General features: G+C 38.5%; 1 protein-coding gene and 1 non-coding gene across 2 annotated transcripts; both read left to right on the forward strand.

Moving 5' to 3' along the window:
• The first annotated feature begins 6,442 nt into the window (after nt 1-6,442).
• On the forward strand, nt 6,443-97,523 carry ITPRID1 (ITPR interacting domain containing 1). The gene is given in 14 exon segments (XM_045564308.1): nt 6,443-6,626; nt 7,877-7,925; nt 8,253-8,296; nt 22,180-22,231; nt 24,211-24,297; nt 26,440-26,642; nt 30,429-30,979; nt 43,206-43,263; nt 86,815-86,897; nt 87,019-88,341; nt 95,717-95,844; nt 96,599-96,710; nt 97,167-97,216; nt 97,218-97,523. Coding segments are annotated over 14 exon segments (3,150 nt in total). The 5' UTR covers nt 6,443-6,469; the 3' UTR covers nt 97,471-97,523.
• Nucleotides 97,524-108,883: 11,360 nt separating this feature from the next.
• On the forward strand, nt 108,884-109,097 carry LOC123647791. The gene has a single exon (XR_006738335.1). It is a non-coding gene; the product is annotated as a small nucleolar RNA U3 (small nucleolar RNA).
• Nucleotides 109,098-116,192: the final 7,095 nt, after the last annotated feature.

A 116,192-nucleotide genomic window follows, 5' to 3' on the forward strand; every position in this document is an offset into this window, starting at 1 on the left:
ATGAGCTCCAATGGTCAAATATTAAACAGAATAATGAATTTATGCAATTATCTCATCCCATCCAGTTCTCTCATATTATGCAAAAGGAAATCGTAGTCCAAGAGAACTTGAAACTACATGCCCGATGTCATACAGCCAATTGATAAGTATTTGTTGATTGATTAAAAATAAATTGCTTTTTTGTTTTTCTGGTGATGGATTAAGATCTTTCATCTGCTTGTTAGCTGTTGGGAGGAATATAAGAGAAAGTAAAAGAAGGTATTTACTCAGATAGCTTTTGTAGAAGTGACGGAAGAAACAGATGTCAAATGATTACCCAGAAAATTTTGCTTTAAAATGGAGGAAGATTGTGTGTGTGCACATGTGAGTACGTTTCTGTGTGTATATAAACTCATCATTTTTTCTAATGTAGACCTACAATGCATTATTTTCTGATGCTGTGTACGTAATCCTGGCAAGTGTGTAGTAGCTGCACTTTCTGATAAGTTGTTTAACTGCTAAATAACAAACCATCCTTAATTATTTCATGATGAGATTGGCTTTGATATTCTTCCATTCCTTGCTGGTAGTAATTTAAATAGTCATTCATTCAACAAACACATCAAGTACCTTTTCCATGTACTTATGATATGGGAGCTAAGATCTCTGTCCTGAACAAGACTCCGGGGTTAAACACCATGTAACACAGACTTGTAAGACAATGTGAAAATGCCTTAATAGTGATTAACACCAAACTGTGGATTATACAGGAACCTTTAAAGCCACACTCATGTAGGGAGAGCATGTGGATAGAAGGGCTAAGAAGGGGCTAGGACTGAGGCATAGAACACTCAAACTTTAGAGACCAGGAAGGAGAAAACCAGCAAAAGAGCTTGGGAACAAACGCTTTGAGTGAGGTAGGAGAAAATCTTGAAGAGTGTGATATTCAAAATCAAATTAAAAGACTGTTTTCATTAAGAGGATGTGGCCAACTACATCAAATGCTGCCAAAATTCTGAAATGATATGAACTGTGAGTTGACCACTGGCATACTAGCTCTAGTGTGTTTTAAAGAGAATGGGAGGTGTGGACAGGCCTGTAAATGGGAGACTTTTGCTATGATCCAAGTGAGACTGCAAGTTCTGGTTCACATCAGGTTGATAGCAGTGGAAGTGGTTGGTCTGAGACATATTATAAAGGCTCCCATCTTTTTTTTTGTTAAATGGCTTACTGTGAGATATGAAAAGAATGGAAGGAACTCATAAGTTCTTGGCTTAAGCAATTGCCTGAATAGTGGCATTGTTTACTGAGATGAGGAACACTGAAATACAGTCAGGTGTGTGGCAGCGCCAAGTAGAAGTCAAGGAAAGAATAAAACATTCAGTGTGGCACATGATAAGTTTAAGTTGTCCATAAACATCCAAGGAGAAATGTTAAGTGAGTGGGAATGGCCTAGTCTGAAGCTCAGAAGCTGGACCAGATTTGGAAATATGAATTTGGGAATCATCATTGGTTGAATAAAAAAAAAAAAAAAACTAAAGTACGAGTTGGAGAGGAATTTGAGGAAGTCAGTGAAGGATTATTTTAAGAGCAGAGGTGATAGGGAATGTTTAAAATTGGGATTTGGATAGTGTCTCTTGCAGTGAAGTATGACCATGGGAACTGAGTAGAGAGGAAGATTGTAGAAAGTGAGCCGGGCATTGCACTGAGTGGCTGGCTCATTATCTATAATGATAATGGGATCTTCAGAAAGGTGATAGGACTATTATCCTAAAATTTTCAGTAAATGAGAGTGAATGTCCTGGATGTTGATGACTACATAGTCTGATGGCATATGCTTCAAAGGACAGGGGAAACAAGGTCTGGAAGCAGCAATGAAGAACATGGAGGAAACTTACCCCATCTCTAAGACTATGGTCCAGATTGTATGGGGGAAAATAACAGGGCCATAGCTTGAGAGATGGCAAAAGAAGCCATGTCCAGGTTTCCACTAGAGAAAGGAGATGAAGGTGCAGTCAGCAAAGAGGTTAGGATAAAGGGGGGTTGTCAGGTGACAGTGCATGAATTCCAGATAGCACAAAGGTTGGGAGAGTCCAGGAAGAGTGGAAGATTGGGCCAGGTGAGGTGATGTTTGCTGCCACATGAGTGTGGCTCACAGGCATGGTAGGATTACTCTTGTGGTCTCCCAGGGTAAGAAGAGTGAATCAGTTCTCTTAGTGTGCAAGCTTCTTAGAACTGGTCTCTTATCTGTGGAGGCGAAGTGAGTTGTATTAAGGCTCATGGTAATCATCTTCTTGAGAGCATAGAGGGCCCTGGAGCCTTCCTTTATAAACTTCTATGACTGGTGTCACACGTGGAAAAGGGGTAGGTCTCACTGGAGTACGTACATCGATGTAGACTTCTCTTGAATACTGCCATAGGGGGAGTCACTGTGCATGGAAGATGGTGGACACTATTTGAGATCTTAGGAAGCTTGAACAGAGGCTGTGATAACTAGGATTCATGGATGAGCTATGAAGATGGTGTTAGAGATGCCTTTTGGACCCAGAATTCCTGTTCCAGAATGGGCTACTTTCCCATTACAAAGTTCTCTTCTTGGCCACAAGGTTTATTCAGAAGGGTGGCCAAGGCTAGACTACAGCCTGTAATTATAACCTTGAAATTAAGTCTATAGTTGAAGGAATTTAGTGACTCTGATAAGCACCTCTAACTAGTCCCAGGGAAATCTGCATTCTCATGGTTGCAGAAATATTCTATTCTCACTCTCCCAAATATATCTACTTCCCACTTATCCAAATCAGGTAATCTCAAGGTAACACAGGTTAGCCACGAATTATTCAAATGTTTTCTATGAGAAAAATGATTGCATTGATAGGTGATTCCTCTTTACTTGATCATTCTTGGCAGAATATTGACAAGAGGTGACACACAGAAAGAAAAAGAAAGAAAACTGACCAATATGGGTGTTGGTTGTTCTGTATATATTTTTCATTAAATTTTCCTAACAACCCCATGAAGTGGTTATTTCATATGCATTACAGAGATGAGGAAATAGGTTATCAGAGAAGTTCGAAATTTTCCCTAAGATGTCAGAAAGCAGCAGAACTGAGATTAAAATCCAGAGTTATCTGACCTGAAAGCACCTGCTCTTTTTAGCCACGTAAGAACAAAGAATGCCAGCTAAGCCATTTGGGTGTTCCTTTCTCAAGACTATAAGCAACTTCCCACATTAGTGAAAGTTCTACATACTTGTAAGGATTAATGACAGCAGAGTAATCAGAATAGAAAAGATCTGAAGAGAGAGAAGGTACTGAGTCCCTCAGGCACAGGGTACAACATGATTCAGAATGAGGATGCCGTTTTGGGCCAAGTCGGTTGGCAAGAACTGGGTTCCAAATGGTCCTGGAAATGGAGGGGTTAACTAGAGGAGTCCGCACTTATGTGCCATAACTTCTGCCCTGTCTCCACTGGGCAATTCAGGGCTGCCACCTGATCTGTGTCCCTTTCCAAAGGGTTGCTCTGGGGGTCAAGAGAGTAGATGCCAAAGGAAGGTCATTCAAGCATCAGAAAATCCATTTCCAGAAGCAGATTTGTTTACTAACTGGGAAGGCATCCACTAAAACAGAGGGAACAAAAGAGTTTTTCTTTACAAACCGGTCCCTGACCCTTGCCTTTAGCAAAGGTTCCCACTTTCTTTGGCAGGCTTTTTCCTGCTCTATGGCCAAGTACAACAGAGCTGGCAGAGTGCATATCCTCACTGGCTGTGTAAGGCTGGCAGCTAAGGTCAAACACGCCATTATAGAATGGAAGTTTGAGGACATGCAAATAAAGCAGCACTTTTATCTAAAAATTTAACCATTTTTCCAGCATTATATTTGAAAAAGCAGTAGCTAGGTTAAAATTTGACATTTTGGTACAGAAGCAGCCATTTGAGTACTGTCAGCTGCTTGGTAGCTCTTGTCCCCTCTACAATGAAAGCCTCCCATATTAAATGGAAACTTGTTCTCAGCTGAGATCAGTGAAAGAGTGAGATTATTCTGGGAATCTTCTTTTTCTGTAATACATTATTTTTTTTCTTCAAATCTTTTGATCCTTTATTAAGTCTGATATTTCCTGGATGTTGTTGAGCATAATTTTGGAGTTTGTCTCCTTGTGAAATTTTGCACTGTCAAAGTTGATGCTCTGATTGTCATCATGCTCACAAGACGTAAGGCACTGCCAGAGAGAATTTATTTTTTTTTAACTTGGAAGACCCCAAGCCTATGTGAAATTAAATAACTAAAATTTCAGTGCCATTCCTAAAGGTTATTTTGTCTAGTGTTATAAATCTTAGTATACCAAACAATTCTATAAATGTTAGAAGTATAATCTAATCTGTATTATTTTTGTCTTATGTTATTACTGGAATTTTTATAATTTGCTACTAAAGGATATTCCTAAAGTTAACTGGCTAAAATGCTGTTAATATACATATTAATTGTCTACATTTTGCCCTAATTTTTAGCAAATTAAAATTTCTTAATTTTTGCTTTTTTAACATAAAATTAACAGTGATCACAATTGTCATTAATTTTTGCAGTGATTTAAATGGCAACAATAAATGTATATTTCTACTTCAACTCAATGATAGAATTTGAATATAAAAAGCATATAAGGAAACCGTTACTACCAGTTTCATTTAGAATGCTTACCTATACTTGAAAGAAAATATTTACATGCCTATAATAAATCTGAATGGTTTGCCTTTTTGTAATGCTGGTTAGAAATGATGATTTACATGTTATGTGATCGGTGATTATGCATAAGTTTCGGGATGCTAAAAATGATGCTGAAGTGTTTGGCTATTTGTCCATTTCTCTAAACTTGAAGAATAAACTAATACAAATTCAAGCATAGGCCATGGAAAGAATTTAGTCAAAAAGTATTGGTGTGAACTTTGCCTTAGCTATTTTAGTTTTATACATGTTGATTTAACACCTACTATGGGCCCCAAATTTAGTCGAATACTAGAGACACAGAAATGAGTAAGAGGATGGGTTTTGTTCTCTAGGTGCTCATAGTTTGGGGAGATTGAACAATTTCCACAGCTGCTCTAAAATTCTGCATCCTGATTTCACTCTGCAAGTTTCACAGGATGTTAATAAAGGTCAAATGAGATAATGGGTGCAACCAATACTTCCTGTGCCAGTTGCATAATGTATTCATTTATATTCTAATTGCCCCAGACACTCCGTAGGGTAGATAGTATAATACATTCATGGGAACATGTTTCGAGTCCAGTGCCTAAGTTTGAATCCTGGACAGGTGTATGGCTTTGGGCATGCAACTTAATCCTTCTGTTCTTCAATTTATTGTAAAATTGTAATAATTACATTACTTCCTTCATTGACAATTAGATATATAGAATTCAGCATAGAAACTAGTACATAATAATTAGTCCACAAGGTTAATGGTTATTAAAATTCAATACAGTGTATCCCCAGTTTAAAAATAAGGGAATGCAGAGAGGTTCTATAGTTGTCACAAGGCCACACAATAAGTTGCCGAGATAGTACTATGCCAGGTTGATCTGTTGCCAAAGCCCTCATTTCCCCCCAACATTTTGGGTCTCTGAAAATAATTTTATAGGTAAAAACTGTTGGATAAGCTGGGCACAGTGGCTCACGCAGGTAATCCTAGCACTTTGGGAAGCCAAGGCAGGAGGATCGCTTGAGGTTAGGAGTTAGAGACCAGCCTGAGCAAGAGCGAGATCCTGTCTCTACTAAAAATTAAAAAATTAGCCAGGCATGGTGGTGTGTGCCTGTATTCCCAGCTACTCAGGAAGCTGAGGCAGGAGAATTGCTTGAGTGCAGAAGTTTGAGGTTGCTGTGAGCTAGGCTGATGTGAGGGCACTCTAGCACAGGTGACAGAGCGAGACTGTGTCTCGAAAGAAAGAAAGAAAGAAAGAGAGAGAGAGAAAGAGAAGAAAAGAAAGAAAGAAAGAAAGAAAGAAAGAAAGAAAGAAAGAAAGAAAGAAAGAAAGAAAGAAAGAAAGAAAGAAAGAAAGAAAGAAAGAAAGAAAGAAAGAAAGAAAGAAAGAAAGAAAGAAAGAAAGAAAGAAAGAAAGAAAGAAAGAAAGAAACTGTTGGATAAATTTGAAGGATATTTACTGGGTATATCATTAAGTCCAATTTCTTTGCTCTCCATCCACATCTCAGACCACTAAAGTGAATCTCCCAGAGTGTGGATGTGGCCTGGTGACTGGTAAGGCCAAATTAGTCCCTGGTCTCCAGCTGCCCCGCCATCGGGAGGGAACCATTGCCCTGAACTGAGACAGGGAGCTCAGCTCAGGTGGGTGAGCCAGGCTCAGGTAAGACTGTGAAGCTGCATCACTCGCTGGACCATGAGCATTCTGGCCTTCTCCCACTTACTGAGCCAAGTCCCAAAGCTGAGCTCATTGTTTCTCATTTGTTTGTGTGTTTAAGTCAGTTTGCAGAATTATTCTCTTACGATGGCAGAGAAGTCACAAGGATCTGACAACCCTCCAGAAAGCCAGGAAAAGAGCAAGAGAAAGACCCTGAGGTGCACCAAAACAGCGTGGGCTCCTCTGGATGAGCAGCTGCCCCCTGGCTCTGAGGAAAGCCAGGGCCTCCCCATCCCCATGCTGGGTGAGAAGGGCCGTCGGGGCTATTTGAAAATGTCTTACCGTGGGTGGTGAGGGATGCAGGGGCATTTGGCTGGGGGAAGATGATTTTGGAACAAGGACTTAGCTCTGAATATACCAGCGTTCCTGGCATGATGCTGGAAACATCTATGAAATGGGCACTTCTGACTTCCCCTGCAGACAGTCAGAACACAGACCTTCTCAACAGAAGTAGACCAACATGCCCTCCTCATATGTCTCCAGGACTTTGAAGCTATGTGGGGCCCCATGCTGGAGGCATGAGGCTTCTCAGGACATTTTATTAAAAGATTCTTATTTGTTGGGTCCTGCTCAAGGCACTGATAATAATTTTAACCATTTAAAGAGTATTAAGTAAGAAAATCCTTTCCCCCACCCCATCATGTGACTCTTGGATGGTTTTTCTTCTTTGTCCATCACCCAGTTCATTCCATCCCTTCAGGGCAGGTCAACTGAACAATAATAAGCACCTCCCACATCCACCTGGCTGTTTTGGGTTCCCCTGACAGCTTGTGAGGGCAATAATTCAGGTACTTTGCAGTTTGGTAGGATAAAGTCAAAGAAAATCAGCCCAGCGTACATGGTAGCCAATCAGAATGGAAACCAATATTTAACAGGAAATGCTGCCTTTCTCCCCTCTGCTTTTTGCCTGTTGCCTATTTGCTGAGCCAGAGACAAAGATCCACCTTAAAAGACTGGTGCCTTTTTAACACAGGGTGCCTTTGGCAATCTGGGACTCTAGTGCAATTTGTCCCTGGAATGAATGCAAATTTGGTTTCTAACCTGGCAGAGAACTCCTTGCAAATAAACATCACTGGCTGGCTGCCTTAGGTAAATGTCGTGATTCAATAAGGAGAGGCTCTGTGGTGATTTATATCCAACAAGAGAAACACAAAAGTTTCATATGCTTTTTCGCCCTTTGTATTCACACCAGGTAATCTAAAAATTATTCTAACATCTCTTGCTCTTCAGTGTTTCATTTTTCTTCTCTTTCACATTTCTTTCTCTTTTTTAAAAAGTTACAGTCTTTTTACAAGTTTACACTTCATTCTCAGGAAAGGCTGATCATGGAAAACAGGAGGTTTTGCCTTCAGGGGAAAAAAATGAATATTTTTATGGGAACATGTGACTAAATATGTAGGAAATGGAGCTATTGAGTGGTGGTTGAATAATAGGATAGAGTCATTTTAGCTAGTCGTGCTTTGACTTACTGATCTGTTTCTTTCTTATTTGTAGAAGAATCCAAACACGAAAGTATTCAGCAGTGGCTGGACTCTGGATTCTTGTAAGTGTTTCTTTGTGCCTTGTACATTCTCTTTCAATGATCCATAAAAACAACGTGGGTAACCCTGCCTGGACGAGGTGGGAGGTGCAGGGATTTTCATTTTAATTGGGCACTTGAAGAATTATCCTATTATTGCAAAAGCTAAGTATCAGTTTAAAAGGGAAAAATAGGATACTACTTTAGTCCCTGACTGTTCATTGGCTTCCAAAAATCCCTTCTTAATAAAACTTAATTCTGCATTTGCTCTCATTGGTTTCATTAAAAAGCAATTTAGTAGAATTTATTTATGCACATTGTTTGACTCACAATACTTTTGTTTCTTTATAGTGTCTCTGTAAATGAAAACTTTCAGCAAGTCATTGACCACTCTGGTAAGACAAGAGAACCCAGAAGCAGTTATGCTTTGTGGTGCTGTGTAGGAGATACATTAAAATGTCTGTGTGAATAAATCTGCTTAAAATGAGAATTATCAGAGGCTCCTAGAAATGTATAGACCTCAAAAACCATGCATCTTAATCCCTTTGTTTGATGTATAAGAATGAGACTCAGAAATGATAGGTGTTTTTGCCATATCACCAGACAGCTCAGACTGTAGCAGAAAACTCGCTGGGCTATAAAGACATTTGCAAGAATGTAATTATAGCAATGGAATTGTTTAATTTTTCCTCATACTGTATTGTACTTTTGTTGCTAAATCTAGTTTCTTTCTATTCTTTAACCTCAAAATTACACTCACATCCTCCCTTTCTAATGATGCATTTGTTCTCGAGAAGAACAAATGCCTGAATTCTAAAGCAAACAATACAAGTATTTCTGAGGCAGAAAATGTGCTGCACTTGTTTTACTGAGATTTGATAAGAACACTATAAAAAGAAAAAGAAATTTAATTACAAGTCTCACAATTCCAATCTTCATTAAACAAAATTCTGTATTTTATAGAATCTAAGACTCCTCAATTATAAAATGCACTCATATTTTAAGTACCACTCAGATAGAAAAAACTACACCAAACCTGGCAATCATAAATAAAAAGCAATATTAACTGCAAGACACATCCTTATTTCATAAATGTTAAGATGTGAAAAAAGCATGTTTTAAAATTGATGAAATGCCATATGTGTCTTAAAAAATGACATGTTAGGAGTTTAATGATTAGAGGGAAAAATTATTAGTGTAATAGTCACTTTGCTGGTTTTAATTACTTCACTTTCTTCAGTGCCATATTAAATGAAGATTGACCACTGGCTACAAACAAAATTGGGATTTCAAATTGGGATATTTTTTTCCTTTTTTAAAAACCTAGGTGTATCATTGAAATTTCCTTCTTCACCAAACTTCTTTATTATTTTTAAATTTCCACAATGTCGAAATCTCTAAAGATTTTTGCCAATAAATCAAATTTAAGTGTCTCTCTGTTCATGCTAGTTCAGATTCAGAAAAAAAACCAAGAATTTAAGAAACATAGCCAGCACTTTCTAGCCCCCTGATGTGTCCTCTTGCCCTATCGTGGCCGGAGCCTGGCACCAGTTCTGGGGCCATAAGTAACTGTACTAAAGGCTTCACTTCCCAGAAATTAAAGACAAATCATGGCCCTCTCTTCTCTGAACCAAGTCTGTGAACCACAAAGGCACAGACATGAGGTAAAGATTGGGATGGAAAAAGGACCAGCACCGTGGCTCTGAGATCAGAAACGCGCGGTTTCGGCTTGCCAGGTCCTTTATCTTCAGCAAGGCTCCTAATAATAATGGAATAGCTTCTTGCAAGTTTAATTGAGCCTTCACTTCTCCAAGGCCCTTTCTCATCGATCATATTTTAAACCCTGTAACCAGTGTGGTAGCATGGTTGCTTCTCGTTTTTATTTTCCAGGTGAAGAGTCTGGGGCAGCAGGGGTCAAGTGCTGTGATTTTTGGTCACGGCTGGTTAGAGGCAGGTGGGGAAGCCAAGAGCTGCTGGGAAGGGTGGGCGCCAGAACAGTGCGGGAAACTGGTGACCTGAAGGTCTTGGGGAGGGTGGCAGGGAGAAAAATGCGAGGAAATGAAAAAGGAACTGAAGAGGAGGAAGAAAACTAGTTACTACCGTCAAATCCTGTCAAAACTCAAAATCCCTGTAGGATGTAGAGTGGTGCATTAGTTTTCCAGGGCAGCCACAACATATTACCACAAACACGACAACTTAAAACAACAGAAACTCACTCTCTCACCCTTAGGGAGTCTGGAAGCCCAGAATCAAGGAGTCAGCAAGGCTGAGCTCCCTCTGAAGGCTCTAGGGGAAGAATCCTTCCTTGTCTCTTCCTAGCTTTGGTGGCTCCCGGAAATCGTGGGTGTTCCTTGGCTTGCAGCTGCAGCACTTGTTCTGTGGCTCTGTCTCTACATGGCGACTTCTCGTGTGTCTCTCCCTCCCCTTACAAAGACACCAGGCACTGGATCCATGACCCACCCTGATCCAATATGATCTCATCTTAACTAATTACATCTACAAAGACCCTATTTCCAAATAAGGGTAAGTGCTGAGATTCCAGGTAGAAGTGAAATTTGTAAAACACTAGTCAATTAACTCCAAGTGGGATTCATTCTGAGGCTGGTTTCCTTAGTGATCACTTCTGAGTCTTTGTACATTGAAGTAGCAACAAAATCCAAGTATCTGTCCATCCTACGGGTGATCCAGCACCCCCTGTAGGAAGCATTCTAGTGGGTCTCCAGGCCTTAGACTGGGCCCAAATAACGTGGATAGGTGAAATAAGGATTTGGTGGTCCTGGTCCTGGTTCTCTGCTGAGTCCTGTGATGGTTGAGGTGGGGCTTGGCCTTTTATGTGATTCTTTGGCTTTCATGCTCATCTGCAGGTACCTGAAGTCTCATTTTTATTCATCTGGAATCTTGTTGGTCCACTGCATCTTGCTCACCACCCTTATGCTAGGAAAAGCCCCTAACCCTTGGCACTTCAGCTTCGTCATCAGTATTACTGGGAGGGGAAAGAAATTAGTGCATATCTAGGGTGCACATGCTCAGTATACCTATATTATCTTGTTTGTGGACCAACTTTGAGGTGAATATTGCCATTATTAAATTTTATAAGGAGGAAAGTGAGGCTCATAGAGGAGGAGTAACTTGACCACAGTCTCTCAGTTAGTACAAACAGGTAAGAGAGTTGAGATTCAAACTTAGCTGTCTGGCCATAGAGCCATGTTCCCTCTCCAGAAGACTAACATAATTTACTATATATGCTGTGTATGGAAACCCTGGGAAGGAAAGCCCTGTGCTGTGGTTCAAATGTCCCCTCCAAAACTCATGTTGAAATCTAATTGCCATTGTCACAGTATTAAAAATTGGGACCTTTAAGAAGTAATTAGGTCATGAAGACTCTGCCTTCCGAATGGAATGATGCCATTAGCATAGGACTGTTAGTTATCATGAAAGTGGGTTAGTTATCGTGGCAGTGGGCTCCTGACAGAAGGAGTTTGGCCCCATTTTCTCCCTGTCCTGTGTGCTTTTGTGCCCTTCCACGTTCCACCATGGCATGAAGGCCCTTACCAGATGCAACCACTTGAACTTGAACTTCTGAGCCTCCAGAATCATGAACCAAATAAACTTCTCTTGTTTGTTAATTACCCACTCTGTGGTATTGTGCCATAGTAGCAGAAAATGGTCTGAGACATGCGGTATCAGCATCCCTGTTGGAAAAGTCAAAGCATGAACAGTGTGGGTGAGTCCCTGGCGTTTCCCTCTCCAGGTCTTCTGACTCCTGTACACTAACCCTCTGGGACCACAATGGTCCTCTAGAGTTTAAATTTTTTCATGTGTGACAACACTAATTTTTTTTATGTCAATCAGGTGCCTATGGAAATGCAAAATGGCCACACCTGGATCTTAAAATAAAAAAGATACATTAAGCTGGTCAAAGGGTGCACATTTGCAGTTATAAAATGAATAAGTTCTGGAGACCTCAAGCACAGCATGGTGACTATAGGTAATAATACTGTATTGTATACTTGAAATTGGTGAACAGAGTAGATCTTAAGTATTCTTACCTCAAAAAAAAAAGGGCAACTATGTGAGGCGATTGATGTACTAATTAGCTGGATTGTGATAATCAGTATATCTTGAAGATATATATAACTTTTTATTTGTCAATTATACCTCAGGAAAGCTGAAAAAAGTCAAATAATTCATCTGGAAAATCAGAATGAATCATTCTCCCTCCAGTTCAGAAATTTTAAATTATAAGAACATAAATTCTTAAAAAATTGATATGACTGAGAAATTAATGCTTAATAATTGGAAAGTTCTCAGGTGGTTATGTCTTTCTGAGGCTTCACTAGGTTTCTTATCTTTATACATTTCTGATATCCATACATTTCAGACTTAAAAGTCTTACTAGAATTATATAATTAGTAATTGTCATTTATCAAGTGCTTATAACATATGCAAAAACTGTTGCCAAGCACTCTTCAAACAAAACAGCAGGATGATTAACCTTATTATATACTGAGGAAATAGATACTCAGAAAGGTTACAAAATTTGGCTAAAACCACACAGCTAATAAGAGATGGAGACATGATTTGAATTCAAGTCTGTCTGATTTCAAAGTTCATGCTCTTTCCACCAAAAATTGGTATGTCTCCAATGACTGCATGCTGGTGTAAATTAGCTGCTGTTAATTCTACCTCTAACTTTTCCTTCCTTTTGTGAGCCAATTTTGAGTGGCAGAAAAGGATGCTTCCTAAATTTAAGATTTCTGTGTTGATACGTACTCCAAAACTTATTCTATTTAAACCTAGAGGCACATAGAGTAGATTTCAGTTCAAAGAAAAATTAAGTAAAAGTATTAATAGTTGTAAAAGGGAGAAATAGGTACAAAATTATCCTGAAATTAACCTATAAATAACTCCTATAATTGGAACTTGGCTCAGGGTTCACCAGTCTGTGGGTATCAATTAGGTTACAATAAAATTGGTACCCCAGTTTTGATGGATTATTGGCCTCATCTTGGTGACAGAGCAAAATATCTGCCATAAGTATTTCTGAGAGTCATTAGATCCCTCATCTGATTTCATAAATGAGTCCCCTTCTACTCTCACCGCTACTACTCCAATAGACTCCTCTTGGCATCACCACACAGACAAGTCGTCTCAACACTTCCCGAGCATGTTCTTCTGCTCCTCGGGGCACCACCATCATGGCCTTTGAGCTTTTATGGTGCTCTGTTTCTCACAGAATTTGTAGAAGCACTCATTTCCATTATACTGCAAGACTCTATCACCTGAGGATTTAGGCAGCATTACTATAGTAGTACTTTGTGTTACATAAAACCCATGACAGAAATTATCTTTCAGCTTCATCCTGCAACCTATATCTCTCCTTGAGCCTTAGATTTAGGCTGGATACTGGAGAACAAACATGATATCAACTCTATTCCCTTGCCCACAGGCACACAAAACTTCTGACAGATCCCCTTTTATTCCATTCTTCACTATTTAGAAAATATGCTTTGAGGGCCTCCTACAATTTAGGCTCTCCTTAGGAATGGGGACACTGAAGAAAACAGGTGCAACAATGATAGAGACAATGAACAAACAAATAAATATGTAATGTGCCAGGAGAACAGCTAATCAGGGAAGGCATCTCAAATAAGGTTACCTGGAAGAAGTAAAGGAGTGGGATATTTGCTATCTGGGGATGAGCTGTTTCAGGCAAATGAGACAGCGTGTGCAAAGGCCATGGGACAAGAGCATGCCCTCTGTATTCCAGGCATAGCAAGGCAGCCTGAATGGTCGCAGTTAAGTGACCAAGGATGAGAGTAGAGGGTTAGAGGTTAAAAAATTACCCAGAAACCAAATAATTTAGGGATATATATATACATATATATATATACCTGTAAGCATTTGGGCTTTTACTCAGTGTGAGAAGTGAATCCTTTAAAGTGTTTTATACAAAGAAGCGGTATTATCTTGGTTCTTTTTAACACAATAACTCCGGCTGATATGTGAAGAATAGACTGTGGGAGTGGGAAGATGAAGAGGGTAGAAGCTGAGAGTCCAGTTAGAAGGCTGGAGAAATCAGACAAAAGAGGATGGTCTAAATAGTGTCAGATCAGAGTAGCAGCAGTTGTTGCCGAGGGAAGTGTTGGATTCTGGGTATGTTTGAAACATAGACATTACAGGATACACTTGTGGATTGGATGTGGGATATGAAAGAGAGAAGTCAAAGATGACCTCAACAAATTTTTCCCAAGCATCCGGGAGGATGGGTGGCCATTTACTGGGATGGGAAAAACAATAGAAAGATTGAGCTTGGGGTAAGAGATGGGAAATTCAATTTTAAGTATGCTATGGTCTAAATGCTTAATAGATAGCAAAGGAGATACTATTGAATACAGAGTTATAAATACACATCTATAGTTGAGGGGAAAGTCTAGGAATAGAGATATACATTTGGGACCAGTTGGCACGTAAATGTTGTTTAAAGCCAGAAGACCAGGCAAGTGAGTCCAAACAAAGAAGAGGCCAGGAAGATCTGAAGACCAGCAGAGAAGAAGAAGGGGTAGGTCGTGAGGTAAAAAGAGAGCCAAGAGAGAATTATCTGGAAGGCCAGGAAGTCAGTGTACTGAGAAGGACGTGGTCAGTCTCGCCAGCTGTAGTTGAGGGGTGCATATGAGAAGGAATGATAGCTGGCCACCGGCTTTGGCAGGGGAGGCCAATGGTGACCTTGAGAAGAGCTATTTCAGAGGAATGGCGGGGGAGGTCCTGATTGTGCAGCTTTTAAGATGGAATGGGAGTAGAGGACACGGAAACACAAAACTACTTTGAGAAGTTGTGAGGTGAAAGGGAGCAGCTAATTGAAATGACAGCCACAAGAAAGGGGGAGATAAAAGAGGATTTTCTCTTCAGGAGATGAGGGCTGTTGCAGCAAGGTGTGCAGGCTTCTGGCAGTGGTCGGTGGCTGAGATGTACTGAGGTGTGTGGTGCCTTCCCTGGCATTCCCAGAGCTGTGGGCAGAGCCTGACATCTGTGGGACTTCTCCTCTTGGGGCTTTGACACCTCTTCCAATGAAACATTGCTTGCCCAGACTTATTTGCTGATAGAAATTATTTTCATTTCTCCCTTTAGCTATGACAGATACCTTCCCTTGCCCCTTCTGTCCACATTAATTTCAGTAACTGCAAAAGGTTGGACAGCTGCCCTTGCTGCTTACATTCCAAGTCTCATTAAAGCACTTCAGAAAGGATAGTCTCTCACTCTCTGCTCTATCTTCTAACAAATATTAGGGCATCTTAGTTGATTCGTCTGACAATTTCCTTTTTCGATCTCTCCAGGGTGTCGTCTGCTCAGGGTACATGGATGACTTACAGAAAATGGCCTCACGGGCATCCTGCAACTTCTTTCCTTTTTTCCCTTTCCGAGAATCACCACCCCTGGGTGCAGATTAACTCCTCTTACTGGTCACTGACTGTGCACGTAAACAAGTTAGATTCTCAGTTTGGGTTCAGTAAGGATCCACAGACCTTCCTATAAACACAAACACAATAGGACATTCAGAGCCTCTTTGGGCTCAGTCATTAAAAGGTCCATGGTCATAGATGTCCAGGTCTCTCTTTCCAGGCTGCAGACTCAATCTCAGATTTCATATTAAAGCTGTGTATTTAAAAAGCCCAGAGAGAGTATCTGGTTTGTAGCACTCATTCCCACCACTATCTGACTGAGATATGCACTGTCACTATAATGCAAGGATTATAATGCAAGTGAGTGCATTGTCATTATAATATAAGGATAACAGACATGCAATGAATGCACATTTTAACATTCAGGCTTGTATAACTGGCACTTGTTTAACAATGCATCCAAGCATAACTGTGAGTGAAAAACTAAAAAGTAACTCCTAAAGCAAAAAGACAGTGACTGTCAAAGATATGCTGGGTACCAGTTACTACTTAATGGGTGGTTAATTAATTTGTCCTTTTTTATATTTAGATATTTCTTCTCCAACCCACAGAGAGGTCCCAAAACAGCGAACTCATTTCTTTCCAGAAGGAATTTGTTACAGGATAAGAACTTAGAAAATCAAAATCTAAATTTTGTGGTCTATATTATAAGAAAAGGTCAACGTAAATCCGATTAAAAATGATAGGTGTTCCCTTGTGGCTTGTGAAGTGAAAGCATTCAGGACAATGAACTGTTCTAGGTGAAGGGTACAAAGGTTTAAAATATGTGACTTTTGCTCTCAAGAATGTCACTCTGACTTGTCCAGGATCACTACAATTGAGATATAACCTACACCAATTTTCCTACAAGACCCTCTAGTCTTATCCCTTCTCATTAAATTCTTACTTCTTCATCTTTCTTCATCCAATTTCTCCTGTCTTACTCTTTCCAGTTCTGTCCACCTCCTGCCCTTCTGTGAGGCCTGATCCAAGTCCTATATTCTCCATCAGACCCTTCCTGACTCCTGTTCTGAGACTCAATCCCTCTTCTGAACACCAGTAACATCCATGGGGTCTACCCATATGGTACTTGGCCAGTGTGGCCTCAAATTATTAGGGATATGATATGTCATGTTGACAAAATTGTAAACCCCACTGGGGCAGGAGTCATCTCTAAATTATCTGATGGCTCCAAAGCTAGTAGACAAAAAGATCTCAGTAAAACATCATGGAGATGATGTGCCAGACTGAGAAATCCGCTCAAAAGGGATGAGACTTGAGCTAGCCAATGAAAGAGGGATATGGTTTTGAAAAAACAAAGAGGTGAGGCAAGAAAAATTAATTTGGTAGAAGCAATAGGAGGTCAAATGAAGGCACAGAAATGAGAGGAAAACTAAATGTGCTCAGGAAAGCATATGGCAGGTGATCAGACTAGAGAAATGGTTCCATCCTAGGGAGCAATGGTGGAAATTTTTCTGTTAGATAGGGTGTTTTCAGATTATAGATGTCTTAAAATCCAGAAAGAGGAAATCACACCGGATGTCTTAGGACTGAGGTGGCACAGAGGTGTCATCTCAGGTTCTGGTTCAAATGGATGGGTCATTGTAACCAGGGTCCAGGCCGAGCAGAATTTTGACACCATATCTTTGTTCACCTAAAAAGAAAGTTGTGAATAATTTGTGTTAATAATTAGTGATAACTGTCGTAGGTGCAATGTTGGGGAATTGAAAGCAGGGGTGTTACACGTTTGCCAGCTCTATTGTAGTGAGTTCAGAACTCACTTCAATGTGAAGAGAAATGACAGATTCGGTGTTTATCCTGGCAATGGAAAGAGGGTGCACACATTGGGAGAAGTTATTGTGAACTCAGGCTTGAGGTGACAGGGTTTACTTTGAGGGTCAGCATGGAATGGGGAGGAAGAGTCAACAGCATCTGGAAAAGAAGCTGATATGAGGGTGAGAAAGAACAAAGCGTTCCAACCGGCTTTAAGGTTTTGAGCATGAGTCTCAGGCAGAATGTAAGGGTATTTTTTTAAATATGAATTTGGGTTAATAATTTGCCAAGTAAGACAAACAATTGCTGCTGACTGCCTCTACTAAGTGTCCTGGTCATGCAGGAGTTAAATATACAGAAAGCTGCAGAATGCTATTATTTTAGAGTCTTGCAAAAATGAAATTTCATTAGTCTATTGGATGATATTCCAAAGAACCAAATGTCTTCCATGAATCAGTCAGAAATGCTTAGGAAAACCAAAATAAAAAATGCTTTCTAAGCCAATAAAGGTGCTAATTAGTGCCTTCTGCATATCTAACTACATCTTCTCCAGTAATACATTTTGCAGGGTTAAGTGTGGTGTCTGCTGCTTCAGATGGCAGAAGTCCACCTAACAGTAGGGAGGGTGGCTGGAGACTCAAGTATCTAAAAGGGAATCAGAACTGGCATTTTAACCCAAGGAATGGATGTATTGAATAGAGCAGGGAAAGTTTTTTTCTCACTTTAATTTTCTTCCATATCAACTCTAGGAAACTTGGGGATAGTAGGACTTAATTTTTTTATCTCTCTCCTTCCCCAAATGCTTTTAGAGAGTAAAATCTGGTTTTGAAAGCCTAACAAGGGTATCCTGGAGAGGAAAAAAAATGGAGAAAATATCAAGACCAAGCAACTAGAGGAGCGAGTATGGAATTGAGGAGGACCCAGTGAGCAGAGCTTTGTGTGGGGAATACAGGTACATCTGCAAGGATCCCACCTTCTACCTGGGGCAGCCTCACGCCTGGTGCCTACAGAAGTGTGGAGGAAATCCAGGTACAGGAGTAGTTTGTCTGTCCTGTTGTAGCATTGCCTAGGAATGAGATTCTTGCTCTGATCAGAGGTAGCAGACTCAAATGCTTCCAGGAGCCAGGCAGGTAATTGCTAACGAAGGAAGCAGGCAGGAAAGAGACTGCAGAAAACTGGAGAACACATTGACTTCAACAGACTGCTGCCCTGAAGACACCTGGACCAGTGCTGCTGGCTCGTGCAAGTTTTAAAGAAAGTCCTGGAATTCCCGGTGAGAACTGGCACATTGTGGGCCACCAGCTTGCACCTCTCCGTTCAAGTTCTTTATTGAAAACAGGCAAACAGAAGCAGAACCTGACCCCGACAAACCCATCCAAAGGCCCCAGGAAGTTTACCTTACACATTAGCAAAATGGGCAAAACCAAAGCAAAACAGGCTAGGGATAATACTTTAACAACTGCCCTGTGCAAGACTCTCCACTGCCTGGGTCCAAACACTGGAAAGGCCAATCGCTGCTTCCACAGTGACCAGGAAATAAACACACAGTAACACTGTGAAAATACCACTTGCTCTCCCAGGACCTAGGGAGCTGGAATGTAAGATGGAAATCAAGCAATAAACCTAATTAATTTTTAATAATTTTGTCACAATTTTAAAAATGAGGCTTATCTTATGAATTTAAAAAATTGTGTCAGTTTACCTTGGCTTGGTTTTCTCCAAAATCTACGCTTAGCAGCCGAGAAGACTGTATGTCTGAATATATTGGCTGTAGATAGACATGTGTGTCATTTTAAACAAGATGAAGAAAAATAGTACAGGAGTCTGGTAAAGCATGTAAAAGCTGTATTTGTACATCAAGGAGGATGAGGTTCAGGTGAGGGGGTCCCCTAATTGTCAGTGATGGCCGGACCTCACAGGATGCCAGCTGAATGGTGGAAGGCTAGAAGCCCCTTTCTGCAGCTGGTTCTAAAACTGTGTAAGGTTTCATATGTGTCATCAGACCAGAACTCCTCCACACACACACTGTGACCAAACTGGATCCACTTTGCACATTCCTAAGAAAACATTTTGCCTTTAGGGGTTTCTTTTTCTCTTGGAGGCTGCCCTTGGTTTCCTGGCAACCAGATTGTTCCTAAACAACGGCAGGCAGAGGGGCGGGGCTACTAGATCTGTGTGGGCACTAGAATCCCATGAAGAAGCCCCGGGTGAAGGGCTCCAGATTCTGGGAGACTTGATTTTCTGCAGGGATAGGGTTTTGAAAATTCAGCAAGGCTGAGCTAACTCTTCTCATCAGTATCTGAAAATGGATCATTTCATCTCTGACAATTTGAACAATTCACTGTGGCTACAATAGCAGATCCCTGGCCTGGATGTACACATTTATTCACACATTCTAGGATATCCAGAGCAAGAGCAGGTAAACAGAAAAGACCATATTGGTGGCAAGTGCATCAGTACTAGCAGAATATGCAGCCAAGTGTCCTAGAACTGTAGAATGTTTTAGGAGAGATTAGATGCTCAGAAACTCTCCATAACTATCCAGGTAAGCTTAACCAGGCAAAAATGGAGGCTTTGTGAGTTACATGCAAAGTAGTAGATAGAAGATGTGCTGGTAGAAAGTGGGCAGAGAGAAATGGAAAAAAAAATTACTTAAAATGATAAATATTTATTTTACCTTCCATTTGGGAAACTTATTATTTATTTCATCATGGTACCAAGTTATTACAATATGATTGCCTAAAAATTATACTGTGCTTGCATCTATGACATGGTTAATAAGGTGGCAAATAGGCTTTCACTCATGTGACAACTTCAATCACTTGGCAGTGATATTACGAGTTTGAGAAGCTCTGAGATTGAGTTGCGTTCACTGAGCAAGAGTGCTGCAATGGATTAGCAATGCCTGCCTAGCTAGGGGACTTGTGTGTTGAATAGATGACAGTTTTCAAACTCTGGATCCTGGAGGTGCCTCACACGGTGAAGGAAGACCTAAAGGGAAGAACAGTCCATGCAGAACAGCTCTCTTCTTATCCATTTAAATTAGTAGAATTTTGTAAAAGATTTCATATGGTTGTGGAATTCCTCTGATACAACCCAAAGTTTTAATACTATGTTTGTAATGGGGGGAGGAAAGACTGGAATTTTGATTATAAGTTCATTCCTCATTTGGTGCATATGTTTAAGTCAAATATTCTATTGTAACTTACATGAATATTTGTCATCAGATGTCACACAGGAAATTTAAAAAACATCACATGTGTTTCATAATGATGGTCATTCAGTTTGATATTCCCTTCTTGGTAGTGGCTCCCTGGAAATTTTTATGAAGCAGTTATGTGTTCCCTTCATATTAGCAACTTCTAATTTTTAAATAGGTCCCCAAACCTATTCTGTTTTTCTCAGAAAAAAACTCATGAAGTTTTTTCTAAACAAAGGATGATCAGTAAGTTAATCTTTTGTGATCATTCTAATCAGTTGGTAGTGGCTTTCCTAAAGAAGTGACAAGAAAGTGATGTGATTGATTATTGATTAATGATGTCTGCCATGAGAGTAGCATTGACAGTGGTAACACAGAATATACACACACACACACACACACACACACACACACATATATATTCCCCACTCTGTATTTAAAACTTTAAAACAGATTTGTATTTCTCACCCTATGTGACTCTTGTGGTGACAGAGTTCCATTTACTTTGTAGGGCAGAGACATTTACTATACCTGTTCTCTCACTGACTCTTTAAATTGTAGTCATGCATTCCGGACTTAGCTAAGAATCCACTATTCACTTGCACCTCAATAATGTATCTCCAGTTTCTATCTTTCTATACTAGTAGGGTTTTTTTGTTTGTTTTTTGTTTGTTCTCTTTTTTTCTTTTTGCCATTTAGTAGGATCACTGAGCCTTTCAAAAATTTACTGAAAACTGTGGGTACTCCTATCTCCACCTCCAAAATTTGGCACTGAATGGGCCTCTCTGATAACCAATATTTATTTCCTCTTTTCCATGCTCAGCTCCACTATTGGGCAAATGAACCTTCAGCCTCACCTTTCTCACATTTATTTGATTGCTCAAAAACCTTTCATGGATTTCCATGTCCTAACACCTTCACATAAACTCTTCTTTCTAGCTTCCAAATAAGCTACAGGACATTCTGTTGCAAGTGTGGTGTGACAGAAACAACAACAACAAACTGAAATTTACTATAGCTTTTTACTGGCCATGAGAAATCTATTTAATCTCTCTGAACCAGTTTTCTTCCATATTAAGTGAAGATTAATAATACCTAAATCCTGGATTTGTTGTGAGAATTAAAAGAGATTGTGCACATACCATACCTAGTATATTGCCTCACATAAAGTTAGTGCTAAATAAATAGTAGCTATTACTACTATAATCAATAATAAAGGTAGTAATAAATTCCTGTGTCTGCTGCTTTGGGCTGTATGATCATAGGATCATTATTAGACTTCTGTGAATCACAGTTTCTAATAGGAACAATGAGGACAAGTTCTAATAATAAGGCTACTGGAAGAAGTAGATGGTACAAATGACTGGAAGATGCTCAGTAAATGCTGAGTACTTCCAATATTCCTTTGCCGACCCTCACCCTGGCTCCTCAACTTTGCATAACGTGAGAAAGTGTCCCAAAGTGCCCTGTGAGCTAATCACATTATCCCTAGCACTGTGACTTGCACTTGCTATAGACATCCTTTTTCTCTTCTTTAAGGGCAATGCCTCTTCTCCAACCATCAAATTCTCCCCATTCTTAAAAATCCAAGACAAGTACCACTTTCCTCCATGAAAACTTGGCTGACTACTTCATTTACCACTGACTTACTTCTTCATTGAGCTAGTATATTTCTTCAAGTGCTTGTCACACAATTTAGCCAGTAGTTATATTCTGTCTTTTTCACTACAGAATGCCTTGTAGTTCATACCTATACAACTTTGGATACGGAAATTCAATTCTACATTGGTTCGACTGGGGACGAGAAAATTTTCCATGAGATAAAAGAAAATTAAGTTCACATCTACCTTGTTTGTTGTTGTTGCAGTTCCTTTGTATGAGCAAGGGATGTTTCAAATGACCGTGAAAGACTACATGGGGTAAGTAGCAGAATCAGTGTTACTTCCTGCCAATATTTTACAGCCACTTCTTTGATAAAAGAAATGGAAGTGAGGAAGTTTCTTAATAATACCATGGATTTGGGGATCTTGTGAAAGGTCGGGAGTTTGGCCACAGTGCCTAGAATATTTTCACCAGCTTTGAGAGAAATAGAGGTTTCTTAAATGTCAAAAACGTGTGAGCAAATTAAATCAATAAATGCCGATTTCAGGGGAAATTTAATTAGAATATATGCGTGCATGACATTCTATTACAGTGCAACTGTTCCTAAGGACCTCTTCATAAAAGAGTTACCTTCATATTTTCATTTTGCCAACATTATTACTCATCATTGTATTTACTGGACAATAGTACATACAATTCCAATGTTAGGCAGAAAGCAAGGAGAGTATCTTATTACGAGGAGAGACTAGGTCTCAAAGTGTGGTGCCCAGAACAGCAGTGGCAGCAGCACCTGGGAACTTAATAGAAACACAGATTCCCAAGCCCCACCCCAGACCTACTGAACCATAAAATCTGGAGGTAGCCTCCAGAAATCTGTATTTTTGCAACTCCTTCAGATGATTTTGAGGCACACTGGAATAGACTATAAGCTCTTTGAGGTTAGGAACTCTGCTTCCTGTGCTTTCTTCACACTTGGATTTTCAGGATAATTCCAACTAGTTGAGAATGAAATATACAGTACTATATCCCTACTGCTCCTACCAATTCACACTGAAAATTGTATTTGTCATAGATTTTTTACCTTACAGGATTGTTGTTTTTACTACCCATAGAATCATAGAGCTAAAAGGGACCACAGAAATCTCTCAGGCAACTCTCATTTTATCAAGGAGAAAAATGAGAGCCAGTCTCGGGGACCAGCTTGGGCTCCAATGGCTTTATTAGAAAAGTGACTACACGTGGATTCTTCTGCACCTCAGGCCAGACCTGCTTCTAGGTGGCTCTGCTGAACATTACAAAATAAGATGTGACCCTCAAACCCAGAATGAAAACTAAATTATGGCAGGGCCAATACAAATGGAGGTGAGGCAGTAGGTAAAAAGGTGTCTTTTGCTTCTTCTCAAGAGAGCAAGCTCAGCAAGCTCAACTGTCTGTTAAAAGCAGAGTTTTTATTATCCAGAAACACACACTTTCTCAACCTTAATGAAAGGAAGCAGTTAAACAAAAGAAAGTCAGGGCCTAGCCGTTCTCCCTAAATGTGGATAAGACTAAGACAAATTCAGCCACCCAAGTAGGATACCTTGGTCTCCTTGGGAACACTGAAATCTACATTGTACTCTTTGATAAATTGTAATTTTGTGCCAACTGGCTATTATGTTTGAGAGGGCTAGATGTGATCCATGGTATAGCTGAGCTAAATAAAACTGAACTATACTATCACACGTTCTATTCTCTTTGGAAGAGCTTTCAAGTGATTTGCAATGCAGGCCTACTGGATAGAGTGAGTCTCGTTTTTCCAGTGGGAGAGTTTGTTACTGTTGCACATGGATGGCCACGGGAGCCCTGGAGATGGCACTCAGAGATCGTTAGCCATGCGGTATGAAACCCTTCACTACTACGAGAATTAACGTGGAGCTGCTTCAGTGGCTGCTCACTGTGCTTCTTTCATCACATAATTTTTACTTCTTGCCGAAAGTTGGTGCCTAGCGAAGCCGTGTTCCTGAAAGGTTCCCCAATGAGTTGCCATCTGTCAAAAGTGAGACATTCTGCCACCTTTATAATGAACACTAGCAGGCACCTAACACTTAAATTCTCACACCTTCTGTAACAGAGCTCTGGAAAAGAGGAGCAGCTCCTCCCTCCAAGCTCTCTCTTCTTCAAAGGCGTGGCCATTATGGGATTATTAGAAACTAAGAGGAAATGCAAATGTTTGCTCTGGAAGAAAGAGATTTACAATGACCGCCCAGGGGACTATCTAAATCAACACATCTCATTGTTGGTATTTTCCCCACTGTAGATCCCTGCATCAGTTTTCAGGAACTCCCACTCTATCCAGAGGGACCAGTTTCAACTCTTGCCATTCTACTGCAAGTATACCACAAAGGTATGTAATTTCCAGGCACTTTTCATCCAGAGAAATCCTTCTGTGCAACAATGGATTTCATGAAATTATAAATAGGCACTTGGTGAATGAATGGATGAGAGAATGAATAAAAGATTTCCAAACTCCAACTTGCAAGAACAGTATAAAAGAGTAGTAAAATTGGAAACAGACTAAATATCTGTCAATGGGGAAATGGCCAAATAAAATTATTGGCCCATTCATTTCATGGAATTAGAATTCCATTATAGCAATAAAATTAGGTAAAGATATGCATAGCAATTTAGAAAGCTCTTCAAGTCATATTTTTAAGGGAAAAAAGCAAGATGCAGGAAGATACATAGAATATGTTACTATATATAAAGCAAACAAGAAAAAACTATAAAGCACATATGTAACTACATAGAAAAATATCTGGAAAGATACACATAGATGGGATCAGGATGAGTGAGGGTAATGCCTAAAGGGAGAGTGAGCCTTATGTCTAATATTATAATCTTTTTACAAAGTGAGTGTATTTTATGTATTAATACTTCTTACAAAATTAAATATGAATTAAAAGGCTAATGATATTTTCATACAATACAAAAATATATTTAATGATAAATCAATCAACAATTATATTCTTGGTCACGAGACTGAAGGCTTTGGAAAGCAGAAACTCTCTGTTCATTTTTGTGCCATGGGCACCTAGCATAGAGCCTAGAACATGACAGATATTCAATAAATATCTGTATAAATGGGTAGGATAAACACTTTTACAGTGAGGTCAATATAATAACAGATTAAATTTTTCTTGCATGATTTAGATTTTTTTTCTTCCTTGAATCTCTCGCATATTAAGGTGTCTGTGTCAATGTAATCACGTGGTTGGCACTCTTGGTTCTCCAGTTAATTCCAGTGATTAGGTACTCAAAATAAGCCATCTCCACTTCACATTATGAGTATAAGTCTATCTAAATCTATTGCACTGCAGGGGGAGCACAGTTAATAATAACTTATCGTGTATTTCAACAGTGCTAAAAGAATAGATTTCTTACATTCTCATCACAGAAAAATAAGTTGGTAAGAAGGTGTGTATGTTAATTAGTTTGATTGAATCTTTCTATAATGTATACAAAGATCAAAACATCACACTGTACCCCATAAGTATGCACAATTATTATTTGTCAATTAAAAATAAATTTATTGTTAAAAAGAAAGAAAAAAGAAAATGTGAACGTGATGCTGGTGGTGTCTGGTCAGTGGACCTGCTTGATGACACTATAGGTGGCTGTTATTGAATGTGTGAATAGATAAATAAATGAATCATAATTAATCCAATTTAAATGATGAAGTCACAAGAGTAAAATTATCTAAACCATCTCAAAAAACCTCATTCGTGTTGCATGTAAAGTAAAGGCCAACAGAAACATCAACAAAAGAGTTCAGCAAACCTGGTAACACGGTGTCAAAAGTTCCAATTCCCAGAGTCCATGAGAAGGTCCATAGCGTAGCAACCCAGGAGAAATTCAGAAATGAGTTGACATATAGAAATATAATATCCAGATAACTGACATTTATCATTTTAAGTGCCAAAATGGACTAGAATAATTTGACAAAAGCATTTTTTGTTTCTCAGGCAAGTCTAAAAAAAAATACAATACATATATCTACCTGGAGACTTAAAATCATTTGTAAACATCCATCCTTGTAGTCTGCACTTAATGATATCCTAGGCAGGTTTGTGTAGCTGAGGATGCCCCAGACTGATGCTCTTTAAAATACTCTTCTATGAGTCTCGTTCAGTTTTTTTGTTTCTTTTTTGCCTTCATTGATCACTTCTTTGTGGTTGTCAGTGCCCTGCCTCTGGTTGGCTTCTGTCCACAATCTCCCTGCCCTATCTAATTTAACACGTGCCTATTGTGACATGGAAAGTCAGTTAAATAAAACTCATAGTATTGTACGTAAAGTACAGGCAAGCAGTGGGGGTGCCGGGCTGTCCTTCAGGTATATATATGAGTGAGCTTTAGTGAATGCACCATCATCTCTTCAGCTTCCTCTTTCACTCACTACCTGGAAGATTGGTGGATGAAGTGACTAGAAAACATAGCTTTGGGTTAAGTTAACTGTTACCAAATAAAGCAATTCATATTTTTACCACAGCATTCCTGAATGGCTGGACTTTTGGGAAAATGATCCAGTGGAAATTCTCCTGGCTCTGGGGTTCGGTGCTGACGAGCCAGACATCTGCACCCAGATCCCAGCCAGATTCCTTGGTTGTGGCTCGGCCGCCAGAGGAATCAACATCCGTGTTTTTCTTGAAGCTCAAAAGCAGCGAATGGACATTGAGAATCCTAACTTGTATGGTAAGTGAAGAACGTGTGACATGTGCATCTCAGCAATGGCATTGAGTGGTCACATGGGCCACAGTAAATTAATAGAGGGGATGATGGGCCAGGAGATTGTGTGCAGTAGCATTCGACTCCTCTACTGCAGTGACTTAAAACAGAAAAGTTTTAGTTCTTGATCACTCTGCATGTCTGACATGGGTTGGTGTGTATGTTCGGAACAAGAGCGTATCTGCTCCATGTCACCCTCCCTCAGGGACCTGGCCCCCAGTCTGGAACCTCACTAGTTGCAATGACAGAGAAAGGAATGGAGAATGATACTTGGCTCCTAAATACTCTGCTCATACACACCTCAAATCTGTTCAGACTTCATTGGTTAAAATAAGTCACATGGCCACACTTAACTCTAAGGGGGTGGGAATATGCAATCCCTCTTTGTGCCCAAAAGGGGGAAACCTGGCAGTACTCGTGAGCAGCACTAATATATACCATAGCCATACACCCAGGAGTCAGACCAACCAGTATCTGCCAAGGCTTACCGTGAGTCATTAAGTGAAACCCTAATTTCCTCATCTATATGAGGCTTAGAACATTGTAAGTGGTAGTTATTAATGCCTCTTGATTTGTGGATTAACTATTCCTAAACCTTATAGTGATCATGCATGCTGCTGTATTTCCCTAACTGGTGGTCAAAAGAATACTTTTCTCTAGGACATTACTAAGGATGTTCTTGGGGTATGTGTACCATGCTCAAATAATTAGGGGGAAAGATGCCTCGCAGTTCAACAGGTTTATTTACTGCAGACTTTATTTAATATGCTAAGGTGAACCTTCAAACTCCTAGGAAATGCAATGAGTACAGCATTTCAGACACATTTAAATACAGACTGCCTCTTAGAGAAGCATTGAAAAACATCTCCCCCATGGAACAGAGTTTGAGGAATTCTGGATGGGGAAAATGACAAAATTCTGTTTCTGAAATAAATTCTTTTAAATAAACAAATTCACTGAAAGGAAAAGCAAGTGAGGCAAAGTGTTTTTCTCAAACAACTATCTGGAACAGGGACTTCACTTGGAGTTCTCACTTTAGTTCCTGTTTGTCTTGTTTTTGTGTGTGCTGAAATGAGTTTTTAAAGAAGAGTATATAAATTTGAAAGTGTTACAATGTAATGTTTCTTTACTTTCCAGAAGCAATCAATATTGTTTTTTTGTTGTTGTTATCTCCTCTTCCAAGCAGCCCAGAGATATAAGTTCTTTGATCAATTCTTTATTTGGGGAGAATAATAACACTTACCAATATTTGAGTAGTGTTTGAGCTGATCTACGAAGTAAACATTTTGCAAATGAAATTGACACATGGATTATAGAGAAACTTGGAGTTGGCCCCTGATCCTGCGATCTCTGGCCCGCGCTTATTGCTGCTACTTAACACTTTTGATACAAGAAAGCTGAGAAGGTCATATGCAAAACAAGCAATAATAAAATCAACTGGCTGTTCAAAAGATAGAATGAAAAATTATATCTCATTCAAAGTCAATACAAAAGGTTTAAACTTGGGGAATGAGAATCAATTAGTCCATTGTTGAATCTACCCAAAGGCAAAAATAAAAGAAAACACTCACCCAACACTTTAGGCTATTGTGTTCTCTGAATTGACTTAACCAATTAAATTGATAGGTTTTCTCTTACTCTAAATATAAAAACCTGCTATGGATAGATGTAAGGCAACCATAAAGGCTGAATTATGAGTTAATTATACCCTTTGGCTCACAAAAGAGATTTAGTTTCAACTACAGCTTAATTTAGGGGGGAAATGTAATCAGAATTATTCTGAAACATCCAGAACCCAAGAGTTCCTATAAGTCTTTAAAAAATATCACCATTCTCTGTGAGAAATCCATCACATTTTTTTTGGAGTAGAAGGATGATTAGTCAGTATCTTCTCCTTTCAGACGAAAGAAACAGGTGGGCTAAGGATATGCTCATGAGAGTCAGTAGTATTGCTGGGATGGTGGAAATAACACAACAGAGGGCATCCTTGCCCACCCATGTGGTCCTTGGCCAGTGCTGAGTTATGCGATCCTCCATGCTATCACTGGGGTTGAAAGAAGGCCATGCAATAGAAACAAAATAATTTTCTCTTATTATCATGATTTTATTATCTTGAGATACCAAAAATATTTTTCACCATTTTTTTTCAAGCCAGCAATGTGTTCCCAAATTAGCCCTTACTGCATTAGGTCTCTTCCATATGCTAATTGTCAATATTATATTTGCATATTGCCTAAATGATCTGAGGCCAGATCATCCAGGAAGGCTTACAAGTTGAGGAGCTGGTTTGTTCTGAAAGGCCAAAGAGTTTTCACATAATGACTTTCTTCTTTTAAAAGACTGAGGACAATATATTCCCCTCCTAAGTCTTGCACATTTATTAATATATAATTATTATTTTAACAACTGATACTCACATAGCATGGTGGTTTCACAACTTCGCTTTGATGCTCACAACAGATGTGAAAGATACATAAGGCAGGTATGATTCCCCTAGATGAAAAAACTGTCTGTTTACTATGTGCCTAGCACAGGGCTGAGCACTATATATCTATTACTTTACTCCAAGGTCAAACTTCCAGTGATTGTATGACCTGGGATTTGGATCCAGGCCTTCTGACTCCATATATCATGATCTTTCTGTTACAGCCCAACCAGGTTCGTTGCCTGTTGCTCAAGAGGCAGCCAATACACTGAGACATCAGGGATTACAGCAGAGAAAGGGTTTAATATCACAGGCGCCATGTGAATTGATGGGAGGAATTTCTCAAATCTGTCTCCCCAAGAATTTGAGAGAAAGGGTTTTTAAAGACAGTTTGGTGGGCAAAGGGCTAGGAAATTGGGTCTGTAGATTGGTGGGGGATGAACTCAAAGGACTGGGAAGCAGAAATTATCTTCTTAGTTGGGAGATTCCCTGCATGGGTAGTCTCAAGGCTGTTGGATCTGTTCCCACACTTATCCATGGGTCTGGTTGGCGTCAGTGGGTCCTCCCAGCATGCAGAATCTGAAAAATACTTCAAAGACCAGTCTTAGGCTTTACAATAGTAATGTTATCTAGAGAAGCACAAGTCCTTGGGCTTTACAATGGCAAAATTATCTAGAGAAGTAGTGGGGAAGTCACAAATCTTGCACCCATCAGGAAGGATAGTGTCATTAAGCAGTAACCAGTTACAGCAGTAAGGAAGTTAGGGAACAATGACTGGTTACCTTCTGACGATATCTATATTTGCATAACAATCAGACTTTGATTACTATTTATATCTTATGGCTCTACATACGGTTTCATTTCCACACTCTCAGGTGGCAGTATGGACGGGGATGATGGAGGTGATGACGGGGATATCCATCACATAAAGTGGTAAAAGAGTACTCAGGTCACTTGATGTTGACAGAGCTGGCTTCACTGTTTGACATTTAGTTATTATACATTAGTATATAGATTCACCTGTTTGTACAGTTTTTAATGATTAACACATAAAAACCATAGGCATATATGAATCTGTATATTTAGGTATATTCAGCTAAATCTAAAAGCTATTCACTTTCCCTATAGCACAGTGATACCTCATTGTACAGGGGAATCATCTCCATAATAGCAAAGGCATACACTGAGAAAATCTTGAGTTTCAAGAGCCTGATGTCCTTCCCATCTTGAAAATCACATGTTAACCAGCTCTTCAGTTTGTCACTACATTAATACAGTTTCATCGAAAAGACCCAGTCTAAAAATTTTGTGTTTATTGTGTTGTTCAGGCCGTTTCCGACAGCTGGAAATCCTGGACCACGTGACCAATGCCTTCTCATCTTTGTTGAATGATGTCAACATCCTACAAAACAAAGCTGATGAGAAAGCTAGAGGAGAGACTGTGCAGAGAACCTCAGTGAGTGGGTCCAAAGAGCATCAGAGAAGAATGGGTAAAGTTTTAAGGAGAGCCTCGAAACAGAACATCAGGAGAGACTGTAACCCAGAAGTGTCCGAGACCTTTAAGATGAAGGATGAATTTTTCATCCCCTCTTCAAAACCAGGGGAGTGTGGAGCAGAGTTACCAGCAGCCCCAGTCAATCACAACCAAAATCATTTGTCTCCTTTGGCAGAGCATCAGTCTCTCCAAGCCTGTGATGACTCGATATTCCGTCATCCTCCCCAAGCTGGCAAGCAGTGGCCTTGCCCGTCCGCGCTGGCCAAGCAAGATCCTCCCTCCTGTGTGTCTGGGGGGTCCATCAAGGACAGAATTCAGACTCACAAGCTCAGGAACTTGTCTCATCTTGCGAGTAAAGGACCAGACTCCTTTGAAATGGAAGAAGTGAGTGTTACAAAAATGTGCTCAACCTCCCAAGGGAAACAACCTGCACAGCAGCATCCTTTGCCTTGTAGTCCTCCTTTAACCACTCCATCTTTCTCGCCCTCAGCATTACATCTTATTGTCCAACTCAATATAGTCCAGGACATTGGAAGTCATATTAGTTACTTCAGTTAGAAATAAACTGGTGTGCAACCAGCCTTTGCTTTCTCCTATTTCTTTTTCTTTTCTTGCACACAGTTGAATCCATGAGTTGCTTCTGACTTTGCTTTTGCTCAATTCTTTATTATGCACCTCAGTATGCTTTGCATCTACTCTCTACTTTTCCATGTTTCACCTTCTTTGAGGGCCAGTTCAACTACTTCCCACTCAGTGAGACTTGCCCTGAGCACTCCTCCTCTGTATTCTCAAGGCTTTGGCAGGGAGAGCTTGCTATGTTAGAGATGGACCATTTGGCAACGCTGTCTTCCCTAATGGACTCAGCTTCTTGAGAACCGTGGTTGTGTGTTGGAAATATTTCCCCCACAATGCCTAACTCAGCACTTTGGACAATACAGTAAACACTTGGGTTTGGTTCTGATTTTAAGGGTTTAGTATATCATTTGTTTGTTTTGGGATTCATTGATTTGCACATGGCTCAACCCCCATTTCACATATACTTTTTGCCCCTTCACCCCCACCTTCAATCAAGCTCATTTTCACCCTCATTTAGATAACATCCCAACTGTATTTCTCTGTCGTATTTTTTTTTTCCAAAAAGTGCATTCACGTTTCCACTTATTTCTCTATTCATATTGGCAACTGGGATTGGGATTTAGTTTGTTGATAACTCTGCTATTTAATATAATTACAAAAGAGTAATTACAGAGGAAGAGCAAAGCTTTTTCTCCACTTTCATCTAAATTATTCAAAAGCAGGGCGGGATATTTGTATGCAAATCCCAAGGGGGAGGTCACCTCTCCATTGAGCCCTCTACGTGCCAGGCAGAGAGTTGCCAGCGCAGAAATGGTGATGAAATCTGCCTTGAAGGGAGCTCCAGAGAAGTCTCAGAGATGAGCACAGAAACAGTAAGGTGGTAGGGACAGAGACAGCCCTATAAAGTATACAGACATACTTTTATGTCACTATACAGACATGTTTTGGAATATTTGGGGAGCAAGCAAAGGCATTCTTAACCAGTCTAGTGGCTGAAAGGATCAAGAAACTTGTGAGAAGTGAGGCTTAACCATAATCTTAAAAGAAGAGTAAGATTTAATCAGGTGAATATGCCTATTGGAAGTCCTCACCACCCACAAAGATATAAAAATGGCCTCAAAATATGTAGATGTTAATGATCCTAATGTCTGTGTATATATGTGTCTGTATGTACATGTATACATATGACTTATATAAAAAAATTGAAGAGCCTTAAAATATTAAAATGAATTGAAAATAGTAGCATTAAAATGAGTAAAAATTATAAAAGGAGGGAAAAATCAGAAGTATTCTCATTTGAGGATACACTTAAGTGGCACTCAAAAGGAGTGTTTTTTTTTTTAAATTCAATTTTGCAGAGATTATTTAATTACAAAACTAATAGCTAAATTACTATAAAGAATATCAAGACAATTTGCTATTCATTAGTCAGTCTGTTATATTAGTTAAGATCCAAATAAGAAGTTTCTCCAAACTTCAACTTGTTGTCAAGCCTCATTAGACTCTACTTCCCTTTAAGTTTCCTCTGCTTGTAACTAGGCTGACTCAGAGGAAAACAATGTTTCTTGTATGTCATCTATATGTGACAGAACAGGGATAGACAAATACCAAGTTCCATATAAAGAAAAGAGGCCGGGCGCAGTGGCTCATGCCTGTAATACTAGCATTCTGGGAGGCCAAGGCAGGAGGATCACTTGAGGTCAGGAGTTTGAGATCAGTCTGAGCAAGAGTGAGACCCCGTCTGTACTAAAAATAGAAAAAATTAGCCGGGCGTTGTGGTGCCCGCCTGTAGTCCCAGACACTCAGGAGGCTGAGGCAGGAGGATATCTTGAGCTCAGGAATTTGAGGTTTCTGTGAGCTAGGCTGATGCCATGGCCCTCTAGCCCAGGCAACAGTGTGAGACTCTGTCTCAAAGAAATGAAAAGGAAAGGAAAGGAAAAAAAAGTCAGTCCTTTCCCTATAAACGTTTGAATATTTTTATTATTTTTTAATTTAATTTTCTTCATTTAATTTCTTTTTTTATTTCAAAATATTAAGGGGGTACAAATGTTTTACATTACATCATTGCTTTTGTAATGCTTGAGTCCAGCTATAGGTGTGCCTATCACCAAATAACATTCATTGTACCCAAAGGTTTTTGCCCCGCCTCTCCCACTTTCCCCCTGGCTGATTTCCACTGAGTTTTACTTCCCTCTGTGCACATATGTGATCATCAATTAGTTCAAGTTTAATAGGGAGTAATTGTGGTGCTTGTTTCTCTATTCATAAAATACTTCAGTTAGGAGAATGGTCTCCACTTTCATCCAGATTGTTGCAAAAGGTATTGATTTATCTTTTTTATGGCTGAGTAGTACTCTGTGGTATACATATACCACATATTATTAATCCACTCATGAATTGATGGACACTTGTGTTGATTTCACATCTTTGCAGTTGTGAATTGTGCTGCAATAAATGTCCATGTGCAGGTGTCTTCTTGATGGAAAGTCTTCTTTTCCTTTGGTTTTGGTGGGATTGCTGGATTGAATGGTAGGTCAACTTTTATTTAGTTATTTGAGGAATTTTCATACTGTTATCCATAAAAGCTGTACTAATTTACAGTTCCACCACCAGTGTATAAGTGTTCCTTTCTCTCTGCATCCACACCAGCATCTATTGTTTTTGATATTTTAATAAAAGTAATTCTAACAGGGATAAGGTGATATTTCATTGTGGTTTTAATTTGCATTTCCCTGATGATTAGTGATGTTGAGCATTTTTTCATATGTTTATTGGCCATTTGCCTTTCTTCTTTTGAGAAGCTTCTGTTTGTGTCTTTTATCCACTTCTTAATAGGGTTTTTTTTCTGATTTGCTTGAGTTCTTTGTAAATTCTGGATATTAGCTCTTTATCAAGAATATTTTATCTCATTCTATATGTTGTCTATTTGCTCTGTTGATTATTTCCTTAGCTGTGCAGAAGGTTTTTAGTTTAATCAAATCCCATTTATTAATTTTTTTGTTGCCATGATTGCAATTGGTGTCTTAGTCATAAATTCTTTGCCTAGGCTGATATCTAGAAGAGTTTTTCCTACATTTTCCTCTAGAATTCTTATGGTTTCATGCCTTAGATTTAAGTTTTTTATCCATCTTGAATTAATTTTTGTGAGTAGTGAGAGGCAGGGGTCCTGTTTCATACTTTTGCATGTGGCTATCCAATTTTCCCAGCACCGTTTATTGAACAGAGCTTCTTTTCCTCAGTGTACATTTTTGTCTGCTTTGTCAAAGATCAGTTGGTTGTAAGTAGGTGATTTCATACCTGGGTTCTCTGTTCTGCTCCACTTGTCTATGTCTCTATTTTTGTTTTGGTTACTATAGCCTTGCGGTATAGTTTGAAGTATGGTAATGTGATGCCTCCAGATTTGTTCTTTTTGCTTAAGATTCCTTTGGCTATTCAGGCTCTTCTCTGGTTCCAAACGAACAGTAGAATTATTTTTTCTAGATCTGTGAAGCATGATGGCAATTTGATGGGGATTGTATTGAATTTGTAAATCACTGTGGGTGGTATGGACATTTTAACAATGTTGCTTCTACTGATCCATTAGCATGACATATTTTTCCATTCATTCGTATCCTCTGTGATTTCCTTCCTCAGAGTTTTGTAGTTCTTGTAGAGATCTTTCATCCCCTTGGTTAAGTATATTCCTAGGTATTTAATTTTCTTTGTAGCTATTATGAATGGTATTGAGTATTTGATCTGACTCTTGTCTTCATTGTTATTGGTATATAGAAATGCTACTGGTTTATGTACACTGATTTTGTATCCTGAGACTTTGCCAAATTGATTTATAAATTCCGGGAGACTCTTCGTAGAATTTTTGGAGTTTTCTAGAATCAAAATCATATCATCAGCAAAGAGCAATAGTTTTACCTCCTCTTTTCTGATTTGAATACCCTTCATTTCTTTCTCTTGCCTGATTGCTCTGGCTAGGACTTCCAGCACTATGTTGAATAGAAGTGGTGACAGTGGGCATCTTTGTCTTGTTCTGGGTCTTAGGCAGAATGCTTTCAACTTTTCCCCATTCAGTATGTTGATTTGGGTACATGGCTTGGGTATATATGGCTTTTATAATTCTGAGATATGTTCCTTCTATACCTAGTTTGTGGAGGGTTTTTATCATGAAACAGTGCTGGATTTTGTTGAATGCTTTTTCTGCATCTATTGAGATGATCATATGGTCTTTTTTTTTGCTTTTTTTAATGTGGTGAATCACATTTATTGATTTGCATATGTTGAATCATCCTTGCATCTCTGGGATGAAGACCACTTCGTCCTAGTGGATTCTTTTTTTGAAGTGCTGTTGAATTTTGTTTGCTAGTATTTTATTGAGGATTTTTGCATCTATATTCATAAGGGCTATTGGTCTTTAGATTTCTTATTTTGTTGTGCTCTTTCTTGGCTTTGGTATCAAGGTGATACTGGCTTCATAGAATGAGTGAGGGAGGATTCCCTTCTCAATATTATGGAATAATTTTGTATTATGTGCACCATGTCTTTTATGTATGTCCAATAGAATTCAATTGTGAATCCATCTGGTCCAGGGCTTTGTTTCTTGAGGAGGTTTTTTGTTACTAATTTGATCTCAGTGTTTGTTATTGGTCTGTTCAGGAGTTCTATTAATATTTCTTCCTGGCTGAGTCTTGGAAGGTTGTGTGTTACCAGAAACTTGTCTATTTCCTCTACATTCTCTAGTTTATGCATGTAGAGATTTATGTAGCATTCATGAATGATGTTTTGTATTTCTGCCGTATCAGTTGTAGTGTCACCTTTTTCATTTTTGATTGAGCTTATTTGGGTCCTTTCTCTTCTGTTCATGGTTAATTTAGCAAAAGGTCTGTTGATTTTGTTTGTCTTTTCAAAGAACCAACTTTTTGTTTCAGTAATCCTTTGTAATCTTTTTTTGTTTGTTTATTTTCCAATTCATTTAGTTCTGCTCTGACCTTTGTTATTTCTTTCCTTCGGCTGGTTTGGGGTTTGATTTGTTCTTCCTTTTCTAGTTCCTTGGGATGTGACATTAGGTTGTTAATTTCTGATCTTTCTTTCTTTTTGACGTAGGCATTTAAGGCTACCAATTTTCCACTGAGGAATGCTTTTGCTGTGTCCCATAGATTTTGATAACATGTATCCCCTTTGTCATTGAATTCAAATAACTTTTTGTTTTCCATCTTAATTTCATTCTTGACTCAGTAATCATTCAGCAACAGGTTATTTAATTTCCATCACTTTGTGCAGGTTTCAGTGTTTCTCTTGTGATTTATTTCTAGTTTTATTCTTCTGTGGTCTGAGAAGGTACATGGTATGATTTCAATTTTTTTAAATTTTTTGAGACCTGTTTTGTGGCCTAAGATATGATCAGTATGGGAGACTGTCCCATGTGCTGCTGAGAAGAATGTGTATTCCATAGTTTGGGGGTAGAATATTCTGTAAATGTCTGTTAGGTCCATTTGATTTAGAGTTTGGTTTAAGTTCATTGTTTCTTTACTTATTTTCTGCTTTGTTGATTTGTCAAGCTCTGACAGTGGGGTGTTGAGGTCCCTGGCAATTATGATGGTGCTATTTATTTCTTTGCTTAGTTCTAGTAAAATTGGCTTTACTGTCTGGGACCTCCTGTGTTGGGCACATATATATTTAGGATTTTTATGTCTTCTTGTTGAATTGCTCCCTTTCCCATTATATAATGATCCTCTTTGTCTTTCTTTACCTTTGCTGGCTTAAAGTCAATTTTATCTGATATGAGAATGGGTACACCTGCTCTCTTTTGATTTCTGTTTGCATGGAATATTTTTTTCTATCCTTTAATGTTGTGTCTGTGTGCATTCTTGTGGTTTGGATGTGTTTACTGGAGACAGAAGATACTTGGGTTGTGTTTTTGCCTCCATTCAGCCAGCCTATGTCTTTTGAGAGGAGCATTCAGTCTGTTAATGTTAATTGATAGCATTGATATGTGGGATGTTGGTCTGTTCATCCTGTTGGGTCATCCCTTATTGCTTTGTCTATACCTCTTGTTCTATTGTTTTATAAGAGTTGTGAGTTTTGGGGTTTTTTTTAGGTGACTTCACTTTACACTAGTGAGTACATGTTGTGCTGATTTGTGTATAATGCTGTTCTGAGTATTTTGTGCAGGGCAGGTCTGGTCATGGAAAATTCCCTCAGTGTTTGCTTATCTGGAAAAACTTAATTTCTTTGTCAGTTGTGAAAATTAGTATTTCAGGATACAAAAATTCTAGACTGGCAGTTCTGTTTAAGTTGCTTGGAGATGGGGCCCCATTTCCTTCTAGGCTGTAATGTTTCTACTAAGAAGTCTGCAGTTAACCTGACGGGTTTTCTTTTGTAGGTTATTTGATGTTTTCATCTTGGTGCTTGCAGAATTTTCTCCTTCATTTTGACTTTGGCCATATTTATTACTGTGTGTCTTGGAGCTGTCCTATTTACTATGAATCTTCCCAGTCTTCTCCATCTTGTATCTGTATGTCTTAATTTCTGGCAATACCAGGGAAGTTTTCCTCAATAATTTCCTCAAATAGGTTTTCCATGATTTTAGTTTTTTCTTCTTCTCCCCCAGGGATACCTATAAGTTGAATGTTAGTTCACTTCACATAGTTCCATATTTCTCTCAGTGAGTGCTTGGACTTTTTAATACTCTTCTCTGCCTCTTTGAATGACTTGGTTATCTTAAAAGCATTATCTTCAAGCTCTGAGATTCTTCCTTCTCCTTGGTTTAGCCTATTGTTAAAGCTTTCTGCTGTGTTTTTAAATTCCCTAAATGACTCTTGCATTTCTTTAAGTTCCATTATTTCCTTTTTTACTGTTATCTAGCTCTCTAGTGATGTTATCATTTTTTTTCATTGATTTCCTGAAATGTTTTTTGGCTTCTTTTTGTTGGTTTTCAACTTTCTCTTCAATCCATTGATCTTATTTGCCATCCATATTCTAAACTCCATTTTTGTCATTTTGACAATTTCCTTGTGGATACAGTCCACTACTGTAGCTCCATTGCATTCCCTTGGGAGTCTCAAACTATTTTGTTTTTTCATGTTTCCAGAGTCCTTTTGCTGGTTTCTTCTCACCTAGCTTCTCTTCTCTCAGCTCTGGGTTAATAGGATTGCAGGGAATCTCTTCTCCTTTGCTGGAGACTCTTTTGAACCAAGTCCAGGAGTGATGGCTGCCCAGGGCTGGGGTGTCCTGAGTGAAGTGTTGGACCTCAGGGAGGTTCTGCTGACCCAGCAGTAGCAATGGGGACTCAGTGCTGAGGTGTTGGCATCCAGGCACAATGCTGGAGTCTCACAGTCCTGGTGGGGGCCCTGAAGCTACAAGGAGAGAGCCTTGGACTCAGATACAGTGAGAGCTTCAGAGCTGGCTCTGGAGATTTTGGGGGCACAGCTGCTCCTATGGAAGGGGTGCTATTCCACCATCAGGGGGATTGCTGATGCCCAGTCACACAGGCAAGAGTTTGTATCAGCAGGCCAGGGTCTATGTAGGCAGTTTGGAGCTGCTGGTCAACCAAGGTTCTCCCCCCACACCTAGGATCCACTGAGGAAGTCACCCTAGGCTTCCCAAGTGGTGCCTATGATGTCTGGGGCTCCTCTCTGTTCAGTTCCCACTCTGCGTAGGAGGTGTGTTCAGCCCCCAGTCACAGGACATGACATGGGGGAATATCTGTTCCATCCCTAGCCCAGCAGGGGTAATACAAAGGCTGCTCCTGGAAGGCTGGGTCCCAAGCAGACCTGGCTCCATGCACCAGAGTGATCAGGATGGCATCGGTTGCAGAAAGCTGGGATTGGCAGGGACCAGATCTCTGCTGCACCTGCTCTGTTGGAATGTCTCTGCACAGACTCAGAATAGCTCCCCAGTCATCCCAGAGGTCTGCAGTGGAAAAGGGAGGCCCCTCACAGGTCAAGCTGCCTATAACTTTTGTTTCTCCCCTAAAAAGCAGTGTTCCCTCAGGTTGCTTCTATTCTCCTGTCTTTACCTCTTCCCAGCAGTGAGAATTATAATGGGATCCCCAGCTTAATCTCTGAGTTGCTGGGTAATGCTTATGAGTAAAAATCAGCCACTTCCTATTTGACTGAGTTGGTAGATGCTATAATGAGCTATAGAGTTGTTCTCCCTGTCAGTGGTTGATGCTTGCAGGAAAAAGCCAACTGCTAAGATGTTCTTTTGGGTCTTTAATAAGCTCTAGTCCCTCAGGAAAAGCACCTCAATGCCCCAGGCTTTGGAAGGGGCCCTGTAGCTCCCAGGGGGTTGCTGGTTCTCCACCACAGCAGAGGTGAGTGGAGGAGCAAGGCTGAGGCTGGGCATGGTTAGGTTGTGTGAGCCTGGAAGGCTTTGCAAATCCCTGGCAGGGCTCAGAGGTCATTTTCCCAGCCATTAGGGGGAGTCTCTGGGAGGATGGTCGAGGCAGGCTCTCTAAACCAGGATGACTGCTCATGAGGAAAGGGTTGTTACTCCCCAACTAGCTGTCAGGAGTGAGCTCTGCCCGTCTTGCATTACCCCTGCTTTCCAATGTATGGTTGCAAACAGGCACCTGAATGTGCTGCATTCTGTTGCTATGGAACCACAGGTTGGGATCTTCTCCAGTGGAGGACCCACCCTAATCCGACTGTGCAGCTTTCCTTTTGGGGGGATTGGACACTCCCCCAGATCACCGTATCTTGACCACCCCCAGTATTCTCCCATCAGTTCCACCCATGTGGGCACCCTCGCCTCCCAAGTCCAGCTCCCAGATCTCTCCCTGTGTCCCCTAGCAACCTACTCAAGTCCTGGGGGCACAGGATCTAGCCTGTGTGTCTGACTCACTGGCATGAGTCTCTGGGAAATGCTGGCTGACAGGAAGCTTCCAGATCACGCACCCAGGTCCACTGCATGTCCTCACAGGCAAAGGCGTGGACCGCAGTCTCTGTAGAAACTTCAGACTGGAGGTTGCGCCAGCTGCAGAGAGGCAGCTGCTTGCCAAATCCTTGGCTCAAACTGCTTTCCTGGTTGCAGTGGGCAGGGGAGGATAAGAGTCTGGATGGAAGAAAGCCCCCTCTCCAACCTCTCAGGTTACTCTCCTTGGAGGGGAACCCCACATGGAATGTCCAAGCTCTGTGATCATGCAAGTTCTCCCCACTGTTCCAGGGTTGCTGCAGTGCTTGGGCTTATGGGGATGGAAAAGCTTCCAAGTAACTTGGTAGCCTGCTGGTCACCTTACCCCTTCACTTGGCTCTCAGCCTCTCTGGGTTTGATCCACATCAATATCTTTTTTTCTTTTTTCCTCTTCCTTCTCTGCTTTGCAGTGTTCCTCTTTGAGATCCCTGGCAGGCTCTGGTACTTATTCTTCTGACCTACACCTGAGCCGTGTCCTTTCTCCTCTCTCCTTTATCTGAAACCCTTCCCTCTGGATGGTCCAGTAACTGATGTCTCTAGTCAGCCATCTTGCCTTCCTCCTTCTAATTTAATTTTATTTTTTTGAAGACAGGGTCTCGCTATGTTGCCCAGGTTGTTCTCGAACTCATGGGCTCAAGCAATTCTCCCACCTCATGTTCCCAAGTAGCTGAGATTATAGGTGCAAGCCACCACACCCAACTTTTGAAATATTTTCAAAGTGACAATTATTCAAGAAAAAACTATATATTAGTATATATTTGGAGGAAGGGAAGAAACATACTCAGACATCAAAATAAACAAAAAAAAAAACCCTCACATTTCTTTGGCACATAGTAGATACTCAATAAATATTTGTTGAACGAGTAAATTAACATTAAAAGAATTTGATATTAATTTAATCCAAGGGTAGCCTTCATAGAAAAACAGAATATTTTGTTGAATTTCACAGCCAACTTTGTTTATGGAGTTTCTTTAATATTTTCCCATATTTGTATGTGTGAAAGACTGTATGTATGTATGTAAGGCAGAGATAGTCTTAAAAATGATATAAAAGAAACTACTTTAATTTCATTTTTATAAAAAGTTTATGTAAAATATTATGTTCTCACTGGGGGAAAAAATTTTTTTTAGTCAATACCAATAGATGAGTGAATGAAGCTTGGGTAGATTGCATCTTAAACAAGAACCAATGCCAGGTTTGTTTTTCAATGGCAAATCTAAAAATCCAATTATAAGAAACAAAAACTCTGTGTGAAATTGGCAGATTTTCATGGCATTTAAAACATGAGCCAATGTACTTAAATATCTAGCTATCAGAATTTCAAGTATGATTGGCCAAATTTTGCCTGCAGATGAACCTATGATATTTTTCCTAGTCTTACTAAAGGCTGAGTTTGGCAATATTTGGCTCACTTCTTAAAAGTATGATTCCAAAAAAAAATTGTGCATAGATTTTTAATGTAAAAATCAACATATATTTGTGTTTAATTTTACTTAACAAAATTGAGTCAGCTCCTTTCTTTTTAAATTCCCAAATACATTAAATGAATTTAATACTTGAGAAACCTGTATAATCATAAACTCAAGGTAGGATTTTCTTTATATCCATACTAAATAATCTTCACCCTTTCTTCTTGTTTGTATATAAGATCCTATACTCTGGAAGTCATGTGTGAGAACATTAACCAAATTATTAAATAATGCCAATCAACACTTTGATTAGGTGGGGGATGTTTCAAAAGTTATAAATATTTCTTTTTTTAAAATTAATTAATAAGTTTGGCTAAGAATACACTTGGACTAGCCAAAGGATATACACTTGGCTTTCACTTTAAATTGTTGTGCCTTTTGTTTTTGTTCTTTTTTTCAACAGACAAATATATGCTTTACATTGCACTAAGTGAATTTTTCTGCATGGTAATGGTCACAGCAAAAGAACTCCCTTAGTACACTTGAAAATTTATATGATGCACACTGGTTTGAGTTACCAAAACCAATAAAAACAATACTAAGCAGTATGCCTAATTAATTATGGGTATAAAGTAACTTCTTTGAAAAAAAGATATGCAGGATTAAAAAGAGGAAATGAATATTTCTTCTCATGACATTCTTGAGCTATATCCTCAGGGTCCTCAGTCTATCCCTGGGTTAAAGGTCATTTTTGGCCCTATGTACCACAATGTTTAAAATGTTTATGTCCTTTGATTCAGGTTTCAATATTAAGATATTAATTCCAAATAAATAATAGGACATGTAGAAGCCCATTTATGTATAAGGATATTCATTTCAGCATTATTTTTAATTGGAAAATTTAGAAAACATTCCAATAGTTGGAAATTAAGTAAACTAATGTGCCTTCAAAGTGTGGCCTATTGTGCAGCCATTAAAGATGGCATTTTAAAAGAAATTTTATGATGTGGGAAAAAGTTCCGCCTTCAAATTTTTGAGTGAAAAAAATTTGACTGCATAACTATATTCAAAATAAATGTATGAAAAGAAAACTTGCAAAGAAATACTCTAAAATGTTAATGGTAATTATTTTCTTCCCTTCTTTAATGTTTTCTGCATATCATATTCCCATAGTAAGCTGTATTACTATTTTTAAGGTAACATTTATGATTTTATTTTAATAATAACCTTATTCTCATTAATAGAGTAGTATTTATTAATTTCTAAAAATAATATCAAAAATAAATTTTGCTATATCAATTTGGAAATTAATTTTTTAAATCTGTCTAAACACTACACTGAATTACTCTTCATAAATTTATTGAGACATAATTGACTTGCATTCTCCAAACATATTTAAAGTGCTTTAGGAGCAAAAAAATCTAGAATAATAATAAAATTGTTAAATTTATTTTAAATGCACATTTTCCAGAAGGAGCCTTGATCCTCCCAGCCAGATGTGATCTTCCTTTCTCCTGAACTCCTTTAGTTCTTTGAATCTTTATCATGAGCACCTTGTCCATGCCACTTCCTCCTAGCAGACTGTAAGTTATTTGAGTTCAGGAACCCATGTTTATCCCTCTTATCAGCTGCCAGTAAACACTAATTATATGTTGACTGAACGAAGTGAATTTATTATGAAAAAAATTTCTAATGAGATTGATGCATTTTGATATCTTAGGTCCAGAGTTTTGAAGAAGAAACTGGTAATCCTCTTGGTGTGACCTCAGGAACTGTAGGTAAGAATTCATCAATGGTCTTTCAGAAAGAATGCAAACAATTGGTGCTTAACTTTCTTAATATGTATAAAGCTTAAATTATCTACAGGAGATGCCCTACATTTATGCATCATCTGGGATGTTAAAAACCTCCTAGCAATGCAAATGTACATGTAAATTTTAAAATATCGAAATGTTCAATATCCCTTGGGCTAATGGAGTATGTAGGGTGTCTGACACTAACTCTACATGATCTGACTACCATAGTGGAAGCAATTTCATTCACAGGACCAAGACTAACTGGGTGAATGCTTTCTCACTCCTACTGCCAAACTGCTTGATGTTGCACAGTTATATTATTTTACCGGGCCTCCGTTTTTCCATCTGTAACAAAGAGGGTAAATACAGATAATTTTAAGTTTTCTGCCAGCACTTACATTCTGAATTTTGTATGATCTTTATGTTAAACTCTTAGTGGAAACAAGATACCTAGTTATCACTTTCCAAATAATCTCTTAGAATGATGCTATATCATCCTAGACAACAGAGAAGGGAGCCTTTCTCTACTCCTGGTTTTTGTTCTCCCATTCAGCCATCATTGTGATTCAACATTTCCATGATCCTATGAGGAGCTAGCAGTAAGCAGGATTCATCCAGCAAAATAGAGCAGATGAAGCTAGTGCTTCATCAGGAAGAAAATATGCAAATTTTTAATTTAATTTAGTGTGGTGTCAAACACATCTTTTTCATTACAAAGTATATGTATGGTCCTCATTTTGCTAAATGCTGTTTAGAAATTATGCATTAGTAATTATAGGGTCCTGCTGATTACATAAATTGTTATCCTGCTCTTCAAAGTAATTACCACACAACCTGCATTGAGGTTTATAACACAAAAATAAGCATCTGTTTTCCATCTAATTGAATGCTTCTCAATGAAACTGGAGGTCCCCTTGCCAATAGAAACTGCCTTCCTTGACATTCTATTAAGAGGTCTATTGATATTATGTAAATCACCCCAATCATTCCAAAAAATGACTTGGGAAGTTAGGCAAAAATTACGAATCTGAATTTAATCTCAAATTGAGAGAGCAAAGTAAGATAGGTGAAGGTTAGCCTAATGGAGAAAATCTGAATTATAGTATAGCAAATGCAATTTTTCTACTTTCAAAAACAGTGTTGTTAACCTAAGAAAAAATAGGACTGAGAATAAATAAGTAAAACTCATTCAATAAATGGGAAAAGGGGGAACTTATGATATATATGTAATCACTTTGAGATATATATATGAATTTTTTTAATCAAAGTTCAAAAGATGATTTCATTTGAAAGACAAAAGCACATGGACCATTTTGACCAAAATATTATAGCAATAGTGATGTTGTGCTAGTTCCAGGGCATAGCCCTTAACTCACTTGGCTGTATCCTGGCTCTTGGGATATCTCTTCTTGGGACACTCTGTCTGGGAAGCCACTGCCCATGTTATGAGAAGCCCAGGCTACATGGGGATGCCACATGGAGGCACTCTGGTGGACAGGCTGAATGAGCTCCCATGTGAATGAGCCATCTTTGATGTCCAGCCCAGTCGAACTTTCAGATGACTCTAGCCCCAGTGATATCTGACCACAACTGCATGAGAGAATCCAAGGGACAACCACACAGCTGAGCAAGCCACCCCACAGAACCATGAGAGGTGACAATTGTTGTTTTAAGCCACACATACATGCACAAATAGATAAAGACACATTATGAACTCTTCAAGTATCTTTAAAATTTAGTTAAAAACCAGTTTTAAGACTGTATTGCCTCTACTCATGTGCAATACTCTGCATATTAGCAGAAAAAGTTTATTTCCTAATTAAATTTCAGCAAATTCACTTCTTATAGAAGATGGAGGCCTTAGCCCCTGAAAAATAAATTATCACTAAAATGACAAGGTAATATAAGGAAAAACAGGAAATATATAAAATTCTATTTGAAAGGAGAAAGGGGGTCCAGCATTAATATACCAGAAGCCTTGAGGAATTTGTACAGGATATATTGTGGGTGAAGTTGCAGCCAATTCTAGAAGAGCTCACCCAGGGACTAAGAAATGAGTCCACTGAAGAACTATACTAACATGTTCAGGTAATAATTTCCAAAAGAATCTCATTTAACTATCAAATTGGACAAGACATGCCTTTCCTGTCACTTTTTAAAATGAGCAAACACAGCATAATTACCACAAGATTTAGCAGTTCAAAATCAGAGGTTATTCAGAAGAAATGCTCATCAAGAAAAGAATGAATACAAAGAAGCATTGGAAATCCTTAGAAACGAATCTTCCCATTAAGATGAATGAGGATATTGCGTCTATGTAAGAGAATGATTTCCAGTGAGTAAAGATTCATTTCGATTCCTTTCAGATAAAATATGCAATGTCTGATTCTGTTTCTGATAATGGCTAAGTAACTCCTAACGAGCTGACCCTTCCACAGATAATAACTATAAAGTCAGGACAAAATATTTTAAAAACTCCTACAAAAGGCACTGGTGAGTATCCAAAAGCAGTCAGTGAAGGAAAATTCCCTTGGAATAAAGGAATGATATGGGGTGAGTGTCCTGTTTTTTTACAAGACGTTTAGCCTGAGGGCAGGCTCCAGTTGATGCAATTCTAAAACTCTGGTAGAAAGTAGCAGTCTTGCTAGCTAATAAAAATCAGAAGAAAGAGTTTGGGGCAATGACAACAGCTGGAAAGTGAGGGGGAAGGAAATCCAAGAAAGGAGAGAGCCAGAAGGAAAGTCCCCAGATCCTGGGTATGAGATCTGCCCGAAACTTTAGCCAATTCTTGAACTAAAGATGAATGGGAAAGACTTTAAAAATCTCAGCTAAGTCTAAATGAAATGAACTGAGATTTCCATTTGAGTTTGATTCCAGCCAGGTTCCCTGCTTCCTTAAACAACATACTATTCACAATGTTCAGTCACAATAAAAATTTACTGGACATATAAAAAATAAGAAAATATAATCCATACTCAAGAAAAAAGGCAATTAATAAAGTCCATGAGATAAACCAGATATTGGAATCAGCATGTAAATATTTTAGAGAGATTATTATAATCATGATGAAGAATGTAAAGGAAAATACACTCGCAATGAACGATAAGATAGAAAATCTCAAAAGCAAAATAGAATTATAATAAAGAATGAAATGGAGATTCTGTAAATAAAAACTATAATTTCTGAATTTCAAAATTCATTGAATATACTTATCATATTAGAAATGATAAAAGAAAGACTTGGTGAACTTTAATATTTACCAATAAAAATTATCCAACAATGTGATGATCAGAAAAAATATTTTAAAATTATATGAAAGAATTATCTGAGTTTCAGGAACCTATGGGACAATATCAAAGGTCAAATATACATTCAGTTGCAGTCTGAGATGAAAAGGACAGAGAAAATTGGGCAGGGAAAAATTATTTGAAGAAATAATGGTGGAAAATTTCCTTAATTTGCTCAAAAATTTACATTTATAGATGCAAGAAGCCCAGCAAACTCTAAGTGGAATAAGTACACAGAAAACTACACCTAAACAATGTTATGATCAAACTGATAGGAATTAAAGATAAGAGACAATGTTTAAAGCATGCACATAAAAATGACATATTGAATAAAGGGAATAAAGATTTGAATGAGAGAGTACTTCTCATTAGAAACAATGGAGAGCAAAAGACAGTAACTATGAGCCAGAATCCTATATGCAGCAAAAGTATCCTTCATTAATGAGGATAAAATAAAGGCATTTCAGATAAAACAAACTAAGATAACTCATTACCAACACACCTGCACTGCAAGCAATGCTAAAGGGAGTTCTTCAGATCAAAGAGTGTATTATGGTGTTTTATACCATATGTTGATGTAATACATATGACAATTTATAGCATAGAGGATGAGGGAGTTTGCACATGGGCCAATAATGCTACAAGATTCCTACATTTAACATGAAGTAGTACAATATTAAATTTAAGTAGATTGTGAAAAATTAAGGATACAAAGCAGCCATGAAAACAATTAGAGGTATAGAAAAATTCTAGTAAAAAATTAAAATGTACTTCAAAAAATACAATGAAATCAATAAGAGACGGACTGAATAGTGCAGAAAAAATGAAAAGTAGGAGACATGTGAGAAATTATTTAGGAACTAAGAGAAAAAGAAAAAGAAATGAATATAATTTTTAAAAATGTCAAGACAGATCTAGGAAATATTACACAGGTGCAAGAGGTAGTTGGAGTTGGACTTTTCCTGTCTTAAGTTTTGTCTGAGGTTCTAAAAAAGATAGATACCAGAAACAAAGTCCATGTGTAACAAATCCATATATGTAGCTTTACTAAGGAAATTTTAGGAATCAGTTTCACAGCTCTTGAACCTTTCAGTCCCTCATGTATATAAATAAACAGGGACAAGATGCAGAGAGGGAAAAGATGGATGAAGAGGTATCCGTGGAGAACACTGCTGCCCTGCTGGGTGTCCCCATTCCACTCTTTGGAGGAAGATGGTAGCTTTCAACCCCAAGGAGTAAGAGGCCTGCAAGGAGATCTCTCACAGAGCAGCTTCATCATATTTAACAAATATAGACACAGTATGATAGGCACTGTTCTAAGTGTTTCATATACTTTACTTCATTTAATTCTTAAAATAAACCTGTGAAGTGGGCACTATTATTATTCCTACATGTTAGATGAGAAAACAGAAGCACAGAGAGGTTCAATAACATGCCCCAGTCTTGCAGATAGTAAAAAGTGGTGGCAGATTTCAAATTCAGACTATCTAGCTCCAGAGTCTGTACTCTTAAATGCTGCACTATGCATCTGGGAACTGATTCCCCTGCAGTTGAGAGACACAGGGCTCATGTATGAGAACACTGACATACATTGTGCAATGGATAGTAACTCCAGGTGGAGCTCTCAAAAGAACAAGTGAAGAGTTGGCCACCAGATTTTTGTCAATTATAAGGTAGATGATTTTTCCTAGTTTGTCATCAGTGCAATCACGATACATGTTACAACTGATGGCAACTCATAATTTAATTGGCAGTGTTTTTATTCTTCCTTAGTGGTACATAAAATAACAAGAGTCTTAAAATTGATGGTATCTAATATTTGATGACAATGGACAGAAAGAAAAGGAAATGCCATCTGATAGCACTATTGGCTCTGCAGTGAATGACGTTTTCTCAGCCAGAGCAATGAAAACACTGTTGATAGATTTTCTGCTTTGAGAATCAACAAAGAAACAAACAGGGAGACAATTCTGCTCACATAACAAATTGGAAATATTATCAAACAACATTTTAAAGGTAAAAATAGAGCTGTTGAGAAGTAGTTGGTGGAAAGTCTAAAAAAAAACTGGAGGAAAGGGTGGGGACTTTCCTCCAAAAAGAAAAACAGATGGTATATTCAAACTGGGTGAGTGAAGAGCAGTGTCCACAAAAGCAAGCTTCAGCAAAACCAACAAAGCATAGTGCCAGATCCTAGGTTTAGACACATAAGGGAGACATTTGCATTCTCAGGACGGTAGAGGCAGAGAAGAGAGTAGTAACTGGAATCTGGAATGAATAGCTCTATGGAAAGCTGTAGCTTTTGGTAAAGGGAGGCAACCAGACTATGGGTGACCCAGTAGGGAAGCAGGTGGGAAAAATCAACACTCCACAAGCCCTCTCTTCCTGTCCTCCAAGCTCCGGCACCAATCCCAAGCTGAAGCCAGAGATGAGGGAAGTTCATCAGCGCAGTCTACGTAGGACACACACAGAACAGGGTAGAGGATAAAGGAGACTGGACCTGAAGAGGCAAATAGAAAATATTCATCATAGGGCAATGCTCTCCTCACCTAGGGGGAAAGCTGGCAAGGTACTGACGAAGGCTGATGGACTGAGAAAGAGAGAGACAGGTGTAGACAGGGAGGTAGGTTAATCAATATTAGATAGATGATGGATGGATGGATGGATAGGTAGAAAGTGGAGAAGCAGTATAAACGAGCTAATTATTTATCTTTTATAGTGGAATCAGAAAGACCTAGGCTCAAATTCTGACTAGTTCCATTACTTATAAAATACATGACCCAGAGCAAGTCAGTTTACTTCTGAACACCTTAATTTCCTCATAAGTAAAATCTAATTTACAGAGTTGTGGTAAAGATCAAATGAGTTAATTCATATAAGGGGATTATAAGAGCATCTGGAACATGTTAAGCACTCAATAATATGATGTTGTTATTATTAAGTTAATAATTCAAGAAATACAGATAAAATCATATTATTTAGAAATGAACTATATGACTAGAAGAATCCAAAATGGAAAGGGTTAAAAGCAGTTATCTTTGGAGAATTTCCTTTTTACTATATGGTCTTTTAGTACTATCTGATTTTTATAAAAGAAAGTTTATGTATTAATATATGTTATACTTTTATTTAATAAATAATAAATAAATGTTGCAACAAAAATGATTTTTACTAAGTACAAACATGTAATTGAAATGGGAACACATAAATATCACAGTGAAATCTATGAAGTGAAAGGATATGTTGAGGTGAGAGTTAATCCACAAATTTCCAGCCCCCAAAAATACAGATTCCCTATAAAGAGAAAAAAATCAAACATCTCATTAGCAACACTAAATGGGAGATAGAAATAAACTAATATACATATAATTTAGAAATGGAGAAAAATGGGAACCAATGATTTTATACCCAGTCATACTTTTCTTTTTATATAAGGGCAGCATAATATCATGCAAAGATAAGAGGATTCATTAAATATAACCTCCACTACCTTTCCAGGACAATGTCCCCAAATCAGTGAGAGCATTGTTGGGACATGAATTTTGGAAGCAGCTTGCTTGGATTCCAATCTCATACTCTAGCAACTGCCAGCTGTGCAGGTTTGGGCAGATTACTCAACATCTATGCTTCTGTGCCTCATTTCAAGAAAATAAAAATAGAAATAATAACAGCATCTATCTCATGGGATTGTGAAAAAGATTGAATAAGTTAATATACATAAAGCTCTCAGTTCATGTATCAGCTCTATTTATTGCTATTCAAGTTGACTAAGATGTTGCTCAAAATAAAGTGAACTCAAGAATAAAACAGAATAAAACCAATAAAACATACAGTTAAAGTTAATTAATTATTTATTGTTAAATCTTTTGAAAGCAATAAAATGTTACAAAATAACTTGGGATTAAAAAAATAAAAATTTACTATAATTATTTAGTTAAATTCTATTATATTACAACAACCTTACCAGGGAAGGTTAATTGCAACAGGTTGGACATAGGCTAACAGATAAAGACAAAAACTAATAAGGGGCTATAATGTTAAAATCTAGTAATGCATAATTTAAAGCAGATGAAAATATCAAAAATAAAAACATTTTTAAAAATCAATCAAAATTATAAACCTCATTTAAGAATTAATAGTCATGTATCATACATATCAAGTAACTTAACATCCAATGTATAAAGGTTGACTTTATCAATTCCTAAAAAAGCCCCTACAAATAATGAGAAAAACAAAAAGATCTTATTAGGTTAGTGGGAAAAGGAAATACATAGAAAATCCAAGGAAGAAATATAAAAGTTCCACAAAAACAGAAAAACATGATCAACTTCACCTTTTCACCTATCATATTAGCAAATATTTAAAAGTTAAGTAATACAGAATAATAGTAAACACATGAAACAGATGCTCACCCATGGTTGGTTGGAAGTTAAATTGTCATAATTACTTTGAAGTGTGAACTTGTCAATATCTCATAATTTTGAATGGATGCAGCTTTTGATGTAATTATTCCAATTCCATAATTTGACCTGCCAATAGACTCAAATGTACACACAAAGATTTTTACGGTAATAGCATTCATGTTAACAAACAACTAGAGAGCCCCTAAAATTATAATCTGCTTTGAAAAATGATGGCACACCCTTACATTAAAAACTATTCAGTCATTATTTTGAAAAATGAGAAGATTTTTCTGTGTTGATATGGAAAGGTTTCTGAGACACAGAGTTGTTAAATGAGAAAAAAGCTACATGCAATACATTCTTTTGCACTCCTTTGTGTTAAAATAGTATACCTACAATTATGCACCACATAATGATGTTTCATCAGCCAGTGATAGACCACATATGTAACAGTGGTCCTATAAGATTATAACATATACTTTTGCTGTACCTTTTCTATGTTTAGATATGTTTAAAAACACAAATGCTTACCATTGTGTTACAATTGCCTACAATATTCAGTACAATAATATACTGTACAGCTTTGTAGCCTAGAAATAGTAGGCTATACCATCTATGTCTATGTAAGCACACTCTATCATGGTAACACAATGATGAAATTGCCTAATGATGCATTTCTAAGAATGTAGTCCCATTGTTAAGCGACGCATGCCTGTATTTCTACGGGCAGGGAGAGCATGCACAGAATACTTTTGGAGGAATGTATAAGGAACTACTAATGGTAATACCTTGACAGGAAACTGGCAGGCTTCAAATTAATTGGCACCTTTTAATTTCCTTTGGTTACCATGTGCATATATTAATTTCCTAACACTATGTAATAAAACATTCTGGTAATATCTAAGGAAATATACACAATAAAAATAGGAACTTTTAATATTCTGCTCAGTCTTTTACAGGTCAAGCATAAAAGAATAGAAGAGGATAAAATAGGTATTCATATTATAATTAATAACATGTACTTACTAGAAAAATGTTAAAATAAATATTCTTTGCCAGTGTTTATGGAATATTTATTAAAATACCTAACCACTTATAAAAGATTATTTCCTTGATTTCTTATACACACATATATAATGTATAAGACACTTTTCCATGGATATAAATGTAGTGCAGTAAAATCTGAACTTAATAATAAAATTAGAAGCAATACTTTCCAACCCCAAACAAATAAAACAAAATAAACCAAGTACATAGGGGCTTAGTCCTTAATCCTAAAGAAAAATGTAGAAAAGTATAAGTTAAAATTATAAATTCAGATAATTTTAATAACAATGATGAAGATATTTCTTACAAAATCAGAGTTGTACCAAAAGCAGTAATTTGAGGCAAATTCATAGTATTTGTTTTCATTATGAAATGAGAAAAACCTAAAATAAATTTAATATTTGCCTTAAAAAGACATCATGAAAAAAATAAAATAAATATAGAAATAGAGATTAATAAAGATAAATGGAAATTAGTAGTGTGGAAAGCTGGAACAGTGATTTGATAAAAACCTAAGCACTAAATTTTTATAAGAAAAGCCCAGGCCGGGCGCAGTGGCTCACGCCTGTAATCCTAGCACTCTGGGAGGCCGAGGCGGGTGGATCGCTCGAGGTCAGGAGTTCGAGACTGGCCTGAGCAAGAGTGAGACCCCGTCTCTACCAAAAATAGAAAGAAATGATTTGGACAGCTAAAAATCTATATACAAAAAATTAGCCGAGCATGGTGGCACATGCCTGTAGTCCCAGCTACTCGGGAGGCTGAGGCAGTAGGATTGCTTAAGCCCAGGAGTTTGAGGTTGCTGTGAGCTAGGCTGATGCCACGGCACTCACTCTAGCCTGGGCGACAAAGCGAGACTCTGTCTCAAAAAAAAAAAAAGAAAAAAGAAAAGCCCAAAGCTTTCAAAAAAATAAAAGAAAATACAAATTAACAAAAATCAAAACAAAATTAGAGAAAGGACATATAACCACTGATACAGAAAAGATATAATATAATGTGAATAATCTATATTTAAATTATAAAGGAACACCAGTACTAGTGTAATTAAAACCAGACATAATTCCTACGGATGCTATTTTAGAAAATTTGTGTATACATGTGTGTGTGGATATATATATATGTGTTTTGCCTATTATATCATTTCTTTATATATAAATTTATATTACCAAATTTGATATTATATTACCAATTTTATATTATGAAATACATATAACTGAAATTAATAAAATAACATAATATAAAAGCTAAATAAACTAATGCCATAAAGGATAAAACATAAATTATGTATATCAGAAATTACCTCTGCAAATAGCAATGAGAAAAAAATTATTATATGACCTGATCTTCCAATTTTTCAAGAAAGAGATAATTACTCTTTTAGATAAATCTTCCAGACAATGTAAAAATTTGTAAATCTTCCAATATCTTTTAGATTTTGGAAAAACCTGATATAAAAATCTGACTAAAATGTCTCACAAACTTGATATATTTTACTTATAAATATACACGTAAAATTTTTTTAATAATATAGTGGTGATTAAGATTCAGTAAAATATTTCAAAAATGCTAATACTTGAATAAGTAGCTTTTATTCTAACTTATCAAAAATGTTTCAACAATTGGAAAACTAATGTAATTTAAATAGTAGTAGGAAAAAGGAAATATTGAATTAAAGGCAAAAGCAGAAAAACAACACAATAAGAAGTTTATAAACTAGAAAACTGTTTACTTTTACAGGCAAGATAACTACATAGGAAACTCAAGAAATTGGATAGGTATATTACTAGAATAATAAGGTTTAACAAGTTTGTTGGATACAAGAGCAAAATATAAAATTCAATCTTCATGCATCAGCAAATAACCAATTGGAAAGACATTAAAGGAAAAAAATTATTTTCACAACTCCAGCAAGAACAACAAACCTATGAGAGTACCTTACAATGTATCTAAATGAAGACTTTTAGGTATTTATTGAGAAAATTATAAAATATTACTCTATCTTATAAAGAAGACCTAAATAAAAGCAGATGTATGTCATGTTCATAAACAGGAAAACTGCATATCATAAAGAAATAAAATCTCCACTACTTAATCTAGAAATGCAACATAATTTCAATGCAAATCCTGACAGGTGTGTACATGTGTGTGTGTGTGCGCATGTGATCTGCAAGATTGTTCTAAAATTCACACATAACAATAAAGGGCCAAGAAAAGCTAAGATAATTATGAAGATCATAGATGAGGAATTTGTCCTGCTAGAAATCAATGCTTAATATGTAGTAAATGTAATCGAGACAGATGCCATTGTTTAAAAAGGTAGATAATAGTGAAATGGAGAATTCAGAAACAGTCTCCCAAATATAAGGAAATGATAAGGTAGAGACAGCATCTATAATCAGTGTAGATTGATATAGTGAATTGGTTATCCATATGGAAAAAATATAAAATTAAATACTTGGCTTGGTCCAAACACAAAGATAAGTTCCAAGTATAGCGACGGTGTAAATGTAAAAAGTGAGGCATTGGTATTTATAGAAAAGAATACAGAAGGGGACATTTATGACCTCAGGATAATAAACAAGTTTTTAAACAGGACACAGTATGAATAGGAACATTGATAATGAGACTTTATTATAATTGTCAATATTAGTTCAACAAAGAACAATGTTCAAAGACCAGTCGCAAAGGAAAAGGTATTTGCAATTTATATACAACAAAATATTAGTTTCTAAAATAATTAGAGAATTTCTAAAAGTCAGTAAGACAAAGGCAAGTGACCATACAAGAATGGAAAAATAATATGAATATATAATTTATAGAAAAATTGACCAGTAAGAAAGATAAATGTTTTACCCCATTATAATCAGAAACTGATAAATTTAAATGATTAGATACCAGTTGAGACCCAAACTATTGGCAAAATTTTCAAAATTTGATATTACCAAGTATTGGTGAGCCTGTGAAGAAGAGAGAACTCTTACATTGTTGGTTGGATTATAATTTGGTACAACCGTTGTGCAAAGCAGTTTACAAAGCAGTTTGGCAAAATCTAGTAAAGTTTAAGATGCACAAACTCTTTGACTCAGTCATTCAACTTTTAATATATACCCTAGAGAAATCCTCACATATCTGCAGAAGAATGGAAATATAATAAAAATATTTGAAACACTGAAATAGTGAAAAACTAAAAAAAACTTTAGGGCAATCAAATAAAAAAATTGATTAAAAATATTATAGTATACTCATATATATTTAGTAGAATAATATATAGCAATGATAATAAACAAACAAGTCAGTTCATCCACATGGGTAAATATCACAAACATAAGGGAGGGGTAAATAAGTCATAGTTGGGTACATACAATATGTAAAATATATATCAACCTTAGCAATGTCCATTGTGTATTAATAATGCACAAAGTAAAAGCTCAAAAATATGAAAAGGAAAATATAACCACCAAATTCAGGATACTGGTTAACTCTGGGGAGGAATGAAATGGAATGAGGATAAACCCAGGACTTCTACTGTATCTGTAATGTTTCCTTTTTTAAGAAATCTGAAGTAATTATGGCACAATGTTAAATTTTAATATAGCTGGTGGCTGGCTACAAGGAATAGTTATTTGTTGTGTTATTTTCTACGTGTTTGAAATATTTACAAATATTTCACAAAATAATTTTAGCAAAATTTTAATTAAAAAGGTAGCAGTAAGAATTTCAGTAAATAAGAAATATGTAAATGAATCAATTTCCAACCTCAGTGGTAATCCAAGAAATACAAATTATAATTACAAATAGACAGATGAGTTATTAAATTGATGGAGGGTTAAGAGTTTATGTAATCTAATGTTGGCAAGGAAACACGTGACTTTCTGAAAGGCAATATAACAATATTTATCAGAAACCTTCAACTGTGTTTACCTTCTCACCTGTGCGTACCCTCTAGAAGGTTATTCTGATTTAACTGTAAAAGAGGTATAAAAAATTAGGACTGGCCTAAATATCCAATGAAAGGGATTGTTTAAATAAATAATGAGGCATAAAATGGAATATCATTCAGTCATGAAAAATGAGAACACAACTGGTATTTTATGACACAGTAATTAAATACATCTAGTTAAGAGACAAAAAAAGTCATAAAGTAAAATGTATGTTCCTACAGAAAGAAATCTCAATTCTTTTACATAAATTCAAATATATCATCTGTATAACACACATTAAAAACTGCACATGACATAAACTAAAGTTAATAGTTTGATGACCATCTGATTGCGGATGGGTTTCAGATATTTTTTTTTTCTTCTTTTTACTTTTAACAAGTTTCTAACTCCCACCCCTCCCACAAAAATGGATGATGGATACATAGATAGATCACACTGTTGACAATGGCAGTCTCTAGATGATAAGATTACATCTGGTTTTTCCTTCTTTTGTTGATCTGTGTCTTCTGATTTGTCCCCCATAGAATAAATAATGATTCAACAAAGATGACCCGAAGCATTAATGTTTAAAAATTGAGTATATTTGCGGCTTTCGTAAAAGTAAATTATTAAAGTTTGGCTAATAGGATTTTTGCTCCAAAGCAGATTTGGAAAAGGTAACTATCAATAGGCACCTTTTACATCCCGTCTCCTGGCTGGTCTTTCTCGCTAGTTACCACTAAATACTGGATACTGCTTATGCTTATTCTCTCTCTCTCTCTCTTCTTGCACCTCTCTCTCTCTCATTTTTCTGTGTTATGTCTCAGAGTCTGAGATACTAATTAGAGCACCAAAAGTGGCCCATTCTCCTTTCTTAAGCAGACAAATTACTCAGCCCTGCTTCTCTTTCTCGGTTATTTTCTCTACCTATAACCTCTTCCCTTTGCTATTGTTACCCCCGATAAATGACACCTCTACAGATCTCATCTAGAAAAACTAGAACTATTTGCTTATATCCCTCTCTCTTATACTAAATCATGCTGTGCTTGAGGGTCGGACCCCGGTCTTACCTTGCATTTCCAGACCCAGCACGGTGCCAGACTCACAAAGAAGCCCCACACATACAAGTGTCACCATCTGGGCATCTCTGTTTGAGCCAGAAGAGTTCCCATTCTAATTCACCAGTGCTAATTGAACCTTGCAACAGTGCATTCATTATGTGCAGAGTACTAATGGCTGTTCTTAAAAATTATAGGACATAGTATTTTTAATGATGTTATTGGCATGGATTTCAGTATTTGTAAATTAGAAATGATTCAAATATATATTCCCTTCAAATATATGAACTGGTGCTTTATTTTTCATCTTGCACTTAGTCCTAAATATGCTAGACTTATTTGCTTTAGTTTTGCACGCATTTCAGTAACCTCTCTCAGAAAGTTGGTTTGCCTGAATATTCATGGAGTCTGTTGCTTACCTTTATATTGCAGAACAATTAAAATTATTATAAAGGAGAAGTTTATTGTCCATATATTAACAATTTACATTGATACATAGATTTGCAGTGCCCAGAGTAGTTTAAACTTCATTGCTTAAGGTAATCATCCTACCATTGTTTCCTTTTAAAGATGAAACAGCAACAGATTAAGTAACTTGCCTAAATTTACACAGCTGACAAAAGGAAGGACCAAAACTCAAACCAGGATATTTGAATTCAAATCTAGTCCTCCTTTAATGCTGAATTCATTCATTCAACCAATATTTAATGAACACTTGTACGCACAAGAACATTTTCTGGTTGCTGGGGAGACAAGTGGAAGGAAAACAGAACCTAGTCTCATAGAATACGTAAGTATCAGAAGAAAATAATTAATTACTGAATTAAAACGGTGATAAGTGTCATGAAGAAAAAGCAATGCATAAATAGAAAGCTGCTAGCATCCAGGAAAGAGGCAGATACAGATTTTAGTGCCTTACTAAAGCACCCTGTAAAATTCCTGGCAATATTTATTGAGTGAGTGTTTACACTGTGCTAGCTGAGGTTCCAGGCACTTTACACGTATTGACTCATGGAATCCTCCCTTGCAGGTGGATTCTAGTATTGCCATTCCCATTGCACAGATGAGGAAACTGAGGTAAAAAGATTGTATAACTGTCCATAGCCACATACTCAGAGCCCTTGACTATTTTTTGGTTCTGGAAGTCCTCTGAATTGACCTTGAGAGAATGCCCCTGGTAAGAAAGAATGCGCTCTTACCATTTGCCTTGAATCCTAGTGCAGAAAAGGTATTAAACAACACACTTGTGCAAAGATACAAGAACCTGAGATCCTGAGCCTCAAAAGAAACTGATTTTTGCAGTAACCGCCTACACGTGAATCCACTTTATACCTGCTCATACCTGGATTATTACCACTGGCCTCTCTGATGATTCAGGTTGCTAACATGGAGGTAAAAAGGGACTCTGCTGTCACTGAAAAGAGGGACCAGAGTGCCCACCTCTTTTGTTGTTGGTTGGTTTGGGTAGTGCTGTCTGTTTTCAGGGAATCAGTGCATACGGAAGAGGGATAGCCCGAATGAAGGCAACTGATCACCAGCAACTGCCTGTTCACAAGACGGATTAGGACCAGCACACTGGTGGAGAACAAGTCTCAGTGGCCCTGTCCCTTGGCTTAGTCACCTGGCCTCAATTTGAGTCCAATTGTTTAATTTTGCACACGCCCCATGAAAGCCAATTCCCATGCCACTCTGTGTCTTCTTTATATTTCTCCATAATGTAGTCTCTGGCTGTTTAACTGTAGCAGGCTTTATGATAAGGGTTGTTGTTTGGCTGGCATTTTTTCCTTCTTCCTTGGCAGTAGGCATAGACTTAATTTTAAAAGACACACTCAAACTCAAACAGCCCTGAACGACTTACACAGAAAGCAGGGTGTTTTCTAGCCTTGTTTTTAAAATATTACAATTTTTTTTATTAGGCAATTTTATCATTGTTATAAATAAGTAATTGTACTGGGGAGGAGGGATAATCCTTATTTAATTAAATTCATCTATACTCCCAGGTTGGCAGCAACAAGACATATGTGAGACTAATACCCACAGCCTGCCTCTTTGCATGTGCAATTAAAAATTCACTCTACAGTAGCACTGGCAGTTTAGTGTTGCTTTTGGCATTTACAAATTCTTTTATTTTGTGACTTTTTTTTACCATACACATATGCTGGAGCAGATGTTGCTTATTTGTTGTTTATTCAAATCTGTAGGCTCTGGCAGCTAACTCCATTGTTCTGTAATGAAGCTTTATTCACTGTCCTGTATTAGGACCCAGCGCCTGAACGAGAGGCTGCGTTGGTTCCCAGTAGGACGCCACAGTTATTGCCCTTGTAGTTGGCTGTTTATAGTTGGAAGCTTGCATTAGGGGAAAAAAGCAGCAACAACAAAGGGCCGGGTGGTCACAGTCAGGGTGAGTGGAAGGGAGTGGCCGGGAAGGTCATCTAGCTGTCCTCTGCTCTGTTTCTGCCCGGTGGCCTCAGCCTAGCATCCAGACTCATCTGCTGTGGGGATTTGGTGTCCAAGGCTGGGAAGCATTTTTTTCCTGCTGTTTCTCTTTTCCTTTCTTTTTCTCTGTCTAGTTATTTATTTCGTTATCAAGCAGGGTGTCCACTGCGTCTCGCCACCCCCACCTCCTTATGTCCAGTGCATCCATAGATTTGTTAATAACCACGCTTCGCCTTAGGAGCGCTGTCCAGCACAAACCCGTTTCTTCCATGTATCAGTCTCTCATCACATCTCTCCTCATCCAGATACTGTTTCTGGCTGCCGTGTCTTGGGGGTAGCCACACTTCATAAAAGTCGAGAATGTCAGGTCCATGTTGACCATGATAAAGACCTGCTGATCCCTAGAGCTCGCATGCCAATTTGGAGACGGCCGCCTTCTGGAAAACTCCTGTCTTGGCCAGGAGGCAATCAATCAGAGATGTAACCACCTCCATCTGGCACATTATGACATGGAACCTCACTATTAACACATTTGTGATTCATCTTGTCCCAACGAGTGGTGCCAGGGATCAAACCACATCCTCCCTCCCCGTGGCAGCTGGGAGCATTCTAGCTTCCCAGCATGCGGAGTTAACACGTTGGCTCCTGTGACATCTCAAGTAACAATTCTTTTAATTATCACACCTTCCCTCCCCCTCCCCACCCACTCCACAGACATTTTGGCACCATGGGGATATTTTGCAGCCGGCAATCAGTACTTTTCTTAATTGACGGAGTATGTTCCAATAGCGTGAAGCCTGGTATTAGTCACTATCAAATGAAAGGGGCAGTCGGTCAATGCTCAGTTCTATAGAAATAACAACCTAAATAACACCCTACACTTATTTGGGGACTTTTACTTTTATAAAAATGCTGTAGTGTTCACTCATAATTTTATTGAAATTGATTTCTCATAATGAATGTGAATCTCCTTAGGATTGAATTCAAGAGGTCGTTCCCATTCTGGTCTGAGCTCATCCTTACAACCTCATTTCCTCTCCCACAGCCCGGACTCCGCAGGTGTTGGGTTGCTCAGTGGCCCCCAGAATTCCCTACTTTTGCATCTCTGTAGGTAAATTGCTCCCTTTTCATGGAATCCATTTCTGACCTCCCCTTCCACCTGTCAAGAGTCATCCGTCATCTATCAAGGCCTCAGTTCAGTTATTGCTTCTTCTGTCATCTTCTCCAAGAACCCTATTCCCCAGGGATACTCCTTCTTCAATGCTCCCGTAAATGTTGACACGTTTTTACCACAGGACTTAATATATTCTTGCCTTTTATTATTATTAACTGTGTACAAAACACATGTCCCTAACTAAATTATTACTTCTCTTAAGTACCCTTGGCATGCATCTTTGTAGCCATCTCTCAGCTAAGGGTTGGTGTGGCATCTACATAGGGGTAGCATGGCGGGGTGTACGGAATGGGAATTGACCTTTATAGAGCATCCTGTGTGCCAGGCACTACACAGAGCACTTTGCATTGTTGATTCTTCTTCAAAACCACCGTGGGAGCAAGTAGATTTTACTCCCATTTCACAGATAAGGGAACTGAAGCTCAGAGAAGATAGTAGTTGGATCCAGGTAACCCAGCTAGGGAGTGACTGAGCTGGGATTCACAGATCTGTCTGACCCCAAAGCTTTGACTTTTACTAAAACACCCCTTTATTTCTCTAGCAAAAAATTTAACATTGCTGTGCTAGTGCAGTTAACATACCACTCCAGTATAAAAATGTGGGCAGAACTAGATTTATGGTTCAACAGAGAAAGCACTGCTTTATTTCTAAGGAAAGATTAAAATCAAAGTATATCAATATGGTGAAATGGTCCACACCAAAAAAGGGAGCAAATCAAAGTTTATGATTTAACTAGGGGTTGAGTTTATTTAAATTCAGACTTAATAATAGTAATAATAATTCTAAACCACTATCATCCCCCCAGAACTATGCTAGAAATGAAAACAAACAGGAGCATGCTTTTCTAAGCCTCCTATAAAAATTAAATTTTTATGTTTAACAAGAGATGTGTTTCTGAGATTTTTCAAAGGATAGATGGGAAACCAAGAACACTTTCTTTTGTTTCATCTTGGGGTTGTTTGGGAAGGGGGTTAGAAAAGAAATCTCCCACAGGCCTTTTTGAGCCTGGAGAGGTGATTATGGGAGGCGGCAGGGTGTGGCCAATGTAGTTGATAGAAACCTCCCAAAAGGAAGGTAAAGTGGATGCGTTTCAGCTGTTCTTTGTCTTACCTTTTATTCCCTATTCTTGCCCCAGCTCAGCTCCACAACTTTTCCCTGCTCCTTTCTAGGTCTCTTTAATTACTGGCCAAGTGCTAGTATAAAAAAAATAATTCGAGCTGAATATTGCATCAAGGAACCTAGGCCATTCATTCAGGAGTTTGCGTTTTGCCAAAATTCCCAAGTAATATGACATTAATGTAAAGATCAGTGACTTGGAAGAGAGCAAGAGAAAAATCATAGCTTCCCACCTCCTTTCCAGGGACCTGTTGGAAGGAAGATCCCAGGTCTTGTCTTATGCAGCAAACATCATCCTTAATGATGAGCATGAGGCTTTGGAAAAGGTTGAGCCAGTAAGACATCCTAATGAAAAGGAAACTGGGGATAAAGAGGCTTTGGATATTAGGGCTCTTCCTTTCATAACTGATCTTATTCTGGCCCTTCTTGCTTTGGAAAGAGAGCTGGCATATTCCCCTCCAAGCTTTCCCTGGGCAAGTTGAAGCCAGAGGTGAGGCTGGTTCTTCTTTCTGGGAAGAGAGGTTAGAGAGCAGCTCAGTGCCAGAGCAGCTGAGGTTTTGATTGGTTTCCCCTGCTGCCAACTCTAGCTGGCTTCTGGTGCCCACACAGACCTCAATGATGATATCTGACATGGTCTGTTTCCTTCAGCATGTGCAGTTTGCCCACCTGCATGGCAATCTCACAGGTTTACCCTTGGTCATGAACTGACATATTAACCAATGGATTTAAATTTATTTTATAAAACAGAACATGATATGGAGTTGTAAATGTTCTGTTTTCATTAAATGATTTTCATTTAAATATGTGTAAGTCAGTCTACAGGAAGTTTCAAAGTTCTGTGTTTATTATTATGGTTCCTATTGTATCAATAGGTAAACTAATAGTATAAATTCTTGCCTCCTGACAAATATGACTATTTAAAAAAAGAACAGTATTTGCTCTCTGTTAACAATAAAGTGAACAAATTATGATTTCCTAGGAGTCCAGAAATGATTTCCTAACTCACATACCCTGATAATCCTACATGAAGGACCGGACACCTACTGGAAGCTCAGTAAGTGTTTGTTTCCTTGGTATCAGGGCTGTATTTCTGCCTATGATAAAAAGTCAACAAAGCCAAGTCCTTCACTAAATGTCTTCATGGTGCCGTGATTCAGACAAGACAAATGAGGGGTGGGTGCAGAGAAGAGAGAGAGAGAAAGAGAGAGAGGGAAAGAGAAACTCATAATGGTCCAGCCCCATGGGCTTAAATAAAACCAAGGTCACTTAGATAAAACTTTGCAAAGATAATGTAGTCCAGCACCATAAAGTGCTGTTGATCTGACTTGATATGGAGAAGGAGCTTTGAGCTTAGAGAAATAAAAAAAAAAAATTCTTACGTCCAGCAGACTGTTATTTTCAAATATCAACTGGGGTTTGTATCAGGGAAATTGGAGAGAAAACTGAAAATTCACAGGTATAATTTAAAAAAAAAAGATATAAAACAAGATATTGTCGGCAAAGAATTTTTTTCTTTTTGGTTATTTTTCTTTGTGCCTATTGGCAACTCTTTCTACACCTTCGAAAATCTTCTCAATATTTTTTTACAAGGTAAATTTTTTCATCAAGTAAGCTAGTAAATTTAATAATTTTAATTTATTCTTGGTATATACTCTTCTAATCATTTCTATTTTTTTTTCTCTCAGGACAGGATAATTTCCAAGTCTGCTATAAAGCTGTCATCCTTGAATTTCCCTTTACCTTTTTCTTGGGTTAGATTCTCTCTTTCCTAGAGCTCCTGTCTTCTTCTTTCTGTGGAAAATTTTTGTTTGGGGCATTTTTCAACAATTTTATTAGATTCAAAGTATGTAGAATCAAAAAACCAAGCTCTGCCCTCGGTGCACCTTTCTCACCAACAAGGCAGTCACTCTGAATGCTTGGAGTACAGTTGTCATTCCAGGGTATCTTAGCAAGATTAATTTTTACTGGATTCTTGTAGGATATCCCTTTTTTTGGCACTTCCCTCTCTTGACTGATACCTTCACTTTGATGGAAGACTGTCTCAGTAGCTTCCTAAGAAATGTGCTAAAAAAGGAAGTCTTTTGAGACCTGGTGTATCTGAAAATGTTTAATTCACTTGATTGATAACGTGGATTCAACATCAAACTCTAGGTCCAAAAATTATTTCCTTCAAAATTCTGAAGACCTTGTTCCATTGTCTTCTTGCTTCCAGTGTTGTGCTGTTGAGAAGTCTAAAGTTGTGGTGAACGCTGTTTTGTTGTTCTCTGTCTCTAGAAGCTTATAGGTTTTCTTTTTGTCCCCACTGTTCTGAAATTTTATAATAATATGTATAGGTCTATTTTCTTCCATTATACTGAGTTCTCAGGGTCCATTTGAATCACAAACTCATGCCCTTCAGTTTTAAATTATTTGTTACTAATTTTTAGCATGAATTTTTCTCTTTCTGGAAATTCTATAATTTGAATTTTGGTAGACATGAACTAGCTCTCTAATTTTTTCTCCTGTTTTTCATTTTTTTTTTTAGCTCTAATTTCTGGAATACTATCTCAGTTTACCTTCCAACACATTTATTGAATGTGTTTATGTTTTCATATATTTAACATATATGAGGCTTATGTTCTCAGAATGCTTTTTGTCCCGTAGCATCTCATTCTTGTGTCATGGTTACAATGCTTTCTCTGCTCTCTTTGAAGATGTCAGTGACAGTTTGTGTGTATGCATGCACATGTTTGTGTGTGTATCTGTGAAGTTTTCTTCTCTCCATGTAGTTTCTGTTTCATTGTGATTGATTTTTTTCCATTTGCTCCTTGCGGTCTTTATCCTCTATGTTGGAAGTTATCTTAGATACTTGGCAATCCTTAGTTTGCATGTTCATGATGAAGAAAGACAGACTAAAAATTTCATTAGGAGTTCCAAATACGTGGAAGAGGTTTGTGGAATTTGAGCTTAACTGTAGGTTGGGCTATGATAGACAATTTGGGGAGGAACTCCTAATATTGAAATATTTAAATCATTTCTGTTATACTGGTCAGAGTCCTAAGAGAATAGTCTTCTAATCTCTTGCCCAGAATGACAACCAGGCAATCAGTGATCTGGGAACCTAGACAAGAAGAGCTTAGAGGTTTTGGCACTCAGTATCCAACTATGTCTTTAATATGGTAGGCAGAGCATCAACAGAAGGCCACCAGGATTCTCTGTTTTCCCAGATCCAGTGAATAAACTTCCATTATTTTTCTGGGTTGGAGGTGGGTAGCTAATCAATATTGCAGGCTTGAGAGGGAAATCTAGGGTCTAACTGCTCCCCGAACAGCTCTTATCCAATCTTGTTATTTTCATGACCCGCTTCACTTCCAGTTCCAGAGGGCATTGCTGCTGAGGTTCCTGTATCTTTTGATGGTTGTGAGTTATGATTAGGGCTGGTTCTCATTTTTGTTGTCTTACGATTCAGCTTCCTCTAAGAAGTCAGTTATACACTTTCATCTGATTTCTAGCTCTTAAAACTAAGTTTTTATCTCCTTCTCTTATGCATTTTTTGTTCATTCATTGATTCATTTATTTTATAACTTTTTAAGATATAAGTTATATACCATAAAATTCACCCTTTTGATATGTATAACTCAGTGGTTTTCTGTATATTCTCTGTGTGTAACCAATAACACTAATTTTAGAAGATTTTCATCACTATCTTCTAAATAATCATTATCAGTCATTTCTTTATTTCTGATGTACCCTCCCGCTAGCCCTTGGCAATCACTAATATCTGTCTCAATACCTATCTCAATGCCTGTTCTGGACATTTTATATTAATATAAATGGAATCATACAATATGTGGTCTTTTGTGCCTGGCATCATTCACTTATCATAATGTTTTTCAGATTCATTCATGTTGTAGCATGTTATGAGTGCTTTATTCCTTTTATTGCTGAGTGATATTCTATTGTGTGAATATAACGCACTTTATTTATTTGTTAACCAGTTGACGACAGTCAGTTTCCACATTTTGGCTCTTGTGAATAATGCTACTATGAACATTCACATTTAAATTTTTATGTAGACATACATTTTTATTTCTCTTGGGAATACACCTAGGAGTGAAATTCCTGGGTCATATGTGGCTCTCTGTTTAACATTTTAAGGACTTGTCAACTGTTTTTCAAAGCAGCTAAATTATTTTACAATCCTACCAACAATGAATGAAGGTTCCAATTCTCTAATTCTCATCCTAGCCAACAATTGTCATTATCTGTCTTTTTAAAATTTTAGCCTTGATAGTGGTATCTTATCGTGCTTTTGATTTTCATTTCCCTGATGACTAATGATGTTGAGCATCTTTTCATGGGCTTCTCAATCATTTATGTCACTTGTTTGAAGAAATGTTTTCAAATTCTTTGCCTATTTTTAAATTGGGTTATTTGTCCTTTTGTTGCTGAGTTCTAAGAACTCTTTACATATTCTAGATTGAAGTCATTTATTACGTATGTGATTTTCAAATATTTTCTCCCATCTGTGGATTGTCTTTTCATTTTCTTGATAGTATCATTTGAAACTCAGTTTTAAATTTTGCTGATGTGCAGTATATCTATTTTTCTTTTATTGATTGTGTTTTGGTGTCATATCTAGGAAACCATTTCATAGCACTTGGTCAACAAGATTTATTCCTATGTTTACTCCTAACAGTTTTATAGTTTTAGCTGTTACAAAATTGTTTATATCCATTTGAGTTAATTTTTGTACATGGTGTGTGGTAGGAGGTCCAATTTTAGTCTTTTACATGTGGATATTTAGTTGTCCCAGTACCATTGTTCCCCATTGAATTGCCTTAGTACCATTATTGAAAATCAGTTAACTGTAAGCATACAGGTTTAGTTCTAAGCTCTCTCCATTCTATTCCATTGATCTGCATGCCTGTCCATATGCTAGTACCACACTGTCCTCATTACTGTAGCTTTTAATAAATTTTACATAAGGCAATATAAGCCTTCCATTTTTTATTTTCTTTTTCACAATTGTTTTGGCTACTCTGGGCCCTTTAAATTTTCATATGAATTTTAGGGTCAGGTTGTCAATTTCTACCTAAAATGGTAGCTGGAATTTTTATAGAAATAATATTAAATCTTCAAAATCAATTTATGGACTATTAGCATCTTAACAATATTAAGTCTTCTGGTTCATAACATGGGATATCTTCCCATTTATTTGATCTTTTCTGATTTCTTTCAACAGTATTTTGTAGTTTTCTATGTATAAATCATGCAGTCTTTTGTTTAAATTTATCCCAAGTATTTTATCCTGTTTGAAGTTATTGTAAATGGAATTGTTTTCTTAATTTAAATTCCAGGCTGCTTATTGCTAGTATTCAGAAATAAAATTGATTTTGTATCCTACAACTTTGCTGAGTTCATTTATTAGTTCTAATGTTTTTAGTGGATTTTTTTAAGGATTTTCTATATATAAGATGATATTATCTACGAAAGAGATAGTTTTACTTCCTTTTCATTCTGAATGCCCTTTATTTCTTTTTCTTGCCTAATTGTCCTAGAAATAGAAGTGAAGACAGAGCACATCCTTGTCCTCTTCTTGATCTTAGGGAGAAAGCATTTAATATTTTACTATTAAGTATGTTGGTTGTGGTCTTTTGCTAAATGTCCTTTATAGGTAGAGGATATTCAGTTCTATTACTAGTTTCTTGAGTGTTTGTATCATGAAAGAGAGCTAGATTTTGTCAAATACGTTATCTGCATCAACTGAGGTGACTATGTGTATATGGTTTTTTTCTTTTATTCTTTTAATATTGTATGTTACGTTGACTAATTTTCAGATGTTAAAATACTCTTGAATTTCTGGGATAAATCCTACATGGTCATGGTATATAATTCATTTTATATATTGCTGGAGTCAGTTTGCTAGTATTTTGTTGAGGATTCTAATAACTATATTCACAAGGACTTTTCTGATGGTATCTTTGTCTAGATTTGGTGTCAAACTAACACGAGCCCCATAGAATGAATTGGGAAATGTGGTCTTCTATTTTTCTGAAGAGTTTGTGAAGTATTGTTATTAACGTTTCTTTAAACATTTGGTAGAATTCACCAGCAAAGCCATCTGGGCCTGAGTTTTTCTTCGTGGGATGTTTTAAAATTACTAATTAAATATATTTACTCATCTTAGGTCTATTCAGATTTTCTATTTCTTTTAGTAGTTTGTACGTTTCTAGAAATGTATACATTTCATCTAAGTTATCTAACTTGTCATTCATAGTATTTCCTTATAATCCTTTTTTATTTCTGGAAAGTTAGTAATAATGTTTTCTCTTTCATTCTCAATTTATTAATTGAGACTTCTCTCTCTCTTTTTTTTTCTTAGTCACTCTAGATAAAGATTTGTCAATTCTGGTGATCCTTTCAGAGTACCAATTTTTTGTTTTTAAATCTTTATTAGTTCCATCATTCCGCTTGCTTGCATTTAGTTTGCTCTTTTATTTGTAGTTCTTAAGGTAAGAGTTTAGGTAACTGATTTGAGACTCTTCTTTTTTAATATGCGCATTTATAGCTATAAACTCCCTTGAAGCACTTTGGCTGAATTCTATAAGTTTTGATATGTTGTGTTTTGGTTTTCACTCATCTTGAAGTATATTCTAATTTCCCTGTCTTCTTTGACCGATTGCTAATTTAGGAGTGTGTTTTCTAAAATTTCTACATATTTGTGAATTTCCCAAATTTCCTTCTGTTATTGTTTCTAATTTCATTCTACTGTAGTCAAAAAACATATTTTGTAGATTCCACTCATTTTAAAAATATTGAGGCTTGTTTTATGGTCTATCAGATAGTCTATCTTGGAGAATGTTCCACATACATTTGAGAAGAATGTGTATTCTTCTGTTAGGTAAAGTGTACTGCAGATGTCTATTAGGCCTACTTGGTTTATAGTATTATTGAAGTCTTCTATTTTGTTTTAGGACATCTATCTAGTTCTATCCATTATTAATAGTGGAGTATTAAAGTCTTCAGCCATTATTATTGAATTATCTGTTTCTCCTTTCAGTTCTGTCAGTTTTTGTTTTATGTATTTTGGAACTCTGTTTTTAGGTGCATATGTGTTTTTAATTGTTATGTCTTCCTGATGGATTGAATTTTTTATCATTACAAAATGCCTTTGTCATTAGCAACAATTTTTGACTTAAAGTCAATATAATATACAACATAATTTAACATAGTATAATTTAATATAGTATATACTATTACTCTCTTTGATTACTATTCATATATAATATAACATATTTCTCTCTTTGGTTACTGTTTCCGTGGTATATCTTTTTTCATCATTTTACTGTGAACCTATCTACTTCTTTGAATTTAAAGTGTTTCTCTTGTAGACACCAAATAGTTGGGTCATTTCTTTTCCATGCTACCTATCTCTTTTAATAGGAGCATTTAATCTATTTATGTTTAATGCAATTATTGATAAGGCAGGATTTATGTTTGCCATTTTGTTATATGTTTTATATGTCTTATATCTTTTTTACTTCTCTATTCTCAATTACTACATTCTTTTGAGTTAAATAGGTATTTTCTAGTATGCCAATTTAATTATCTAGTTGTTTCATTATATTTTTAAAGTTACTTTCTTAGTGGTTGCCCTAGGAATTACAATGTCTTAAAACAATCTAGCTAGGCTTAATGCCAACAATTTCAATAGCATGTTGTTGCAATATAGTTTCATTCCATCCTCCCTTCTTTGTGGCATTATTGCCATGCAAATTATATTTTTATATATTGTAATTCCATCAACCCAGTTTTATAATTTTTGCTTAATTGTGTTGTTTTTTCAATCAGATAAGAGAATAAAAGAATTGTAAGCAGAAATACATTTTTATTGTCTTTATATTTACCTATGTAGTTATCTTTATGGGTGCTGTTTATTTCTTCATGTGGATCTAAGTTACTCTTTAGTGTTCTTTCACTTCAGCCTGAAGGACTTCCATTAGTTTTTCTTATAGAATAGTTCTACCCATGATGAATTTTCTCAGTTTTTGATTATCTGGGAACATCTTAAATAGTCTTTTATTTTTCAATGATAGCTTTGCTGGACATAGAATTCTTAATTGGCATTCTTTTTTTGTTTCAATACTTTGAATATGTCATCCTACAGCCTTTTGGCCCCCACGATTTCTGATGCAAAGTCAGCTGTTAATCTTAGGGTGAGTATCCCTTGTATATTCTGAGTCATTTTTCTCTTGCTGCTTTTGAGATTCTTTCTTTGGCTTTTGAGAGCTGTGCTACCATGTGTTTAAGTGTGTAGCTCTCTGAGTTTATCCTACCTGGAATTCATTAAGCTTTTTGGTTGTGTACATTGTTTATCATCAAATTTGGGGACTTTGGGGCCATCATTTATTGAAATATTATTTTTGCTCCATTCTTTTCTCTTCTATTTTGAGGACTTGCATTTTGTATGTTGGTTTATTTGGTGGTGTTCCACAGGTCTCTGAGACTGTTCATTTCTCTATATTTTTTTCTCTCTGTTTTTCTGGCTGGATGATTGCAATGAACTTATTTGAATGTTACCAATTCTTTCTTCTGCAAGCTCACATCTGATGTTGATTGAGACCCTGTACTGAATTTTTCATTTCAGTTATCATAGTTTATAACTCCAAAATTTTATTTGGCTTTCTTTATAATTTCTCTCTCTTTAATTATGTTCTATATTTGATGAAACATTGTTCTTTCTCATATAATCTTTTAACTCTTTAGATACAGTTTCCTTTACTTTTTTGAACATACGTAATGCCTGATTTATTGTTTTTGTCTAGTGACAAAACATCTGCATTTCCTCAAGGATAGTCTTTATTGACTGTTTTTGTTCTGAATTTTCCTGTGTATGGGCCATACCTTTGTTTCCTTGCATGCCTTGTGATGTGTTGTTATAAAATTGACATTTTAAATAATATAATATGAAAACTCTTGAATTCAGATATACCCCTAGTGTTCATTGTGGTGGTTGTTTGTTGTTGTTGTTTCTTATTTGTTTCTTTTAAAGTGACTTTTTTGGATTAATTTGATAAAGTTTGCATTTTTAGTCATGTGCAGCCACTGAAATCTCTAATCAGATAGCTTAGTTTTCAGTTATGATTGGCCTGAGATTTTCTTAAGTGCCTTAAACAAGAAGGTCTACCATCCTTCCCTGAGGGGCTCTGTGTATTTGTTGGGTATGCCTCCAATGCTCCAACTATTTACAACTCACCCTTAGTCTTCCCTTCCTGTTTATGCATAGCCTCAATGTCAGCCATATGTGAGATACTGGGATCTTCTCAGATCTTTCCTGGGCATACACACAGCCCTGTACATGTGCACAACAAGCCATCTAGGTTCACAAGACTATGTCAGAGCTCTTCAGATTTCACTATTAGCCAGCGTCTTTTTTGCCCCAACTGGTATCACCATCCTAGCCAGCTGTAATGTTAAACAATTACCGTTTATCATTTTCAACAAATACCCTGATGATATGGCTTTCCTCACTTGGGAAGCTATGCATCAAGTCAAATGAAGACACGACTAGTGAATGAGGCTTCGATGGAGAGATGCCAGACAGGTTTATTAGTGACAATTATACAGGAAGAGAGCTTTTTTGGGAGTTCCACACCATTTTTACTTCCTTCAATAACTGCCAGGAGGATGGTTTTCACAGCTATCATTATTCCAAGGCTGCTGGTTTTCAAGGTTAAGGCAGAGCTGAGGAGAGCTTAATGGAAATAGGGTAAGTTAAAGTGCTACAAAATTCACTATTTTTATTGATATTCAACTATTTTTTCTTTAATATATGCTCCTCAGATTATTGCAAGTCATCAGTTAACTTTTAGAGTTCTGAAAAAGCAAATTTTGGCAAATTTTTGCCAGTGTTTGTATTGTGTTTATGGTTTTAGAGGTTCTATTTCCACTATTCCATAAATACTTCAATCTTTTATATATGTTTAATAAAAGAAATTTGTTTACTTTAGTTTTATTTGGATATTTACAAAGAAAAAATTATATGTGTTCATTCTACCATTTTAGTCAGAGTCTATGTTTGTCTATGTTAGTCTATATTTGTTTTATTATTCAGTAACAATGGATTTAAATTTTTCTACTAGTAGAATATCAGGGAAGACAAACCATAAGGAAAGATACTCTTATTTAATACATTTTTTCTTTAAATCTCCATATGATCAGCAATCTCTGTTTTGTTTAAGTCTAAAGCCAGATCCAGTGGTTATGTTTATATTTATGCTGTATACACAATAGCACTCTGGGCATTTCTGAATTTGAAAGATGACTTCTCAGCAATCCAGATCTCAATCTGAATTCTTTTTGTCCTTTGTATAACATAATAACATTAAATTACATTTGTGTCATTCTTGCCACTGATGAGAACTTCAGTATGTACTAGTGCATATGTGGATTTTTCCCCTTACAGTCACCTTAAGCAATCAGGATTATCCACATTTTTCAGATGTGGAATTTTGGCTCAGAGGAGTTAATGACTTGCCACAGAACAACCATTTATTATGTATCAAGGTTGGGAGTTGAATTGAGGTCAGGTATATTAAGGTTTAGGGACCTCTTCATTATACCATACAATGTCCTTAACCCCAGATACAATGAAGTCTTAGATTGTCATTTAGTCCAAACCATCCAATGCTTAAAATATCTTTACAACATCCAGTATCTTTTTGTGCACCACCTAAAGTAAGGGGAGAGAAGAAGTAACTCCATAAATGCTTTCCAATAAAATTATGTTTTATAGGGGAAGAATGGAGCTAGTTACCTTTGCTTTTGGTAGGATCTTGGAGATAAAAGTAAGGGTGAGATTCAAATTTAGCTTAACAGCTTGTTAAAAATAGCTCTTTAAAACAAAACATGTACAAAACAATCAGAAATTAATTAATAAAATGGCAGAATATGTCCTCACATATTAATAATAATCTCAAATATAAATGGATTAAACTTTCTACTTAAAATATATAGACTGTATAAATGGACTTTAAAAATGACCCAATTAAATGCTGCCTACAACAAACTCATCTCATCTGTAAAGACAAACATAGAGACTCAAAGTAAGGGGTGGAAAAAGGTAGTCTATGCAAAAGTGAACAGGAGTAGCTATACTTATATCAGATAAAACAGACTTTAAGTCAAAACAATAAAAAGATAAAAGAAAGTCACTATAAAAAGATAAAGGGATCAATTCAGCAAGAGGATATAACAATTCTGAACATAGATGCACCCAACACTGGATCACCCAAATATATAAAGCAAGTATTATAAGATCTAAGGGGAAGAGATAGTCTCCAATACAATAATAGTTGGAGACAATAACACCCCACTCTCAGCATCAGATAGCTCAGCATCAACTAGACAGAAAATTAACAAGAAACATTGGCTTTAAACTGCAGATTAGATCAAATGGACCTAACAGACATTTACAGAACATTTCATCCAAAGGCAACAGAATGCACATTCGTCTCATCAGCACACAGAACATTCTCCAGAATAGCCATATGTTAGGACATGATCAAAGTCTCAATAAATTTTTAAAAGTTGCAGTCATATCAAGTATCTTCTCAGATCACAGTGGAATAAAATATCAATAACAAGAGGAACTTTGGAAACTGTACATAACCATGGAAATTAAACAACATGCTCCTGAATGACCTCTGGGTCAAGGAAGAATTTAAGGAGGAAATAAAAAAAAAACTTCTTGAAACAAATGAATATCTAAACACAACATGTCAAAATACATGGGATACAGCAAAAACAGTACTAGGAAAGAAGTTTAGAGCAATAAATGTCTACATCATAAAAGTAGAAAGATTTCAAATAAAAAATCTAATTATGTGGCTCAAGGAACTAGAAAAGCATGGAAAAACCAAACCCAAAATTAGTAGAAAGAAACAAATAATAAAGATCACAACAGAACTAAAGAAAATTGAGAAAAAATAATATAAAGAATCAGTTAATCAAAAAGCTGTTTTTTGATAAGATAAATAAAATCAATAAACCATGTGCTAGACTAACCAAGAAAAAAAGATAGAAGAACCAAATAGACAAACTCAGAAATGAAAAAGGAGACATTACAGATGATACCACAAAAATGCAAAAGATCATCAGAGATTATTATGAACTACACACAAATAAACTAGAATATCTAGAAAATTGGTAAATTCCCAGACACGTGCAACCTACCAAGGTTGAATCAGTAAGAAACAGAAAGCTTGAACAAACAAATAACAAATAATGAGATTGAATTAATAATAAAAGTCACCCAAAAAAGAAAAGTCCAGAACCAGATGGTATACAAAAGAATTCTACCAAATGTTTAAGGAAGAATTAACACCACCTCTCCTCAAATAATTCAAAAAAATTGAAGAGGTGGGAATTTTCTCTAACTCTTTCTAGGAGAACACCATTACCCTGATACAAAAACCAGATACAGACACAACAAACAAAGAAAACTACAGGCCAATATCCCTGATGAACCTAGATATGAAAATTCTCAACAAGATATGTTCCTTTAAACAATACAGTCTTTATAGATTCATATAAGTGTCCTGTTTCAGAAATATTTAATTAGATTAAAATTCAAATTTGTTTCATTCCAAGATTCTACATGATGAAAATCCTGATTACTCCATGCCACTAAGCTCCAGGCACACTGACCTCTTTTACTCCCTCTAGGCAGAAACATAGCTTGAGGGGGAGAGGGGAATAGGGACAGCTATCACTGGGTAGCTCTCTCTGAATAGATCACTCTAAAGGGTCCTTTTCAACAATTTTTAAGATAGTATTTTGATACAACAGTTTTTAAGAAAATGGCATGAAAAGATACCAGAGGAAGCAGTGTGAATTTCATATTTAAAAATCCAATGGTCAGACCATGGGGCCAATAGGGAAGGTTTTCCTTGCTCACTCACTTCTAAAATACATCCTCACATTAGATGCCAGAAGATAGTGGAGATGCATCAGTTTCATTTTAAAGTGTAAGCTTTGCAACTCAAGAATTCTGCACCCTTTTAAGTTGTCATATGAAACATTTCAGATGAGCAAAGGCTCAGGAAATAGCCTTCCAGAAAAAGAAATGTCAAAAATGTACACCAGCCTACTGAATGAGGAAGCCCTGTTTAAGAGCACAAACAAGGCAAAGTCTAAATTGTAAATTATACAGTCATAATATAAATATCGTGAATATTCTCTTAAAACAGAAGAAACATTAAAAAACTTAACAATTGCTAGATCTAAAATCCTAGATCATATCATAGAAAGCTGAATGATGGAAGAAAATAAAACTGTCAACAAATACTGATTAATTGGGGAGTCAGTGGGTATTGTTTAATCTTTGATGTTGACAATTGTAGTTTGAAATATGTTAAAATTTTTGAAGTTACTACTAATTAAATCTATAAGCATGCTATATATCTTCTGAATTGCCAGAGGAAAAAAAGAATCAAAGAAAATAAAGTCCACTTGGCAAAAGAATAAACATTGAAAATGAATCATATTAATAATATTACCAAATATTGAGGGCCAAGCACTATACTAAGTGTTTTACATTATCTCCTTTAATCCTCATTTAAGTCTCTGGATAGCTATTTGTGATGCAGTTCAAAATCAAGGCTGTTTAAACGTGAAGTTATCTTCCATCTTTATTAATACATCAGTAGGATGACAGATTAAAACTTGTGGCCCAATTCCTATTGATTAGTATTAACCATTAGTAGTGTTGAATTGGTAAAGGCTGAATCTGGCTCAGCAGAAAAGATTGTCTATTTTCAGAACAAAAGGGAGGATTTACATCAAGTATGCCATGTATTTACTATACCAATCACAGTTGTAAAAATAGATAACATGAAGTTACAAGTAACAAGATAAAATAAGTATCTTATGAAAATAGTTATAGATGCAATAAATGGATCTAACAAAGAAAAAGACTCAAAGGTCATTTAAAAATTTTATCCACATTTAAAAATAAAGAATCAAAGAAAAGTAAAAAGCAAAATTAATGGCAAAAATATACCAAAAAGTATGCCAATGAAAACAAAAGAAAACAGGAATTATAACTTTACTATTAAATAGTGTTGGAAAAAAATACATACAAAAATTTATGAAACAAGGCCAAAGCTGGGATGAGAGGTAGAGATTTAGTCTTTTCCCTTTTTAGATAATATAGAATAAAAATAAATTGATTAGTTAACTGATAACATTAGAAAATAAGTTTTAAAAATTGCCATTAACTCAACAATTAAGAATCCTGAAATGTCAATAACTCTTGAGGAAATTAAAAGTTGTCAAAGAATTTCATCTTTTAAGGAGCACTGTCATCAGTGGATTTATGGCTAAGCTTTTTTAACATTTTAAAGAAGTAATACTACCTAAGCTTTACAAGCTGCTGAAGAACATAGAAAAAAGAGATAGACCTATTCAATTATTTTTTATAGAAATGGCACAATCACAATGCCAAAAATTTGAAAAAACATTCCTGAGCTCACAAACACACCCAGAAAATATATGGAATTTTTGATAAGAAGAATTGACAATATATTATGTGGAAAAAATTAGGATATAAAACATGTCTGTTATGATCATTATTTTATAAAACATACACATATACATGTGCTCAAAGAAAATTCCTTGGATTAAAATACATAGAAATAGTTTAAATCATTTTCCTGCATGGTTAGATTATACATTATTTTCATTTGCTTATTTATGTTTTGTGGCCTAAGATGTGATCAATCTTAGAGAATGTTCCATGAGCAGAAGAGAAGAACGTATATTCAGTAATTTGGAGGTAATATGTCCTGTAAATGTCTGTTAGGCCCATTTGTTCTAGAGTTCTGTTTAAGTTCCTTGCTTCTTTGCTTATATTCTGTTTGGAGATCTGTCCATTTCTGTCCATGGAGTGTTGAAGTCCCTGGCTATTATGGCATTGCTGTTTATCATTTTGTTTAGATCAAGTAGGATTTACTTTATGAATCTGCTTGCTCCTGTGTTAGGTGCATAAATATTTAGGATTATTAACTCATGTTGTTGAATTCTTCCATTCACTATTATATAGTGATCATCTTTGTCTTTCTTTACTTTTGTTGATTTGAAGTCCATGTTATCTGATATGAGAATGGCCATATCAGCTTTTTTTTGGTTTTAATTTGCATGGAATATTATTTTCCATACCTTCACCTTGAGTCTATATAAGTCCTTGTGGGTTAAATGTTTTTCCTGTAGACAGCAGAGACTTGACTTGTACTTTTTTATCCATTCATCTAGGCTATCTTGCTTCATTGGGGAGTTCAAGCCAATCACATTTATTGAAAGAATTGATAAGTGGGGTGGATTTTTGTTCATCATATTGGGAAGACACTTATTGCTTTGTTTTACCTCTTGAGCCATTCTGGTATCTGGGCTCTGAACTTTAGCTTTTGGATGATTTTACACTGGCGGATGTCTATTGTGCTGGTCAGTGTATAATGCAAGTCTGAGTACTTCCTGAAGAGCAGGTCTGGTCTTTCCAAATTCCCTCTGTGATTGCGTGTCTGAGAAAGTCTTTATTTCTCCCTCTCTCCCTTAGTTTTGCATGAGACACTATTCTAGGCTGACCATTATTCTGTTTTAGAAGTCTGAGGGCTGAGTCCCCAGTCCCTTCTGGCTTGTAAGGTTTCAGTTGAGAAGTCTGCAATTAGTGTGATAGGTTTTCCTTTGTAAGTTACCTGCTGTTTTCACCTTACTGGTTTTAGGAGCACCTCTTTCATATTTACTTTGGCCAGCTTAATGACTATGTGTCACTGAATCTCCCAGGACTCATGTGTGCTTCTTTTACTTGGATGTCCAGATTTCTGGGAATTCCAGGGAAATTTTCTTCTGTTAGTCCTCCAAGTAAATTATCCAACCCTTGTGTATTTTCTTCTTTGCCCTCAGGGATGCCTATGATTCTTATGTTTGGCCTTTTTACATAATCCCACATTTCTTGTAGGCTTTTTTCATTCCTCTTATTTCTCTGTTCTCTCTCTTCCACTTATTTGTTTAGCTCATAGGTGTTATCTTCAAGCTCTGAGATTTTTTCTTCTGCTTGATCTAGCCTATTCTTAAGACTTTCCACTGTGTTTTGCAATTCCTTGAATGAATTTTTTATTTCCAGAATTTCTGTTTGTTTTTCTTTAATACTTCAATTTCTTTAGATAATTTTTCATTCATATCCTCCATTGTTTTTGTGGCTTCTTTGTGTTGGGTTTCTATTTTCTCTTGTAGTTCATTGAGTTTTCTTTCCATCCATATTTGAAATTCTTCATCTGTCATTTTGACCATTTCACTTAGCTTGGTATCCATTCTTAAGGACTTATTGATTTCTTTTGGGGGTATCCTTTCACTCTGATTTTTCATGTTTCTGAAGTTCTTTCACTGATTCCTTCTCATCTGGCTTCTCAGTAAAGACCCGGGACTGCTATGGCTGGCTCATGTCCTTATCTTTGGGTCCCCAAAGGTCAGTCCCTGACCATGATGGGGAAAGGAGTGCTGCTCCTGAGTTGCTTTGCCTTTACAGTATTTTAGCAGGTTTGATGAACATCTTGGGTTACCTCTGACCTATTGTCTCCACTTCTTCCCAACAGAATGTAGTGAGTTTGGCCACCCAGCTTATGCTCTGATCTGGTGGATTGTACTTATGGGTATGAATTGGATGCTCCCTAATTGGTTGAGTTGGAAGGCACCATGTTTAGCTATGGGGTTGTTCCCCCTGTCATTGATTGTGGTTTGTGTGGAGGAGCCAGCTGCCAAGGTAATCTTTTATGCCCATGGTAGGTTCTGGCCCCCCAGGTGGAGCACATGAATGCCCCAAGCTTTAGGAGAGGCCCTATAGCTCTCTGAGGGTTTCTTCTTCCCCACTACCCCTGAGATGTGGGAGGAGCAAGATAGATCATGGCTGGAATTCGAGAGCCTGAGGGGCTTTACTAAGCCTCAGTGGGACTCAGAGGTTGCTTACCTGGCTGCTAGGAGGAGCCACTGATATGGATCTCAGGGCAATCTCTCCAAGCCCAGAGAGATGCTCCTGAGGGTAGGGGCCTAATCATGTGATTGCCAAGGCCCCTAACCAGGCTTTTTCCTTCCCTGTCCACTAGTCCAGTTTCTCTGCAGGGTGTGGTATGTATCTTCCCTGTTTACTCCCTAGAATTTCACAGCACTCTCCCCTCTGATCAGTCCACATGCATTCCCTCTCCACCCAAGATTGGCTCTCAAGCTACCCCACAGTTTGTGTCTGATCCGCTGCTATGCATCTCTGCATGACACTGGCATAGGGGGAACTCCAACTGTGTACCCCTGTTCCACCACTAGATCCCAAGGTGAGGGAGGTAGGTCTCTCTATCCACAGAGGTCTCCGCCAGGGGCATGTTCCCACCAGGGGAGAAGCAGCAGCTCGTGAGTCTCTTGGATTAAGCTCTACTCCCTATTGTAGTGAGTGGTGGGAGGGGCCACTGTTCTGGTTAAACCTGCATACCCGAGGCATTCAGTTACCATGGGAACCAGGGGCTAAAATAATTCAATCCGAGTGCCACAGCCTTCTCCAATATGGTGGTTTTCCAGCATGGGTGGGGGATAGGGCATGCTTACAGACCCCTGCTCCTCTGTGCCCCCTACATCCTCCCATTGGATATGGCTGTGAGGGCTCTCTCTCCATTCAAGCCTTGAACCCTAACCTCTCCCCTGTGTCTCCCAGCCCCACTCTTGCAACCAGGGGGCACCAGGTTCAGCCCACCTGTCTAAGCCACCAGCGGGTGATCCCGCCAAATGCCTTTGGTCAGTAAGATTGAAGACTGTGGCTGTCCTGCAGGTTCAACCAGGAATGCATCTCCCATTGCTGAGAAGCAGGCCTCTCAGCACCAAGCACTCTAGTGGCCACTATGGTGTGTGTGGGGGGGGTTGTGGTCTCCCTGCACCACTCTCATGTCTGGGGGGCACTGGGTCCTGCCTGCCTGTCTGAGCTGCTAGCAGGTGATCCCATGCAGTGCTGCCACAGCAGTTCTACTCTCCAAGATGGGTTCAGTTGGGAATATGCCTCCATCACCAAGAGACAAGCCTCTCAGAGCAGAGCACCTTCGTGATTGCTATGGGGTGTGGGCCATGGCTACAAGCTGGTTTGAGCCAATATTGCTTTCTGGGATGCCAGGAATGGAGGTGCAGAGGGGGAGGCATCCAGATGCAAAAATGCTGGCTCTCTGGTCCCTTATGGCACTCCCCAATGGGACGAGAGCCCTGTGTCCTGCTGCTTGCCAGAGGCACCCAGGTGGGGGAGGGGAGCCCCCTTATCCTTTCACTGGGCTCCAGGCCTCCCTGGATTTGGTCCACATCACCAATCTCTCTTCTCTATCCTTCCCTCTCTCAGCCTCACAGATCTTCTCAGTGGGGTCTCCGAAATCTTCTGCTGTCTCTCCCTGTGGTCCACATCTGAGCAATAATTGTTCTCCACTCTCCTCAATCCAACCCTCTACTTTTCTACTGGCACAGTCAGACAATGTGTGTCTCCAGTCGGCCATCTTCGTGGTCTCCCCCTGCTTCACATTCTTATGCTACCTGCCCATCCTAAAGGCATTTGCGTTTGCCTAACCTGTAATGTTCATTATTCCAACTCTTAGATAACTTGTTTCTGTTATTTGTCTTCACCACAGAGCGGTCACAGAATTTTGTAGCATTGGAGGATGGAAGAGACAGGAACTTGGCAATGAAATAGGAAAAATAGAATTGAACAATGAAGATGGTTAAGGTTGAAACATTTCTCTTGTCCTACACCACTTCAGTACGCTTCACACCTCTCCCACCCCATTGCTTTTTCTCCCTCTCCCCACTTATGTTTAAGTTCCATAGGCTTTGTTTTTTCTTTTTTCTGAGCCTCTATGAACTCAGACTATTTTAAAAGTAAACTTTCCACTTAGGATTCAGAGGCTTTTACTCCCAATGCAGTCCAGAAAAGCAGCCCTTCAGGTGGACTAATTTTAGCCACTCTGGAGGCCCCTTGGCAGGGACCTGGCTCCTGCACTCTGTGGTTGGTGTAATGCTGCCATCTGGTGCTTGTTCAGACAAAGTGCCCGAGGCATCTGTCTCCTCCCAGGCAGAAATGTTTCCAAACTTCTAGGTAAGTAGAGTAGTCCTGCCCCAGGCAGGGTCCACCTAATTGAGAGGAGTAAAATCTGACTCCACAAAGACAGTTGTGTGCTGAAAAAGGTATTTTTTAATATCAATCATGATAATCAATAATTATATTTCATAATATTAATAGTGATCTAGTTATAATAGATAATATTAATAATGATGTTCTACAGCTAAAATTTACATGTGTATATAATCCTTTACATGTGCATAAAGTATGCACATGTAAAATTCATGTTTATATCAATGAATATTATCTTCATTTCAACCCCACCAGTAACATACTATTACCATATTCATGCTCTTCCCCATGAGGAGACAGACTCAGAGAGGATAAGGTATACGCTCCAGATCACACAGCTCATAAGTAGGAGAATCAGAATCTGAACCCAGTAGAGCTGGTTTCACATTTCTAGATGACTTGGCAAGGAGCCTAACTGGATTTCAGCAGCATACATTGCAGAGAATTGCACCCCCTTGAGTTATGGGATACGCAGGGTGGGGGAATCAAGCAGTCTAAAGAGGCATGAAAAAAATCATGCAGGGCTTGGTGGTGGTAAAGGGTTCCGTTCACCTAACTGGTTTGGAAAAGGATGCAGCCAGCAATGGAAAGTTTGGGTGATAAGATCTAGCTAAAGGAAAAGGGTAGCAGGTGCAAGATGGAAGTCAAGGCCCCAATCTACAGGAGAAACAGAGAGCTATGGCTCCTTGGGCATATTAAGTGCTTGGGGAAAATTCCACTGGGGGGAAATGAGACATCTCAAGTTCTTCCAGTGTTGGCCTAGCTAGCTTCAGGAACTGGGTGGAGTTGGCCTGGGCATGGAGGTGCCACTTCCATTCCTGTTACCCAGACGCCATATTGCCTTCCTCAAAGTCAAGCCCTCCCTTGTATTACATGTTAGGTGGTGGACATGATAAACAGCACACATTTGTGTTTGTCTGTTTGTTTCATAATCCATCATAGCCATCCTGGGCTAGGTGATTTGTCATCCTTTGTCTCATTTCATTTCTATAACCCTAAGGGAATATTTAGAATTTGGAAACCCAACCTTTAAATGTTTATAGTCTAGTGGCAGAAAAGATGCTTTATGAGGAAAAAGGATTTTTAGACTCCTGAAGAAACTACCTGTAAATTGACACACATTTTGCTTGGTGAATCTCTCAAAATGATTCAGATGCATGTGTTTGACTTCTAAAACAAACACAATACAACTAAGCCTCTACTCCTGAGAGAACTATGCCCAATTCTACCATTTGATCTCACCATCAAAGTGAGGATCTCAAAGTCCGGTTGTTTTACAAATTCACTTAAATGAGTCTCAGAGGTTTGTTTGTTTGTTTGTGCTGTACAATACTGAATCTAGGCCTGGGTGCCATGGTTTACAGCAAATGCTATTAAGTAAGTACTTTTTCAAAAGTACAAGACACAAAGGGCCTGGAAACCCTGACTGTGAGGGCTAATTTAAAGGGTCTAGTGAGATTTAAACTGAGGAGAAATGCCTGGAGAGTACAAGAGAGTTGTCTTCAGGAACAGCTAACAAAAGGCAACAGTAACATCACAAATATACCCCTTTTAGAGGAAATTACTCTTTCCACCTTTTAGGGACCCTTTATGTTTGTGGTGGTTTATCTTCATTTGGACCAAACTGATAGGGACCAGCCTTGATGGGGACGAATGGACTCTAACTTACCATTTTGTTCTAGTGTTCTAACATACAATTTCATTCAAGCATTGTGAGAAGGGGAATAGCAACCCTTATATATGAAGCTTATATTCCAGAATATTAGTTGTTTGGAGATTATTTGGAAGTTGGAATAATAATGATGTATTGGGAGTCCTCCACAGTTTGTGGTACAAATCTTGCACCCAAACATATGGAAATAGCAAGAGGTTCCAGCAAAGTCTGTCTTGTCCGTCCTTCACCAAGTCTCAACCCCTCCTGTTGAATGTCTAACATTTACATAGTCTGAGAGTAGGGAGTGGGAGTGGAAGTTACTCCCACCTTGCCCTGTCCTATCCACATACTTTATCTGCTGCAGGAGGGATCTGGGGGCAGAGTAGAAGCCGGCCATTGTGGGCCCTAAGCACATAAGGGGAGCTTGAAACAGGAAGTGTGTATGGAAAATTCTTGAGGATCTGCTGCCCACTTGACAGGGTTATTCAATGGACAGTCTCCAGCCAAAGCAGCTAGAGCCCTTTGCATAGTACTGAAAAATTATTTGAAATTCTGCTCTGAGCTTTTGAAAGGTTACTATCATGGTCATCATTTATTTTGTACCCATAGTTGATATGAAGAGGAAGGTACATGATATTTTTCCTAACTCTAAAGGATCTGAACATTTTTAATATTGTTTAAGTTAATTATAAAAAGAGCAGTGAAGTGTTAAATATTACATAAGTAAAATTACTTGTGTAAATATTACACAAATTAAATACTACATAATACAAGCAAGCAAATTTCATATAATAAATATACAATGAGTATACACTATTTTCTCTGACAACAAGTAAACAGTTTTCTGTTATTTAGGTTAAAGACTATAAAATTTTCACATCAAAGTTAAAAGAATATCTCTCAGGCAACTCCTTCCATACAAGTTACTCAATTTTTATAATAATAGCTTTTTATTTTTTGTAGACTCTTCTAGGTCTTTGTTATAAACCCCACACTACATTGTTATCAGTTTGTTAAATAGTCAATAATCCTTTTAAAAGATTTAGATAATACATAAAATAGTTAATGTTTACCCACGCAAGTTTTTCATTCCGTATTCTAAAGATGGTACTCAACTATCTTCTTGTGTGGATTATTTCTGATAAGAAATCTGCTGCCATTCTTATATTTGTTAACTCTATATGTAGTACTCTTTTTTCTCTGGATGACTTTAAGGTTTATTTTTATTATTAGTTTTGGACAATTTGATTTTTATATTCCTTGGTATAGTTTTCTTCATGTTTCTTGTGCTTGGAGTTTGTCAGATTTCTTGAAACAAAGTTTCCTTTGAAACATTTCTTCAAATGCTTCCCCTCCTCTTTGGGGTTTTCCGATTATCTATATCTTAGCCTATGTGGAGTTGTCCCACAGCTCACTGATGCAATTTTCATTTTAAATTTTTTTTTTTAGTCTCTGTGTTTCATTTGGGATAGCTTCTCTGGCTGTGTCTTCATGTCACTAATATTTTCTTCTGCAATTTCTAATTCCCATCCAATGTAAATTTTACTTGAGACATTGTCATTTTCATCTTTAGAAGTCCAATTTGGGTCTTTTTTAGCATCTTGCATGTCTCCACTTAATATATTGCATCTTTCCTGTAGCTTCTTGAACATATGGAATATAGTCATAACAAGTGTTTTAGTGCCCTTGTCTGATCATTCTAACATCTGTGTCAGTTCTAGGTTTATTTCAATTTATTGATTTTTCTCCTCATTATGGGTCATACTTTCCTGCTTCTTTGCAAGCCTGAAATTTTTTGTTAGATGCCAGACATTAGGCTTTGACCTTTTGGGTGCTAGATAGTGCTGTATTCCAATAAATATTCTTGAGCGTAGGTCTGAGACACGATTAAGTTGCTTAGAAACAGTATGATTTTTTTCAGGTCTTGCTTTTAAGACTTGTTAGGTGGGGCTAGAGCAGTGTCATTCTAGAGTTAATTATTCCCCACTCCTGAGGCAAGATTCGTTTAAGTACTCTACCCTCTGATGTTCTATGAGTTATGAGATTTTGCAGTCTGGTTGGTGGGAGTATTCCCTATTCCAGGCCCTGAAGGAGTGCTGGACACTTTTCCTTTATCCTTTCTGATGGTTCTTTACCCTGTCTTTGGTGTTTTCTCACATGCATGAGCTGATCGTTACTCAGCTGAATACTCAAGAGAGACCCTTGAGCCAGAGTTCTATCTCTGTGCAGCAACTTCCTCTCCCCTACTCTGCCCTGCAGCTCTAGCTAACTCAGTCTTTCCAGACTCCTAGCTCTGTTTCCTCAGCGTCTGGAGTCTACCAGGCTCTGCCTGAGTCCCCCCTGCCCATACCAAGGCCTGTAAACCCTCTCACAGCAGTCAGCGGTGTAGTTTTGGGGGTCACATCATTTGTTCCTACCAGGGATTGCCTTCTTTAATTGCCTGATGCCCATTGTCTTGAAAGCCACTTGTTCATGACTCTTGTCTAGTTTTTTAGTTGTTTCAGGTGGGGGAAAATATCTAGTCCCCCTTACTCCAGCTTTCCAGAAGCAGAAGTCTCATTGAGGTCTATGACTAGCAAGTATTTTCCATATTTTAACCTTAAGGAGGCAATGGCTAAGTCAAAGACATTGTTCTCTCAAATTTTGCTCAAAGTTCCTCAATTTCTCTAGGATTCAGCTATCAAAAAATGTATGTTCCAGCCTGAGCAAGAGCGAGACCCCGTCTCTATTAAAAATATAAAGAAATTATATGGCCAACTAAAAATCTATATAGAAAAAATTAGCCAGGCATAGTGGCGCATGCCTGTAGTCCCAGCTACTCGGGAGGCTGAGGCAGTAGGATCGCTTAAGCCATGGAGTCTGAGGTTGCTGTGAGCTAGGCTGACGCCACGGCACTCATTCTAGCCTGGGCAACAAAGCAAGACTCTGTCTCAAAAAAATAAAAAATAAAAAAAATAAAAAATAAATAAATAAATGTATGTCCTTTGATTTTTAGCTTTGAATTTTGTTGAAAGCTGAATTAAAGAATGTGGGGTTTATAATTTTTAATTCTATAAAGTTGAGCCTCTTTCTCATTACTTTGACCTCAGGATGAAGTAGTTGGGATGTGGGCTGGGTGGGCCACCTCTGGGACTGTGTGTCCCTTGGTGCCTTTGCTCAGACACATGGACAGTTAAGTCTGGTGGGTGCCAGGCCTATGGGAGATGGGAGCTGCTGCTCTTGTTAGTGGAGCTGTCCTTTGAGGTTGAGTCTAGGAGACCTAAGCAGAGGCTGGGATCCTTTCTCCTCCGTTGAACTCTTCTTCAGCAGTTAGTCATTCAAACAAAGGCAAATCCCCTATTTCTCACTTAGGTACCTAATACCCAAGAATTATACTCACTTTTGATCAGCTTTTTCCTTTCAACCCACTTCCCAGCCAGTGTCCAGTCTTCTCCCAGGACAAACAGGGCTCCCGCCTCTGCTCTTGTGTTCTAAGGAAGCTACATTTCAACCCCCTTTCCCCTAAGAGATTTCCTATTCTAGCCTATACTGTGGCATATCTGAAAGCATTTCTCATTAGATAAGAAAAAAAAATCCCATAATTTAATCTTTAGCAGAGTAAGGCCACCTATTTTCCCCCACCCCACAATATATAACACAGTACTTATGTAGGAAGCTACAGATTTAGTATTTCAAGATGCTCGTGTTTGCAAAGTCATGACCTGCCCACACATAACATTGTTCTTTCTCTGCCTGTCCCAGCCTCTTGTGGTGACAAGAGTGCTCTAAAACATGAGTACGGACTTGTCGTCACAGAAATAGTCCAGCTGAAGCTAGTAAGGGGTTCTTACCCAAAATTTATTTAAATATATATATACACATATATATATATACACACACACACAAACAAATTTTTTTTTTTGCCTTTTAATTGTTTTATTAGTTTGGCATTTATGGCACATGCATTTCCTCCTGGATTTTCTTCCCCTTCATCTCACAACCATAATGTTATTTAGTTTTAAGAGATGTTGGTTCCCCTTCCTTTGTTTCATGTTTTTATTCTTTTCATGTTTTACTCTTTTTTAAAAGTGATGCAGCTTTACATGAACTCTCTGAAAATTGAGCAAGAACCATCCTTGGAATTCCCTCGTTTGTTTATATTTCCATGCAGTGGGCATTCACTGAGGGTCTGTGGCCTGCCAGGCACCTAGAGGGCTTGACCCCAGTCCTGCTGGCAGCACGTGTGCACTTCACTAACCTCAAGGCCTCTTTCCTTCCTCAGGTGCCAGGGTGGACAGAGCCAACAGCTGCCAGTCTGACAGCAGCGGGTTCCTGGAGGAGCCCCTAGAGCCACTGCCCCTGCAGGTAGGAGGGTGCAACAGGGGCCTGGGTGCCCATCCCTTATGGACAAGAAAAAAATCTCCTTAAACCTATCGCTTCCTTTCACTTTCTGACCTATTTCCCTTTGTCCTCGTTTCTCCTACAGATGCCGACCCTGCCAAGCAGCCAGAGTCCTGCTGAGAATGCTGGTGGAAAGCCAAGGGAACCAAGCTGCAGCCTCCCGCCACCCCAGGACTGTCAGCACGAGTCAGACGAGTCTGATTCCAGGAGTATGATGAGCACGTCCTTTTCAAGCCAAGACTGGAGTGTCTTGGAAGAAAAAGCTTCAACATCTGTGATGGAGGAAGAGTCTCAGCTTGAGGCCATGGAAGGCTCACCAGAGCTGTTGACCCCAGACATGGCCCTTACCAAGGAGAACTGCACTGGCGGAGAACACCCAAGGAAAGACAGCCATCTGCAGCAGCCTCTGCCAACAACCCACACTGAATACAAGGTCACTGAAGCCACAGTAACTCCTAAATGTGATCGTCCTTTGGGGTTTATGGCAACCCACATCACAAAAATGAAGGACGGGTTTCTGAGGCCCGAGGGAGCTGGAGAAGTACACGTGAAAAGCCACCACTGTGAGTCTCACAGGTCACCTGGAAATGACCATGCTCGAGACAAGTTCCCTCACGTTGACTGTGAGGCCCCAAGGGAAAAGGAAAGCTGCAGACTCTGTCCTGACACCAACAGCACCTTACTGGCAGGAGAAAGTCCACCCCAGCATGTCCCCAAGCACAGTGAAGTCATCGCCTGTACAGCTGACTTTGTTCAAACATCTGGAAAGTCCATTCCCCACCTCCATAAACTGCCTGGAGAGACTGCCCAGGTGAAGCCAAGGTGTGGCGCTTTGGGTCAAATACCACCCAGGACAGAAGCTGGGGTGGAAAACCTTCCTCCAAATGCTGACTCAAACACTGGCAGCTCCAGGTCTGTGACGACCCAGATGTCCTCCAATCTGGTGTCAGCTGCTCGGAGTGCTGTGGCCTTGGGGACTGATTCTAAAGGAACATCTTTAGAATGTACGATGTGTGACCCTGTTACCACAGGGCCAAGACTGGGGGCAGAAGAAAGACAGTTCAAGGATGCTTCCATTCAAACATCTCCCTGTGAGCCCTGGCCCTGGCATTTCTGTTCAGCCCCAAGTAACAAGGCCTTGACACACGGACCCCAGCCCCTCACCAAATCTGTCTCTCTAGACACAGGCTTCCCTAGTATCTACCCAGGGGGCGTCTGCCACGCTGTTCCTGCCCACTGCTGTGTCTGCTGTTGTCACCATTGCCACTGCCCCGGGGAGAGCCAAAGCCCTGGCCCCGCACCCTCAGTCCGTAGGCATTGCCTGTACTCACATAGTGACCACCCGGAAGCCCAGTTCATGAAGACTTTGAAAGTCCTTCAGGACACTGCAGTGAGGGAGCTGTGTTCCGTAAGTGTTTACTTCTGCAAAGGTGGGAAGGCAGATGCACCAATGAGAAACACCTCAGGGACAGTGCTCAGCCTTCCTTTCTGAACACGAGATCTCAGGGCGTACCTTTCTATTTTTAATCACGAGTAACATTTGTAGAGTGCTTTGTTCTTTATGATGTAGTCTTACAAATTTCTTCTCATTTCATACTTCCAATCGATCACCTCTTGAAGTAAGGAAAGCAAATTTTATGAATTCTCATTTTACAGAAGGGAAAGCTAAGGCATAGAATAATAAATTCATATGTCTAAGGTTAGAAACATTAATGCATCTGTGCCGCATCTCTAGTTCAGTCTAGCTGAGAAGTTCTGTGTCTGAAATCCACTCAGCTGTATAATCTTGCACAAGCCATTTAATCTCTCTGGGTCTGTTCTGTAAAATAGGGAGACTATTCATGCCACTGACATGGGATTGTTTCGGCATTAAACAAGGTAAACCTTGTAAAGCACTCGACACAGTCAGACACACAGCACAATGTGTGGCACATAGAAAGCTCTGGGTAATGTTAATTGTGTGGGTGTTACTCTTATTACCAATTTTTGTCATTTTAATTATTGCTCAGGTCTTGAATCTAGAGCTTTTCATGTCAAATAGAGGGACTTTTGGTCTACCTTTGCTATGCTGGTGTAAAAGTGGATATTGGGGTTACCAAGAACTAAATGACCCCAGCCTTCTTCAACCCTTGATTGATCAACAAGTGTTCAGTGGTTCTCAACATGAGAAATGATCTCGGCCTTCAAGGCTAGCCATTGATTAAACAATTAAGATGATCACACATGAAACTACATGTGTAGAAAGTTCAGAAGGTGGGGTGGGTGTGGCACAGACAATGTAGACCTGCAACTATTCAAAGGAGAGCGAGGAGGGACCGTGATTTAACGAGCACCTACTGTTCAGCGCCTGTGGGTTACTTCCCATTCTTTTAATATTTAGTGAGTGCCTATGCTACCGCTTCACATTATGTCATTTAACCTTCCCTTTCATCCATACCATAAGTATTTACTAGGTCCCTGATATGTGCCAGCTTCTTCCTCTTTTATAGATGAGGGAGCTCGAATGGAGAGAATTTAAATCATTTTCCCAGTGCCTCCTAACTAGTAAAGAGTAAGTCCAGATTCAAATTCAAATTTGGGAAATACTAACTTCTTGGGCACTATGCTCCAGGCAAAGAAGCATCAAATTTTAAAATATCGAAATCTACAGAAATGTAGGACTGACGTCACAAAGTGATTATTTGAAAGACAAAGCAAATTACTACATGTCCCTTCAACACATAGAAATCTACATAAATGTAACATAAACAACATGATTACATGAAAGGTTAAATATTTACCACATCGTTTTTTCAAATTGCAAGACTCCCAGGTTTTTGGAATATTTTAGAATGAGCCATTAATGAGGGTTGAACTAGTAAGAGAAAATTTCATTTAGGCATTGAAATCAATTCTGGGTTTATTACCCAAAAGCTCAGTGGAAGAAAAGAACAAGCCTAATGTATGGCAGGGGTCCTTCTGGAGGATCGAAAGACCTAGGTTCAAGTGCTGGAGAATAGTGGGGCCATCATGGTCACCATGACCACCACAGTCATCATTATCATCATCATTATTTATTGAGGGATTTTAAATGCTCTAAGGCAGTGGTTTTCAACTGGGGATAATTTCCTACCTCCCACCTCCACAGGTGACATTTGGCAATGTTTGGAGACATTTTTGCTGGCACAACTTGGAGGGGGGTGGTTACTACTGGCAACAAATGTGTAGAGGCCAGGGATGCTACTAAACATCCTGCAATACGCAGAACAGCCACCAAGAGGAAGAATTATGTGACCCAAAATGTCAATAGTGCCAAGGTTGAAAAACTCAGCTCTAAGGGAATAAACATTTACTTGATCACATAGTTTATATGGGAAAAATGTTAAGGATGAAATATAGCTGGAGAAGATGACATTTGAGAGGCTATACAGGAAAAAATATTAAATCCTAGAATTAGGTAGTTTAGTTTCCATGATGAAAACTGGGTTGTTGGTCTAACATAGAAATCGATATCCTTAAAAAAGATTATTTTTCTAATTTACATTTTAAGTTGTACAAAGATACACAAATTAGATATTTAGTATTACATTTTGTTAAAAATAATAAAATTGCACAAATCAAAATTGGGTTAAAAACCCTAGAAGAAATAGTCCTTTTAGATATATCTAATGTCATTCTTTTAGTGTAAATCCTGCAGATATTTATTCCATAATAAGATACTATCTAGTTTCTTTTTATATCACCACTCTTAAAAACAATATAAATCATTTACTTATTGCACTAAGGAGCGAAATAACAAACACGTATCCATAGGCTGAGAAGCTAGAAGTCTAGTGCATCAAATTGTCTTTGGGAAGCACCATCACTTAATTTATCCCCCAGTATTGTAATCAGGTATCTATGGCAACAGCTATATCTTGGTGCTCAATTAGACTATCATTTATTCAGTGATATGAACCACAAGTGAAAAAGAAAAATAGGTAACACGGCCTCTCATGGCACAAACTGAAAACTCGTCCAACCTAATGAGGTTATTTGATACAAGTGAGGTGCAGAGAAAGGAAGGACCAGCGTTGAGAGCAGCTAGAGGGTGGGCCTCACTGCAAGTGCCAAGAGGGCGTCTAACCCATCAGGCAAACCGTGGCGTCCAGAGAGTGTGGCAGGACAATAACACAGACTAGTAAGACTGTCAGTGTGGAAAGTCTGGCGGTTCATGAGATTTTGGAGGTGTCCTTTGGAGTTTGAGGTTTGGTTGTGGGACTGAAAGAGCAAGTGGGCATGTGGCAGCCAGGGCAGATTAGCAGGTAGAAACTGCAGCTTCTGTGCGGAGGGCAGACTGGGAAGAGTGAGAAACAACGCTCGGGACACTCAGGCACAGGAATGCAGAGCTAGGTACAAGGTAAGGATGTCGTTTAGAATAGGGACAGAAGGTTAAACCTGGGCCAGCTCCCAGTGTAGACCAGAGCTCTTCCCACTCTTCCTGCCTCATGTTGAGAGACGGACGTAGATAGATGTCCCTCCTGATTTGACACTATGACACATCAGCACTTGTGCAGAAAGTAGAGAGATTTTTGTGGCCCATTATGCACAATGGCCATCCTCAGACTTGGTTTTAAACGAGTAGCAGTTTGAATGAGTGCAAGGGCCACCATCTCATGGCTTTTGATACTTTGTCTCATATTGCCTCTGCCTTCTCTCCTCTGAGAATTTGCAATTATGCAGAAAAGGAGGTACTTTTATATCAAATTGATTTGGCATTATACACCTGCTGAAACAGATACTATATAGGGTTTTACTACATGACAATGCATTTCTCTTTATTTACATCCAACAAACAAGAAATATACACCCAAAGGAAACAATCAAAACATACACACATATGCACAAACTCATATGCAGGCACACACACACATGAAGGAAAGCACATGGAAGTAAAGGATTGCATTCCTCCATGAGAGGGCGCTACTTAAAAAAGCTTAAAAAACAAAGAGAAAAAGATTGGAACATGCAGCAGTATCTACTGTGAGTGAGCCTGGGTTTGTAAGGCCTGAAAAATGTTCTGGAGAAAAATGGCTTTAAGTTAGATGCTAGATGCTAGCTGGAGTTAGCAAAAATATTTATAATAAAATTAACAGAAAAAGGTTTTGGACCAAGTGAAGATTATAGGCAAAGATGGATAACATCTCTTACACAAGAATCGGAGTTCAAGCAGATGTTGACACTGAGAGTAATTTTAGGTAAAAACTGGAAGACTCAGAAAAACATCTCCACCTAACCCCTTTACATAGTGGTATGTAACCCCGGAGAGAAACACTTAGCTGGCTAATTGGTAAATGCCATTTTTGTAGTCTGTAGGCTATCAATGATAATGGTTTGTTGATTTAATTAAATTTATATATATACATATATATACACACACACACATATATATATAAGTGAATTCCTCAGAATAATTTGTTAATTTTTTAAAAAGTGTTAATTTTTTGAAAGTGTTAATTCAAAAAAATAGTTTCAGGAAAAAAAATGAGATGTATCAGAAATAAGATTTCTGAATAATATAAAATTCTTCTATAGTGTTTATGATTTGCATTTAAAGAAAAAGGAAAACATGCAAATTTTACAAAGTAATATGAGCCAATTCAAAAGCAAAATTTATTGTTTTTTATTGATGGTGTTTTAATGGGTTTGGGTCAGTAGAGAAGAACTTCGATTGTATTTGGGTTATAATTAAGCCTTTATATTGGAAAAAAAGAGCTCGAAACATTCTTCTTTTTTTAATCTCAAAATATTAAGGGGGTACAAATGTTTTTGTTACAAGGATACCTTGTATAATGCTAAAGTCGAGGCTTTTGGTGTGCCCCTCACCAGAATAGTGTTCATTGTACCCAACAGGTAAGTCTTTATCTCACACCTGCCCTCCCAGCCTTCTCCCTTCTTAGTTTCCCCAATGACCTTTACATCTCTTTGTGCCCATGTGTGCCCATTGTTTAGCTCCCACTTATTAGCGAGAACATGGTGTTTGGTTTTCCATTCCTGAACTTAGGATAATGGTCTCTAGTTCCATCCAAGTTACTACAAATGACATTATTTCATTCCTTTTTTCTATTCTTATCTAGAGTTTCTGAAACGATTTCTATACCTTTTCTAGGGCTAAAATGTATTTTTTAGTATTTCCAAATGACTAGAAGATGGCAGTGTTTCAGAATCTTCCACATCATTCCCTTCTCAGAGAGCAAACATTTCATCAATTATTCCTAAATCCAGCCCCCACTTATACCTTTCAGTAACAATGGATTACCCCCAAATAACCAGATGAGCATGAAATTCAATGTGTGTGATGTCCAGCTTACTTGAGCAACATATTTCCGTGGCCCTGGCTTCACTGTCCCTAGAACTTTGAAGTGAATTTGAACCAGTTGATCGTTCTTGGTTACCTTATAGGAATCTACTAGAAACTCAAACAGCTCACTCGTGAGGGACAAATAACTTCTTTATGTGTCCACCTCCACTGTGACTCAGATCTCGGAAGAAAAGAACCGAGAGACTTGGGTTTGAGATCTGACTGCCATTTTTTGACTTTAACGAAGCACTCTGTGTGGGAGCGCTTACCTTTATAAGAAGCCCTTCATGGCCTCCAAGATCTTTTCTAGTTTTAGGAGCCATAACCTAGTCATCTTTCAAGCACTCTTGCCAACATCAATAATGCTCCAAAGACTCCCCTAACTGGTTCACTCACACTGACGCAAAAGTAATTGGAGAGTTTTACTATGCAAAACATGTTATTCAGTATAAAAATTAGTAGAATAAAAACCAAACTCTCAAAACAAAATGATGGAAAGTTTTGATTGTAAAAATATTACTCTTAGGAAAGTATTTCCATTATGACAATTCTTATAAAAATAGCAATCAGGCTGCTAGGATCTTGACTATGTGGTTTTGGGGAGAAGGGTAAGAAATTGGGGACTTCCTAGAAACAGGGCTGGAGGAATTAACCTAGTTGTAGGGGTGGTCTCTGTGGAAGGAGGAAGAAGAAAAGGTTAAAAGGGGCCGTCCAGAGAAATCAGTTTTCTTAGAAGGGCTTCACAGAAGGCCTAAACCATGCTTTCTGCTTCTCTCTCACTGGCCATCCTATCTGCAAGGGGTGCTGGAAAATGTAGTTTTTTATCCAGACACATTGCTGACTCTAAGTCTTCTTGTTAGCAAGAATAAAGGGGAGAGAGATAGTGCCATACTGATTTCGGAGGGGGTCCAAACGTGTGGGCCTGCCAGAGGTGGCTTTAGGGTCCAACAAGCATTAATATCACTCAAAGCCAGATGAGTAGTGACCCTGGGATTCCGGATCATGGGTCTATTCAAAGCATGATCTATCCTAGGCTGCAAAATAAGGTGGATAGCTCATAAGAACTCAGCAAATCATCAGTGAGCCCAAAAAGTGGACTGGGCTTTGGGGTGTCAAAGATAAACGGTGGAAATTTAGTTAAAGCAGGGAAAATAGATTTTTTTCAGCAACTACTGACAGTAGGGGAGAGAACTGAGCTCCAGTCTGATTTGTGCAGAGGTGATTCGGGCATTTTAAAGAGAGAATGAGGGAGAGTGGAAAGCAAGAGCTCAGCAGAGTCAGAGAAGCAGAAAAATTACAAAGGGTTATTCCATGCAAGTGCCATTAGGCCAGCTGTGTTTGTGAGCTGGCAATAATGGAAGTTAAGATTCTACCTCCCCACAGAGACTGGGAGACAGAGTCTGTAGCCTTCCAGATGATTGCATTTCAAAGGCATGGCTCTCGGGTCCTTGAGAGGGGGAATTCTGAGTTGTAAGGGATACATATTCACAGTTGTAAGCCCCTGTTAGTAAATACTCCAATAAAGGACAGAGGCCTATGTCAGGTGTTGGTGCAAGCAAACAGTAAATGTTCTTGGTTTTCTCAGGCAAGTTTTTAATGGCAGAGGTGGGGGCTTTAAGGTCAACCTGGGGACATAGCTTTGTGCTGCCGGGGGCCATGCTGGAGCTTGGTCAGGTCTCCTAGTGCAAGGGTTTGGACGGAGCCGTTATGTGCGGAGAGTTCTGAAGTTCTCAGGGGCTGCAAGAATATGTTTAAACTAGGAAACCAGGGCCAAAAGCACAGTCCTAGAGGGGAAGTAAGATTTAAAAGATGACTCACATCAGGAGCAATGGGGAACAGCATTGAGAGGATAGACTAAGTTCAATTTTAGAGTCTAACCCGTAGAGAGTATAGGATGAGTAACCTTTGCCTGCCTTACTCTGGATGAGCTTGTTAGCTGGGTGGAGCTGACCCTGCAGATTTTAATATCCAGGGACTGTGGCTAAGCAGGGCTAAGACTAATGAAAAATATTCCAAGCAGATTTTCTGTAATCAAACACATAACATCTGAACAGATGTGTTCAGTATTATTGACACTCAGAATGAGGCAGTACTAAGCACCAAAGTGAAACAAGACTCAACTTTTTTAAGCAAATGCTCCCACTCTGGCCCTTCCCCCCACCTTCTGTCTACATCCTTGCATCCCTATATCACCTGATCCTCCAGATTGCCTTCCAGTCTTGGGGACATAATGATCATCGCCCAAGGACCACCCAACAACTGCCGAGTATTGCATCCCAGCCAAGTATTGCATCTAGTTGCTTTGAGAACCCAAAGACGGGGCTCTCATTCTCTTTCCTGTCCATTAGCAGTAGGACTTCTTTGCAAGCAGGTGAGTTGACATGGGAAAGCAGGCTCCACCATGGTGAGCTCTTGCAGTGAATCAGAAAGGACTTCCTTCTCAGTTCTTTCTAATTGTTCTCAGTGTACAGTCCACGAGATGGAAGCTATGAAGACGATTTGCCAGAGTTTCCGGGAGCATTTAGAGGAAGTTGAACAGCACCTTACGGGACAGCAGGCACTCTTTTCCAGGGACATGTCGGAGGAGGAAAGGTAATTATCTAAGGGAGCCATAAAAGTACCAGCTCACACACCTGGAGCAAGGAAGGTAATCAGGGCAGGACAGATGAGCACCCTGGAGCAGGGCTAATGAGAAATCAGAGGCTTTTCCTTTGCTTTCATGGTCTTGTTCTTGCTTTCTCAGTGGGAGTGTGTGAGAGCCATTTGCTAGACAGGAACATTTATTCTTTAAGGCGAGGGCTATTTGAGAAGGTCAGAAGAGGGGCAGTCAGTGGTGTTGCCAGAAGGATGTTAAAGAATAAATGTGAATGGGGATCATGCAAATGCAAATGCTGGCAGTTCTTAGAGTTTTGAAAATCTACATTATTTTCACAGAGATTACAATGTATACCCAAAGTAGATTAGCTGTCCATTGCCTGGGGCCAAGGGATGGGAATTGGGTTAACCATAAAGGGGCTAAGGGCTCTTACTGGAGAGATGGAAGTGTTCTAACACTGGATGGCAGTGATTACACAACTTGATGAATTTATTAAAATTTATTAAAATTCATTGAAATGTACTCTTACTACCGGTGAACTTTATGACATGTAAATTATACTGCAATAGAGTCATTTTAAGAAAAAGACAACCTGTCCTAGTAACGTATCTATGTCTACAACTGATACAAATAAAGAAGGTGACATTCTCTTTTAATTTCAGAGGAAGAACCTATATTATGAGAGAGACAATGGAACACTGTACCTGGGGCGATTATGAAATTTGATTGTTTTCTGTTATTTACCTGCAGGGAAGAGGCTGAGCAACTGCAGACTTTACGTGAGGCCTTGAGGCAGCAGGTGGCGGAGCTGGAGTTTCAGTTAGGAGACCGGGCTCGGCAAATCAGAGAAGGGATTCTGCTGGTACGGCGCTGGAGTGTGGAGTTTGGCTGCATCCAGCCCACCATAGGAAGGATGTATTAAATGAGAAAACTAATTGTGCAATCATTTTAGAGTCTAGCGTTATGTGCTATCACCTTCGTTTTAAGTTACAGAGAAGTACTTTGGTTTGCTCAAGGCCACACAGCTAGCTGATGGTAATTCAGGGTTAGAATTCAGTTCACCTAATGCTATGCCAATATTCCGTTGCCCCATTAATAAGAGAGAAGTACTATTAACTCATTTTCCAAATGAGAACAAGAATCACAGGCATGGTGCAGCTCATCTTTGGAGCCTATACCACAATCCGCTGCTGGCTCAAAGAGCCCATTCTAGAGAATTCACCATCTCGTATGCCCTGTTCACAAGTCTGAGTTAGCTGGGGTTTTCGTGCAAATATGATATATTGTCTACTCTTTTTTGTTCTTGTTTTCCTTTTAGCAGCTGGAGCTTTTCACAGAAGAACCACCTGAACACTATACAGATCTCCATCTGGGCAAAAGAAAAAAGTGGCCAGACTTTATGTGCTAAACTCCACCCAGCCATGGCCCCTGGAGCTGTCTTTCCTCCCAACGATGGCCAGCAGCCTCTCTGCTCAGGTGGGACCCAGCTGGCTGCCTTCCCTCCATCCACCTTGGAGAGCAACACCAGGATGTCTCCTCCCCCACCATCTCAGGCGGACTTAGGTCCAGCCCCTTCGCCAAATTGTCCTGTTGGAGAAAAAGATACAAATATCTCTCTCTAGATATAAGCAGTTTGATAACCTATGTGTAAGCTGTAGCAAGGAAAAAATCTAAATTTCCCCCAAGGGTCTACCAACCTTTCATCAGGTATTTTTTTTCATATTCTACCCTGTACTTAAATCTAGGAGGGACTTGGAATATTTTAATATTCATTCAATGTAGAATAATTGAGCACCCTAGTATGTGCCAGGAACAGGGTATACAGTGGTGACCAAATAGTATACAGTCTCTTCCCTGCTGGAACTTACAGTCTAGTGGGGAGATAGAATATAAATACATATACACATTTATGATTAAAAACAGTGACAGTGCTTTAAAGGAAATAACAAGGTTTTATGAAAAAGAACACAGCAGGGAGTCTGATTAGAGTGGGTGTCAGGAGGGCATGCTTGAAGGAATGACAACAGTACGGACAAAGAGTGTCCAGTGTGCGAAAGCCTCTAGCCAATCAGCCAGAGGGAGTATCAGTAAAGCACCTACTGTGTGCCAGGACCCCTTACAGTGCTGGATACAGCTGGAAACAAGACAGAATAACAGCTGGAAGAAGAGTAAGACCAAATGGTCAAAAGCCCAACAAACAAATAATTTCAATCCTGACAAGTGCCACAGAGAAGACACTGTGACGATATTGCAGAGGGTGACCTCGCATGGAAAGTGCACTACAGGAGTCTGGGCGGGGAAGGCCTCGCTGCAGGAAGGCTATTTGGGTAAGAGCTGCCGGTGAGGGAGAGGCAGCCGTGGGAGTGCTGGGAAAGAGCATTGACAGCAGGAGGAATGGAAAGGGCACAGGCCTGGAGACACAGAAATAGCCGGCGTTGCCAAGCGGAGTGGGGAGAGGAAGTCCTAGGGGTGGGCTGGGCCGACTACATGACTCCACGCTAGGGCCAGGGGTCTTTCCAAGAGTCCAGATTCTTTCCAAGGGCAATGGAAAGCCATTGTAGGCTTAAGCAGGGCTGTTATGTGACGGGATTTACGTTTTTCAGTCACTCTGGCTGCCCTGTGAAGAGAGCACCGCAGGGGCTACGGCGGGGCAAGCTGCGGGCGGAGGCTGCTGGGGTGATCCCGAGGCGTAGGGGGCTGCACCCCAGAGGAACTGGGGGGCTGTACACAGAGGCCAGAGGCACTGGGCACTGGGCCTCTAAGGAATGAGGACTAGATGAAGAATGGAACAGTCAGGAAAAACTGCATGAAAAAGGCACGCCGGGAGGAAAGTTTATGATTTGTATGGGAATATGGGCAGGCAGAGGTCCCTTCCCAGTGAAGAGCCGAGAGTCTGTTCCTTTCGAAGCTGCCCACTACGAGAACCACGCTCGTGGTCTGGTTTCCTTCTTCCTCCCGCCCGCCGGGAGCTGCGGCAGTAGACCCCGCACATGCCTGGTAGTTGACCCACTCGGAGGGAGCGACCCTCCTGCCTTTCAGAAAGTCTTTGACCCAGGGGCCCTCCCGCCCTTGGGACCCCCGCGGTTTCCTCCACGGACTGCGCTTCCTCCGAGCGTGGACACCTCCATTCTGCCCCGAATTCTCTTCTTTCACTCTCCCCGTTCCGCCTCCGTCAGTATACACACGTGCGCTCAAGGCATCTGCGCCCCAATTCCCAGCTCTCTCCAGAGTCCCTGCCCAGCAGTTTCTGCTGTCCACAGGACATAGTCACCTGAAAGATTTGCCCACGAGTCCACTCAGTGTCTAAAACTGATCTGGGCATTGATTGCTCCAAACCTGCTCACTGTCCCCATACTCTGTCTGTGAGCCGCACGGCCTTTGTCCTTGCGGGCAGGCCCAGAGCCACGGTGGGCAGCATCTCACCCTGGCGGCCTCAGTTAGCTACCCCATCGCTAGCGAGTTTGCTGCCACAAGGAAGCTCCCAGAAGTCCCCTCGGAACCAACACCTGGTGACGACACCACACAGGGCCTCCTAACTGCCTGCAGCCTTCTTCCCTCGGAACTCACCGGCCTCTGCTAAGCTCTCCCGCAGGCACCATGTGGGTCGTATTTCTCTGCCCTGGGGTGAGTACCCTGGAAGTACTTTTAGAATTTCCCTGAGAATGAGAGAAAAATCCCAGGATCATACCTCCCAGAGCAGTCTTCCAACAAAAATAAAACTCCACGCCCTGGCGTCCCTACGCCCCTCTCCTCACCTCCCCCTGCCACGTCTCCCTTGGCCATGTCCCCATTTTGGCTTCTACATCATGGCTCAGCTGCCAGACAAATTGACTCCTGATAAATTGCATTTGTTCCCTACCTCCCCCCACCCCTGCAAGCTTCCCTTTCTATACTCCTTAGGCTCTTTCCTCTTCATCTGGGTCTGACTTTTAGCATCCACTTCTCCATGTAGACTTTGACCTTGCCTGACATTTCTACCTTGTTTCTTCCCCATAACACCCACTGAATGGAGAAGAATGCCCGGCTCTGGGCCCTCCCCGACCTGACAGCCATCTGCCTTATAAGTCTCATATCCTACTCTGCCCTCAAGTGAACCTTAAATCCTATTCCCCTAAACCAACTCAGGCATTCCTGCTCTGTTTCTTTTGCTAATAATACACATGAAGTATCTCTCCAGAAATCCTGGGTCAGACCCCATCTCCTGCACAGGCTTTCTCTGATGATCTTTGGCTCCAGGGATCCCTATGTATCACTGTGCATCTTCATTAGGACACTTCTATCCTGTGCCTTGTGTTACCATTGTCTGGGTAGGTTGTATCTTTTCCACCAAACTTAAAGCTCCGTGAGGGCTGTGTAGCAGCCCCTACCCTTGTATTTGAAAGAGATCATCAGGATAAAACACAGGCTCCCTCCTTTACCACGTGTGACCTTTGGCATTTGCTCTCTTTACCCTGATTTCTTCCTTTGTAAAATAGGGATAAGAAAAATAAATTGACTATTTTCAAAAAAAAAAAAATCCAGGGTTATTGGACAGAATAAATAGAGTAAATCCTGTGCACTGTTAAATTCAGTGCCTCTCACATATAAGCGTTCAGTGTGTGTTGGCTATTATTACAAGTGCGCATACCAAGAACTCAATAAATGCAAGCTGTAATGATCTTCCTTCTGTTGAAAAGTACTCTGTTAGCAAAGTACTTTATGCACAAAGAATATTAACAAATTCTTGATGAATGAATGAGATGGGAATAAACTAGCGATCTCAGGAGACAGTGAAGAGAATGATCTGATTGTGGCAGAAGCACTATTTTAGGTTGTAGTAGGAGGTAAGTTTAGATTTTAAAATCCATCATTTATGGATGGATTTGGCAGTCAGGCAGATGATTTCAGATATGGTGAAGGAGGAAAAGAGAACCGTTTCTGCTAAAGGATAGTATATGGAATCCCCAAAGATCTCCAAACACTCAATGGTATTTCCTGGTTTACTCTCCTAACTCTCCAACAAAGAGCACAAAAGAGGAATCGAAATGAAAAGAGGCTGTCCCATCCCACCCAGAAGCTTTGCTATCTTTGTCAGCATGATGAACTGATTGCTGATGGTGCTTCCAAATACCACCCCTATTCTCAGGCCTTTGGACTCAGACTAAATGACACCACCAGATTTCTTGTTTTGTACGATATATCTCCTGACATACACAGAACTAAGATAATGAGAGAGTGACCTACAAAGGTACACACTAAGTCCTGCAGTTTATTATTAATAAGAAGCAACTGAGCTCTGGGGTTAAATCCAACTCCACTACTTATTATTTATGTTGGGTAAACTATTTAGCCTCCCTAAGCCTCAGTGTCATTATCTGTAAGTTTACAGAGTTAATGCATTCCAGCCCTTTAGAGCAAGCCTGGAACATGGTTAGGACTCAGTAAATAGTAGTGTTGATAATTAGGATGATGGTGATGATAACAAGAGTAGACGCAGTTTACGGAATATCTACCTACGGGCAAGGTACTGGGCTAAGCACTTTATGTACATTATCACTCATCCTCACAACAATCCTGAGAGGTAGGAATTAATCTACACATGCACACACACACACACACACACACACACACACACTTGAAAGGACTAGATCGTCTAAGTTCTGGCACTTAGTAAGGAATTGAGTTGACTTTCTGATTTCCTGATTTGTTAAACCAATGGTTCATCATTATGGCTGTGCCAAGCCTTGGGGCTTACCCACTGATGGCCCAAATCAACCAGAGTAGCCCTGCTTATGTCTGCATTAAACATTGGGCATTAGCAGAGATTTTTCTCTTAAGGAAACGATCTCATTGTTATAGATAGCCTTGAAAAACACTGCACAGTGTTAATCACATCTGACTCTTGTGTCACATATAGGTTCTGAGTCGCTTTCATAGAAGGAGATGACTTCCACCACATAGGAATCCTCCTGAACCTACCACCCTAGCAACTCCTGGCTCACCACCACTTGCCCCACTGCCAAGAATAATGGCAAGAGTCCCTCTGCAGCCCCTGAATGATTATGTGGGGAATCTCACTATTCTATCATCAAGTTCCAAGTCCCTGTGTTCTCCTTTTTCTCTTATATGTTGACCATATTCAAGTTGACTGTTTTCAGGAAAATCCAGACCACATATTTGAAAACAGAGGGTATTGTAGTAATCAATATCAGCAGAAAGTTAACTTAGCAAATCTTTTAATTATGAAACCAAACTCGGGGTCAAAGTCATTTCATTTAAATGAAAAAGAAGAAAAAAATAGAATTGCACTACCTGATTAGTTTCAAATTTAGAAGTTATGCAGGGAATAATTAGGCTTCTTCTACATCAAAATACAAGGGTCCTTTGTTGTAACAATATCATTCCATCCAGATTCCATTTCAGTATTCAAAACCAAAAGCTTTGAATGGAGAGGACTGATTTAAGAAACAATACTTGGAAACTCAAGTCACATCTTTCCCTTGGTTTCTTTATGCATAAGTGAAGACCCAAGTTGCATCATGGAGACAAAAAGACTAAACCATGAAGGTTGCTCTGAACCACAGTGTATGCTTCAGCCATGCAAGTTTGTTTAAGGAAATTCATTTTTCAGCCCATAGAAAAACATTGCTCAGAAAAGTGTCCCATTAGATTTTGTTTATTTAACAGATATTCTCTTATATGTGGATTTATGTCTGCAGAGCCGGAGCCTTTTTTTTTCCTTCAAAAGGAAATAATTCTGCTAAAGATGAAAAAAGAAAATTAAAGACACTTTCTAATGACATGATAATCTGGTCTATTGTAATTGTTTTTTCTTTGTTGAGAAAGTAATTAGTTTCCATGGTGTAATGCAAGTCAAACAAAATAGAAAATTTGTAGAGAGGTTAAAGGATAAAAGTAGTTTCTTTCTGAGAAGAAAAAGTTTCAGAATATTTTCACATAGAATGGGGAATTGCATATTTAATTTCAAATTGTAATTTAGGCAACAAATAGCAGCCATGATTTGCAAGGATTATAGTTTATTAAAAATGATGTCAAATTGCCTTTTTTGAAAATTGAAAGAATAGGAACCGAAGCCAAAATATGGATGACCCCTTTCTCTAACCAAAACTCAGCCTCCAATAGTTTCATTTTAAAACATTAACAGACCAGAGGTTGGCATGGGATGTTCCCTCTATGAATCTGTCCCCATTTAAATAAAGAAAGAACCCTTCACATCAAGAATGATTTCAAATCATAAGAATCAAATTGAAAAATTTTCCTTTTTGGGTTCTGTAGGAACCCAGTGCCACCCAATGCTGGTAATCCCCTCCGGCACTCAGAGCCAATCCTTCTCCTATTCATTCACCAAGAAAATGGAAGTGAAAGAAAACACTTCCTAAATGTACCAGCACTTGCTTCACTCCCACGATCAGTCGGGAATTGCTTACTTGCTAGTGACAATGTACCAGAGTCACAGGACATCTATACTTTTCTTTTTCAAAAACTTAAAGTATTGGGCCAGGCGCAGTGGCTCACGCCTGTAATCCTAGCACTCTGGGAGGCCGAGGAGGGTGGATCGCTCGAGGTCAGGAGTTCGAGACCAGCCTGAGCAAGAGCGAGACCTCATCTCTACTAAAAATAGAAACAAATTATCTGGACAACTAAAATATATATAGAAAAAATTAGCCGGGCATGGTGGCACATGCCTGTAGTCCCAGCCACTCGGGAGGCTGAGGCAGTAGGATCGCTTAAGCCCAGGAGTTTGAGGTTGCTGTGAGCTAGGCTGACGCCATGGCACTCACTCTAGCCAGGGCAACAAAGTGACACTCTGTCTCAAAAAAAAAAAAAAACTTAAAGTATTGGGGGATATTTTATAACTGTGCAGTTGATAAGATTTAAGAAATATAATAGATGTCCAGCATTTTTCTCTCCCCAAAAGCAAGTGTTTATATATATTTTTAAAAGTGCTTTTATCTACTTTGGATCTATATTATTCTGTGGACATGGATACGTATTTGTCCAAAGCATTGCTTTGTTAGCAATTCCTATGAATAAAATAAAATAATTTACTACTATTTTGTATTACCCACTGACATAATTAAGCTGTGGAACATTGTGAACTTCACATTGCTCTGATGAGTACATTAACACTGATGCATTGGAGGGGAAGATTTCCCGCTCTGGTCAGCAACCTCACTCTCGTTCCTGCCCAGTCTCATCACTTACCTGCCTGTCCCACAGGGCCCCAAGACCCACCAACCCCTGGGCTCCTTCCTCCCCATGGCGGCTCCAGAGCCAGGTAGTACAACGAATATCCAGGTTATTTGTTTAGTGCTTGGTCAGTATATGTCTATACTTTTGTATTTTATTTTAGAAAACAATTTCCTACTCCCCATTTAAGCTGAATAAATGTAGAGCCATTTGCTTCTCTGAAAACTCCTTGTTAAAACAGGAATGCCTTTTGAAATTTAGAAGGTTTCCTTTCCTGTAGTTTAGTGATCTGCTTTCTGAAAAGCTACAGGTTGCAAGAATACTTTGCATAGCTTTTTGCAAAACATTCATGTCATTTAGAACTACGGCAGAAACTTCCAACTCTATTTTATGCACCTCTACAACTTTCATAACATCTGATAACAGTACCTTACTCATAGTCACTTCCCTATAAATACTTATTGAAATAAAGAAAACTGCTTTTATTTGTATAAAACAATGTTTTGGTATTTCTCTTTGTTAATGATCAAAGTGAGCTATATCTAAACGTATATCTATGTAAAACCATGGTCTACTACATCATATAACATTCTCTTTATAAACACAGACTACCAAGAAAGGCTAGAATATTTTGGAGCAAGTGAATTTATTTATTCTGAAAAGTGATTATGTCCTTCTTCCCTTTGTGTGTGTGTGTGTGTGTGTGTGTGTGTGTGTGTCTGTTTTAGTTTGGTTAAGGCAATCAGAGACTGTTTTGCAGGCCACCTCTGCCTACTGTGCATAAAAGAAGGACAAAATTTTTGAACAATTATTATTTCTGACTTTATCTTCTTTCCCAACCATTTATTTTCCCATTCTTCCGATTTCTTCATTTTTTTGTATCACAGTGTCTTTCTTTTTTTTTTTTTTTTTTTTTTCTGTAAACCACCTCAAATCTCTTGGACAGGACCTTACATAAGCCAATTAATAAGTACATACATATTTGTTTAAATATAAAAATACATATCCAGGGAAAATAACCAGCAGTAATACCATAAGAAAGCCAATCAAGTAATAAATATAAATTGTGTTCCAATTACAAACAAAACACTTAGAAATGATATTGGTGATAAAAAGAAATGTGATGAAGTACCTGGTTGCAAAGGAATTAGATGTGTTGAAGGGAGTGTAGATAAGCTCAAGAAAAGATAATACCAAGAAATAAAATTTGGTACTGCAAGAGAAGTATGTGATTGTCAAATAAGTCTGTATCAACCCATTTTCCACATTCAGAATCACATTGATGAGTATAGTAGCCCCGTGGCTATTTTGAGCATCCCAATAGGCCAGCATACTTTATACATATAAAACAATGTCCATGAGAAGGTGTGTTTCTTCCTAGGGCAACCAATGTTATTATACCCAGGATATAATGAAGAAACTGTTAAAACATTGCAAACCTATTAACTGCTACCTCCTCCTGTTGATTCACCTGAGAGTTATTGACCCCACAGTGAGGGAAAGTCTTTGGAAGAAAACTTAAAGATTTGAGAATCTTGTTTCTCTTGCTGCTTCTAAGTAAAAGTCAGAACTTTAGAAAATAAAGGATATAACAGCTGACTCTTGAGATGATATTAGTAAGCCAAATGAGACATGTAGATCTTGATCTGACATCTAGAAATGATGCTTTCTATTTCCCATCTTCCTTCACAGTGAAAAGCCTGGAATAATAACATATATGTTCATCATTTCTTTATTTCCCATTTACTCATCAACCTGATATAGCTTCTCTTCTACCTCTGCCCTTCCACCAAAACTGATCTGGAAAATTGGCCAGTGACCTCCTAACTGAAAAACCAATTAAATTACTTCTATCTTTATTTGATTCATGTAAGACAGTGTAGCACAGTGTTTAAAAGCTTGGTATAGAAAGTCCAACCCTATCTGTTAAAAATTGTAAACTCGGGTAAACTACCTAATCACTCTGAGTCTATAGTTCTTCATCTATGTAAAAAAAGAAAATATCTATATCTATCTTATAGTATTGTTTTTATGGTTTTTCAACTACGTAAAAAAATTTAAAAAACCCCACAAAACAAAAACAAAAACCTTGATAATGGTAATACCTACTTCATAGGATTGTTTTGGATATTGGATAAAATGACAGCTCCTAAAAGGGACTTGCAGGAAATCATGCCAGGTATTCCTACTTATTAGTCCTGTTTGAAGAATTTGATACTCTTTTTAGATAGTTTCCCTTTTGTCCATGTTACAACACTATCTTCATATCTTCTCTTCCCTCTCACTTGCAGCCTTCTTCATCTACTCCATTTTTAATTCCTTTCCCTCTGACTATAATACTTTCTACGTGTTGATATTTCCAAAGTTTCTCTTCTTGAGTCTGTTCTTTTCTTATTTCTCCTGAGCAATCGTATTTCCTCCTTTGATTCTCCAAATGCAGATAGCTCACATATTCGCATATCTAATGCAGACCTCTGTTCTCTCTTCCAACTGGCTATCAGAGTCATCATTTTCCTCTTTAAGCCAGACCTGTGAGGCCTGTGTCACCTGTATCAGGTAAAGAAACCAACCATCCCCTTTGCTTTTGCAGAGTGCCAGTCCTTCCAGAACCCTGAAGAGCTGGAAAAGTGACATTGTTCAAGGACACTTGGACATCGACTCTATTTACCCTGGAAGGGGATGTGGCCTTCCTTATGCGATTTTTAGTAAGGACCAGAAGAACCCAATATCTGCTAAAATTTCTTTAAATAATGAAAATGCAGAGATTTTAGTAAAGGTTTTTCCAAAGTGATGAGATTAGCCCTGAGTAGGAAAAAAATTTGCAGTGTAGCAAAAATGTGGCTGATTCTCAGATCTGGAAGACTACTCTCCACAGACAGAATCACCTGTACCTGCATGTCCTGCCAAGAAGTTAGGTACCTGGAAAAAAAAAAAAAAACACAACCCAGTGGTCTGTATTTGTTCTTACCCTGTGTATGCACTCTGCTTCTGATAAGTTTCTAGAACCTCAGCCAATTAGGAACTCACAGTGTCTTTGTGTCTGACTGTGTGTGTGTCTGTGTTGTCTGAAAGTGTGTGTGTATGTGTCTGTGTGTACTGCCTATACATGTGTGACTCTGTGTGACTATGCATGTATATGTGTTTGGTTTTGTCCTGTGAAAATGCAAATCACCTAAAATGCTACAGTTACTTTATCCAGAATCCTATGAGTCATCCTTGAATCCTTCCATGTTCAGTGTGAAAATCATGTAGAACCCTCAATTCTCTTCCCATTCCTACTGCTACTGCCTTGGTTCTGCCCCTTTCATCTCTCCCTGGACAGTGGCAAAATTCCTCTAAGTTACTTCATTTCTCTAATATTTATCCCTCTAATCCATACTTACACCAGAACAACCAAAAATCTGATTATGCTATTCTCTAATTTAAAAGTCTTCAATGGATTCTTATTACATGCAGAATATAGTCTAAGCTCTTTTTATTGTCCTACAAAGTCCCACCACCCCACCTCTATCTGGCTTTATCCCACCCAAACCCCTCTTCACACCCTGTATGCTGCTCATAATGGCTGTGCCACCTCAATCTTCTATTTAGAATTCAGAACCTATTCCTGCTGCTGCTAGAAATTACCCTCACCTGGAGAACTGCTTTGCTCAAGGTCACGTCTCCTTTCTCTGGGTGACCTGCAGCCAATGGCTGGCTATTATGGGGGTATGTAGCCCATACCCCCATCTCAACTGGGGACACCTCTCAAGGGTCATCCCAGCTTCAGAGCTCCCCCTGGAATCATCAGAGACCTTCTTGTGACTACAGTCGAATTTCTCCCTCTGCCCAATCCTGCTTTCTTCTCTTCTCTCACAAATATTAATCACAAGAGCATTCCCTAATAAACTCTAAATCTCCATCTCAGAATCTGCTTCCTTGGAAACCTAGCCTGTGTCACTGTTTCAGTTTGAATTTTCTCAGAAGCAGACCCTAAAACAAGGATACAAATTCAAGTCCTTTATTTGAGAAGTGATCCCCAAAACACTGTTAAGGTAGTGGGGTTGCAGGAGAGGGAAGGGATGAAAACCAACAACGTACACATTATCAAGCAAGTTATAACAGTGGGAAACCAGAGCTTAATTCCGCTGCAGAAGTCTGAGGCTCATTGGAGAACAGGCTTCAGAGTATCCTGTCCAAGAGGTGTCAGAGCTGGAAGATGTATTCAACTCCTGTCAGTCATCGGTTGAGAGCTGCTCCAGTAGCACTTATTTCCCAGTACAATCAAATTGCTCTGTGTGCAGGAAGAGCTGGATCCGGCACTCAATCAATACATTATAGGGACTGGCAATTGGAAGTTGGGTTGGAGTGCAAAAATATATATATGTGCTACAATAACCAAACAACTTAAAGTTGCACAAATGTGCCAAGAAACCATTGTAAATGGTGTTCCTGTTTCTCCCTGATACTGGAGTGCCTGCTTTATTTACTACCTCCTGCAACCATTGGGATACACTTGTGAAGACTCAAATCAAACACAACCTCCTCTTGAAACTATATCTTTTTACCCTAATAGAGTGAGAACTACCTCCTTCTTTGTGTCTTTAGCGTACCCTCTATGGACTCCTACCTTAACACTAAAGTCTACATGGCATTTAATTGCTCACATTTCTAACTTACCATGGTTGTCAGAGTAAGTTTCTTGAAAGAAGTGGCTAAATTGTCTTTCTTGTATCACTTGTACCTAACAGCATATCCAGAAGATGGTACGATCATATGGTGAAAAAATACATTTTATAATTCCATACCTGATCCCCAGGACTAAAATCCTGAATGATATTTTCACTTGATATGAAAATCTGGGTTAAGACTATGCTTTCAGAGATCATTTCTATAGTTACTTACTAAAGAAGTTTTTCTAAGGAGGTAGAGCACCGGAAACCATGAAGAGGAGGCACAACATTCTCTCCTGAGCATGAAGTGGCTCTTGGTGTTGCTTTGCTGCAACTGCCATTTGCTATTGATTGTTCTTCTGTCCCTTTTTGGGAGAGCAAGAAGGAGAGGACATGGTCTGAGTGGTTTCTCAAAAAAAGAAAAAAAAAAGAAAATCTGGGTTGACAGTTCTTTTCTTTCAATGCTTTAAAAATATTATTCCACTGTTTTTCTGGCTTCCATGGTTTCTAATGAAATCTGTGATCTTTCAGATCATGGATCCCTTATATATCAAATCCTATTTTTCTCCAACCTTTTGTAAGATTTTTGTTTTGTATTATTTTCTGCTCTTTGATTATGATGACTCAGAACATGGTTCTCTCCAAGTTTATCCTCTTTGAAATTTGCTGAACTTCTTGCATCTGGTAAATATAAATCCTTTACCAAAGTTGGGAAATTTTCAACCATTATTTCTTCAACTATATTTCTGCACAAACGTCTTTCTCCTCTCCCTCAGGACTGCAATAACACTGATATAAGAACTTTTGATATTGATATTTTGAGGCTCTGTTCATTTTTATCAAACTTTTTACCCTATGTGTTTTTCATATTGAATAATTTTTATTGACCTAAATTCAAGTTCATTGACTCGTTCCTTTCTCACTTTCATTTTGAAGTCCTCCAATGGACTTCTTATTTCTCTTATTGCATCTGTCAGTTCTAAAATTTCCATTTGGTTCTTTGGTATACCTTCTCTTTGCTCACAATGCCTATCTTTCTATTCAAGAGTGTTCACCCTTACTTCATGGATTATCATTATGAAAAGTGCTTTAAAGACTTTCTGATATTTCCCATATCTGAGTCATCTTGGAGTTTGCATCTGTTGATTATTTTTTCCCTTGAAAGATGTTAAGATTTTCCTGATTCTTTGTATGTTCAGTAATTTTGGATTGTATCTTGGGCATTTTGATATTATGCTATAAGACTCTAGGTGTTGTTAAGAATTTTCTGGAGAATGTTGATTTTTTTTGCTTGTTTTCTTTAATAAGCAATCAATTTAGTTAGGTTCAGACCATAGTCTTGACTCACCTGCACACTGTGGTTCCAAAGTCAGTTTATTTTTCACAGCATTTCTCTATCATCTGTCTTACCCTGTGCATGCACCACTCAGGAGTCAGTCTGGGACCTGGGTGATGGTCTACACTGTAGTTCAGTTTTCAAAGCCTTTGCTATCTTACTTCTGATCACTATGCATAGACAGCCAAGCATTGAGCATAGATATTAATATTATTTTGATATTAATATTATACACAGACTTAAAAGATTCTTTTCTCCAGTTACATCCTCTCTATGGATCTTCCAAGCTCTCTGACTCCCATGGGCTCCTTTTCCCAGCTCTGGCTAGAAAACTATGCTTTTAGCTTCCCTGCACTGTCATTAACTTCCTGCAACTGGGTCTACCTTAGGGCACAGTGGCAAGAGGAAAGAATCTGCAGAGTCTCTGCTGCTCTAGCTACCACCTCTGATTCCACATCCACTGTTGCTGATATTGCCACTGCTGGGAAAGCCACTTTGTTATGGGACATGTCTGCAGTGGGGCTGGGAGAAGTAAAAGATTTCTGCTTCGCAGGGGCTCCTTTACCGCTCCTTTCACCCAAGAGAAAGAGTTTTTCTAGAAACTTTTTCTGTTACCACCTTTTGCACAGCTTTAAGATTCGGGCTGCTCTAGAATCTGTGCCAGGACATATGGGAGGGGGAAAAATCAGGAACTCATTTCCACAGGTGTTTTTCTTTGAACTTTTAATTCTTCTCCTCAGTTGACCTGCTATTATTTGCTTTTCAGAGTCCTTAGATAGTTGCTCCATGTATTCTGTTAGGGACTGTTAGCTATAATCAATGAAAAAGATAGGGTAACATCTACTTTCTCCCTCTTAACCAGAACTGAAATTTACCAACCTAATTGTTTTTAATATTCTCTTATTATAGTAAAAAATGCTAACACTTGCTTACCATGTGCTAAATACTATATGAAGCTCTTTATACGCGTGATTTACATACCATATTTGGGAAAGTTTCAGTCATTATTTATTCAAATATATTTCTGCATGAATTTCTTTCTCCTCTTTGTCCAGGACTAATATAAGAAGTTTTGATATTATCCCACAGTTCTTTAAAGCTCTGTTCATTTTTTAATGAAAAATTTTAAGAACAACACACATTTGAGGAAATATTTTTGTCCCCATTTTAAAGATGAGAAAACAGGGACTTATAGGGGTTAAGTGAATTTCTCAGTGTCATACTCTAGAAAACCAGATATGGTCCTAGAGTGGTCTGATTCCAGAACCAAACCTTGCATCATGGTACAACATGGCCATGACTAGCTCTGTCATACAGCCTGGATTGAGCCAGAGCTACAGACATTCTGATTGCAGGTAAGGATCAGGCGGCAGTCTTCTCTGAAACCTACATTTTCCTAGCTTTCAGCATTGATTAGGTCAGGTTGAAAGATGTGTTTATGCACAAGGCAGGTTGAGATTTAGTATTGCTTTGTGTTAGTTATTGGGCAGGTGTTTGTTTAAAGGAAGTGGAAACAGGTGTGTGGGCCTTGATTCAATTACATGATGGAGGGGGACACACTGATCCATGGCCATTTTCAAGGAGAGATGCTGATTGTGCTAATTAATCAATTGTCTGTCAGAACAAAATGGAACATAATAGAAAATGATGTTCCAGTTGCCACAGGTATGGAATACAGACGCATGTATCTGGCTCCCCTAGCAACCAGACACAACTGTTTATGATGACAACAATTAAGATGCAGTACCTGAATCTCTGGGGTTACCATGTCTGAGACAGTTAGAAGGAAAGGTGTTTTATAAACTCTTGCCAAGAGCATGGGACCTCATCCAACAGGAATAGCCTCTCAAAGAAACATTTCCCTTCAAAGAGATTAATTCAGTCTTTTTAGATCAAGAGGAGATCCCTGAGATATAGCTGGAAGGTTCATTTTCCTTTCTGTGTCTTGGAATGCTCAATCCACCTTACCCGACCAAGATGGTTATGCTTGTAATGGAGTAACATAATAATCTTTAATTTATTCTTTCATTTATCCACTTGCCACTCAACAGCCAGAATGGCCTTTTAAAAACATAAATCAGGTACATTGGCCATCTGCTTAAGAATCACCAATGGCTTTTCAGTACACTTAAAATTAAATCCTAACTCCTTACCAAGAGCTGCAAAGATCTACATGAACCTGACCTTGCATGGCTCTCTGACTTCATTCCATATCACTCTCTTCCTTTCTCACTATGATCCAACCTCATGGGTCTTCTTGCTGTTTCCCAAACACATTAAGCTCATTCTCATCTCATAGGCCTTTCCCTTGCTGTTCCCTCTTTGCATTTGCTTTTCTACTTTTCTTAGATATTCATATGGCTGGTACCTTCTCATTCAGATTTCTGTTCAAATGTCACCTCTTCAAAAAGACTTCCTTGACAACTCTATTCAAAATAAGGGTTCTTCTTACACACATCTCTGCATAGGCTCTATCCACGTACTTTGTTTTGTTTTCTTCATACCATGTATTATCTGGATTTTTATATCTTTGTTTACTTGTTGAGACGCTGTCTCCCCTACTAGAATGTAAGCTTCATGAAGGCAAAATGTCTTTATCTTCTTTGCACAGTTTATCTCCAGGCCTAAAACAATAGTAAGTTCACAAAAAGATTCGGTGAGTAAATGGAGAAGGGAATTAAAATTAATCAATCAATATATCAACACTAATAACGTTCTGTATATAAACAAGACACAGTCTAATTCAACAAAAAATTTTTAGTTTGGGAAGGAAAACACATATAGCTAACAATCTGTCCATGTTACTTCTTTGTTCATACCTTTCAAAAATGCTCCATCAAACAACAGGGCTCCTGAGCCTGAGATCATCATTTTCACAAGTCAGTGGAGAAGTTGAGAAAAAAATATATTAGGACAACATGGCAAGTCTTTAATAAGTGACAGTGTTGTTCCTCTTGCTTCAGAGTTACATCTGGTAAATTAGAGGAGTTGTCTCAAGTTGGTTGCTGTGTTAGTCTGTTTTGCATTGCTATAAAGGAATACCTAAGACTGGGCAATTTAGACAGAGAAGAGATTTCATCTGACTCATGCTTTGCACACTGTACAAGAAGCATTGCGCCAGCATCTGCTTCTGGTGAGGGCTGCTGAGAGCTTCAACCAGAGCAGAAGGCAAAGGAGGAGCAGGTGTATCACATGGTGAGAAGGAGCAAGAGAAGAAAGAGGTGGTGCCAGGCTCTTTTTTTAATATATGCAAACTATTTATTCAACTATTATATTTAAAATATTACTCTTCAAAGAGGCCACAAAAATTATAGCATTCTGAAATTTCAGGTAAAACTCCTTAAGAGTAAGTTGTTCTTTTATTTTTATTTCTTTTTTAGTCAGCTTGTATCAAGTTTAGCAGCAAGAGGATACTTCTTTAGAGACTTTTAGTTGATTCAGACTCAATTTCTGCTAGTACTATGTAGACCATCCACAATGGTTTTATTGTATTCTACAATCTGTTTAGTCACACTTTTCATAATTGGTCAGTAATAACTCTCTTGATTCTTGGTTGCTATGAATTCTTTCATCACAAAATTATTTTGCTCATGGTGTTGCAAACAGCTCTCCTGAGAACTAACAAAGGGACAACTCACTCACTATCACCACGGGAGGGCACAAGTCATTCATGAAGGATCCGCCCCCATGACCCAAACACCTCCCACTCAGCCCCACCTCCAACACTGGAGATGTAATTTCAACATGAGATTTGCAGGGGCCAAACATTCAAACCGTATCATTTGCACTGTCACATACCTGTCTTTAAAATGTGTAATTCACCTCCAAGGTCTCCCCTTCACTCTAGGCTCCTGCTTGCTTCACCATCACACAGAACTCACTGTCTGAAGACTTTCCCCAACTTGTTGCAATGCTGCCTCCTCTCAAGGGCTTGCTTTGAAGCAGGATTTAGTACGGATAGGCATTTTCCCTTTTGGGACCCGATGCCCACTTTTTCAGGCCATCCCCTCTGTTACAATACCTTACTATTCACAAAAGTCTATTAATAATGAAAAGTTTAAGCTACTTTGTATAATTAGTATATATAAATGAGGCCTATCCCAACTTAGCATCTAAATCCACTTTTTACTTCAAAGAGCACTGTCAAGGTAAAATATAGGCCACTTTATGTGTCTATGACAATTTTTTCCACACTAATTTCCTAGCTTATAGTAGCAACCAAATGAATTTCCTACATCACGAACTACCTTTTCAGTGCTATATTTGGAAAAGGAACAGTAAGGCATCTGTAGACAAACAGAATTTGTGCTAGACTCCTCTTCTTGCCTAAGGGGTTATTTCTTTTGTGCAAACTACAGTGGGTGGCAAAGAATAGGCAGGCTTTGTTAGACCATTACTCATGTAATGAGATTTGAGGTCGGCTATTCAACGCAATTTTCAATGGGCACTTTCCCCAGTGCTAAATTGCTGCCTACAGACATTTTGATCATCAAATTTAATTGAAAAGAAGACAAAGTACTTCTTATTTTCTCTAGCCCCCACCTTTTTGAGTTTGCGAGTTTATCTGATAGAGGAGGTTTGTACAGCAGGGAACGGTGCTTAACCTTGGAATGTCTGACTCTCATCTGGGACTCCAGCAACTGTCGTTTCATCCCGTGACAGGTCCCAAGGTATCTCTCCAGGTGACCCAGATATTTCTATGTCAGGAGCCAATCAACCTTGAAAGTACGAGTGATTTGATACCTTGTCTTTCAGTTATCCCCAAACATTCATATACAAGGCTGAATATCCCTCATCAGTAATGTTTGGGACCAGGAGTATTTCAGGCTTTGGAGAATTTACATAATACCAGTTGAGTATCCCTAATGTGAAAATCCAAGTCCAAAAATGCTCCAGTGAGCATTTCCTTTGATCATGATGTTAGCACTCAAAAAGTTTTGGATTTTGGAGCATTTTGGATTTTAGATTAGGGAGGCTCACCCTGTTACCACATGCCTACCTCTCCATAAAATTGAGCCATACCCACCCACTGCTGGTTCCAGATTCTTTTCATCAATTCTAAATCTGTTCCTGTCTCAGTGCGATTTTTCTTCCAGGTTCTCTCCTTTAGGATCCTGCACATCTCCCTGTGAACTTTGTATGCCCCTAATCCCTCTAACTGAGAACTCTTGTCCCATTATAGCTTGGATTCCAGAGTGGTCTAAGTATGCTTTAAAGTAGGGTTGCAGGTAACTTTAGAACTTTAGGTCTGGGTCCTGTCTCTAAACTGGTTTTTCACTATCTTACCACCTCTGTTGCCAAGTCTCATCACACTCCACTGTGGCCACTCATTGCCTTGTACCATGGTGGCAGCCTCACAAGTCCACTGGCTCTCAATTGTCAGCCCTGCTGTGCACCGCTTACCCCAACCACACCCCACCAACCTGGGTACACTGGAATGTCTGGCTCTCTTCCATACCATGCCCAAGATAGGGCAATCATGGGACCCTGTCTCAGATCCTCTGTCTACCTCAGTCCCCCATGCTGGCATTTCTGCCGTGCCCACCCCGTATAGCCATGGGTCACTTTGCTAGGTAGTATCAGCCAGAATCTCATGTGGGAAGCAGGCTATAAGTCCCCTGCACTCTGGGATTCCCACGCCTCTTTCAGGGAATCCCAGAGATCTTACAGGACACCAGAACCAAGGCACCAAGCCCACACTAAAATGAGATTAATTTTCTCTCCTTTCTCTTTCCTAGCTTGTATCATTCCTAGCTCCACAAGGGCTTTTGTATTTGTATGATACCGATGTCCCATACAGCATAACTTCCAGTTTTTCTTGCTTCAAAGATTGTCTCCTGATCTGTGAAAAATCAGTTTGGGAATTTTCTAGAAAACATTATTTTTCTTTCCTAAAAGCCCTGCTCTTATGATTTTTATCTTGATAGGGACTTTAAAACCCTCAAAGATGAACTATAGCTTTTTTGTTTCAGGTCCTTTTTATCCTCCCCTTTCCTGGGGCAAGAAGCCTCAGATTCTCTGCTAAGTCTTAATGTCAAACAAACTTCTTGGCCAGGGGGAGGGGGCTATACGTTGCCAAGAAGGGAAAACTCATTGTATGGGCTTCAAAAGAAATTATTCAATAGTAAATATTTTACGGGTATTGTTTCATGGCTGCATCGTATTC

Source organism: Lemur catta, chromosome 11, assembly GCF_020740605.2.
Source record: "Lemur catta isolate mLemCat1 chromosome 11, mLemCat1.pri, whole genome shotgun sequence".
NCBI lineage: Eukaryota > Metazoa > Chordata > Mammalia > Primates > Lemuridae > Lemur > Lemur catta.